Genomic DNA, 139,873 nt, shown 5'->3' with positions numbered 1-139,873 from the left:
ATAGCAAAGACTTCAAACCAACCCAAGTGTCCATCAATGATAGACTGGATTAAGAAAATATGGCACATATATACCATGGAATACTATGCAGCCATAAAAAAGATGAGTTGATGTCCTTCGTAGGGACATGGATGAAGCTGGAAACCATCATTCTCAGCAAACTATCACAAGGACAAAAAACCAAACACAGCATGTTCTCACTCATAGGTGGGAATTGAACAGTGAGAATACATGGACACAGGAAGGGGAACATCACACACCAGGGCCTGTTGTGGGGTGGGGGGTGGGGGCAGGGATAGCATTAGGAGATATACCTAATGTTAAATGGCGAGTTAATGGGTGCAGCACACCAACATGGCACATGTATACATATGTAACTAACCTGCACGTGGTGCACATGTACCCTAAAACTTAAAGTATAATAAAAAAAGAAAAAAGAAAAAAGAAAAGCAGTGTGTTATGGGAGTGGTAGAGCACATGCTAATAGGGTGGCAGCCTGCAACCAGGGACATGACACCTATCAAGTGGGAGGCACAGCAGTGCCTGATTAGGACCCAAAAGAGAACTAGAATCTAGAAAAGATGAATGAATTAGGAAGAAAGTGGGATATAGCGAGAAAAAAATTATGATCATTTGACTCCTTGAAGGAATAAAAAAAAGTGTGATAAAGCTTTTTAATTTTTATAAAGTCTGGAAAATGACTCAGAAAAGATGAAAACGTAGCCTTATTACAAGGGTGGATAATTTAGACCTTGAGAAAATACACTAACACTGACCCTTACTCCAAGAAGGGATAGGCATTGCTAGGAGTTTACTTTATAGCCCAGCCTGCTTCTGATATCTGCAGGAAGCCGCCAAAAGCAGCCTTAGGCTTCCAGACTCCCATGGATCAGATTTTAGATTTGGATTTTGCAGTTTTTCATCACAGGAATAGGGCAGAGAAAACATAAAATAAACCAAATGTCCCAAGAGGCCCAGCTTCTAGCTGCAGCCTTGTGCTCTCCACCACTTCAGAGGCAGCCCCTTAACCCTGGCCCTCACAGAGGAAGTGAGAAGGTGAAAGTCCCAGTCTGTGCCTCTGGGCCACTGTGTCATGGATATAAATCAATGTGCCTTCTGTAAGAAGGTCAGCCACTGCCGAAGGAAATGCACTGTGCTTCCAAGGGAGCCAACCTCAGAGTCCAGCAGACTTGAAAGTGGGAGGGCCTGATACTTCCTGTTTCCACTCCCATTGGACTATTAGCTATCCAGAGATGGAGAAGCCTCAGGTGACTCTTGTAGTGGCAGGTAGGAGTATTAACTTCTTATTAGGTGTGGGAGCAGATGACTCTGTCCTGATTCAATACAGTGGGCTCCTGTCTCCTCATGATGGACAAGCCCAAAATAACTGCTTTTTGTGTCTTCTAAGTTGTCCTCCAGGGCCTCTGGGCTTCTCACCTACCTTTTTAGTACTGTCTGAATGCCTGACCTCTTACTGGGGAGAAGTTTATTGACTCAGGAGACCAAGTCATGGTCATCTTCACAGATCATAAATCATAGAAAGTGTTACTTTTGTTCCTGACCCCTCAGGGGAAAAAAAAGAAGTTAAGAATGAGCTGTCACATTTACCACCTGAGGTATTGTCTCAAGTAAATCTTGAAGTTTGGGCCACACAGGCTCTGGGAAATGCACTAAACACCTCTCCTATTCAAATCCAACTTCAGCCTAGTGTTCCTCGCCCTCAGAAGAGACAATACATTTTAAGGCAAGAAGCATGAGGGGAAATTCAACCCCTTATTGCCAAATTCTTGCCATATGAGTTACGAAGGCCATGAGAGTCTCCTTACAATACTAGCATGTTACCAGATAAAAAGCCTAATGGCAAGTACAGATTTGTCAGAACCCTTAGAGCATTAAGAAATGCAGTTGTCTCCATACACCTCATTGTCCCCAATACTTACCAAGTCCCAGGGGATGCAAGCTGGTTTACATTCTTAAATCTGAAAGATGCATTTTTCTGCATCTCAATGCATCCAGATTCACAATATGTTTGCCTTTGAATGGACTAATCCAGATACACATTCTGCCTCAAAACTAACCTGGACAGTCGTCTCTGAAGGGTTCTGGGATAGCCCCCACTTACTTGAAAATGCTCTAGCTAAGGACTTAAGAAATCTACAATTGGAGAGGGACACAATTATTCAGTATGTAGGTGACTTGCTCATTGCTAGCCCAACTAAAGACGACTCAAATAATAATACTGTTAAGTTGGTAAGTTTCCTGGGAAGTTGCAGATATACGGTATCACCATACAGGGCTCAGATTTTGACTCAAAGGCTTAAATATTTGGAATCTATCTTAACCACTGGAACTGATCAACAGCCCTAGAAGATAAAAAAGTTATTTTAGTCACCGAAGGGTCCCAGTCCAACAAATGACTGTGGGCTTTTTTGGGAGATGGCTGGGTACTGCTGCTTATGCATGCCCAGATTTGGGCATGTAGCCAAGCCTTTATATGATACACTAAAGGGAAAGATTTAGAGCTCCTAGAATGTAATGAGAACTGCAAGCAAACCTTCAATACTCTCAAGGAGAAATTGAGCTCTGCTGCAGCCATGGGAGTCCCCAAGTTGGATGAACCATTTTTTCTTTATGTGACCAAAAAGCAAGGCATAGGCCTTGGGTAATCTTGTCCCAAAACTGGGGGACATTCCAAGGCCAGTAGCCTAATTTTCTAAGCAGATAGACCAGGTGGCCTCAGGGTGGCCTTGATGTCTTAGAGCTATTGCTGCTACCACTTTTCTAGTTGGCAAAGCTAATAAACTAACATTAGAACAGCACCTACGGGTTTTTGACCCCACACCAAGGGAAGGTGGTCCTGGAAGCTAAAGGGCGCCAGTGGATAATAGGAGAATATTTATGAAAGTATCAGGCCTTATTGCTAGATACTCCAGACATAACCCTTAAAGCCTGGCAAACCATCAACCCAGCTACTTATCTGTCAGAGTCCACAGGTGCTCCCAGTCTTTCTGGCATACAGGTTGTATTAGTCTGTTCTCATGCTGCTAATAAAGACATATCTGAGGCTGGGAAATTTATAAAGGAAAGAGGTCTAATTGACTCACAGTTGCACATGGTCAGGGAGGCCTCACACTCATGGCAGAAGGCAAGTGAGGAACAAAGTCACATCTCTTACATGGCAGCAGGCAAAAGAGCTTGTGTAGGGAAACTCTCCTTTATAAAACCATCGGCTGTAATCCCAGCACTTTGGAAGTCCAAGGCAGTGGATGACCTGAGGTGAGGAGATCGAGGCCAGCCTGGCCAACATGGTGAAACCCCATCTATACTAAAAGTACAAAAAGTAGACAGGCATGGTGGCAGGTGCCTGTAATCCCAGCTACTCAGGAGGCTGAGACAGGAGAATCACTTGAACCCAGGAATCAGAGGTTGCAGTGAGCCAAGATCATGATAATGCACTCCAGCCTGAGCAACAGAGCAAGACTCTGTCTCAAAAATAAATAAATAAATAAACCATCAGATCTCATGAGGCTTATTCACTGTCATGAGAACAGCATGGGAAAGACCCATCCCCTGATTCGATTACCTCCAACTAGGTCCCTCCCACGATATATGGGAATTATGGGAGCTACAATTCAAGATAAGGTTTGACTGGGGACACAGCCAAAGCGTGTCACAGGTTATGAAACAAATTTATTCTAGCAGGCCAGACGTAGGAGAGATGAGCCCCTTGACCATCCCAGGGAGAGTGGTTAACAGATGCAAGTTGTTTTATGCATCAGGAAAACAGGAGAGCTAGATATGCTATTAGTAGTCAGCACAAGAGAATCAAGGCATAAGCCTTGCTGGCCTCGACCTCAGCTCAAAAAGCTGAGTTAATTGAACTTACTAGGCCCCTGCAGTTGGAAAGGATTTAAAAGTTAACATTTACACTGATTCCAAGTATGATTTTTTAATGCTTCATGCTTATGCTGCAATTTGGAATGGGTGGGGACTCCTGACCCCAAGGGCTTTTCCATACAACATCATTCAGATTTTGAGCTTATTAGAATGCTGCTTTGCTGCCAGAAAGTGACTATAATTAATTGCAGAGGACATCAAAAGAGAGACTGACCATGTAAAAGGAAATGACCTTGTAGATGCTGCAGCCAAGGCCCCTGCACTGAAAGGTCCAATGAAGCTTATGGGCGTGCTGGTCAGCATACACAGAACTGGGCCGGAACACTCTGAAGAAGAACAGAAATGGGTCAGGGATTGCATTTCAGTCCAGGGCCCCTCGGGCTGGCTGAATGATGGTAATAAATTACTAATGCTAAGTACCAATCACAAGAGTATAACTCAGCACTTTCATGATTCTTTTCACCCTAGAAGGGATTCTTTGTTTCTGTTAATGTCTCACTTGTTTATAGGGGTAAATCTTTTCAAGACAGTAAAACAGGTGACTCAGCACTGTGAGCTCTGTGCCTGACATGACCCAAACGGCCAGCAATTTTCTCCTCCAGTTAAACCTGTCCAAAAATTAAGGAACCTATCCAGGTGAGAACTGGCAACTCTAATGTACCCCAATGACTTTCTGCAAGAGATTCAAATATTTGCTAATGCTTACTGATACCTTCACTGGTTAGATCGAGGCATTCCCCACCCCATCTGAAAAATGTTTACCAGAAGAAATAACTCCTCACTTTGGGTAATCTAAAAGCCTGCAAAGTGACAATGGCCCATCTTTCACAGCAGGCGTAACCCAACACCTATCCTCAGCTTTAAGAATCCAATATTACCTTCACTCTGTGTGGAGACCGCAGTCCTCTGGAAAGGTGAAAGGGCTAATCCTAAAGAAGACTCTAGCTAAATCAGAGGCCTGACTATCTCTAACACCCATAGCTTACTGCGGATTTGAACTGCTCCAAAGTAAAACGTATAATTAAGTCCTGTTGAGTTCACATACGGAAGGCCTTTCCTAACCACAGATCTCCTAATAGATGAAAGGACGCATCCATTACAAAAATATGTCATCAATCTAGGACAGGTGCAAAGGCACTCTGTGAATATGGAAACAAGAGTCTTCCTCTCCCACATGGGAGGAAAATTCAGTTTCAGCTCAGCTAGGGATCTAGTCTTACTAAAGACGTGGAGGAAGTTCTCCAGCTGATCAGCTTTCCCCAACGTGGAAAGGACCATAGCAAGGACACCTGAGCTTTCCAACAGACGTTCAACGCCAGGGGATTCACAGGTGGATACACCTGTGTGGAAATAAAGCTGTTGCTTATTCTGGGAGCCCAATCCCAGGCTGAGGGAGGTGGGCGCGGGGCTATTTAAGCGTTGGCGGAGGGCGGGCTGGATCTCTGCGCGTCTGCTCCTCCTTCTCGTGTTTCTCCTGCCGCCCTAATCCCGCCTTGGCCATGGGGGAAATCCTGCTCACGCAGAGCGGGCAGTGCGGGAACCAGATCGGCGCCAAGGTTGGCAGCCGGGGCTCTGAGGGCCCAGCCCGGGCCTGCCGGGTGTCCGGGGAAGATGTTGGCAGTGGCGGAGCGGTGCCCCTGCATTGCGGCCCCTGGGCTCCCTGCCGGGGACGCGGTGGAACTGGGCGGCTGGTGAGGCGGCCGGGGTGGACCCCGGGGATACGGCGGCCTAGGGATGGGGGTGCGGATGGGGGTGGGAGAGGGGGCTGGGGCGCCTCCCTGACTCAGCCCCGGCCTGTCTGGCCCCTCCCGTCTCCGCAGTTCTGGGAGGTGATCTCTGACCAACATGCCATCGACTCCGCTGGCACCTACCACGGGGACAGCCACCTGCAGCTGGAGCGCATCAACGTGCACTACAACGAGGCCTGCGGTGAGACCCCCGTCCTTCCCCCACCGCCCTCCTGGGAACGCGGCCCTCCCCTCGCTCATGCCCTCCCGCCCCACGCAGGTGGCAGGTACGTGCCCCGCGCTGTGCTCGTGGATCTGGAGCCGGGCACCATGGACTCTGTGCGCTCGGGGCCCTTCGGGCAGGTCTTCAGGCCAGACAACTTCATCTTCCGTGAGCTGCGGGCGAGGACTGGGGTGCGGCTCCTTAGGGCAGCTCAAAATCCAGGAGTGTGCCAAGGTCATCCTGCGGGAACTGTGGCCCCAGGCCCCTGAACACCCTCCTGTCCTCCGAGTCGAGTCGCTCAATCTGCCTCCTAAACGGGCTTCGGGAGGAAGGCCCGGGTGTCTCCTCAAGGTGAGGAGCTACTGATGTAAACTCCCTACAGGGAGCTGAGCTGGGGCCGTGGCTACTGCCTTCCCTGAAAATGGGCAGGAGCTACCTGCAGCGAGGTCTGTTAGCCCGTCTCAGGTTTGACTCCTGACTTAATTCCTAACAGGGGAAGCTGCTGTCCTGTAACTCTGGGGAGGGGGTTTCATTCGTTCCACCTGCAGTGAGGTTAGCCCGTCTCAGGTTTGACTCCTGACTTAATTCCTAACGGGGGAAGCCGCTGTCCTGTAACTCTGGGGGAGGGGGTTTCATTCGTTCCACCTGCAGTGAGGTTAGCCCGTCTCAGGTTTGACTCCTGACTTAATTCCTAACAGGGGAAGCCGCTGTCCTGTAACTGGGGGAGGGGGTTTCACTTGTTCCACCTGCAGCGAGGTCTGTTAGCCCGTCTCAGGTTTGACTCCTGACTTAATTCCTAACAGGGGAAGCCGCTGTCCTGTAACTCTGGGGGAGGGGGTTTCATTCGTTCCACCTGCAGTGAGGTTAGCCCGTCTCAGGTTTGACTCCTGACTTAATTCCTAACAGGGGAAGCTGCTGTCCTGTAACTCTGGGGAGGGGGTTTCATTCGTTCCACCTGCAGTGAGGTTAGCCCGTCTCAGGTTTGACTCCTGACTTAATTCCTAACAGGGGAAGCCGCTGTCCTGTAACTGGGGGAGGGGGTTTCATTTGTTCCACCTGCAGCGAGGTCTGTTAGCCCGTCTCAGGTTTGACTCCTGTCTTAATTCCTAACGGGGGAAGCTGTCTTGTAACTCCGGGGGAGGGGTTTTCATTTGCTCCACCTGCAATGAGGTTAGCCCGTCTCAGGTTTGATTCCTGACTTAATTCCTAACAGGTGAAGCCGCTGTCCTGTAACCCTGGGGGAGGGGGTTTCATTAGCTCCACCTGCAGGGCGAATGGTGCTCTCACCTCACATGTGACACTTGGCCCTTTTTGCATTATGGTGGTGACCCCTGATGACCTTATACCTGGCCGTCGAGTGACTGGCTGTACTGTCTTACACGTCAGTGTGGGGCCGGAAACAACTGGGCCAAGGAGCACTACACAGAAGACACGGAGCTGATGGAGTCAGTGACGGACGTTGTCAGAAAGGAGGCTGAGAGCTGTGACTGCCTGCAGGGTTTCCAGCTGACCCACTCCCTGAGTGGGGGGACTGGGTCTGGGATGGGTACCCTTCTCATTAGTAAGATTCGGGAGGAGTACCCAGACAGGATCATAAACACATTCAGCATCCTGCCCTCGCCCAAGGTGTCGGACACCGTGGTGGAGCCCTACAACGCCACCCTCTCAGTCCACCAGCTCATAGAAAACGCGGATGAGACCTTTTGCATAGATAAGGAAGCGTTATATGACATATGTTCCAGAACCCTAAAACTGCCCACACCCACCTATGGTGACCTGAACTACCTGGTGTCTGCTACCATGAGTGGGGTCACCACGTACCTGTGCTTCCCGGGCCAGCTGAACGCTGACCTGCGGAAGCTGGTCGTGAACATGGTCCCGTTTCCCCGGCTGCATTTCTTCATGCCCGGCTTTGCCCCACTGACCAGCCGGGGCAGCCAGCAGTACCGGGCCTTGACTGTGGCTGAGCTTACCCAGCAGATGTTTGATGCTAAGAACATGATGGCTGCCTGTGATCCCCATCACGGCCGCTACCTAACGGCGGCTGCCATTTTCAGGGGTCGCATGCCCATGAGGGAGGTGGATGAACAAATGTTCAACATTCAAGACAAGAACAGCAGCTACTTTGCTGACTGGCTCCCCAACAACGTAAAAACAGCCGTCTGTGACATCCCACCCCGGGGGCTAAAAATGTCAGTCACCTTCACTGGGAACAACACAGCCGTCCAGGAACTCTTCAAGCGTGTCTCAGAGCAGTTTACAGCAATGTTCAGGCGCAAGGCCTTCCTCCACTGGTACACGGGCGAGGGCATGGATGAGATGGAATTCACCGAGGCCGAGAGCAACGTGAACGACCTGGTGCCTGAATATCAGCAATATCAGGATGCCACGGCGGAGGAGGAGGAGGATGAGGAGTGTGCTGAGGAGGAGGTGGCCTAGAACTCTCCTTTTCTAGGTAAAGGGGGGAGGCAGTGTGGATTCTTCACTGTGTTCTGACAGCCATGTGTCACTATGCGCTTGTTCATTTGTGTCTTCACATCTCCTGCTGCATTTTAAAGCACTATTATAGTATGCGGTTTTGACTAATAAAGTGTTCTCACAGCATCTGGTTTCACCTCCATCTTCTTTCCATGGGCCCTCTGGCTACTGCTGCCAGATGCGCATTCTTGTCCTGCAAGGTGGAAGCTGTCTGGGTTCATCACATGCCCAGGAACAAGCATTCCAGTGGCTCCAGGAGGGCTCGGCATGGGCTGTGGACATGGCAGGCAGGCTTCACGCGAACTTGGGGATGCCCTGGGCCTTGGGCAGCGACATGGTGGAAAGCCTGTTCCTGAAGGCAAACCTTGGCTTATCCTATGTACCAAACTTCTAGGGAACCAGTTGGCCATGTTTCTGGAACTTTAAAAGGGGTCAGCGACCCTGGTGGACAATGTCCCCAAAGTCCCATCTCGGGGTAGGAATGTGGTCAGACAGCTGGCTCTGAACCAGCAATGAAGGGTGGGCAAGTGGGACCCCAGCCACTCCATCACCATGATGGCCTGGGTGTGTCCATGTGGCCTCATTCTCTTAATGAGGTGGGCATGGGATATCTGGCAGGGACTACTGGGCGGGAATCAAGCCCAGTGTAGACTCACATGCACTGAACCCTATGAAGAAGGGATTAGGTCCTGGGGGCCGTAGATGGTGGTTGCTGGGCCTGTGTGCTCAGGGCAGTCTCTCCAAAGGCACAGATGGGGTTTCTGAACAGGACCTGGGGAGACAGGCAGGTGCTCACAAATGCTGCTTCCCCCAACTGGCAACCAGTGAGAAAAAAGCCCGAGTGGAGGTCTGACCTGCCCCAGTCTGGAGGGCTGATGCTGTCTGGAAAGATGGGTGATGTGCAGTGTCTGCTGTCTCCCTGTCCCCCACTCCAAAACCTCAGAGCAAAGATAATCCAAGATTGTCAGGATGAGCCTGGTGAGGGTGGCACCTTTTTAGGGATAGGCCCTTCAGACTGGCAGTCTCCTCCCCAGGCTTCTCGGGGAGCCTGGACTGCAAAGCCCGCTTTGGGGAAGCTGTCAAATAAGAGGTGTGTGTGTGAGCTGGGTGCTGGGCAGCATGCACGGACAGGGCTCTTCTACCTGGCTCTTGTGGAACTTGTCCATGTTCTGTGTGATGACTCCTTGGTAATTCCCACCCCCATCCCCACCCCCACCATCACACAGATAAGATGAAGCCAGCATAGCCTGGGGGTGGGCAGATGAACAGGGTCTACCCCAGGTCCCCTGGGAATGCCCATCTGCCTCCGACGTGTCAGGGAAAGCAGGTGAGGCCCCTCTTTCTCTGAATGTTGTCAGTGGTCTATTGCAGCCAAATGGGGAACAGGCAGGCAGGAGAGTGCCTCATCTCAAAAGAAGTGGCTCCTGGAAGCAGCTGGGAGGTGGGAGAGGTCCCCCATACTCCCCCAACCTCCCCCACACTCGCCCACACCCGCCCACACCCGCCCACACTCGCCCACACTCGCCCACACTCCACTCCCCCACACTCCCCCAGCCTGTTCTTGGAGCAGGAAAAGGGGTCTCTGTGACAGCCCCCCTCAGTGGCCCTCACTCTCTGAGGGGTGTCCTTGCCCAATCCAGGTGCACACCCATCTGAGATGGCCTTGCATGGACCTGCTTGGGAAGGTTCAGCTGCAGCAACTACTGGAACGTGCCCACACCTGGTGTCTCCACTCACGTGTGGACCTGGATGTTCCTCCCTCTCATAGTGGTACAGCCAGAGGCAGAGGGGGCAAGTCACTGCTGCAGTTACCACCTGGGTCTGAGGGGGCGTCAGGCTTGGTGCCCATGTATTTCCCTATTACCTGGTTCCATGTGGGGGCTTCATGGACAGGAGTGGTGCTTTTCCAGGCCTCTTTTCCACATGCCAGCTACAGGCCCAGGTTTCCCAAGTTTCTGGAGCCCCTCTTCCAGCCTGGCAAGCATGGCGTGTTGTAGGGGAAGGACATGAAGCCTACAGGCAGCAGAACCTGTCTGGGTATGTTCTCCACCCCTGAAGGTCCCTGGTGGTTTACCTCTTTGGGTGAGAGTCGGCTTAGGATCTCAACATTCTTGTAGGACTCCAGAACTGTACAGACAGGGGCCCAGGAGGGAGCAGGGGCTGGGACTGGCAGCTAACCAGTGTAGTGGGGGTTGTAGGGCTTGGTTTAGTCTTGCAGGGAATTCAGGGAAGCTTGGATTTGCTGAAGCTCTAGACGAGCTTGGGCTGGGATATGGAAACAGCATGGAGCCAGGGCCCTTCTGCACGCTGGAGTCTGAGTAGTTGCACCCTGGTGCATCCATAGGTGTTCCCCACCTGGAGCACAGCTGTGGATAGAAGCTGGGAGAGCTGTGGAGGGAAGAGGAGGAGGAGGAGGAGGAGGGAGTCTCAGGGCAGTCCCAGCAGCCAGGCAGGGCCTCTGCAAGTGAGATGCAGATCCAGCCTGTTGGCCACTTAGCAGCTGCTTGGCTGGCTGCAGATCACCTGACCTCTGCTCACCAGTAAATGGGGGTTGCAGTTAGCACTTACCTTCTGGGGTTTCTGCAGCTTGAAGGGGCAGCACACACCATGTGCTGAGAAAGCGCCGAACTCAGGCAAGCTTTTCCAAGAGCACCATATCAGATTAACATCCAACCTGTACAGAACACCATCAAATCTCCCCACCCCTCATTCCAATGGAAGAAAAGGGAATCTCTGTCCTAGGGGCAGCAAGCACAGGCCTATCTATGCAGTCGGCACATGGCCCAGGTGGGGAAAAGGCCCTTGGATACGTGCTGGTTTCACCAACCATCTGTAGGTTGGGTTTGGCCTGGACCCCTGCACCCCAGGAGGCCAGCAGCCCCCCTGCACCCCAGGAGGCCGGCAGCCCCTCTGCATGGGACAGGACTGGGAGGTGGGTGGGAGGGCTGAGCTTTGAGGGAAGCCATTATTTGGCCTCATGGGAAGTGGTGCAGGTGGTTGTTGGTGGCTCAGTTTTGCAGGACCTGGGTGATCACCCAAGGAGTGAAAATTGCCTTTTTATGAGAAATTGCCAAAATTGATGCAAGCTCATCAGTTGAAAAGGTGAGTAATGCTGACAGTTGGCTTCACCTGCCCCTTCCCCACAAGTAACTGGTGTTCAGAGGTGGATTTGGTTCCTTCCCAGCCTTTCCCCTTTGCATGTAGCTGTGTGCATGTACTTTGTGTACACACAAACACGTTCCCTGGAGGGGTTACTTTTTTTTATTTGGGGGGATAACTAGTGAGGCAGCCTGACACTTGCTTATCTTGTCTTTTAAGTGTGGAGTCCTCTACGGAGTGGGCATCAGGTACTTACTAGCTGGCCTCTGCCAGCTGTTTGGCTGCCCCAGTTTCTGCCCTTCACAGACATGCTGGCCACCTGGTGTGACATTCAGTGGCCTTGTTTGCAGCTAGTGTGATGAGACAAGTGGATCAGGTACATTATAAACTGAGAAAGCACACAACATGCAGAGGGAAAGGATAAATGACCATGAGGGTACTGCTCTGCTGAAGTCCACATCACATGACTGAGATGACATTTTTTCACCTAACATTTGGGCCCTGAGAAAAGGCATTTGTTTTACTTTTTATTTATAACAGAGTTAGAAGAAATACTACCAGGCTTTCTTTTCCATTTTCCCCAACTCCCACTTTACCCCCTCAAGTTTACCTACCTCAGAGAGAAAGCGGAGCTCGCCTGGTTAACGAGAGCCTGAAATTATTTGAGCCAGGTCACTGTGTAAAGGTCAGACTGCTTCCGTCTCCTTGTGCATCAGTTGCGCAGCTCAGATATTTCATGGCTCCCTGTATACAGGTAGCTGTGTTGCCCTCCTAGCTGCTTTCTTAGTTTGATACATGCCTGAGAGCATGTGAGAGCACTTAAAGTCTAGGGTCATGGGAAGACAGTTCTGCCCACCCCAGCTCATCTCTCCAGCTCAGCCTGCATGCCTGCCTTCCTCCAACTGATTCCAGAGTGGGGGATGGGAGGTCTCACACTGACCTCAAGTTTATGTGACTTTTTCCACCTCAGCTTTCCCAGACAGCCCCTGCTGTGGGACTTGTAAGGAGATTTGTGAAGTCAGTATCTACTTTTCTTGTGTGGGTGTTTATAAATTATTCCCCTGGAGGGGAATAAATGTTAGAGGTACTCCAAACCCCTAACATATAAAAATCTAAGCCTGGCCCTTTTTTGGTGGTAAAATATATATAACGTAAAACTTACCATTTTAGCCATGTTTAGATGTACCGTTCTGTGGCATCCAGTATATTCAGTGTTGTCCAACCATCTAGTTTATCTAATTTATCTGTATCTACAACTTCTTTATCATCCTAAAATGAAACACCATTCCCATGAAGAAGTCACTGAATAGAAGACTGATGTATTTGACTCCATAAAAATTGAAACTTTGTGTGAGAGAAAAATGCCTCTAAGTGGAAAGTCAACAGACTGGGGAAATAGATCTGCCACATACATGACAGACAAAAAGCTAATTTGGGATATATACATACATATGTGTATATGTAAATATCCATTTTAAACACCATTTAAAAAATACCATCGTTTCCCCATTGAATAGTGTTGACTCCCGTGTTAAAAATCATGACCATATTTTTTGGTTCTTTATTTCTATTGCATTGGTCTTTGTCTCTGTCTCTATGCTGGTACAAGTTTTGGGTACTGAAGCTTTGCAGTAAGTTTGAAACCATGAGGTGTTAGTCCTTTAACTTTGTTAGTTTTTAAGATTGATTTGGCTACTTGGGATTTTTTGAGATTTCATCTGAATTTCAGAATAGGTTTTTCTATTTTTGCAAATATTGGAATTTTTATAGTGATTTTATTGAATCTGTAGATGACTATAGATAACAATGGCATCTTGACAAGGTTTTGTCTTCCAGTCCATAAACACATGACGTCTTTTCATTTATTTGTCATCTTTAATACGTTCATGCCATGTTTATAGTTTTTGCTGTACAGGTTTTTCATTTTCTTGGTTAAGTGGGTTTCTAAGTATTTTATTCTTTTGATGCTATCATACATGATACTGTTGTCTTGATTTCTTCTTCAGATAGTTTATTGTTATTGTAGAAATACAACTGATTTTCGTGTATTGATTTTGTATCCTGCAGCTTTGCTGAATTTTATTTATTGTATCTGACAGTTTATTTCACAGAAACCAAAAGATTTTTAATATGTAAGGTTATGTCATCTGCAAATAGATAATTTTACTTTTAAAAAAAATTGGAATATCTTTTATTCTTTTACTCATGTTTTAACTAACTAGAATCCTCAGTACTATATTAAATAGAAGTAGTAAAAGCAGGCATCCTTCTTTTTGCTCTTAGGGTAAAAGCTTTCAGTCTTTCACCACATTAGCTGTGTTTTTGTTTTTTGTATGACATTATGTTAAGGTGTTTTCTTTCTATTTATAGTTTATTAAGTACATTTTATCATGAATGTGGGTTAAATTTTGACAAATGCTTTTTCTTCTTTGATTAAAATGTGATCACATGAGGCTTTTTTCCTTCATGTTAATGTGATATTACGCTGATTTTCATGCGTTAGAACATACTTTTATTTCAGAAGTCAATTATACTCATTCATAGTGTATAATCCTTTTAGTGTACTGCTAAGTTGGAGTTGCTGGTATTTTATTGAGGATTTTTGCATCAGCATTTGTAAGGGATGTTTGTTTGTAGTTTTCTTACGGTGCCTTTGTCTGGCTTGGTGTCAAGGTAATACTGGCCTCATAGAATAAGTTAGAAAACATTACCTCCTCTTCAACGTTTTGAAAAAGTTTGAGAAAAACTGGTGTTAATTCTGCTTTAAACGTTGGGTAGAATTCAACAGTGAAGCCATCTGGTCCAGGCTTTTCTTTGTTGCTGGGTTTTTGATTACTTATGCCATCTTCCTGCTGAATCTCCTTGCTGAATAGGTTTATTCAACTTTTCTGATTCAGTCTTAGTAGGTTTTTTGTTTCTAGGAATTTGTTCATTTTATTTAGGTTATTCAATTTTTTAGTGTATAGTTCCTTATGGTACTCTCCTACATCCTTTTTTTACTCTAAAAATTTGTTAGTAATGTACCCATTTTTCTTTTGAGTTTAGTAATTTGAGTATTCCCTTTTTTTCTTAGTCAATCTAGATAAAATTTTTGTCAGTTTTGATCTTTTCCAGAGAACAAACTTGGTTTTGTTGATTTTTGATATTGCTTTTCTGTTGTCTATTTCACTTATTTGCACTGCTATCTTTATCATTTTTTAAATTTTGCTAGCTTTTAGTAGTTCCTCTTTTTCCCTCTGTTTTTAGTTCCTTAGGAGTAAAGTTGTTGATTCAATATCTTATGTTTTATAATCATTTATAGCTATAAATTTTTCCCTTATGGTACTGTTTTTGATGTATCTCTTAACTTCTGGTATTTCATCCAGTTTTCTCTCCATCCTTTATTTGATACATGAACAAATTACATGAGTGAAGAACACCACTGTGTCTTCTTAAATAACTTTTCAACTTCAGTAAGTCATGCAAGGATCAAATGTGAGAGAAATAGAGAACCTCAGGATCAACTCAAGTATTTGGAAAAAAGTACTGAAAAATGAGGTGGGGTGGTTTCCAAACTGACCTGCTCAGCATCGAAGGGATTCTTGTTTCTTAAGGAAGCCATGCAGTTTTATCAGCTTAAAAGTGAGTGGTTGGTAAAATGAATTTTTTTTTCTTTTAAACTTACTTTTTGAAACTTCTTATTTGTGGATTGTGGTTTGTTAGAATAGTGATTATTTTGTTTTTATGAGATGTTTCTTGTATTTTTATTTTATTTTTTTTAAGGCAGAGTCTTGCTCTGTCACCCAGGCTGGAGTACAGTGGCTCGATCTCAGTTCACTGCAACCTCCACCTCCCCGGTTCAAGCAATTCTCCTGCCTCAGCCTCCCGAGTAGCTGGGATTACAGGCGCCCACCACCACACCCAGCTAATTTTTGTGTTTTTAGTAGAGATGAGGTTTCACCATGTTGGCCAGGCTTGTCTCAAACTCCTGACCTCAAGTGATCCACCCGCCTCAGTCTCCCAAAGTGCTGGGATTACAGGTGTGAGCCACTGCCCAGCGTGTTTCTTGTATTTGATGATGAAAATCTGTTATTGACAGTAAGAGGATGGGGGCTCAGGTTAGCAACAGGGTGTTAGAAAAGCAGCAGTAAAATTTTGGTTCTCAAAACATTTGATGTCTTATTCCTTTTTTTGAACATGGGTTTTGCTAAAAAAAAAAAAAAAAGGCCAGCCATTTTGAAACTTGATTTTATTGTCATGTTCTCATTTTGAAATTCATCTTATGGTTTGTATGAATTGGCAGCCATATGTGGGAAATTTCAGTTTTGCATATTTTCGGATTATTTTCATTTTTACATCAGAGGTTTTGAACAGATGCTATACAAAAGTATTCATTTATTTATTCAACAAAATTTAGTGCTGGTTATGTTGCAAGCACTTAGTGAACTTCATGCTGTACGTGCCTCACATACTTTTGCGAATGTAACGGCAACATCAAAACCTTTGCCCTTATGCACCTTATAAACCTTTAATTTCAAGGCATATTGATGAGCGGGCATCTGCTATAACGTGCTTTCATGGTCATTTAATTCACCATTATTTGGGTATACCTTATATTGAAGCTGATTACTAAAAATTGGAAACTATTTAAACATCTGTGTCTTGCCTTTTTCCTTAACATATGTAGATCAAGGAGTCACTGAGAATCAATTTTAGGGATAGTTATAAAAATCTTAACTTTGCGACTATAACTTTGTCCTCAATGTAATAACTGCAAAAAATAATTTACATTTCAAAGGCTTTAATCTTTGTGTTTTTTTGAAAAGGAGCCTTCACCGAGATTCTTTAAAAATTCTTGCTCTTACAGTAGAGCATTTTAGGCTCATGGATATGGTCCTCTAATGGATCTGTACCCCCTCAGTTCTCTGATTGTCGCCCTCCTGTGGTGAAAATTAAAGCTTATTTTCATTTCATGTCTACGATATAGTATGTTCTTATTGGGGAAAAAATGATGTTGCTGAGAAATAAGTGCCTTCAGTATCACTGTGTGTCACTTAATAAACATGACTAATATCTACTTTTACCAATTGCTGCAATTTGATGCTTAAACAGCCATCTTTAAATTATACTTTTTCTTTGGTTAAAGAAAAATAATAGATATTAATTATTTTTACCTAATTTTCTTATGTGGACTGCCATTCTTAGAACTAAAACTTTCAGATGTTTATATTACAAGTACAATTATTATTTATTTTTATTATTAGTGTCATCTTTTTTTTCTGTAGCCAAATGTAATCAACTCCCTTCCTTTCACTTCCTTTTTTGAATCAGAATATTACACTTATACAAGCAAGAGCAACAGCTCTATATCCAGATCACTGCAGTGCTTAGAAGATACAACAGCACAATTTACAAATCCAAATTTCCAGGAAGTCTCTGCACACACCTCTAGTACAAAAGATGCTTCAGAGACTAGAGGGTCAGAGGGCAAAGAGAAGAAATATTCAACTCCCAGCTCAGGTCAAAAGGGAAGAAAGCCTGGTGTTGAAAGAAATCCAAGAAGGACTGTGTCTGCAACTCGCCCCTTTCTGTAAAGTATTCATGGTGTTTTAGTTAAAATGTTTGTTCTTATGATGGTCAAATAATATTAATAGTTATGCTTTGTAAAAGAATTTATTCTTATAATTAATGGATCATTCTAAATTATTATATGTTTAGTTGCTATAGTAAGATGATGTCAAAGATTTGTTGCCTGTTAAATGTTTCTGGGATCTTTGCTTTAATTTCATATTATGATCTGTGCTTCCAAAGTTGAGTGGTAATTTTATTGTTTATACAAATGTAAAATAAAGCTTAAGTTTGGGGAGAAAAATAAAAGCTAGAGTTTTCCTTTCAGCTCTATAGAACAGTCATTCATTTCTATAAATGTTCTTTATATAGATTTCCTAGTTCCACATTTAAAAATAAATATGGGGATCTACACAGGTCTCAGTAAATAATAGTTGTTGATTAATAATGCATTTATTATAAAGCTTGAAGTTTAAAGTAGAATTTTGCTCAGCCTACATATCTTTTATGGTCAGGCTGCTATAATTATGTAATACCCAGTTAAATTTCAATTTCAGATAAACAAAGAATAATGTTTTAGTATAAGCATATCCCAAATATTGCATGGGGTATACTTACACTGAAAAAAGTATTTGTTTATCTGAAATTTAAAATTAACTGGGCATGCTATATTTTCTGTGGCAACCCGGTTTTATAGAGAACAGAGTAAGTCAGCTAAATTTTAGAATACTTTAACCTGGTGTTCTAGGTCTTTCCTTTTTGTAATTATTATTATTATCTGGAGTCAGGGTCATGCTCCATCACTTAGGCTGGAGTGCAGTGGCACAATCACAGTGCCCTGCAGCCTTGAGCTTCTGGGCTCAAGTGATTCTGGCACCTCTGCCTTTGCCTCCCAAGTAGCTAGTACCACAGGTACGTGGGCCCAGCTAATTTCCCCCCCCCCCCCGCCCCCCCCCGTAGAGACAGGGTCTCAGGGTGGTCTGGAACTCCTGGGCTCAAGCAATCCTCCCACCTCTGCCTTCACCTCCCAAATAGCTGAGACCACCGGCACATACCACCACCATACCCAGCTTATTTTTTATCAGGTTGGTGCAAGAGTAATTGTGGGTTTTGCCATTGAAAGTAATGGCAAAACCTGCAATTACTTTTTGCATCACCCTAATAATTTTTTGTGGAGACAAGGTCTTGTCCTGTTGTCTAGGCTGGTTTCCAAGTCCTGGACTCGAGTGACCCTCCTGCCTTGGCCTCTAAAAGTGCTGGGATTACAGATGGGAGCCACTGTACCAAGCTACTTTGTATAATTTTTAACATAAATGTAAATGTTTTGAGAACTAGAAATGTTAAAACCCTTGGAGGAAAATGTAAAGTATACAATAGAAAAAAAAATACAAAAAATTATCAATTTTCAGAGAAACAAAAAATATCCAGTTTTTACAATCTTCAGGATTCAATCCCATTATATCAAACATACCAAGAAACATATTCAAAGAAAAAGGCAATCAATCGAGACTGACCTCGAGACGACCCAGATGTTGGAATTAGTATGGATTTTTTAAAGTAGTTATTATAATTCTTACTAAAATCAAAACCCCAAAAACTCTTATAATAAATGGATAGAAAATCACAGCAGAGAAGAAGAAACTACAGTAATAACAAAGGCTCAAGTGGAAATTCTAGAAGTGAAAAATTTTTCAAAATTAATAATAGTTGTGTTCAGGAGCAGCTTGGAGGTGGTAAAGAGTCAACCTTAAAATACAATTGAAATTATTCAATCTGAAAAATGTGAGCAGTCACGGGTTGAGGTGAGGGAGTTTTCCTTTGGTTAGTGCTTTTAGGTAATCTTGGTTTTTTTTTTTTTTATTGATCATTCTTGGGTGTTTCTCGCAGAGGGGGATTTGGCAGGGTCATAGGACAATAGTGGAGGGAAGGTCAGTAGATAAACAAGTGAACAAAGGTCTCTGGTTTTCCTAGGCAGGGTGTGAACAAAGGTCTCTGGTTTTCCTAGGCAGAGGACCCTGCGGCCTTCCGCAGTGTTTGTGTCCCTGGGTACTTGAGATTAGGGAGTGGTGATGACTCTTAACGAGCATGCTGCCTTCAAGCATCTGTTTAACAAAGCACATCTTGCACCGCCCTTAATCCATTTAACCCTGAGTGGACACAGCACATGTTTCAGAGAGCACAGGGTTGGGGGTAAGGTCATAGATCAACAGGATCCCAAGGCAGAAGAATTTTTCTTAGTACAGAACAAAATGAAAAGTCTCCCATGTCCACTTCTTTCTACACAGACACAGCAACCATCCGATTTCTCAATCTTTTTGATAAGATTACTAGACTGATCTGTCAGGGGCATGCTAAGCCAGAGTTTATCTTGGTTTCAGTAGTGCTTTAAACAAAACTCATGATATCCTTGTGTTCAAGACAGAAGAGGAGTGGGCCAAATTAAATATTTAGATGCAGTCATTCTTAACCTCTGTTGCTCTCCCAGTGGTCTAGCTGGGGTTTGTATAAAGTGGAATGGGAGGAACAGGGAAGGAGCCCCCACCTACCCTCTCCCCTTGTCCACTTGTCCAGCTTGACTAGTGGATAAAGTCCACGGGAACAGGCAAGTTATTTTAAATCTGTATCTTCTGTTAAGATCTGTAGTCAGTTCTGCTCGCTGGACTGGGGACAGGAACCGAGGGAACATGAGGGTGAACGAGGTGACATGGAGTCCAGGAGCACACTGTGCCTACATGCAGAATGTTTGTGCCAGGAAAGCCAGCAGCAGGCAGATGGTCTCAGATACCAAGCTAGTGTTGGGAAGCAAGATTCAGTCTCTTGAAGGCGGTGTTCCTCAATGTGTGGTTTGTATCACTTGCTTCAGAATGACCTGGAATACTTGTTAAAATGCAAATTTTCAGCCCAATCCTAGACCTCCTAAGCCTGCATCTCTACGGATGGGTCTCAGTAGTCGATATTGGAAACGGGCAGGTCCCTAGGAGATGCTTATGCATATAAGTTTGAAATGTTGTGTTTAAGGTTTAGGGAGCTGGCAAAAGCAAGGAATAGACCAAGCCCTTGGGTGGGAAGGCTCCACAACGTTGGCACTATTAGCGTTCGGGGTGGAAGAGGATTCTGCCACATTCTTTGCAGCATCCCTAGCCTCTACCCTCTAACACCGTATCCCAGTTGTGAAAACCAAAAATGTCCCCTGGGAGGCAAAATAGTCACCAGTTGGGAACTGAAACCACTGCTTTGTATCAGAGTAGTTACCTTGTTCCTAATCCAAGGATCAGAACACACGATGAGAGAAAGTCTAGCTATGGGAACTGGAGTGCCAAGTTGGAGCTAGACCTACCACAAAAGCACCAAAAGCTCCTTTATAGGGCTGATCCCGTGCCTCAGCTACCTAGCTTGTACAAATGCCATGTAACTCTAGATTTGGTGACAGAAGGCATTTAAAGGCTAGAACTAGTTAGGGTCTTTCAGGTTAGGCCAGCACACAACGTGGACTTTTGACAACATCCAGATGCTTGAACCAAACTCAGTCCTGAGGCAGAATTTCCTGTGGCATCTGATACACAGCCTGGATTTGCAGCACTCACTGGGATTAGATGCCATGGGAATATTGTGTTTAGGAACTCTGAAAGAGACAGGCTTCAACAAAGCAGACCTAAGCAACACGTAGCGTCTTAACGTTTTTTTTTTTTTTTTAACAGAAATGTTCAGAGCACCTTTATTTGTAATAGCCTAGAACTAGAAACAACCCAGATATCCTCCAATGACTGAATGGTTAAACAAACTGTTCTATATCGCCACTATGGAATATTTTTTTTTCTTTATTGTACTTTAAGTTTTAGGGTACATGTGCACAACGTGCAGGTTTGTTACATACGTATACATGTGCCATGTTGGTGTGCTGCACACATTAACTCTTCATTTAACATTAGGTATATCTCCTATCGCTATCCCTCCCCCCTCCCCTGACCCCACAACAGGCCCTGGTATGTGATGTTCCCCTTCCTGTGTCCAAGTGTTCTCATTGTTCAATTCCCACCAATGAGTGAGAACATGCTGTGTTTGGTTTTTTGTCCTTGCAATAGTTGGCTGAGAATGATGGTTTCCAGCTTCATCTATGTCCCTACAAAGGACATGAACTCATTTTTCATGGCTGCATAGTATTCCATGGTGTATATGTGCCACATTTTCTCAATCCAGTCAATCATTGTTAGACATTTGGGTTGGTTCCAAGTCTTTGCTATTGTGAATAGTGCCGCAATAAACATATGTGTGCATGTGTCTTTATAGCAGCACGATTTATAATCCTTTGGGTATATACCCAGTAATAGGATGCCTGGGTCAAATGGTATTTCTAGTTCTAGATCCCTAAGGAACCACCACACGGACTTCCACAATGGTTGAACTAGTTTACAGTCCCACCAACAGTGTAAAAGTGTTCCTATTTCTCCACATCCTCTCCAGCACCTGTTGTTTCCTGACTTTTTAATGATCGCCATTCTAACTGGTGTGAGATGGTATCTCATTGTGGTTTTGATTTGCATTTCTCTGATGGCCAGTGATGATGAGCATTTTTTCATGTGTCTGTTGGCTGCATAAATGTCTTCTTTTGAGAAGTGTCTGTTCATATCCTTTGCTCACTTTTTGATGGGATTGTTTTTTTTCTTGTAAATTTGAGTTCATTGTAGATTTGGGATATTAGCCCTTTGTCAGATGAGTAGATTGCAAAAATTTTCTCCCATTCTGTAGGTTGCCTGTTCACTCTGATGGTAGTTTCTTTTGCTGTGCAGAAGCTCTTTAGTTTAATTAGATCCCATTTGTCAATCTTGGCTTTTGTTGCCATTGCTTTTGGTGTTTTAGACATGAAGTCCTTGCCTATGCCTATGTCCTGAATGGTATTGCCTAGGTTTTCTTCTAGGGTTTTTATGGTTTTAGGTCTAACATTTAAGTCTTTAATCCATCTTGAATTAATTTTTGTATAAGGTGTAAGGAAGGGATCCAGTTTCAGCTTTCTCCATATGGCTAGCCAGTTTTCCCAGCACCATTTGTTAAATAAGGAATCCTTTCCCCATTGCTTGTTTTTGTCAGGTTTGTCAAAGATCAGATGGTTGTAGACATGTGGCATTATTTCTGAGGGCTCTATTCTGTTCCATTGGTCTATATCTCTGTTTTGGTACCAGTACCATGCTGTTTTGGTTACTGTAGCCTTGTAGTATAGTTCGAAGTCAGGTAGCATGATGCCTCCAGCTTTGTTCTTTTGGCTTAGGATTGACTTTGCAATGCAGGCTCTTTTTTGATTCCATATGAACTTTAAAGTACTTTTTTCTATTTCTGTGAAGAAAGTCATTGGTAGCTTGATGGGGATGGCATTGAATCTATAAATTACCTTGGGCAGTATGGCCATTTTTCACGATATTGATTCTTCCTACCAATGAGCATGGAATCTTCTTCCATTTGTTTGTATCCTCTTTTATTTCATTGAGCAGTGGTTTGTAGTTCTCCTTGAAGAGGTCCTTCATGTCCCTTGTAAGTTGGAGTCCTAGGTATTTTATTCTCTTTGAAGCAATTGTGATTGGGAGTTCACTCATGATTTGGCTCTCTATTATTGGTGTATAAGAATGCTTGTGATTTTTGCACATTGATTTTGTATCCTGAGACTTTGCTGAAGTTGCTTATCAGCTTAAGCAGATTTTGGGCTGAGATGATGGGGTTTTCTAGATACACAATCATGTCATCTGCAAACAGGGACAATTTGACTTCCTCTTTTTGTAATTGAATACCCTTTATTTCCTTCTCCTGCATGATTGCCCTGGCCAGAACTTCCAACACTATGTTGAATAGGAGTGGTGAGAGAGGGCATCCCTATCTTGTGCTGGTTTTCAAAGGGAATGCTTCCAGTTTTTGCCCATTCAGTATGCTATTGGCTGTGGGTTTGTCATAGATAGCTCTTACTATTTTGAGATATGTCCCATCAATACCTAATTTTTTGAGAGTTTTTAGCATGAAGGTTTGTTGAATTTTGTCAAAGGTCTTTTCTGCATCTATTGAGATAATCATGTGGTTTTTGTCATTGGTTCTGTTTATATGCTGGATTACATTTATTGATTTGCATATGTTGAGCCAGCCTTGCATCCCAGGGATGAAGCCCAGTTGATCATGGTGGATAAGCTTTTTGATGTGCTGCTGGATTCGGTTTGCCAGTATTTTATTGAGGATTTTTGCATCGATGTTTATCAGGGATATTGGTCTAAAATTCTCTTTTTTTGTTGTGTCTCTGCCAGGCTTTGGTATCAGGATGATGCTGGCCTCATAAAATGAGTTAGGGAGGATTACCTCTTTTTCTATTGATTGGAATAGTTTCAGAAGGAATGGTACCAGTTCCTCCTTGTACCTCTGGTAGAATTAGGCTGTGAATCCATCTGGTCCTGGCCTTTTTTTGGTTGGTAAGCTGTTAATTATTGCCTCAATTACAGAGCCTGTTATTGGTCTATTCAGAGATTCAAGTTCTTCCTGGTTTAGTCTTGGGAGGGTGTATGTGTCCAGGAATTTATCCATTTCTTCTAGATTGTCTAGTTGATTTGCATAGAGGTGTTTATAGTATTCTCTGATGGTAGTTTGTATTTCTGTGGGATCAGTGGTGATATCCCCTTTATCATTTTTTATTGCACCTATTTGATTCTTCTCTCTTTTCTTCATTAGTCTTGCTAGCGGTCTATCAATTTTGTTGATCTTTTCAAAAAACCAGCTCCTGGATTCATTGATTTTTTGAAAGTTTTTTTGTGTCTATTTCCTTCAGTTCTGCTCTGATCTTAGTTATTTCTTGCCTTCTGCTAGCTTTTGTATGTGTTTGCTCTTCTCTAGTTCTTTTAATTGTGATGTTAGGGTGTCAATTTTAGATCTTTCCTGCTTTCTCTTGTGGGCATTTAGTGCTATAAATTTCCCTCTACACACTACTTTGAATGTGTCTCAGAGATTCTGGTATGTTGTGTCTTTGTTCTCGTTGGTTTCAAAGAACATCTTTATTTGTGCCTTCATTTTGTTATGTACCCAGTAGTCATTCAGGAGCAGGTTGTTCAGTTTCCATGTAGTTGAGCAGTTTTGAGTGAGTTTCTTAATCCTGAGTTCTAGTTTGATTGCAGTGTGGTCTGAGAGACAGTTTGTTATAATTTCTGTTCTTTTACATTTGCTAAGGAGTGCTTTACTTCCAACTATGTGGTCAATTTTGGAATAGGTGTGGTGTGGTGCTGAAAAGAATGTATATTCTGTTGATTTGGGGTGGAGAGATCTGTAGATGTCTACTAGATCTGCTTGGTGCAGAGCTGGGTTCAATTCCTGGATATCCTTGTGAACTTTCTGTCTTGTTGATCTGTCTAATGTTGACAGTGGGGTGTTAAAGTCTCCCATTATTATTGTGTGGGAGTCTAAGTCTCTTTGTAGGTCTCTAAGGACTTGCTTTATGAATCTGGGTGCTCCTGTATTGGGTGCATATATATTTAGGATAGTTAGTTCTTCTTGTTGAATTGATCCCTTTACCATTATGTAATGGCCTTCTTTGTCTCTTTTGATCTTTGTTGGTTTAAAGTCTGTTTTATCAGAGACTAGGATTGCAACCCCTGCCTTTTTTTTTCCATTTGCTTGGTAGATCTTCCTCCATCCCTTTATTTTGAGCCTATGTGTGTCTCTGCATGTGAGATGGGTTTCCTGAGTACAGCACACTGATGGGTCTTGACTCTATCCAATTTGCCAGTCTCTGTCTTTTAATTGGAGCATTTAGCCCATTTACATTTAAAGTTAATATTGTTATGTGTGAATTTGATCCTGTCATTATGATATTAGCTGGTTATTTTGCTCATTAGTTGATGCAGTTTCTTCCTAGCCTCGATGTTCTTTACAATTTGGCATGTTTTTGCAGTGGCTTGTACAGGTTGTTCCTTTCCATGTTTAGTGCTTCCTTCAGGAGCTCTGTTAGGGCAGGCCTGCTGGTGACAAAATCTCTCAGCATTTGCTTGTCTGTAGATTTTATTTCTCCTTCACTTATGAAGCTTAGTTTGGCTAGATATGAAATTCTGGGTTGAAAATTCTTTTCTTTAAGAATGTTGAATATTGGCCCCCACTCTCTTCTGGCTTGTGGAGTTTCTGCCGAGAGATCAGCTGTTAGTCTGATGGGCTTCCCTTTGTGGGTAACCCAACCTTTCTCTCTGGCTGCCCTTAACATTTTTTCCTTCAACTTTGGTGAATCTGACAATTATGTGTCTTGGAGTTGCTCTTCGCAAGGAGTATCTTTGTGGCATTCTCTGTATTTCCTGAATTTAAATATTGGCCTGCCTTGCTAGATTGGGGAAGTTCTCCTGGACAATATCCTGCAGAGTGTTTTCCAACTTGGTTCCATTCTCCCTGTCACTTTCAGGTACACCAATCAGACGTAGATTTGGTCTTTTCACATAGTCCCGTATTTCTTGGAGGCTTTGTTCGTTTCTTTTTATTCTTTTTTCTCTAAACGTCTCGCTTCATTTCATTCATTTGATCTTCCATCACTGATACCCTTTCTTCCAGTTGATCAAATCGGCTACTGAGGCTTGTGCATTCATCACGTAGTTCTCATGCCGTGGTTTTCAGCTCCATCAGGTCCTTTAAGGACTTCTCTGCATTGGTTATTCTAGTTATCCATTTGTCTAATTTTTTTCAAAGCTTTTAACTTCTTTGCCATTGGTTTGAATTTCCTCCTGTAGCTCGTAGTAGTTTGTCTGAAGCTGCCTTCTCTCAACTCGTCAATGATTCTCCGTCCAGCTTTGTTCCATTGCTGGTGAGGAGCTGTGTTCCTTTGGAGGAGGAGAGGTGCTCTGATTTTTAGTTTCCAGTTTTTCTGCTCTGTTTTTTCCCCATCTTTGTGGTTTTATCTACCTTTGGTCTTTGATGATGGTGAGGTACAGATGGAGTTTTGGTGTGAATGTCCTTTCTGTTAGTTTTCCTTCTAACAGTCAGGACCCTCAGCTGCAGGTCTGTTGGAGTTTACTGGAGGTCCACTCCAGACCGTTTGCCCAGGTATCAGCAGCGGAGGCTGCAGAACAACAGATATTGGTGAACAGCAAATGTTGCTGCCTGATCGTTCCTCTGAAAGTTTTGTCTCAGAGGAGTACCCGGCCATGTGAGGTGTCAGTCTTCCCCTACTGGGGGATGCCTCCCAGTTAGGCTACTCAGGGGTCAGGGACCCACTTGAGGAGGCAGTCTGTTCTCAGATCTCCAGCTGCGTGCTGGGAGAACCACTACTCTATTCAAAGCTGTCAGACAGGGACATTTAAGTCTGCAGAGTTTTCTGCTGCCTTTTGTTTGGCTATGCCCTGCCCCTAGAGGTGGAGTCTACAGAGGCAGGCAGGCCTCCTTGCGCTGCGGTGGGCTCCACCCAGTTCGAACTTCCCAGCCACTTTGTTTACCTACTCAAGCCTCGGCAATGGCAGGTGCCCCTCTCCCAGCCTCGCTGCTGCCTTGCAGTTTGATCTCAGACTGCTGTGCTAGCAATGAGCGAGGCTCCTTGGGCGCAGGACCCTCTGAGCCAGGCGCGGGATATAATCTCCTGGTGTGCCGTTTGCTAAGAGTGTTGGAAAAGCGCAGTATTAGGGTGGGAGTGGCCCAATTTTCCAGGTGCCGTCTGTCACCCCTTTCTTTGACTAGGAAAGGGAATTCCCTGGCCCCTTGTTCTTCCTGGGTAAGGTGATGCCTCGCCCTGCTTCGGCTCATGCTCGGTGCACTGTACCCACTGTCCTGCACCCACTGCCTGACACTCCCCAGTGAGATGAACCTGGTACCTCAGTTGGAAATGAAGAAATAACATGTCTTCTGTGTCGCTCACGCTGGGAGCTGTAGACTGGAGCTGTTCCTATTCCCTTACCAGCTTCCATTCCAGCCCACAAGGACAAAGGCGTCACATACATATCCACTGTGGCTAACCTGTCCTTAGCAGGGAGTTTCCCCAGTACTACTCTCCCCTCTGTTCTGAGCCTACTTGCTCCTTTGTAATGTTTCTGCTTTCTGTCCCACTCCCTAACAGATGATTTGTCCTCTCTGCCTGGCCCCCTAGTTCTGATATTTGGATTGTCTGTGATCTGGGTAGTACTTAGGAGGTAGAACCAAAGCCTTGTTGATTGGATTGGGGGTTTCTAACTTCTATTAAAGGCACTGATTAAGCATCTATTATATAAAGTAAAGTAAGATTATGATCCAGTAAGACAGATTCCACAAGTAGCGCAGGAAGAATTGGTTTCTAGTACACTTCATGCTTCAGGACAGGAAATCCAGAAAAAAATTCTGTGGTACATTAAGTGTGTACTCTAAGTTTCATTTCCATGTGAAAAACTGTAGTTAGCTAAAAAGTACATCCATGAAGAATCCTGATTAAACTTGTTTAATCCTGGTTAAACTAGCTAAACAATAATTTCACAACTCAAGAACTCTGTAAAAGCATTTCCTCTGAATATTTTATTCAGAAAAAAACACAGAAAGATAAGGCAGAAACAAAAATCCCAGTCACTTGCAGTATCTGTCGGCTTTCAATTTGGCTCTCCTGTTTAAACAAAGAAAAATAAGAAAATTAATCTATGTAAAACATGCCATATATATTCAACTGCTACTAAATATAAAAAGCTTTAAAACTGTGTGTTCAATTTTGGTTATTACCACAACACTTTTATTAAAATATGTATACTTTAAAATTTGGTTTCTATAAAAAATGGATTCTAATCTTATAAAAGTTATTTCCTAATATTCAATAAATGTTGCCTAAGGGCTTTTTCAATCCAAATAGCAATTTTAATTATTCCGGAATTTAAGGCTGCTCTAAATTTCCATTTAACAGGGTGAGAATGCTGTATTATTACAAGTGATAAAAGTTACAGGACATAGAGCTTATTCCGTTTTAGAGTCCACATCCTGATTATATTTTATATCCTCTTCTTGATTTCTTACAATGAGATACATATTCATTTGCTCAGCTGGAAAAAATTCTTAACATTATTTACTGACTTTAGGTATGAACTCTACCAGCTAGTTAACAGGAAATACGTAATTAAACATTGCCTTTATCAAGTAATGTAAAAAAAAGGGTAAGAGTAACTGCAACATACGACTTGAATGAGCGGCTGGTGATTATCAAAATCTGGCACTTAATTGATTTATACTTGTACACTCACAGCTAAACGTCTCTGTTTTTCTATGTCATAAATCTAGGACATTACTTATCTACCTAGGAAGAGTAATAAATATTAATAATGTGGTATGATAAACATCCTGCACTCTTCCAAATCTTACAATAAAACTGCTTCAATTTCACTTGTTTAGCTTTTATACTTAGTTTTTTAGTTGATCTATTCTAATTTTAAGGAACCTGAACTACTCTAACAGAATCCACATAATTTTTATATTAGTCAAACTGCTTCTTTCTAACTCTGGTTCTAATAGTTATAAAAAGATGATAAATTTATGAAGTAGATACAGTCAAACCTGAATTTCTTAAAGTATATACTTAGAATCGGTTATAATTTTTAGATATTCTTTCTTGACAGTCTTTTCCCAAACTTACGATGTCCTCTTTAGGTAATATTGCCACACTCATAAATTAGAAATAAAGACAAAAATGTGAAAAACTATAGTAATTTAAGAGAATGTAGGTTTTCTACATGCCATTTCTATTGGCTACTGAAAATAGTGGAAATAAGTAATAAATAGCTACCTGTCCAGAAGCGTCTCATGCAAAAATCCATCTTTCCGAGCCTTTTTAAGAATTTTACTGTCTTCTTTACTTATTTTAAGTTTGTGGTCTTGGAAGCTCTGAAATTTCTTTCTGCAAAGAAAATGTCTTCATTGAAAAATACCTCAAACTCTGATTATACATATTTACTATTAAATTTATAAATACTGTTAATTTCTTTTTCACTTGTAAAAAAAGTCTAATTGTAGGCCAGGCGCAGTGGCTCATGCCTGCAATCCCAGCACTTTGGGAGGCCAAGGCAGGCACATCGCTCAAGGTCAGGAGTTCGAGAACAGCCTGGCCAACATGGTGAAACCCCATCTCTACCAAAAATACAAAAATTAGCTGAGCATAGTGGCACGCGCCTGTAGTCCCAGCTACTCGGGAGGCTGAGGCAGGAGAATCACATGAACCTGGGAAGCGGAGGTTGCGATGAGCCGAGATCACGCCATGGCACTCCAGTCTGGGGGAGAGAGCGAGACTCCATCTTGGGGGAGAAAAAAAAAGGTCTAATTGTATTTTTTTTAATAAGCTGGAGCTTTTCAACAAAGATGACCTTCATGACCTCTCAAGAGGAGGGCCACTCATTGACTGGGTAGCACAAGGCCCCACTTCTATTAGGGCATGCTGGCTAGAGTCCCCTGTGTCCTGGCCATAGCACAACCTTTGACTGGCATCACACCCATTCTATGAATGAATAGAGAGACTGACTAACCTGAGTGACTAGCTTTGGGAGGTGGTAGGATGATTAGGAAAACTGAAGCCTCAAGAAAAGAAAAGCATTTAGCTCAGTGCTCTGTCCTAGAGGCTACATTGTGTCGTCTCTTCTTGTCCATCAGTTTCATTTTTTCAGACACGGTCTTGCTCTGCCACCCAGGCTGGAAGGCAGTGGTGATCAGAGCTCACTGCAGCCTTGAACTCCTGGGCTCAAACAATCCTCCTGTCTCAGCCTCCCGAGTAGCTGGGCCTATAGGCATGTACCACCATGCCCAGCTAAGTAGGTAATTTATTTTGAAAGCACTTTGAGAAGCACTTCACTGTCAAATCTGTAGGTCTAAAAGGAAAAGAATACATACACATAATTGATTTCACATTGTTTTACATTTCCTTTGTCTTCTTCTGGAATGTCATCTTTTTTCTTGGTTTCTCTTTCAGCACAGGATCTAATCTAGATATTGGAAAAGAGAATCCAATGGGTTATATGTTTATCTTCCACCTTCCCCACTTTACGTATCACATAAGAACATTCGAGATGATTTCTTATGCAGAAGAAAAAATTAACTGAGCAACTATATTCAGAAAAAGGTTCTGGCTATGTGTTTTTACTTCATATATATAACCTATATGAGTAAGTGCTATCACATGCTTCCTCCACAGCATTGTGTCAGAAACACTACAGACAAAATTATTTCAGAAACATTTTACACATCAGATCCTGCTAGGAAATAAAGCGATCATTAACTAATTTAATTTTGTCCTCCAAGTGAATACACTAGGATCAAATTATCCCTAGTAGACAAGTGTTCATTTGATCAGATTGAAAGCTTAATAGCTATTTTATGTTGCACAGACTATTACCAAAGTATTAAAACTTTTAACATTACACAACTTGTTTTTAACTAATTGGAACCCACCTCTTTTACTAGCTTCTTATATCCTCCTAAGTTTGGATAGATGTTTACTACCACATGTCATAAGTTAATCTGCATTCAACAATTAGGATCACCCACAGAACAGGCAATTAGCAATGGTAAGGACTCATGTCTCCTAAGGGATCTCTGTGGCCAGAGTCCAGTTCCAGGGCTGCTTAGAAAGTGATGACAAATAACGTGTTTGTGCAAATGACATCTTTGTGACAGTTCTGATTAGAGGGGTCCCAGACCTGAAAACATTCCCTGCTAGGGCCTGTAACACAAGGCTACCTTTAGTAAGAGGGATCTGTGTTCTGGTCATAAAGCTGAAGGGCTGACAGAGGTAACACAAGGCTACCTTTAGTAAGAGGGATCTGTGTTCTGGTAGATAAGGCAAGGTCATAAAGGTGAAGGGCTGACAGAGATTAGGAGAGCCTGCAATTAAATGGTAAAGGAAAAGAGTCCTAAATAATCACTGTTCAGAGCTTCCAGGTACTTGACTAACCAAAGAGACCCAGAAAACTTTGTATTTCGTCTGAAAATTGCTTTAAATAGTGAAAAAGGCAATCTTTGTGTAAGTATCTTTGTATCTTTGTATAAGTGCAAAGCACTGCACATATATTTGCAATTGTTGCCTTCAGTAACACTTTTGTGATGATATCCAGATGCAAAATAAACATGATACAATAAAATATAAATAAGTAAAATTAAATGTAAGTCACAAACCCATCTGCATTTCCTCAATGACCTGTTTCCTGAGAAGCAATGTGCTATGAAATATTGAGAGTGGCCTCTGGAGTCAGCTGGGCCTGGGTACACATCCTGTCTTACCACACCTTGAAATCACTGTGATTTCCATGAACTGACTGACAAAAACCACGAGGATGTAAGGAGGGTCAGAGGCTGTCTTCTTGTCTGTAATGCTGAGCTCACATCCACCTCACAGGGGCATTATGGAAATTCAAGACTACAACGCATGTGCTGGGTGCATGCAATGAAAAAATATAACATTTCCCTTCTGTAAGAAAATACCTACATTTTAGATTGAAATTGTTTGAGCTTTAGATTTGAAATTATTTGAAATCAAGACTATTCTAAAAAGAAAATCAAACTTATGACAGGAAATCTAACATGAAGTACGTACAGAGATTTGATAGATGCTTTTAAATTGCACTGGTAGTAGAGAAAAATGTAACATAAATTTTTATGCTCTAATTATAAGAACGAAGGGCATTTTAGAAAAGGCACTTGCCCCCTCTCTTAGAGCCTTCCACTCTGGCCCCCACAATGCCTTACAGAGGAAATCTGGGTCAGACTGGATGCAACCTGTGATTCCCAACAGAGACAAACAAAGCAAGGTTCAGGATGCTCAGTACTGCGATGGAATGCCAAGACACAGAAAAGCCATGTGTCAAGAAGGGGGGAGTTATTCTTTAGACACATCCTGGTATATGTTTATCATTAAAGATCAGCGGCTTCTGTGAGTCTAAAAAATTAAGCCTTAAATGTTTTCATCAGATTCCAATTAACTACCTGATTTATCTAGGTTATATTAACAGTATTATTTAGCATTTCACCTTGATATGAAGATGTCTGTGTAACTTTTACAATGATGTAAAACAAAGAGTAGGATTAGAGAGGGCACAGGCCACTGGTGCAATGGATAACGCGTCTGACTACGGATGAGGGAATTTAGCCTGGAATAAGGAACTTTTATTTCCAGCTTAGTGATGCACACAAATTTTAAAAATAAAATAAAAATCATGTTTTATGTGATTCATGTTTCTCCTAATGCAAAGAAGACGGGTACTATTAATAAAAATATTTTTAAAATGTGAGGGCTAAGGCCCCAGAAGTTCTGCTATGATTTTTTATGTTTCATAGAGTGATTATCATCACAGAAGCTCAAGCATTACATAAATACAAACGCGTATACCCCGACCTGGTAATTCTGCTTCTGGAAATTTACCTTCAGGTCCACCCGCACATCTACAAATTGATGCATATTCAATGTTATGTACTGCAGCACTGTTTATAAGAGCAAAAGACTGGAAACAGCCTAAATTTCCATCTATAAAAGACTAAATAAATTAAGGTACATCCCTAAAATGGAATATTATGTGGCTGCTGAGAGAGAGAGAAAGAGATGAAAAGCAAGAAAAAGAGAAAACTTTCTACATTCAAACTCATAGTAGAAAACTCTCCAAGATACCATTTTAAGGAAAAAAAAAATCAAAGTCTAGACTATAGAGGAGGCTACCTTTAGCGTAAAACAGTTGAAAATTATAAACATATTCATATGTTTATAAAGAAATTTTAGGAGGCTATAAAAAAACAAAGGGAAAGAGGAACAGGAGCTGGGACACAGGTGAGTAAGACGCATGGCAGGCATATGTCTTCACATGCTTTTATTTGAAAATGTTGGACCACGTGTACATGTTATCTATTTTAAAAATTAGATTTTAAAATACAAGCAAGAAAACAAGAACATGAAAGCTTAAAAAGAGCATGTGGAACTACCAGAAAAAGACACTAATCCATGGAGATAATGGCAAGGTAGCTCCTAGATGCACTGATTTCCCTACCACATTGTATAAACAAGCCATCAACTATGGGATTTATAATTAAAAATCAGTCTATTTGAAACACCACATTATAAAAAGCTATTAAGTAAATCTTTAAAGTGACAGTAAATGACCATTTAACATTTTAAAGAGATACAGTCACATCCCATGTGTGAATGCAGTCATCTGTATAAAATGTCATCATTACCTTGATCATTTCTTCTTCTCCTGCTGTTTTACTTTTTGCTTCTATGTCCCCTGCTTCATTGCATCTAATAAAGCAGCTATTTGAGGCCAACAAAGCCATTTTCCCCTAAGTGAAACAAAATAACAACATAGCCATGAGGATACTTCTTGTGGAAGAAACATTAAGTGTTTAGACTGAATTAATTTTTCCTCCCTGATTTAAAAATCACAGAAAAGAACTTAGAGAAAAACCTGAAAAATATAATACAAGAACATACAGAAAAGAAACCAAAATCACCTATCATTTTACTATTCAAAGATTACCACAATAAACATTTGTAGTGTATCTTCCTAGTAGGACTAAATTCTAAATAGATGAGGTAGGATTGATTCCTTTCTAAAAGATCTACTGAAGACATAACTGATTTAGTTCAGTTTGAAAAATTAACTTTAAAGACAAGAACATAATTATGAATGCATACTTTATTCAAATATTAGCATTTTAAGTAAAATTTATTTTCTTCACAATTAGAGAACATGAAAAGGTACATACAATGCCTTTGGTGTTTTGAATTTAAGAATCAATGTCTGAGGGACTTTTGTGTGTGAAAATAAATATTCATATACTTTTTTAGTTGTTTAATGTTTGATATATTACACTGCTTTCTATTAAAACTTTAAAGACTGATTTTCTTGTGTATCTAAATCTGGGTTATAAATTTGGTTAGCTTAACTCCCTTAACAAATATAATGTTTATGTATAACTTGTATTTGATTGATTCTTTTGGAAAACTTGGAATACCATAACATTTAGACAAAATATTTATAAATACAATGATTACAAAATATGTTAACCTTATATCACATCAAGTTAAAAACGTGCTGATAACATGGATTTAATTTCTTAGTCAAGGTCACAAGGGCTGGGTGGTCTCTCATCTGGATGGCTCCTGGTGAGCCCTGGAACATGGCGGTGTGGTCCAAGATGATTTAAACCTGTGCCACAGATTATTCAGCTGAGTCCTTTTTGCAATAGTTTTAAGACCCTCTTTCATTTAAATTTAAGTTTTTGAAACTTAGTGTCCTTCCTAAAAATAAAATGAAACGAACTTTCCTAAAGTGTTGTATTATTAGTACTATCTAAGTCATCATCTAAGGCCTTATGAAATATTGGCCTTTTCTACTGGTGTAACTTTTATTAGAAGTATCTCATCATAACTAGTAGGATCATCTCAAAGGGGTTGCAACACATTAGCGGGTCACGAAATCAATGTAGTGTTGTTTCCTGAACGGTATGGGGGGCGGGGGAAGGAATACACACAGACACACAGAGGAAGGGGTAAAAGAGAATAAGAAATATCAAGGTGCATAACACATGGATAAATAAGTATTGTTAAGTACAACTCTTGCTTCAGTTATACATACGTGTGTGCTGGGCTGCAATGTAAAAATGCATTTCTCAATGGGATGGGCCAAAATAGTTTTCAAGTCACAGAGTTAAGATTTTATCCTAGGGGATGAGGAAATTAGTCTAAGTGATTACCTCTTTCTGGGGGGATGTTTGTTTAATCTGTCATCTTAGAAAACACTGCTGAGTTCCTATTTTCAATTCATTAGTGTATACTACCAAAGCTGCTACTCAAAGGCTGAGCTTATCTTCTATTTGCTTGTTCTGCGTGGTGCCCATTGGTCCTTACTGTTTTTGATATAGTTATCTACTTTTTAAAGACTGTTTGGCACTCACATATTTTTGTTCAATCTTTACTTCTCACACAAACAGAAAAAGGAAATTATGTATTCTGTGTCAACAAAGATTTAACAGAACATCCATATACTACAACTGTCTACTTACTAAAATTAAGAATTAGTATACTATCTTTTTTCTTCTTATATTAAAACTATCTTTTCGTACGCTATTTTAAGCTTATGAACTGAAAGTCTTTTAGAGATAATTTACTTCAATGAACTATTATTATTTATTTTATGCACAAATTGTCACAACTTGGTCTTAGCTAGCTCCACTGTTTGCTTACAGTCTGTAATGTTTCTGAAAGCATCCATGATTTCTGCTACAAAGAAGATACTTAGGAACTATTCTGTTTTCCTACTCTGTGACCTAAAATTGACTGGTTCTTTAATGGAAATGAGATCCATATCTAGGCACTAAGGGTACACAGAAATAACTGTGGGCAAAAGGACTAATGCGATTTTTGTTGCACTAGATTTTGAGATCTCTTCAAGGCTCTATGTTCATACTGATTTATTCCTATTTAATGTATTATACTATTGCATCCTACTTTTTCTTTTTAAATATATTACGACTGACTGTTAACAGACTTTCTGTTAAACTGACAGGAAGTTTTTATAAACAATAACAGCACTTACATTTTGAAAGACTGGTTCCCATTGTTCTCTTGGTCCAATTGCATCTGAACGCCCAACAACAAGTCCATCTGAATTTATACCAAGATATTTTCCGTAGCCAGACTTCAGGGCGATTCTGCACATTAATAACATAGATAAAAGTTAAAGACTGAGAGAAAATTAATTATAGGACATCAAAACAGGACATGCGTATGTGTGTGGGTGTGTACATATCTAAAATTTCAGACTGGACATATTCCAAGTCTTCAAAAGCTGCATGTGGCTGAGTGGTGACTCACTCCCGTAATCTCTGTGCTTTGGGAAGCCAACGGGAGAATTGCTTGAGGCAAGAAGTTCAAGATCAGCCTGGACAACACAGTGAGACCCCATCTCTACAAAAAATTTAAAAAGTTAGCTGGGCATGGCGGCATGCACATGTGATACCAGCTACTTGGGAGGCTGACGCAGGAGGAGTGCTTGAGCCCAGAAATTTGAGGTTATAGTGAGATACGGTCACACCACTGCACTCCAGCCTGGGTGACAGAGTGAGACTATGTGCCTTTCAAAAAAAAATAAAGAAAAAAGCTACATGTGACTAGTTGCTGCCATGCTGGACAGTGCAGTTTTAAATTTAGTTTTATATTGTGCTTTTTTAATATAAACATTGCACCTTATACATTACATAACAAATATTTTCGAAATTCATCATTCTTCAGTTATACCTCTTTAGTTATAAAGTTCAATAATAAATTACTAAAACTTTTTCTCTTATTATAAATAGTTCTATGTACATCTATTCTGTACATAAAACTGCTTTATCCTTAGAAAAAATTCCTAGAAATAATTGGAAGAGTATAAAGTTCTTATGTCATCAAACTGTTTTCCAGAAAATGCTGCTTCCATTTACATTCTTACCTCAAATTAACAGAGTATGTTTTGTATCGCGGATTTTTTTTTTAACATTATGACTTTAAAAAAATACTTGAAAACCTGATATGAAAAAAACAGTATCCTATAAATTTGCATTTTAGTAGTTAACTAGAATAACAATTGTTTTTCTTTTCCTTTCCTTTTTAGTTTTTAGATTATCTGGTAATGTCCCTTGTCCATTTTTCTATTGAGATCTGATTGTTCGCAGTTTTTCTACTGGGGTCATCAGTGCTATGAATTCTATACAAGATATATATGAAGAGTAAGAACTCACTGCCTATTAAGATTGTTGCAAATATTTTCCTCATTTGTCAGTTAATTTTCTTTATAATCCTTTTTTGTTTATAATTGTAAAGCAGTTTAAAACTATTGAATTTTTTCTTCCTCTGCTTTTATTCTGTCTTTCACCATACTTATCAGACTTTCAAAGAAAGTACAGAAATAATCATCTTAATGTGATTTTTTAAAATTATGATTTCTAATCTTTTACCTTACCGAGAATCTCCTGGGATGCCAGAATTGACTTTTACTCCTTTATACATTAATGATTATATAACAGAAATCATTATCATATTGATGTAACCAATTACTAAAATATGTAAATTCACTTTCAGTATCTTCTGCCCAAAGAATCATTCTATACTTTTGCACAAGGTGAGAATAAAAAAGGTTACTTTATAAAATGACTGTAAAAATAGTGAGTAAAAATATTCTTTTGGTCATCATGGTTCTGTAACATTCTCTGCTGGTTTCAACAATATTCCTTTTTTTAGTCTTCCTGTTTGCCTTTGGACTTCCAAACAGTGAGTTTAAATATCATAGCAACAGTGAACCAGGTTTTGTACTATTTGATTTATTTTTTAATCTATCTTATTCGGTATGTGAAATTATTAATATTCACTTTTTAACTTACATTTTTTTTTCCAGCCTAGCATTATATATTGATAGGAAATCCATTAAAAGTAGATCACAAAATCTACTTTTCAAAAAAGCTATTTTGTTTTTTACATCAAAATTACCCTGTGGGCTTAAGACAGATACTAAAATTTTTAATGAATACAATTAAATTTTTAAAATAACTGGTTACTAATTATATTACAACATAAGCTCACCTGGAATCAGATAATTTGACAGCCGTAAACTGCTCTGGAGGACTAGGGCCCTCATCAACTATTGGAGAAAAAACATTTGAAAATAAATTTGACATTTACTATAAATATAAAGACATTATTTTGCTTTAAAAAATGTGGCTATTTTCTTCTGCAATTAAATGTAAGAATATTCAGATATACTGATGTCACTGTAATACTGTATCTTTGGAATCAAGATCTATTTTACCTTCTTTTAACTACAGTGCTAATTTTATATACTGAGTAAGACAGGGTGATATAATGCTTATTTAATAACTTTTGAGATAGCTTCTCTTTATGTTTTAAAATACAGTCATAAATAAGCACTTATTTAAAAAGCTAAATGCTTTCATTTATTCAAGGGAGGGCCTTGCTGACCAAATGATACTGCTTTTTATCTTCTAATTACTTCGTATCTCATTAGTGCTTCCTCTAATGGGCTAAAGAAAATGAGGAAACTTCAAACTGTGAAACGCACCCAGGTTAGTTTTGGCAATAGGTCTGAATAAAAAAGAAATTCAAACATTTTGACTCAAATAGGTTTTCTTTTTTCTTTCCATTTACTATTTTAATTATTCATGTTATTTTGATTTCCAAAGATACTCTTCTGGAACTATACAGAATGTTTTCAAATGCTTATATTAGAAAGAGGGACTTGCCAATGGCTGGTAAATATTAAGGAATTAAAAAAAAAATGGAAGAGTCAAATGCAGTGGTTCCACTCCTTTGGAAAATGTTTGAGACTAGTTAGAGTTTGGCCTAAGTGAATGAATGTCCTAAAATCTACACTTGTGGCAGCCTCTTCCCTTCCAGACACAAACCTTCTTTGTGTGGAGCTCCCAGGGTAAAAAGACCATTGTCGAGTGCATGTATATAGGTTCCCTTATCCATTTCAATGGCTATGGTTCCTGAAATTTCACCAAAGTTTGTTACTGTCCACCAGATTCCTAAAAAATAAAATCAATATTTCAACTTTATATTTTAGTTTTGACACAGAGTTCTTTTTTTGTTATTATAACTTAGTTTTAAAAACTTCTTATTTTGCAGTTGTAAGAAATAATACAAAGATCTCACATATCCTTTACTCGCTTTGTCTCGATGACATCTTGCATAAGTATCATACACTGTCAGAATCAGGAAACTGACATTGATATAATCCATGAAGCTTATTCAGATTTCACCAGTTTTACATGTACTTGTTTGCATGTATGTGCAGAGATTCATGCGACTACCAGCACAGTCAGGATTAGGTTTTTAAAACATAAAATAGCAACATACAGCCAGGCATGGGGGTGCATGCCTGTAATCCCAGCTACTCGGGGAGCTGGGGAAAGAGGATCACTTGAGCCCAGAGTTCAACGTTATAGTGAGCTATGATCATGCCACTGCACTCTAGCCTGAGTGACAGAGCAAGGTCCTGTCTCAAAAAAAGACCAAAACAAAACAAAAGGCAACATGTGAAGGTACAAAGTGACATATAGAGAATGGTCTCTCTCATGATAGACCCCAGTCATCTATTCATGCCTGCTTTCCAGAGCCAATGCCTATCATAATGTTTCTTAAAAATGCCTCTACAGGAAGACTTTCTAGAATAGCAATCTTTTTTTTTTTTTTGAGACGGAGACTCGCTCTGTCGCCCAGGCTGGAGTGCAGTGATGCGATCTCGGCTCACTGCGACCTCTGCCTCCCGGGTTCAAACAATTCTCTGCCTCAGCTTCCCGAGTAGCTGGGGTTACAGGCGCCTATCACCATGCCTGAATAATTCTTTTTGTATTTTTAGTAGACACGGGGTTTCACCACATTGGCCAGGCTGGTCTCAAACTCCCGACCTCGTGATCCACCCGCCTCTGCCTCCCAAAGTGCTGGGATTACAGGTGTGAGCCACCGCGCCTGGCCAGTAATCTTAACTATGATTTTAGATTGAAAGTAAAATGAGCAGAATCTATGTCTATGTATACTAATTTCCAATTTGCCAATAGAAATATTAGACTCTAGGAACAATTATTTAAGCAGTTGTTATAAAAGTTTATATCTTAATGTTAAAAAATATCCTCAAACCTCCTCTTAAATTGTACTTTAGCTAGAGTAGAAATGAGTCAATCATTAACTGGATATGACATATTAAGGAATTCTTGTTAATTTTACAAGGTCTGATAATGACATAGTATAATATATAAAAATAAAGAACAAAACAGGTGATGACAGAAAGACATACCACGTTAAGAAATGTACGTTTATGTACTTATGGGTAAAATGACATAATATCTGTGATTTTACTTAAAATTTTCTAGGAAAAAATGTGTGTGGGGGTGTGTGTGTAAATGAAATGAGATTGGCAAAATATTGATAATTAATGCTGGGGCCTGGGCACATGGGGGACTAATTATATTCTTCTATGTATGGAATAGTTTGGATATTTCCATAATAAAAAGGTTTTAAAGATTCAGTTAATTCCACTGCACAAAATTTTCTATTCAACTAAACATTTCACGCTTTCCATAATAAATTTTAAAATACATAAAATTTTAGCTAAAATGAAGTTAGACCCTTATCTAACGCCAAATACAAAAAGCAACTTAAAACAGACCAAAGACCTAAATGTAAGAGCTAAAGTTAGAAAACTTTTAGAAGAAAATGGGAAAAGCTTCACGACATGAATTTGGCAATGATTTCTTATGTAGAACATCAAAGGCACAGGCAACAAAAGAAAACATGGACAAACTGGACTTCATCAGAATTAAAAACTTTTGTGCATCAAGAACCGCCATCAACAGAGTAAAAGGCAACCCAGGGAATGGAGAAAATATTTGTAAACTACATACATTATAAGGAATTAATATTCAGACTATATAGAGAACTCCAAAAAGACAAATACCACAATTCAAAACTGGGCAAAGGATATACATGGACATTGCTCCAAAGATGATATATGAATGGCCAATAAGCACTTGAAAAGACGCTCAACATCACTAGTCACTAGGGAAATATAAATCAAAACCATAATGCAATACCACTTCACACCCATTAGAATAGCTATTATCAAAACAAACAAACAAACAAAAAACAGAAACCAAGAAAGCCAGAAAAACAAATGTTGGGCAGGATGTGGAGAAACGGAAACCCTGTGCAATGCTGGTGGGAAGGTAAAATGGTGCATGTATTTAAATGCCACTGAAGCGTACACGTAAAAATAGAAAAACTGGCAAATTCTATATTCTGTATATTTTACCTCCACACACACACAAAACCAATGGAGAAAAAGAAAATTAATCAAAATTAAAATTTCAGCTAAAGACAATTAAAAAGAAATAAAACTAATAAGCAATTTAGATGATTGAGTTATAGCTACAATTGTTTTCAGGAAAAGAAATAATGCTTTATTCAGAATCATTATCAACAGTGTTATGATTAGCAAGTCTTTCTTATAAATATAATAGTTAATGATTTTAAATTAGATTTATTTTGTATGTTCTATGCCACATTGACCAAGTACACTTAATATTAAATAAAATCATTTAAATATAATAACTCATTAATGTTTTGCAAATGAAGAAGAAATTTCTGGCAGACAAACTCCTCAAAATGTTCACACTCTGTCCAAGTAGGGAAATGATACAATAACATTACTTTAATATTGTCAACTGAAAAAGAAATTACTTTGAGCAGATGCCAGTATTTTTTCTCAATGCAATTTCAAAGAATAAGAAATATAAACACAGTATCATCAAGAATTAAATGTGAGCATTCTGCCTACTTTCTGCAAGTGGCCTACATTCAACCTTTGGAGGTATGCTTATATGTTTATCGACTAAAGTAACATAATACTTAATGGTGCCACTCTGGGGTTTTAGCTGTGAGAAAGCAGTGGATCCTAAGAACATGGGCACTGAAGTTGCCTGTCTCTACGTCAGGTGACAGCTCAAGCTGTGTATATGGTGCAGACGCCCAAGCTGAATTTAAGAGAATCCGCTCTAAAACATTACTTGCTATTTAGACACATGCTTAAAGTTATTTCCTTTTAAACCTTAGGCAGATGGTGAAATATTCCTGCTGTGTTGTCTCACAATGCATGAGAAAGCTTTTCACATATTGTCACATAGTTTAGAATGTTTACATATGTCTGGCATGCCTGTAATCCAGCACTTTGAGAGGTGGAAGCAGGAGAATCACTTTAGCCCAGGAGTTCAAAATCAGCCTAGGCAACAAAAGGAGACCCCCATCTTTACAAAAAAATTAAGAAATTAGCTGGGTGTGGTGGTACGAGCCCGTGGTCCCAGCTACTCGGGAGTCGGAGGTGAGAGGATTGCTTGAGCCTACGAGGTCGAGGGTGCACTGAGCCATGATCATGTCACTGCACTCCAGCCTGAGCAACAAAGCAAGAGCCTGTCTCAAAACAAAACAAAACAAAAAAATGGCCCGATGCACCAGTGTCATGGCTGATAAGATACTACCAGGGCACCCTCATTCTAGCATCAAGGCTGTGTGACAGCTCACCTCACCTTCTGACTAACCCAGTGCTTCCGTGCTAAGGGCCCCCTTAAATCTCTACCTTCATTATGTGCTTGGCACAAAGGAATGATACATCTTAGATTTGGAAATGGAATTTTCTTCCCCAATCTTACTGTAGTCTAAGTACCCTTCACAGACCTTCTATTAACCCACAGCTGACTTAGCTTTAGTTCCTGGGTAAATAAAATATATGTGTTTTGCAAAGTACGATGTTGTAAGTCCAACTGCTTCTGAATCTAGCAGAGCTCAGTGAAACTCTTTGCCTACAGACATGCTCGTTTTTATTAATGTCACACTTGGTTTTCTCCATGTGAAAGACAGAATTTCTTTCATCCTATTTACCAATCCCTTCAGATCCTTGTGAGGAACCAACAGAACAGCTTTAAAAAATTAAAAGGTTTTTTTTCTTTCCCTTCACAAATAGGCACATGCTTACTTATATGGCAAGTTTAGAAAATCCACAATGCAAAACAATGTGGAAGGACAAAGAGAAAAAGACGCAGAAGGACTTCCTCTTCCAGCCAAGATGGACTTGCCCTCCCACCATGACCAATGAGAAAACTGAAGCTGGATAGAATATTTGAGAAAACTGTTTTCAGAGATTGGAACACAGGCAGAACAGGACTGTGATATTTGAGAACAGGAAAACACTGGAGGCAAATCTCATACACACTTCTGTTTTCTGCCCAATGGCAGTTTCTTGACCACACGGAGAGAGGTAGAGACCTCCAGAAATGAGGCAATGTCACTAAGCTGAGAGTCTTACAGTGCTAACATGTTGGGAGTTTATAGAATAAGGTACTGGAGAAGAGGGAACTACATACAGGTGAGGCCTCAAAAGAGTATGCAAAAGTTCTCTGCAGGTCTGTGGCCAAGGGCTGGGGGGAGTGCATGCAGCAGGCAGGCTCCACAAGGCCTCTGCAGAGTGGCTGGCACTTCTGAGGGCTGACTGGAGATGCCAGAGTTCACACAAATTTGGGACACAGCAGAGTGGAGAGAACTCACTAAGTATACCTAGAACATGTGGCTGAGGCCCATGAGGATGAACCTTTCCTCGATTAAGAGTCACTGTCTAAGTCTACGAGCAAAACCCTAATAAATAAGCACAAACTAACAAAGGCCCAGGCTTGACAGGAGCAAAAGAGTGGTCAAATAATTTAACTAGGCATCAAGACATTTAACAGAAATAAGGTTAAAATGTTATGAAAATGAAAGACTGAATTTATAAGGAAGACTTAACAATCCTAAATGTGTACACATCTTATGAGAGCTTCAAAATACTTTAAGCAAAAACTGCTCAAGTAGACAGATCTAGAATTACAGCTGGAGATTTTAACATAACTCTCAATACACTGTAGGATTAGTAAAAAATCAGTAAGGACACAGAAGATATGCATAGTCACAAGCTCTACCAGTTGATCTAACAGACATCTATTCCAAGAACACTGAACTGGCCGGGCACCGCAGCTCACGCCTGGATCCCGCCGAGGTGGGTGGATCACCTGAGGTCAGGAGTTTGAGACCAGCTTGGTCAACGTGGTGAAACCCTGTCTCTACTAAAAATATTTTAAAAATTAGCCGGGTGTGGTGGCAGGTGCCTGTAATTCCAGTTACTCCGGAGGCTGAGGCAGGAGATTCACTTGAACCTGGGAGGCGGAGGTTGCAGTGAGCCGAGATTGCACCACTGCACTCCAGCCTGTTGGGCAACAGCGAGACTCTATCTCCAAAAAAAAAAAAAAAAAAAAAAACCCTGAACCAACATCTGCAGAATACACATTCTTTTCAAGTCTACATGGAAATTCACTAAGAAAGTATGTTCTCCAACTATACTATAAATGAATTAGAAATCAGCAACAATAACATACCTATAATATCTCTATGTACTAGAAATTAAAAACAATATACTTTTAAATAACTCATGTGTCCATGAAAAGAAAAATCACAAGGAAAACTAGATAATATTTTGAATGGAATCAAAATGAAAACAAAATGTGTTGACTATAACTGAAACTAAAGTGGAATGAAGAGATCTAACTCCCTTCCTAAGAAGCAATAAAACAAGAGCAAAGTAAACTGAAAATAAGTTAAAGGGAGGAAAAAATAAAAGACTGAAAATAAATGAAATAGAAAATGAAAAAAAGAGAAAATAAGTAATATTGAAACAGGCTTGTCCAACCTGAGGGCCGCATGTGGCCCAGGCCAGCTGTGAATGCAGCCCAACACAAATTCATAAACTTTCTTGAAATATTACGAGATTTTTTTGTTTTTTGTTTTTTTTTTTTTGGCTCATCAGCTTATCGTTAGTGTATTTTATGTGTGGCCCAAGACAATTCCTCTCCTTCCATTGTGGCCCAGGGAAGCTAAAAGATTGAATACACCTGTACTAAACGATCATTAACGATCTAAAATAAATGATCTTATAAAGAATTGAGAAACCTCCAGCTAGACTGACTGATCCAGGAAAACATAGCAAAAACACAAATTACCAATATGAAGAGACTGCAATACAGATGAGATTCTACGGATATTAAAAGCATATTAAAGGAATATTCTGAACAATTCTATGCCAATAAATCCAACAACTTAGATGAAATGAAATTTTCTTAAAAGACACAAATTGCCAAAACTGACAGAACAGAAAAATCTGAAAATATCTCTTAAAAAATTTTAATTTTCCCACAAAAAACTAAAACCAAACCAAACAAAACCCTCCGGGTTCAGCTGACTTCACTGGTGAATTCTATCAAACATGTGAAGAACAACTCATACCCATCTCTACACAGCTATTTCCAAAAATAGGAAAGGAGACAGCACTTTCCATCTAATTTTGTGACACCCAGTATCACCTTGACACCAAAATCAAAAAAAGACATTACAAGAAAAGGATACGAAAGTCCAATATCTCCCATCAACACCAATATAGAAATCTTAAAAAAAAAAAAAACACAAACACCTAGAAATCAAATCTAGCAATATCCCAAAGGACAACGCACCACAACCAAGTGGGGTTTATCTCAGGGATGTAAAGTTAGTTTAAAAGTTGAAAATGAAACCAATATAATCCACTGGCAGAATGAAGAAAGCTGTATAATCATCTCAACAGATGCAGAAAGAGGCATCTGACAGCATTAAACATCGTTATGATAAAAACTCCCAAGAAACAAAGTTTAAAAGGAATGTCCTCATTTTGATAAAAGTTTTCTCTGCAGATCCTACAGACGTCATACCATATGGTGGACTACTGAAAGCTTTCTGCCTAAGCTTGAGAGCAATGCAATTATGCCCATTCTCATGACTTCTGTTCAATGCTATAGAAGTCCTGGACAGTATAATAAACCAATAAAAAGAAAGACAAGACAAAAGGATTAGAAAGAAAGAAGTAAAACGATAGTCACAGGAAACATAATTGCAAATTTCTTAGTTTTCTATATAAGCAAACCACTAGAAGTAATAAGTGAAACAGACTTAGACTACAAAGTCACTATACAAAAATCAATTGTATATCTACATACTGACAGCAAACAACTGGAAAATCAAATTCAAAGGTTCTATTGACAGTAGTGTAAAATTATAAAATACTTAAGAATAAATGTTTAAACAGGCATGCAAGATGGCTACATTGAAAATTATGAAATATTGAGGCCCAATATTAGTATGTTGATCTCCCCCAAATGATCTGGACTCAATAGAGTTCTCGAGAAAATCCAACAAACTTCACTGCAGAAATTAATAAATTAACAGTTAATAAGTACAAAGTTGGAGGACTCACACTACCTGATCTCAAGACTTCATGAAATTATAGCAATCAAGAGAAATATACCAACAGAAAAACAAACGTATCGATAGAACAGAGTCCAGAAATAGACCAATACATAGAAAGTTAATTGATTTTTTATGAAGATACTAAAGTGGATTAATGGAAAAAGGAAACACCAGTGGTGCTGGCACAACTGGCTATCAAGATGTTTAAAAAAAAAAAGTAAATCTTGAAACCGAACTCACAACATCATGCCAAAATTTAATTTGAGATGAATGACAGATTTAATGTAAAAACTAAAACTATGATGCCTCTAAAAGACAATGTAGAATATTTTCCTGACTTTGGGGTACGCAAAGATCTCTTAGATCAAAGACATAAGACAGTAACCATAAAAGAAAAAAAAATAAACTGAGCTTTATAAAAATTAAAAGCTTCTGACCATCCTGGCTAACATGGTGAAACCCTGTTGCTACTAAAAACACAAAAAATTAGCCGGGTGTGGTGGCAGGCACCTGCACTCCCAGCTACTCGGGAGGCTGAGGCAGCAGAATGGCATGAACCCGGGAGGTGGAGCTTGCAGTGAACCGAGATCGCATCACTGCACTCCAGCTTGGGAGACAGAGTAAGAATTTGTCTCAAAAAAAAGCTGCTCATCCAAAAACCACCATTAAGAAACTGAAAAGGTAAAACTCAGACTGGGAGAAAAGACTGACAACACCATCAACTCTTGGCAAGGATGTAACTGGAGCACTAATTCATTCTTAGTAGGAGGGTAAAAGGGCACAACCACTTAAGAAAACTTCTGGCATTTTCTTATATAGTTAAACATTCACCTATCCTTTGACACAGCAATTCCACATCTACATATCTACCCTAGATATTTACCCTAATTTTAGAATTGTTGATTTGCCATTTTGAAAGCAATGATTCTTCCAGAACATTAGCTTTATACCATTCCATATTTTATATATTAAGTTGCCATAATTTATGAAGATTCAAAATGCAACTTGCCAAGTTTTAAAAGAGAAAAAAAATGTATGGAAAAGAACTAAACGGAAAACAGGCTGGTTAAGTGTGTTTAGGTCAGTTTATTTCTAGTATCATTTACAGGCTACCCTGATGTTGTATTTAAAATTTTCATTCATTTCAGAGTTCGCAAAATAATGATTTTTCCTGTGAAGATACTTCCTTTAAGAGACAACCGACTTCTACAATTAAAATGCATACATGCGCAAAGAAAATAACTTGTAAAATATATTTGGTTGAATAACATTTACATTAGGCCTTTAAAATTATGTATTAGAATCTCTGGCTATTAAGCAGTCTAACGGTGCCTACTAAGTCAGAGAGTTATAATTTTTCTCTCCTGATAATGAAGTAAAGGCATCAGTAGCATCTACTGTGTTAAAGAATAAATGGAATTTATAACTGTAGGTAATATTTAAGCACTTTAAGACAAATATGAATACATCATAAATTTCTAACTAGGAAAACACTTTCAATGAGATCTCAAGAAACGTTAACTTTTTTCAGAATAGAGCACTGAAAACTGACTCACCAACAATATCAAGCTGGGTTTCTTCATCTTCTTCTCTTTTTCTTTTCTTATCTTTGCTCTTTTTCTTCTTACTACAGGACATAATTTATATAGACGAGTTTAGGTATATTGATTTGTATGATAAATATTGTAAAATTGAAACTTGGAAGTCTTTTAAGCTGTTTCATTTATAAATTATTGATTTAGGAAGACTTACATTGCTATGCCCTCTTAAATACAGTACTGAGAAGTTGCTTCAGGCTTTGCACATATTACGTTAGAGTTCAAAGCAGATTGTAGAGCTACACTGCCAGATTTTAAATCCTGATTCTTTCACTTCTTAGCTCCGTGATTTTTGGAAAAGGTACTGAATCTCTCTGAGTCAGTTTCCCCACTTAAAAAATTAGGATAGTAACTTAACCTAACTCTTAAGGCTATTGTGAGGATTAAGAGGTAATATGTACCTTCACACATTCCTGGTGGAAATGTAAAATGGTGCAGCATCTACAGGAAACAGTTTGGGGTTCCTCAAAAAGTTAAAGTTACCACATGACCCAGCAATTTTACTCCTAAGTATGTATACCCAAGGGAAATGAAAACATACACCCACAAAAATACTTACATAAGAATATTCACACTAGCATTAGTCACAATAGCCAAAAAGGGGAAATAACCCAAATGTTCATCAGCTGATGAATGGATGAACAAAATGTTACATCCATACAATGGAACACTATGCAGCCATAAAAAGAAACAAGCGCTACAACAATGATGAACCTCAATAATGTTATAAGTGAAAGAAGTCAGACACAAAAGGCCACATGTTGCATGATTTCTTAGGAAATAGAATAGGCGATTTCACATAGAGAGCGGATTAGTGGTTGCCAAGGACTAGGAGAGGGGGAGGATGGGATGTGACTGCTTTAATGGGTAGGGGGAGATTTCCTTCTGAGATGATGAAAATGCTGAGCAACTAGACAGTGGTGAACCTCTTGAATATATACTAAAAACCCCTGACTGTACAAAAGGGTGAATTTTATAATTATGAATTACATCTCAATAAAAAAATAAAAAACCAAGAGTGATTTGAAAAAAGTTAATGTGCAAAGTGCCTACAACAATTTCTTGGCACACTGACAGTGTTATATAAGCATTAATTGTGATTATTACGATGATCTTAAGACACCCGTGTCTGCATTTTCATTATAAAGTTTTCAGAAGATAACTCTCCTCTCCTCCCAGGAAATTCACAGAGTAAAAATCTCACATTCATTCAGGATAAACCTGCCATTTATTCTGGCATCTTCATGAGGCCAGACTCCTCGAGAGGGTTCTCAAGGCCAGTGGCTTCAACTCACTCCTTGATACTTCCTATCTCGTCTAAAAATATCAAAACCTCTGTTTATCACGGAGACCAGGAGGAAATGCTCGACATTTGTATGTACCTCGGGCAAATCTGCCAGTTAAAAAAGAAGCGGGGATATGAGTGCACAGGTATTTTTTCCTAAAAAGCTAATAAATTACCATTACGACCTCCTCCTCACATTTGGCTCAATTTATTTTCTGCATATATGTTCTCTCATTTAATCCTCACAGTCTTCTAAAAGTATAAAAAATCGTCTGAAAGTATAAATGTGTAAACGGAGGTTCAGATATTTGATCTCTTAATGAGTAAATGGAAGTTCAGACATATTAACCAATTTGCCACAAATTACAAAACTAGTAAATGACAAGAGTGCAGGTTCGAGCCCATATCCCTAAAGCCCATATACACCTCAACCACTGTGTGATTCATCCTGGTTTCACTGTACATATTAGATTAGAAAAAATTAATAAGTTTTCTAGAAAGAAAAGAGACAATGGAGAAAATAATCCCTAATAAAAGAAATTGTCATGAACTACGAGATCAGACTAATGCAGACACCCCAGGCAGAGGCCTGGAGAGATGCCTCAGGGGACCCAAACTCGTGGGTATGGGGTCACGGGTCACCTGCCCGTCTATCCTGTTTCCAGGATCGTCCGCGCGGGAGGCTGCCCCTCTCTGCACAGACGCCGGGAACCGCGGCCCGGCCTCCGTCCAGCCCGGACAGGGGCCAGGGCGAAGCCTGGGAGGCCACAAAGCCGGCTCTCCGCGCCACGGCTTCCACCGGACTTGCGGGGGTGGAGTGCGTCCGAAAAGAACGGAGGAGGCTCCCGCCCAAGCTGCAGGACCCACCTCTTCGTCTTGGTTCCCTTGAGCACGAGCTTGGTAGACTTCACATAGGAGTACTCGGCCATGGCTCCGGGAGACTTCTGCGCGGAGAGGCTGAGGCCGGCTCTGGACGAGTATGTGAGTCGGGGCAGCACAGGGGCGCGGAGAAACAGAAGCGGACGCGAAATAAACACTCCCTGACAGCCTACGTCTCTCTAGAACCCGCCTCCGTCTTCACCCAAACGCTGAATGGCTGAGAGTTCCACTTCCGGGTTTCTGACGGGGAGCTACGGCGGCCGCAGAGGGCCGAAAGGCATCCGCGCGCAGCTGCTCCCTGGCGCCCTCTCAAGGAGCCCCTGAGGATTCGCGCCTCCCCGAAGGGAGAAAAGCCCGCCCGAGGCGCGGTGCGGACGATGGCTGGGCTGCCGGGCGCGCTGTGGAACCGCCTCCTGCTAGAGCAGCGGGCTGGCGACGGTCCTCGCGGGGGCGGGAAGCGGCTCAGGTTGCCCTCGCTGGCCTGCGGCGGCGCGGCTGGAAGCGCGGGCCACTCGTGCGTGGGTCACTCAGGACTGCGCCTCGCGCGACTGTGTGTGCAGGAAACAAGCAGGAAATACCCTAAAATAGAATGAAGCGCCATGTTGAGGGTCGCGGACGTCGCGAGTGCTGTGGGAATGTGGGCTGAGGTGGAGAGTTATGGTGGCCCGTGTTACAGGCTCAGGGGTCGGAAAGAAGCCTAATCGTGGAGGCGGCATCTGAGGAGGGTCTTGAACGCTGGGCAGGCATTTGCCCGACAGAGATGGAGGAAGCTAGTCCTGTCTGATGCAGGAAACAGGGCGGAGGCGTGGAGGGAGCCGTGCAGCGCTGGTGTGAGGAGCAGCGAGCAGGCCAGGCCTGTAAAGCAGAGTGAGGGAACCAGGATAGAGAAGGCAAGTCGGGGTCCTGTGGTCGCTGAAGAATTTGAATGAAATCAGTAAACAGGTGAGAGGGATCAATCGCAAGAGCATGGGATGAAAGGAGGAGTAGTCCACAGTGATTCCTCTGCAGCGGTGGGTGTTATTAATCGCGTATGTGACACCAAAACCACCCCACTCAAGCTGTGGCTCTTTCCCTAAAGTAGAAAACCGAGACCAGTTGGGTTCCAAGCATCCACGAAGATCTTATTAAATTCGTGATCCCTGGTGGCACCATGGAGTCAGGATTGGCTCATCTCAAACCTGACTCAGAAACAAAACCGTCACAATGTGCAGAGATGAGCGTCCTTACCGCTATGATAACGTATTTTCCGGTGTTTTCACAGTGCTGCGCTTCCTAATCCCCATTCCATGGCAATCCACATGCCATGATGCCCGGAGTCATTAACAAAGGAGACACACAGGGGCTCCTCACGTTGGCTTTCCAGGGTTTTGATGAAAATCTGTTTCCTCATCTCATACAATGTGGTTAGTAATAGTATCATTTAGGGTTGAAGAATTAAATGGTACGAGTTATATAGGGTGCTTATTATAACCTACATGGAAAATGCCTAGGATATGTTAGCTATGCTCATCACCAACATCGTTATATGATGGTAATAATCAGATAGTCAGGAAGCCCGACACCGAGAAAATGGTTACATGCTCTGAAGGAATGAATGTGGAGAGATCAGAAGGTCAAGAACAAAGTCGTACAACATGTCTACAGTAAAGGGATAGAGAAAAGAAAGGCTATAAAAGAAGGAATGAAACAGAGTTAAATTATAGAAATCAAAGCTAAGGAGAATTTCCAGAAAGGGTAGTATCATTTAATATCATAGAAGTTTAGGAGCCCAAGATGGAAAAAAGGCCTCTGGGTAACTGACATTGAGGCAGTCTTTGGGGAAGCTCCATTTCCGATAGAGAAGTAGACTGAAAGTCAGCTTGAAGCAGGGACTAGGTGAAGAAGCTGTTGGCTGGTCGCATGGGGAAATAAATAAGGGATGGCATATGCCGTATTTCTGGATTTCTTTCTTTCTTGCCCAGCCTCTATATTTGCACAGAGTTTGGCGAAAACTTACAAAAAATAAAAATGAAACCAATTTCGTTTGTAGACCCAAATACAATGCTTTTTCTGTTAGAATCAAGATAAATTCATGCCTCTCCCTTCTATTCTAACCGTCAGTTTTGAAATTAAACATCAGCTTTTCTTCTTCATTAAAATCATTTTCAGCTCTTCCCATTGATGGTTTGGGGGAGTTGCATAAGCAGTCAGGTCTTGATGAGTAGAGGAGGAGGGAACAAACACTTTCAGCAAAGGCAGGATTCTGAAATTCTGCTCATATTTTTTTCCAGTAACTTTCCTATGTTTGTGAGGTTATTCAGTCATAAAGATCCTAGTGAAATGTTTTTCAAGCTTTACTAATCATAATCACTGTGGACATTTGTTTAAAATGTGTATTCCCAGGCCTCTCACCTGGTGATTCTGATTCAGGAGATCATGGATGGGACTCAGCATACATGTGTTTGACAAGTATCACAAGTGGTTCTTATGGTCAGGCAAATTTGGGAAACTAACCAGGAATTTATGTTTTTATGACTGGCAGCTAGAAAAGATTCCTAGAGTCTTTGCTTTTTGAAAATAAAATATTTCTTTTTTAAAAGGAAAATTGTATGACTAGATACAGCATTTATACATGTGATACATGTACTATACTGTGTGCTTTTGTCATATTTACAGTTAAAGATGTGTAAGAACACTCTGAGAAAAATTGTATATTAAATGAAAAGAGGGGTAAGTCAGGGTGGGGGAGAAATGAGAAGGGTGTGCTTATTGTTGCTAAAAGTTAGAAAAGCCAGAATGATAGCATCTAAGGTTGCAAATAGCACATTGTAAGTTGAGGGAGCTTCATAATCATGTCTGAAACCTTCTTTGATATACTGAGTTGTAAACAGTGGCTTTGGACAAGATTTGAGGGAGAAACCAACTATGCTTTAAAGTGTTCATTTAAAAGTCTTTAATTAAAGGAAAGTCTTTGCATTTACTTGAGCTAATTTAACTTCAGGACTTTAAGAAGTTACTAGCCCTTAACCTCTTAAAAATTGTCTTTCATTTCAAATGAAAGTTTAAGGTGGCCTTTATGTTCGATTGGTATACTTGTGCGAAGACTTAACAGCAAGGTACTGTACAATTCTAAATGTTTACTTCTTAATTTTGCTGGAAGAAATATACTACTCAATTGATTATTTTTAAAGCAAAGTAAAACAATTTATTTTGACAAGTGACACTGTATTTTCCTAGTTTTTTGGTGGCAAAGATTAGGCTTAACATCACTAATCATCAGAGAAATGCAAATCAAAACCAAAACGAGATACCATCCTACACCAGTCAGAATAGCTACTATTAAAAAATTGAAAAACAACAGATCTTGGGAGGCTGTGGAGAAAGGGGAACATTTACACATAATTGGTGCAAATGTAAATTAGTTCAGCCACTGTTCAAAGTGGTATGGAAATTTCTCAAAGAATTTAAAATAGAATTACCATTCAAGCCAACAATTCCATTACTGGTGTATAACCCAAAGAGAATCAGTTATTCTACCAAAAAGACACATGCACTTGCACGTTCATCGCAGCACTATTCACAATAGCAAAGACATGGAGTCAGCCTGGGTGCCCATCGACAGTGGATTGGATCAATAAAATGTGGTACATCTACACAGTATGATTAGGCCATTCTTGCATTGCTATGAAGAAATACCTGAGGCTAGGTAATTTATAAGGAAAAGAGATTTAATTGGCTCACATCTCTGCAGGCTGTACAGGAAGCATGGTGATGGCATCTGCATGGCGCCTGTGGAGGCCCCAGGGAGCTTTTACTCGTGATGGAAGGCACAGAGGGAGTAGGCACATCACATGGTCCGAGGAGGAGCAAGAGAAAATGGGAGTGGGGGTAAGTACCACACACCCTTACACAACCAGATCTTGAAAGAATTCACTATCACAAGGACGGCATCAGGCCGTGAGAGATCCATCCCCATGACCCAAACACCTCCTACCAGGCCCCACTTCCAACACTGAGGATTACATTTCATCATGAGATTTATAGGGGCCACCTTCCAAACCATTTCATACACCACGGAATACTATGCAGCCATAAAAATAACAAAATCATGTCCTTTGAAGCAACATGGATGCAGCCGGAGGCCATTATCCTAAGTGAATTAATGCAGGAACATAAAACAAAATACCACATGATCTCAATTATAAGTGGGAGCTAAACACTGGGTACTCATGGACATAAAGATGGAAAGAATAAACACCAGGACTACTAGAGGGGAGAAGGAGGAAGGCAAGGTTTGAAAAACTACCTATTGGGTATTATGCTCATGTATTAATCTGTTCTCACACTGCTGTAGAGAACTACCTGAGACTGGGTAATTTATAAAGAAAAGAGGTTTAACTGACTCACAATTCCACAGGCTGTACAGGAAGCATGGCTGGGAGGCTTCAGGAAACTTATAATCATGGCAGATGGTGAAGGGGGAAGCAAGGCACGTTCTACCATGGCGGAAGGAGAGCAAGTGAGCCAGGGGGGATGTGCCATATGTTTAAACCATCAGATGTCATGAGAACTCACTTACCATCTAAGAACAGCAAGGGGGAAATCTGCCCTCATGAGCTAATCACCTCCCACCATGTCATTCCCCTTACATTGGGAATTACAATTCAACATGAGATTTGGGTGGGGACACAGAGTCAAATCATACCAAATCAGCATCTGGATGATGGGATCATTCATACCCCAAAACTCAGCATTATGAGATATACCCATGTAACAAACTGGCACATGTACCCCTGAATGTAAAATACAAGTTAAAATTATTTTCAAAATAAATTAATTAATGAATAAATAAATATTATTAAATTAAATTAAAATTTTGAATTAAAAAAATTTGAGAGTGATTTCAGCTTGACAGTTATGTAAGTTATGTAAATGGAAACAGTGAGTTCTGTAAGATTCGGATAAATTGCACTATGTGTACTAAGTTGATGTCCAGTTGTTTGGATAAAAAGAAAAGAGGAGAAACATATAGATCTAACAGGAAAAAAATGGACAAGTTTTTATGATAGCAAAAAGAAAAATGGAGGAAATAGGACTGAGATTATAGTGATTGATAGATATTAATAGACGACTAAGTCAAAAGCCACTGGTTGCAGAAAATATTGATTAATTTTGTTTTATTCCAGTCAGACAACAAAATTCTATGCCCTGCCTCCAGAGAAAAACCTTTTAGACCTGTAATTATCTTTATTCCAAGCACCATTCCATTCATTAAGTAGTGTATAGGGTGATTAATAAGTGAATTATTCACCGAATTGAGACAGAAGTTTTGAGTATTTCAGGATATTAATAGTATAGTCAATGAACTAAAATAAAATTTGACTAGAGGTGTGATCGCCATGAATGCCATGTTGGTATCTTGTTAGATTTGGCAACCTAAGTTGACAAATTTATTTATAAAATAAACATTCATTGTTGATTAATTTATAATTAGTAGACATGCTCTGTCTTCTTCCTTCCTTTTCTTTTTCATTCATTCATTCATTCCTACAGAGCAGTGACTTTCATTCTAAGATTCCCAGAATCCTAAGGAATTCTTGAACGTCATCATAGGGAGCCAGGTGTGGGGATTCCCAAAAGTTGTATTTAATACTTGAAAAATCTCGAAAAGTTATATATTTACACCAGAAACAGCTATACAGGTTTTAAGTTATGTATATATAGTTGAATACATTTTATTTCTATCCAGAACTAAGTCATTAGAGTTAGTAATGTTGATTATTTCATACTGACCTAATGGGTAGCCTTTATATATCATTGATTACTTATTAATAAAATAAGAACCACCCCCAAAATTACAAAATAAATATATTTTGTGGGTTTTTCTTAAGGCTTTTGAAACATAAAATCAGAGGAGAGGATTAAAAGTAATCCTTGATTGTTAAAAAGGCAGGGAACTACTAACTTAGAAAATTGTATGAAAACAGCAAGATATATACATGGACCTCAGACCAGCTGCCTGTTTTAATAAAGTTTTATTGGAGCACATCCATGGATCTATGGTGCTTTCCTGCTACAATGGTAGAGTTGAATGGTTGCTATAGAGACCGTATGGTTTGCAAAGCTTAAAATATTTATCATCTGGTCCTTTATAGCAAAAGTGAACCCAGTTTTAGAACATTCACTTCACAAATTAAGATACAGTGGCTACTGCCTTAACTGACCTCCACTTAACTGATTTACAATTAGCACTTTCTGGTACCCCTGTACAACTTATTGACTGATGTCCATTGCAAACTGAAAGCCTTTGAGCTACTTTTAATGCCTGTACATTTCTCCTTCCATCACAGAAATTATATAGTTTCTAAGAGGAAGCTGTGTTCATTCCTAAATATGTTTACACCATTTGTTCTTGCTCTTGTAGTTATGCAATTTAATTAAATATTATATTGGGAGGCCAAGGAGGGCGGATAACTAGGTCAAGAGATCGAGACCATCCTGGCTAACATGGTGAAACCCGGTCTCTACTGAAAATACAAAAAAATTAGCAGGGCGTGGTGGCGGGCGCCTGTACTCCCAGCTACTTGGGAGGCTGAGGCAGGAGAATGAGGTGAACCTGAGAGGCGGAGCTTGCAGTGAGTAGAGATGGCACCACTGCACTCCAGCCTGGGCAACAGAGCGAGACTCCATCTCAAAAAAAATAAATAAAATAAAAAATAAATATTATGTAAACTGAGAAAATGAGTATAACAAAAGTAGTATTGTTGTTTCTTTGAGAAATAAACCAAATGTGTTGGGAAAATGAGACACTCAAACAGTTGCTGCCAGCTTAACTGTGGGCAAGACAACTAGAAACAAATGGGAAAAATTGTATACTCTAGGATTTCAGATTGCTTTACCCCAGTTGTCTTCACAGAAAGTGAACGAGAAATGAATGACAACATATTGTTGGCATAGTTTCCACAAGAAACTCCACTCAGTGAATCCGTGCAAGGCTTTGACCTTGTCATCAAAATACTGGCAAATTTATTTACACATGTCTTTTAAATTAAAGTTGTTTTAAGGACTTACATCTAATACTTCTTATGATTCCTCCATCTAACTTAAATTTGTTATTAATCTATTTATTACTGGTCCCAATCTTATTGAATAAGGGGGTTTCTACCGTTTTTGCTAACCAAAAGTTTACTTTGATGAAGTTGGAATTATAAACACAATAATTCAAGTTTAAAGAATTAGAATGGTAATGGTTAATACAATATAGTATGCCTAAAAATCACTTGAAAAGCTTACTAATAATGCAAATTCTTGTGCCTTAGGCCTGAGATTTTGATTCAATAGGTCTAGCATGGGGCATAGGAATCTGTATTTTTAGGAATGTTAAAGGAAAATTGCTTCAAGTAGGGTAAATTATGACTTACAAATATAAAATGAACATTTGTCTAAGATTTTTGTTTAACTCATTTATTTAATGAGGGAGTCAGTAAGATGTTATAATGAGTTTTATGGAAAATTAAAAGAGCCACACATCTCTATGCACTAAAGAACACTGAAATAAATTTTCTTGATAGGTTCAAAACTGACTTCTCGATGGAAGGTGAAAAAAGGAAAATTAATTATACTTCCACCCAAATCAATCATTTGCATGTCTATGGACAAGAATATTTGCATTACTATCAGTAATCTATGACTAACAGGATTGCAAATAACAAAGAAAACAAAAGGCAAAGAGACCCCATAGAAACAGATAACCCAGGTTATTCTAGGCAAGGCTGAGATTTCTTGAAGACACTCAGTGGTAATTTCATTGGTCCATCTTAAAATCTTTCCATTTTCTCCTGAAACAAGTTGCTCAAGCAATTCAAATACAATGAATGTGGTCAGTGGGTCACACCTGGAGAAATCATTTTCTAACCTATAATCAAGACTGTTGAATTACTCCCTTCACTAGAAAGAATAAAATATTACCACATAAATTTGTATTATGATAATGGCCCACTATGAATGCTTTGGCGTTCTTAATTTTCTTAAGATTTATTAATATTTCTGAAGTAACTACTAAATGCCAAGCAATGTATTTTCTAATTTAATCTTTCATTGACTTTTACTTTCACTTCAATTGAGCTACTCACTTTCATGGCTATAAACTTTTCAATAACTTAAAAATTGATTTCTAATGTTATAAACTTTAATGTTCCACTCTGTGACCTGCTCTTTCAGACTCTCTCTTCCTTACTGCCAATTCACCTTCTCTTCTATCTCTTCAAGTGCCCCAGTATCTTGACTCTTCCATTTTCTTTTTTTTTATTAAGTGGACACATGATAATTTCACATGTTGATGGGGTACAATGTGGTATTTTGATACATGATACATTGTTAAAACCTCTTCTCCCTAACTTTCCCAGTCTGGTAACCACTCTTCTACTCTCTATTAGATCAGTGTTTTTAGATTTCACATATGAATGAGATCATGTGATATTTGTCTTTCTGTGGTTAGCTTATTTCACTTACCACAATGTCCTCTATGCTCATTCATGTTGTCACAAATGACACGATTTTATCCTTTTTTTATGGCCAAGTGTGCATATGATATAGTTTGGATATTTGTCCTGACCCATATCTCATGTTATATTATAATCCCCACTGTTAGAAATGGGGCCTGGTAGGAGGTGTTTGGGTCGTGGAGGTGGATCCCTCATGGTTTGGTGCTATCCTCATGATAGTGAACAAGTTCTCAAGCTTCCTGAGGCCCCAGAAGCAGATGTTGGCACTATGCTTCCTGTACAGCCCACAGAACCAGGAGCCAATTAAGTCTCTTTTCTTATAAATTATCCAATCTCAGTTATTTCTTTATAGCAATACAAGAATGGCCAAATACAGCATATATGCCACATTTTCTTTATCCATTCATTCATTGATGGACACTTAGGTTGATTCTAGGCTATTGTGAATAGTGCTGTAATAAACATGAGAGTGCAGAAATCTCTTTGACATACTGATTTAATTTTCTTTGAATATACACCCAGTAGGGGGATTGCTGGATTATGTGGTAAGTCTATTTTTAATGTTTTTGGAAGTTATATTGTTTTCCATAACAATTGCTCTAATTTACGTTTCCACCAACAGTGTATGAACATTCCCCTTTCTTCACATCCTTGCCAGCATTTGTTATTTTTTGGCTTTTTCATAAAAGGCATTCTAAGCAGGGTGAGATGATATCTCACTGTGGGTTTTTTCACTTGCATCTGTGTGAAGAGACCACTAAACAGGCTTTGTGTGAGCAATAAAGCTGTTTATTTCACCTGGGTGCAGGTGGGCTGAGTCCGAAAAGAGAGTCAGTGAAGGGAGATGGGGTGGGGCCATTTTATAGGATTTGGGTAAGTAAAGGAAAAAGGGGGATTGTTCTCTGGCGGGCAGGAGTGGGGGTCACAAGGTGCTCAGTAGGGGAGCTTTTGAGCCAGGATGAGCCAGGAGAAGGAATTTCACAAGATAATGTCATCAGTTAAGGTAGGAACAGGCCATTTTCACTTCTTTTATGGTGGAATGTCATCAGTTAAGGCAGGAACCGGCCATCTGGATGTGTACGTGCAGGTCACAGGGGATATTATGGCTTAGCTTGGGCTCAGAGGCCTGACATTCCTGTCTTCTTATATTAATAAGAAAAATAAAATGAATTAGTGGTAAAGTGTTGGGACAGTGAAAATTTTTTAGGGGTGGTATGGAGAGATAATGGGCGATGTTTCTCAGGGCTGCTTTGAGCGGGATTAGGGGTGGTGTGGGAACTTAGAGTGGGAGAGATTAAGCTGAAGGAAGATTTTGTGGTAAGGGGTGATATTGTGGGGTTGTTAGAGGAAACATTTGTCATTTAGAATTATTGGTGATGGCCTGGATACAGTTTTGTATGAATTGAAAAACTAAACGGAATAAGACAAGGAGAAAAACAGGTATTAAAGGACTAACAATTGGGAGGACCTAGCACATCTAATTAGAGAGTGCCTAAGGAGGTTCAGCATAGCTTTGCCAGCAAAGATTTTTTATTTACTTTAAGAGTTAAGAGTGACGGTTTGAGGATAGCACCAGGAGATATCAGCTGTGATGGCTTGGAGAAACAGTGTAAACTGGCAGTGTAAACAAAAGCAGGGCATGTATGAGTAGTTAAGAATGGTGAATAGGAGTATGAGTAGACAGAAGATAGTAGGGATGACAAGTTTTTTGGGGCATAGTCCAAGTTGATCTGGTGTCTGGAATGAGACTGGGGCCTAATAAAAAGGAGCGTCTATACAGGAGCTCAAATGGGCTATACCTTGTAGCATTCTGAGGACAGGCCTGAATTCTGAGAAGGGAAAGTGGTAAAAGTATTGTCCAGTCCTTTTTAAGTTGGTGGCTGAGCTTGGTGAGGTGTGTTTTTAAAAGACTATTAGTCTGTTCTACTTTTCCTGAAGACTGAGGACTGTAAGGGATATAAAGGTTTCACTGAATACTAAGAGCCTGAAAAAATGCTTGGCTGATTTGACTAATAAAGGCCGGTCTGCTATCAGACTGTATAGAGGTGGGAAGGCCAAACCAAGGAATTATGTCTGACAGAAGGGAAGAAATGACCGTGGTGGCCTTCTTAGACCCTGTGGGAAAGGCCTCTACCTATCTACTGAAAGTGTCTACCTAGACCAAGAGGTATTTTAGTTTCCTGACTCGGGGCATGTTGAGTAAAGCTAATTTGCCAGTCCTGGGTGGGGGCAAATCCTTGAGCTTGATGTGTAGGGAAGGGAGGGGGCCTGAATAATCCCTGAGAAGTAGTAGAATAGCAAATTTGCCTGTCCTGGGCAGGAGCAAATCCTTGAACTTGATGTGTAGGGAAGGGAGAGGGCCTGAATAATCCCTGAGGAGTAGTAGAATAGCAGATGGAACACTGAGAAGTTATTTCCTTGAGGATAGATTTCCACGATGGAAAGGAAATGAGAGGTTCTAAGAGGCGGGTTAGTGGCTTGTACTATAGCATAGCCTGCCTTTGCTGGTGTGTGGTGATTAGGCCTGGTGGAACTGCCATCAATAAACCAAGTGTGATCAGGGTGAGAAACAGGGAAGAAGGAAATGTGGGGAAATGGAGTGAATGTCAGGTGGATCAGAGAGATGCAGTCATGAGGGTCAGGTGTGGTATCAGGAATAATGTGGGAGGCCAGATTGAAGTTGGGCCAGGAACAATGGTAATTGTGGGACTTAACAAAGAGTGAGTACAGCTGAAGGAGCCGGGAAGCAGACAGTATATGCGTCAGGTGTGAGGAAGAAAATAGATTTTGGAAATTATGAGAGCTGTAGAGAGTGAGTTGAGCATAGTTTGTGATTTTAAGGGCCTCTAAAAGTATTAGGGTGGCAGCAGCCGCTGCATGGAGACATGATGGCCAGTCTAAAACAGTAAGGTCAAGTTGTTTGGACAAAAAGGCTACAGGATGTGATCCCAGTCCTTGTGTAAGAATTCTGACTGCACAGCCCTGCACTTCAGCTGTGTGTAATGAAAAGGGTTGGGATGAGTCAGGGAGAGCTAGAGTGGGGGGCAGTCTCTAAAGCTGTCTTCAAGGAACAGAAAGAGGAGTGGGGAAAGGATTTAGGATCTATGGGGTCATGTAGGTTTCCTTTTGTGAGTTTATATAATGGTTTTGTTAGGATGGCAAAACCAGGTATCTAAAGGCGAAAGTATCTAACCATACCCAGGAAGGAAAGGAGTTGTTGTTTTGTAGAAGGGTTTGGGGTTTGAGAGATTGGTCAGACATGATCGGCAGGGATAGCACGTGTGTTTTTATGAGAATTATGCTGAGATGGGTAACGGATAAGGAAGAAATTTGGGCTTGACTGAAGTAATGGAGGCTGTCTGTGAAGCTTTACAGCAGTACAGCCTAGGTAATTTGCTGAGGCTGATGGGTGTCAGGGTCAGTCCAAGTGAAAGCGAAGAAGGCTGGGATGAAGGGTGAAAAGGAATAGTAAAGAAAGCATGTTTGAGATCCAGAACAGACTAATGGATTGTGGAGGGAGGTATTGAGGATAGGAGAGTATATGGGTTTGGCACCATGGGGTTCATAGGCAAAACAATTTGGTTGATAAGGCATAGATCCTGAACTAACTTGTAAGGCTTGTCTGGTTTTAGGACAGGTAAAATGGGGGAATTGTAAGGAGAGTTTATAGGCTTTAAAAGGCCATGCTGTAGCAGGCAAGTGATAACAGGCTTTAATCCTTTCAAAGCATGCTGTGGGATGGGATATTGGCATTGAGCGGGGTAAGGGTGATTAGGTTTTAATGAGATGGTAAGGGGTGCATGATGAGTTGCCAAGGAGGGAGTAGAGGTATCTTATACTTGTGGGTTAAGGTGGGGGGATACAAGAGGAGGATGCAAAGGAGGCTTTGGATTGGGAAGAAGGGCAGAAATGAGATGTAGCTGTAGTCCAGGAATAGTCAGGGAAGCAGATAATTTAGTTAAAGTGTCTCAGCCTAATAAGAGAACTGGGCAGGTGGGGATAACTAAAAAGGAGTGCTTAAAAGAGTATTGTCTAAATTGGCACCAGAATTGGGGAGTTTTAAGAGGTTTAGAAGCCTGGCTGTCAATACTTACAACAGTTATGGAGGCAAGGGAAACAGGCCCTTGAAAAGAAGGTAATGTGGAGTGGGTAGCCTCCATATTGATTAAGAAGGGGATGGACTTACCTTCCACTGTGAGAGTTACCTAAAGCTCAGCATCTGTGATGGTCTATGGGGCTTCCGAGGTGATCAGGCAGTGTCAGTCTTCAGCCGCTAAGCCAAGAAGATCTGGGAAGGAGTCAGTCAGAGAGCCTTGGGCCAGAGTTCCAGGGGCTCTGGGAGTGGCTGCCAGGTGAGTTGGACAATCCAATTTCCAATGGGGTCCTGCACAGATGGGACATGGCTTAGGAGGACATGGCTTAGGGCTGTGGGCATTCCTTGGCCTGGTGGCCAGATTTCTGGCACTTGTAGCAAGCTCCTAGTGGGTGCGGTTCTGTAGGAATGCATGGCCACTGCGGTTTAGGCGTTTGGAAGTTCTTGTGTGCTGGAGATGTGGCTGGGGTTTGTCTCACAGTGGAGGCAAGGAATTGCAACTCAGAAATATGTTGCTACTTGGCTGCCTCTACTCTATTATTGTACACCTTGAAGGTGAGGTTAATTAAGTCCTGTTGTGGGGTTTCAGGGCCAGAATTTAATTTTAGGAGTTTTATTTAATGTCGGGAGCAGATTGGGTAATAAAATGTATGTTGAGAATAAGACGGCCTTTTGACCTTTTAGGCTCTAGGGCTGTAAAGCATCTCAGGGTTGCTGCCAAATGAGCCATGAACTGGGCTGGATTTTTATATTTGATGAAAAAGAGCCTAAACGCTATATGATTTGGGATAAAGAAAAAGGAGCATTAACCTTGACTATGCCTTTAGCTCCAGCCACCTTTTTAAGAGTAAATTGCTGGGCAGGTGGGGGAGGGCTAGTCACAGAATGAAACTGAAAGCCAGACCTGGTGTGAGGAGGCGAGGTGATAAAAGGATTATAGGGTGGAGGAGCAGAGGCTGAGGAAGAATTGGGACCTAGCTCGGCCTGGCGAGGAGGGGAGAGGTCAGATGGGTCTGTAGAAAAGGAAGATTAGAAAGACTCAGCAATGCTTGGGGTTGGGACTGAGGGGACAGGTGGGAGGGAAAGAAGGAAGATTTGGGACGAGTTACATTGGGAACAGAGACTAGGGAGGGACTGATGTGTAAAAGAATGCCTGGACATCAGGCACCTCAGACCGTTTGTCTATTTTATGACAAGAATTATTTAGATCTTGTAGGATGGAAAAATTGAAAGTGCCATTTTCCAGCTATTTGGAACTACTGTTGAGTTTGTATTGGGGTCAAGTGGCATTGCAGAAGAAAATAAGATGCAAGATGCTTAGATTTTAGGTCAGGTGAGAATTGAAGAGGTTTTAAGTTCTCAAGAACACAGGCTAAGGGAGAAGGAGGAATGGAAGGTGGAAGCTTTCCCATAGTGAAGGAGGCAAGCCTAGAGAAAAGAGAGTAGAGACACGGAGAAGGGGTGGGGGGTTCTTGCCCTCCAGAAAAGCAGAGAAGGGGTTGGGGCGTGGAAATAAGGAGCTGGGGCACAGAGATAAGAGGTCGGGGCACGGAAATAAGGGATCGGGACACAGAGATAAGAGGTTGGGGTTCCTGCCCCTCCTCCAGAAAAGCAGAACTTGCCATTAAGGGCGAAGGAGAAGGGGTTGAGGGGTTCTTTCCCCTCCCCCAGAAAAGTGGAGAAGGGGTAGAGACATGGAGAGAAGGGATTGGGGTTCTTGCCCCTCCCCCAGAAAAGCGAGACTTGCCGCTAAGAGTGAAAGACCAAGGCAGGCATCCCTGTGTGGTCTGACACCTCTGAAACCTGGGTGAATAATCAGAGAGGCGTCCCTGCAATGATTAAACACCAATGGAAGGCTGCCTTCCCTAGTCTGTGACCAGCACCAGAGTTTTGGGTCCATGGATAAAACGTGTCTCCTTTGTCTCTACCAGAAAATGAAATGAATTGAAATTAAGAGAAGAGAGAGATTGAAGTGTGGCGCCAAGATTGAAAGGAGAAAGAGGTTGAGGGATAGTGAGGAAGGTTGGAGAAGAGAGTAAAAAGAGGCTACTTACCGGATTTGAAATTGGTGAGATGTTTCTTGGGCTGGTTGGTCTGAGGACCTGAGGTTATAGGTGGATCTTTCTCATGGAGCAAAGAGCAGGAGGACAGGGGATTGATCTCCTAAGGGAGGTCCCCCGATCTGAGTCACGGCACCAAATTTCACTCGCGTCCGTGTGAAGAGACCATCAAACAGGCTTTGTGTGAGCAATAAAGCTGTTTATTTCACCTGGGTGCAGGTGGGCTGAGTCCGAAAAGAGAGTCAGTGAAAGAAGATAGGGGTGGGGCCATTTTATAGGGTTTGGGTGGGTAAAGGAAAAAGGGGGGTTCTCTGGTGGGCAGGAGTGGGGATCACAAGGTGCTGAGTAGGGGAGCTTTTGAGCCAGGAGAAGGAATTTCACAAGATAATGTCATCAGTTAAGGTAGGAACAGGCCATTTTCACTTCTTTTGTGGTGGAATGTCATCAGTTAAGGCAGGAACCGACCATCTGGATGTGTACGTGCAGGTCACGGGATATGATGGCTTAGCTTGGGCCCAGAGGCCTGACAGGTTTGACTTGCATTTCTCTGATTATTAGTGATGGTGAGCATTTTTTTCATATACCTGTTGGTGATTTTTATGTCTTATTTGGAGAAATGTCTATTCAGCTCTCTTGACTATTTTCTAATCCAATTATTTGTATTTTTGCTATTGAGTTGTTTGAGTTTTCTATAAATTTGGGATATTAACCCCTTATCAAGTGAATAGTTTGCAGATATTTTCTCCCATTTTGTAGGTTGTCTGCTCACTCTTGTGATTGTTTCCTATGCAGTGCAGAAGTTTTTATTTGGTGTAATCCCATTTGTTTATTTTTGCTTTTGTTGTGCATGTCTTTCGATGTCTTTTCTAAAAAGTCGTTGCCCAGACCAATGACATATAACATTTCACCTATGTTTTCTTCTACTAGTTTCATAGTTTGGGGTCTTACATTTAAATATTTAATTTATTTTGAGTTGGTTTTTGGATATGATGAGAGATAGGGGTCTACTTTCATTCTTTTGTATGGGGATATCCACTTTTCCCAGCACCATTTGTTGAAAATACTGTCTTTTCCCCATTGAATGTTTGCATCTTTGTCAAAAATAAGTTGCATGTAAATGTGTGGATTTATGCCTGGGCTCTCTATTTTTGTTCCACTGGTCTGTGTGCCTGTTTTTATGCCAATACCATGCGTTTTAGTTAGGATAGCTTTGCAATACATTTTGAAATTAGATAGTGTAATACCTCTAGCATTGCTCTTTTTGCTTAAGATTTATTTGGCTATTTGGGGTGTTTTGTAGTTTCACATGGATTTTAAGATCTTTTTTAATATCTGTGAAGAATGAAATTGGAAATTTGATAGAGATTATATTGGATCTATAGATTGATTTGAGTAGTATGGTCATTTCAACAATATTAATTCTTCTAGTCCATGAATATGGGGTATCTTTCTATTTATTTTAATTTTTTTCAATTGCTTTTATCAATGTTTAATAATTTTCATCTTTCCGTGGCTTAATTTACTTGTAGGTATTTTGTTTTTTTTAATAGCTATTTTAAATGGGATTACTTTCTTGATTCCTTTTTCAGATAGTCTGCTATTGGTGAATAGAGATGTTACTGATTTTTTATGTTGCTTTTGTATCTTGAAACCTTATTGTATTCATTTACTATTTCTGATTCTCAGTGGGGTATTTAGGGTTTTTTACATATATGATCATGTCATCTGCAAAGAGGGACAATTAGACTTTTTTTTCCAATTTGGATGCCTTTTATTTCTTTCTCTTACCTAATTGTTCTGACTAGGACTTCCAGTACTATGTTGAAAAAAGTGATTAAAGTGAACATCCTTGTCTTGTTCCAGATCCTAGAGGCAAAGCTTTCAACTTTTCACCATTCAGTATAATGTTGCCTGTGGGTTATCACATATGGTCTTTATTTTATTATGTTCTTTTATAACTAATTTGTCAAAAGATTTGATCGTAAAAGGATGTCTAATTTTGTCATATGCTTTTTCTGCATCTATTGAAATGATTATATGCTTTTTATCCTTCATTGTTTAATGTGATGTATCACAGTTATTGATTTACATGTGTTAGACCATCCTTACCTCCCTGGGTAAATACCACTTGATTATGGTGAATAATCTTTTTAATGTGCTTTTGAATTATCATTGCTAGCACTGCTGGTTTTGAATGTTTGCATGTATGTTTATCAATGATATTGGCCTGGAGTTTTCTTTTATTTGCTGTTCTTCTCTCATTTTGGATTCAGGTAATGCTGTCTTCATAGAATGAGTTTGCAAGAGTTCCCTCCTTTTCATTTTTTTGAAATAGTTTGTAAATAATCTGTATAAGTTTTTAAAATATTTTGTAGAATTTGTCAGCGAAAACCATCAAGTCATGAACTTTTCTTTCTTCTTCTATTTTTTTAGAGACAGAGTCTCACTCTATCACTGAGGCTGGCATACAGTGGTGCAGTTGTAGCTGACTGCAGCCTCAAACTCCTGGTCTTAAGTGATCCTCCTGCCTCAGCCTCCTGAGTATAAGTACACACCACTATACCTGGGGAATTTTTATTTTTATTTTTAGAGATGGAGTCTCGTTGTGTTGCCCAGGCTAATCTTGAACTCCTGGCCTCTAGTGATTCTCCTGCCTTGGGCTCCTAAAATGTGAGATTACAGGTGTGAGCTACTGTGTGAAGTCTTTTGGATTTTCCTTGACTGACAGACTAAATCACTCCTTCAATCTCATTATTTGTCATTGGTGTGTTCACATTTTCTATTTCTTCTTTCTTCAATTTTGATAGGTTATATGTGTCCAGAGCATATGTATTTCTTCTAAGTTTTTCAATTTATTGGTGTATAATTGTTTGTAGTACTTACTCATGATTCCTTGTATTTCTGTAGTGTCCATCATAGCATATCCTTTTTCATTTCTGACTTTATGTGAATTTTCTCTTTTTTTCTTAGTCTGACAAAACGTTTGTCAATTTTACCTTTTCAAAAAAGATTCTTTCATTTAATTAATCATTTGTATTTTTTGTCTTCATTTTGTATATTTGTGCTCTGATCTTTATATTCTTTTGCTAATTTGGGTCTTAGTTTGTTCTTGATTTTATAGTTCCTTGAAATACATCATTAGATGGTTTATTCATTATCTTTCTTCTTTATTGATGTAGAAATGTATTGCTATAAACTTCCCTCTAAGGACTGTTTTGCTGTATTTCATAAGTTTTCATATGTTCTGATTTCATTTTTATTTGTCTTAAGACATTTTTAAAATTATTTTTTTTTCATTGACCCATTGGTTGTTTAGGGATATATTGTTTAATTTATATGTATTTGCACAATTTCTGAAGTTCCTCTTATTGTTTATTTCTAGCTTTATTCCATATGGTCAGAAAAAATATGTGATATGATTTGATTTTTTGATTAGCTAAGACTTGTTTTGTGGTCTAACATATCTATCATGGACAATATTCCATGTGCAGGTGAAAAGACTGTGAATTATTCAATTGTTGGATGAAATGTTATGTAAATAACTGTTAAATTCTTTTGATCTAGAGTGCAGTTTAAATGTTTCCTTGTTGACATTCTCTCTCAATGATCTGTTCATTACTGAAAATGGGATGTCAAGGTTTTTTACTATTATTGCACAGTTTTTTGTCTCTCCTTTTAGATCTATTAATGTTTGCTTTATATATTTAGGTTCTCCAATGTTGAGTGCATTATATATTTACAATTATTGTATTCTCTTGTTGTACTGACCCCTTTATTATTACATAATGGCCTTGTTTGTCTGTGTTTATAGTTTTTTTACTTGACGTCTATTTTATTTGATATAAATATACCTACTCCTGCATTCTTTTGATTTCCATTGTCGTAAAATATATTTTTCCATCTGATCACTTTCAATTTATGCGTGTATTTACAGGTGACGGGAGTCTCTTGTAGAAAGAATATAGTTAGGTCTTGTTTTTAATTCATTTACCCATTCTCTGTCTTCTTACTGGATAATTTAATCTATTTACATTCAAGGTAATTATTGATAGATAAGGACTTGTACTGCCATACATGGTTTTCTTGTTGTCTTTTAGAATTTTTGTACCTTTTTGTTCCTTTATTGTCTTCCTTTGTAGTTAAGTGATTTTTTCTGTGTGTTTTTGTTTCTTGTTCTTTTATTTTTAGTGTATCTATTAAATATTTTTGCCTTTTGGTTGCTATGAGGCATGTGAAGAATATTTTATGGTTTCAACAGGTAATTTGAATGGATAACAACTTAATTTTGATAATAAGAAATGGGGAAAAACAATCACTCTGCTCTTTAACTCAATCACTCCCCCACATTTTGCATTTTTGATGTCTTAATTTACATCTTTTATATCACTTATCCCTTAACAAATTATTGTAGTTGTTATTATTTTTGTTTTGTATTTTAACCTTCTTACTAAAAATATGTAAGTGGTTTACATTCAATTATTACTATATTAGAGCATTCTGAATTTGTCTGAATATTTATTTTTACCTGTGGATTTATACCTTCCAATTTTTTGGATTACATATTAGTGCCCTTTTCTTTCACTTTGAAGACGGTTCTTTAACATTTTTTTTTAAGGCAGGTATGGTTACAATGAATTCCTTCATCTTTTGTTTGTCTTAGAACGTTTTAATCTCTCCTTCATTTCAAATGAGAGCTGTTCTGGATACTGCATTCATGGTTGACAGTTTTTTTCTTCAGCACTTGATTCCATTATCCTACTGTCTCCTGGCCCACATTGCTTCTGCTGAGAAGTCTGCTGCCAGGCACATTGGAATTCTCTTATGTATTATATGCTTCCTTTTTCTTAGTGCTTTCAGGACCTACTCTTTGTTTTTGACCTTTGAAAGTTCAATTATAATATATCTTGTGGTTGTCTTATTCAGATTAAATCAGATTAGTGCGCTTTGGCCATCCTAAACATCTTAATGTTTCTCTAAGTTTAAAAAGTTTTCTGTTATTTCTCTGAATAATTTTCTAACTCTTTTTCATTCTCAGTTCCACTTTAACACTGTAGATTTTTTTTTTTGATGGTGTCCCATGGATCTCATAAGTTTTCTTTGTTTCTTCTCATTTTTTTCTCTTTTCTACTCTTGACAGTGTATTTTCAAAGAGCCTGTCTTTGAGCTCACTGTTTTTTTCTTCTACTTGATCAGTTCTGCTTTTGATGCCCTCTAGTGCATTTTTCAATTTGTTTACTGAACTTTCCAACTCCAGGATTTCCATTTGATTTTTTCCCATTATTTTAAATTCTTTGTTGAATTTCTCATAAATTTCCATATTGTTTCTCTGTACTTTGTTGAAGTTCACCGATTTTTTTTTAAAAAATCAGCTATTTGAATTTTTTTGTCTGCCACATCATTCATTTGCATGTCTTTAGGTTCAGTTGCTGACACCTTATTTTCTCCATTTGGTGAGGCAGTTTTTCCTAGGCTATTCTTATTTTTTGTAGATGTACATCTCTGTCTACACATTGATGAATTAAATATTTATTTCAATCTTCTCAGTCTGGGTTTGTTTTTGACTGTTTCTCAGTGGGCTTGTTTAGAAATTCTGTGTGGATTTCCATTATATTCCATTTTAGCATTAGGAGGTGCCCAAAGCAAAGGTTAGACATAAGTCTCACAATGGGGCTTCACCACTGTTGCAGTGTAACTGAATGGGCCCATGGGTGATCCACAGAAAGGCTCCTGGCTGTGGGGGAGAACAAGTCAGGCTATCAAATCTGGACAGTCTGTGTATCATGTTTCCCACAGCATGGTGCCCATAAACAACCTCTCTGGTGTAGTGTTTCCTCTGGTAGGAATGGCTAGCCACTGCTAAGTTTCATATAATGAGTATTGCTAACCCAACCCCTTCTCTATGTCCCTAGCGTGCCTCGGGTGGTTCAGCTCTGTTGACTCTCATGGTGCTGCTTGTGGGCTGATGCAGGAGTCTACTGTGAAGGGACTCAGTGTGGTGGAAAAAAATATTCAACTTCTGCTCACTTTATTCAGTGTAAGAACTGTGAGTTCAGGAGGACTTTCTGCATATAATACCATTATGGCCTGGGGGAGGAGTATCACAGTCACAGAGTACTGGTTCCCTTACTGTCCAAGCATGGTTTTACTCCTCTTTGCAGTCCAAAGGGGCTTCATAGACTTACTCATGTATTCAGGGTTCGTTAGCTCTTGTAAAGGTAATTTCATATGTGGATAATTGTTCATATAGATGTGTCCGTAGGGGTAAGATTACTGGAGAGATCAACTCCACTACCTTGCTCTGCCCAAATCCTTCCCCTTTCCAACAAGAGTTTGCCACCTCCTAGTTTTCTTTTTTCTTAACCAAACTAAGTTTAGCCTTTTAATCCTTAACTCTCCTCCACTTCTAATGCCATTGCTTCTTTGTATGCTTATTGTATTTTCCATGCTATATGACTTTCAGCTGGTTATTTACAGTATGTAAGTTTTAATATCCTGTAAAAGGGGGATAATAATAGCATCCATTTGATAGGGATGTTAAAGATATTAAATGACACTATCCATGTTAAATAACTTTTTAAGATATATTGAGATGTTTCTGTACTTCCTTGTTCTGGCCTTCTTGTTGAACCAGAGAAATCTATTGCCATGAAAAGCAATAAAATTATGATAGTAGAAATTAAAAGTGAGTAGGAACTTATTTAAAAATCATCATTCTCCTTTTCAATGCAAAAATAAGAACTAGAAACTTTTAATAAGGCAATAGTCTGAAGAAATAACTTACGGAAGAGAACATGGGTTTTTTAATCCTAAAGGGTTCTTTTATATATTCAAGGGTCGAGATTGGCTGCCTTGTATCCTACTAAAATTTCCATGCAAGTTTCAGAGAGGGAGGAAAGAGTCAAAGAAAAAATTGCACTGGAAAAAGTTAAATAAGTAAGGAAGATATTATTCAACAGGGGAGAGAGGCCAGAACCTAGTCTGAACTCAGCTCCCCTGATACAAAGGGCAGTGGAGTTTTTGAAAGCGAGAGTAAGGGGGTGATCATAGGCCACCTGTCTTTGCTAACTGTCTTTTCTCAAAGGAAAAATAAACTTTCTTTTATCTTTATGATATAAGATAATTTTTACAACTTGGAGCAAGATTAGGCTCTTACTCTCTCATAGAGACTGGGAAATAAGGTATTATCTTTCTGGAGGATTACATTTGAAAGGGATGGCTCCCAGATCCTTGAAAAAGGAAATTTTCTGCTAACAAGTTACACATGCCACTTCTACCTACATTTTACTGGCGAAACAGGTCACATGTCTAAATTTGACCCTTACTTCAATAGGACAGAAATGTATAATCTTCTAGGAGATAGGGCCACTGCAGTAGGAAGACCAGATAATGGGAGAATGGTAATATAATCTACCACATTGACCACAATGAAAACATTAGTAATCCCCAGGGTTAAACCGAGTCTTCTTGGACACTTAGTTTGATTCTAGGCTATTATGAATAGTGGAATAATAAAAAGTAAAGAGAATAGCCCCTTTATTTATTGCAGAGAAGCTAGACAATTCACAGTAACTTATGGCCTAGACAATTTTATTTCTTGATCAACACAACTCTTTATAGATGCCTGTGGTCCAAAAATGCAGATTCCTAATCATCCCCAAGAAGAAAGGATCCTCTGAAAGGCAACCTGGGAGGGAGTTTAAGATTGTTCTGAGGCAGTGAAAGCCATTGAAATTCACACGTAAGAGGGTAGAGAAAGGGAATTCACATGTTTTGGTCCCTCCATGTGCTGGATATAACTTGGTCTTCATTACATTGCACCACCTTTGGTGTCAGAGAGAACTGGATTTGAATCCCAGTTCCATCACTCACTATGATTTGATGGTCAATGTGTTTTTAACTCGTCTGAGCCTCAGTTTGCTCATCTATAAAAGATGGGATTGTTATGAGGCTTGCATAAGGTAAGTGTATAAAAATCTGGGAATAATGCCTGTAATTTAATAGACGGGGTTGTGATGAGGCTTCAATAAGGTAAGTGTGTAAAAATCTGGACACAATGTTATTAATTTTGTAGGTTTTCAATATATAGAGAAGGAGGATTATTTTTCTCTCATTTAATTTTTAGAACAAGTTTATAAAATTGGTATTATTCATATTTTTGAGATAAAGGATCAGTAAGTTTAAAGAAATCACCATAGTCACAAAGCAGTTCACAATACATTGACTGGATAATTGCTAGTGAAAAGTAGCAATGATGATCACATTGAAAATGTCGTGTTAGGTGGTGGTTTTCTCTTACATAAGCCTCTTCATTTGTTGAAACCACAGATTCTAAGTTGCTCTATTAAAGTGATCATTAGAAAAATATAATGTACTTAGTGTATAAGTTTTAGAAAATTTCCTTTGTTAGTCCTGTTAATTTGATTGAATATGTGCATTTTGAATTATGAATATAAATATGAGTATGTATGATATATGAAATATGACTTGACATCACAGAGTAACATTAGGTCGTGGCAATGTTTTTTTCTGAAAGCACCTGCAGAAATGTGTCTTCTTTCTAGTTTCCAAAAAACTCAGAGGCCATGGGGGAAGAGGGGACTTTGACTGTCAGATAGTGCATGAGGTACATTAGGATACAGTAATTTAATCATAATTCATATTCATAATTCACAGTGAGGAAACCTGAAAGTTGCTACCAGCTACCAATAAATGAAAGGTGGGGCCGCGTCACTGGGGGGGCGTGGCTTTGTGAGCCAGTGCCTGGACTTCCACATCACAAATGGAAGGGCAGCGCGTGGAGGGAACTCAAGGCCTGATTGGTTCTTCCTAAGCAGTACGCGATCGGGTTGGCAGGGCAACCGGCCTTCCGTTGGTGGCCTTCAGTTAGTGCCTTCAGTGGGTGCCTTAAGTTGGTGGCATTTGGTTGCCTTTCCTGGGGAGAGGTGGCAGGTGCTCAGCTCTGCAGACGTGGGGGCAAGCGAAGGCCCAAGCTGCCTCGAGAAGAGCAGAGGTGCCCCATGGGGACCACGATGACGGGTTGCATGTGCACCAAAGCCAGCCCCCGGCAGGGCCGGTGCAGGGATTCTGCGGGGCCATCCTGTGGCTCTGACATCTATGAGTGGGTGGCCAGCAGAGGCACAGGCACCAGCAGAGAGGAGCAGAGACGCCCAGAACACACTGTCCCCCAATGCCAGCCCCAAGCGGGGCCAGCTCAGGGTGCGGTGGGCAGAGCCATCCTGCAGCTCTGAGATCCACAAGGTGGAGGTGGGAGTAGCGCCAGGCTCCACTGTGTTGGAGCTCGCCCCATTTGAGCCCAATTTGATTCCGGAGCCATGACCTGCAGCACATTGGCGACCAGAAGACGCCCAAAGGTAAGGAGGCGACAGATACCACTTGGCCTCAGGACCTCCTCTGGCCATTGCTGAACCAAGGTTTCCCCAGAGACATCCACAGCCTGGGGCTCCTCCCTTCTTCACCTAGTTTGCTTTCCTAGGCCCAGGCCCCAAGCATGAGGACTGGCTCTGCCTGGCGTCCCCACCCCTTCGTCTTCCCCTGTTGCATCCAGCCGGTTTCTTTTCCCCTCCCTACCCAAATGCCCAATTCTGGGTCCTCTAGTTCCCAGAGGCCGGCCAAAAGCTAAGTTTTCAAAATACAAAATGGATGCTACAGATTTCGTTGCTGTAGAGGAAATGTCTGGCAGCTCTTGAATTTAAGCTTAAGTAGCTACACTGGGACTCACAATTTCATATCTTGAGTTCTAGACCAGAGCTCTCTACCCTAAAGCAACGGCAGGGGGTTAGAGGTACTCTTCTTGATTCTAATAATAAAAAATGATTTTTTTTGTAGGGACAAGGTCTCACTGTGTTGCCCAAGCTGGTATCAAACCCCTGGCCTCAAGTGATTCACCCACCTTGGCCTCCCACACTGTTGGGATGACAGGCAAGAACCACCACACCTGGCCATTGGAGGTGCTCTTGCTTTGTGTGGTTGGGCTGGTCTTCAGGCACAGCTGTCAGTAAGATCCTCCTGCAGTATAGTTCTAAGACTTTCTGCACAAATTCAGTGGATCCTGTGATTGTTTTACATGGAATAGCCCCTTTATTTTTTGCAGAGAAGCTAGACAATTCACAGTAACCTATGGCCTAGAAAATTTTATTTCTTGATCAACACAACTGTTTATGGATGCTTGTGGTCCAAAAATGCAGATTCCTAATCATCCCCACGAATAAGGGGGCCATTGCAAGGCAATCTGGGAGGGAGTTTAGGATTGCTCTGAGGCAGTGAAAGCTATTGAAATTCCCACATGAGGGGGCAGAAAAGGGAATCCACATGTTATGATCCCTCCATGTTCTGGGTGTAACTTGGTCCTTGTTAAATTGCACCATTTTTGGCATCAGAGAGAACTGGATTTGAATTCCAGTTCCGTCCCTCATTATGATTTGATGGTGAATGTGTTTTTAACTCATCTGAGCCTCAGTTTGCTCACCTATAAAAGATGTGATTGTTACGAGGCTTCCATAACATACATGTGTAAAAATCATGGCAAAATGCTTGTAATTTAAAAGAGAGGGTTGTTAGGAGACTTCTATCAGGTAAGTATGTAAAAACCTGGACGCAATGCCTATAATTTTGTAAGTGTTCAATATATGGAGAAGGAGAATTATTTTTCTCTCGTTTAATTTTTAGAGCAACTTTATAAAATTGGTGATACTTATATACTTGAGATAATCAAACCAAGGATCAGAAAGACTAAATAAATCACCATAGTCACAAAGCAGTTCACAATACATTTACTGGATATTTTCTAGTTAAAAGTAGCAATGATGATCACATTGAAAATCTTGTATTATGTGGTGGTTTTCTCTTACATAAGCTTCTTGGAATTTAGTAAGATAAGTTGCAGCTCAAAAAGCAGATCCGTAGAATATTTTATTCAAGAGATTGTAGTGGGGGCCAAAGTATTGCATGAGTTTTGTTGGGAACAAGGTGTAGGCTGAGAATCTAAGCAAACTTCAGTTGGTGGTTTTCAGCTGGTGGGCAGTGGTGGAAGGAGGAGGAGCTCCGTCTGTGCTCTCTCTTACCCCAGTCACAGCCCTCAGGCTTGTTGCATCCAGGCCCTTCTGAGTTAAACCCGACAGGTTGACAGGTTTATTTAGCATTTAGCAGACAAGTCAGCTCAGGGTAGGCAGGTAAGGTGGGGTGTGGGCTGCTAGTACAGTGCTGCCCTGTGGCCCAGGGCTGCCCATGCCTGTGGGGCTATTCCATATATTACATATTATATATATAAAATTATATATATATGTATATAAGCCTGTTAGTTTGTTGAAACCATGGATTCTAAGTTGCTCTATCAATGTGATCATTAGAAAAATGTGATGTACTTAGTGTGTAAATTTTAGAACATTTCTTCTGTTAGTCTTGTTAATACTCAATTCTTTTCTAAAACACCTAGCCCAAATCTCCATAGGTTTTAATCGAATTATATTATAATTTGGATTTTCTGGTCTGCCTATCTTCCAAATAATAAACTCCTTAAAATCAATTTTCTATTGCTGCCATAACAAATTACCACAACTTTGTGGCTTAAATCAAAGACTTACGACCCTATAGTTCTGTAGGGCAAACCTCTGACCGTGGTCTTACTGGGCTTAAGTCAAGGTGTTATCAGGGCTGTATTGCTTTCTGGAGGCTCTAGAGAGAATCCATTTCCTTTTCCAACTTGTAGATGCTGTCCCCATTCCTTGGATCATAGGACCATCCCTCTATCTTCAAAGCCAGTAATGTGGGATATCTGTGACCATTGTTCTGTGGTCATGTCACCTTCTGACTGCAGCTAGGAAAGATTCTCTGATTTTATATTCTGTGGTCATGTCACCTTCTGACTGCAGCTAGGAAAGATTCTCTGATTTTATAGACACATGCAATTAGATTGGCCCCCAAGATAATCAAGGATAATCCCCCTAACTCAAGGGTTAATCACATCTACAGAATCCATTTTGCCCCATGTAAAGTAATATGGTCACAGATTCCAGGGACTAGAACATCTTTATGGGGTCATTATTTTGACTGTCACAAAGGCAAAGTCTTGGACTTACTCATATCTAGATTTTCTTTGCTTAATTTCAGAGCCTAGAACACATTAGACTCTAAATAAATGGGAATGAGTGATAAATATTTTAATTTACAGATTGCTGCCACATTGCAATTCTGTCCTCCCACTGGTGGTGGAATCCTATGTACTTTTTTTACCATCTCCATTTTGCATTCAGACTGAACATGGCTATGTTATTCCCTTCACCTAGGTGATGTGAAACCATCTCTCTATTTCTATTTGTAGAGATCTTATCTATCAAGCCCTTCTCAAATGCCGCTTCATATAACTTTTTCTAATCCCCAGTTGTCTTAGTCAATTTATGCTCTTACAATGAAATAACACAGACTAGGCAATTTATGAAAACCAGACATTTATCTCTCACAGTTCTGGAGACTAGGAAGTCCAAGATCAAGGTGCTGGCAGGTCTGATGTTTGGTAAGGGCTGTTCTCTCCTTTCAAGATGGTGTCTTTATGCTGCATCCTCCAGAGTCAAGGAACACTGTGTCCTCACATGGTGGAAGGTGGGAGGGCAAGAGGAATGAACTCCCTCCATGAAGCCCTTTCATGAGGGTTCCTAAACCCATTCCTGAGGTAGGAGTCCTGATGGCCTAATCACTTCCTGTAGGCTCCACCTCAACACTATCACATTGTCAACGCTGAATCTCGGAGGAGGCACAGTGAAACGACAGCATCAATCAAGTATGATCTTCCTCTCCTCAGAAACCCCCTAATATGTTTAGACCTCCCATGCACTTTTATACGTTTTGTCTCATGGTTTTTTCCTGTACTAATAAGGTGCTATAAATGGATAGCTATAGTTTTGGGTTTCATTTCAAGAAAACACCCTTCCTAGTTTTTTGAACCCCAAGCAAAGTATGAGGACAGGCCCCACCTTCCATTACAAAAGCTGAAAGGGAGTGCATGATCCTTTTTCCAGTTTCTTGGCCACTCAAGTGTGGACACATATCTAGGCCCAGCCAATGGATGTCTCTTTATTAGAACTTGGAACCCGATGAAATGATGCAAAAGACCTGAAAGAATCAGAGATAATTCTGAGCAACTGAGCAGAGATGCAGGTCCAGGAATGTGGCAGGAAGTGCCTAGGTTCAGCAGAGCCCAGCTACATGGTGATGAGTGTCAAATGGCAGCATCCTAGTGGTGGCATCCCAAGATCTGCTTCCGTAGGATGAACTTGGCTGTGCCGAGTTTTCCTCAGCTCTTACCTTGCTTCTCCAGCATCTTCAATGATTTTGTGAACTATTCAGTATCCTTTCATTGAATTCCTATTTTGCTTAAGTTGTCTAGAATTTATTTGTTACTGTCAGTGAAAAATATAAACCAATTATCCCCTCACATTAAAACACACTCCACTTAGGCATCTCCTGTGATCCCACTGGAGAAAAGTGTGGACGTTATTTTTAATTTGACTCAGAATGATAGGATTAGTTGGCACTAGTAACAATGGAGATAAGTAACTAACTTTTTGTGAAACTTCCTGGGGTGAAACAAAATCTATTGTGGAAACTGTTTACAATCATCTCTGGAAATTTATTAAGTGATCTAGTATATAATGATAATTTACCATGATATTTGGTAAAATAGTTTTGTGCATTCAGAATAATTTCTTTTTTCTTTACCTTTGAAAATAATGCATCCATAGTTAATTCTCTCCTAAATTGTCTGTTTTTATTTCCATAAAAGGTATTTATTGAATGTCTCTTTACTTTTAATATAACTAGGCATTGTGTGATCAAAGTAAAATAAATATGTTCTTGTTTCCGGAATTACTACCGCTTTGAAAATGGACTTATCTACCTCAAACCAATGGGACATATTCCCATGTGGCCTGCTCACCTATTAGGGTTCCCAGGGTAAGTGGTGATTCCTGTTCTATCTTTTTAAAGATTTTAGAAATGCAGCTTCTGCTGTGGGCCACTAGGCGGAGTACTTCAGAGCAGGGTTTGTGGGAGTACAAAGCTAACTTCCGCTGCTTTTGCTTGATGCTTCTGTAGCTTCCTTGACTACTGTGGATGATAAGTAACCATTTTCTTCCCTTCTTTCCTTTTTCCCCTCACTCTTCGGAGTGAACTTGAAACATCTAGGAAGTTTGTTGATCAACATATACCGTGTTTATGAAAATCCGGCTAAGATAATATGGTAGGACTCCTTTGGTTATAAATAATAGAATTCAAACTCAAACTGGTCTAAGCCAAAAAAAAAATATTAATTTGTGGACTCGTATAATGGGAAAATCCAGGGTGTAGCTTCAGAATGGCTGAACGTAGGGACTCAGGACTTAGCTCTTCTCAGCTTCCTTGCTTTTTTCTTCCCCATTGACTTTATTCTCAGACAAGTTTTCCCTTTGTGCTGCAATGTGGCCATCATCACTCTTCCAGTTTACACTTCCTTAGTTCCACAGCCCCAGAATTAAGCAAACACAGAAACACTTCTAATAGTTTCAATAAGAGACTAGAGATTGACTTTGGGTGTGACGCTTGCATTTCATGTCCATCTCTAGTTTCATCTGTGCCAGCATTAGAAGTATATTCATTGGCCAGGCCTGTGTCACGAGCTCATACAGGGTTTCCACTGTCCACACAGTGCCTTTGCAAGTATTAGAAAATGGCTCCCCTTTCTGCAGTTAGATGCAGCCCTGTATCGGGGCATGTGGCTTGGAGAATAGCATGCAGGCCGGATTTCAGCCCCCCTTTCTCCCTTAGCTGGGTTTCTTCCTTGAGTGAACAACATACTTGTTAGTAGCTGTCCTGTGCTTATTCCTGAAACTGGGGGTGAAATCAGCCCCCACGCCAAAACTGAAGGACAGAAGGTGGCTTCATCTAGGGTATCAGATAATGGCTAATAACAAAGGGAGGGGACAGTGGGTGCTGTGTGGGCAAAAGGAACAAAAAATAATCCTAACCTGTCTAGACTTCATCTCAGAAGCCATATGCAACCTTCTTCAATGGAAATATTTAACACTTCAAGAGTGCCAAGAAGGTTATAAGGAGCATATCTCTTAAGGACCTAAGTTAGGAGATTCTAGAATGTATGCTTTATGGATTTACCTTATAAATATATAACATTGACAAATACACACAGAAAATATATTGCAGAGTAACACAGATGAAATACTTGAAATACATGACATTCTACCACAGTCTATCATTATTTTCTAACTTATCAAAAGACTCAGAGGATTTTTTTTTCCATATTGATGAATTTCTAACCAGAGCCCTATTTACTCGTGTCTTGAAAAACAGACTATTTGCAAATATGTCTGAAGAGGGAAGAGAAAGAAAATGATTCCAAAAAAGCTGATAACATTAAGACAGCTTTTTATAGAACATGTTAATTTGCAACCACAAATTAAAAACTTATAGGAGATACACAAAAATGTGAAGAAAAAGAAAAGAAACCAAACCTCTACAAGAAATAACCAAACATAAGAAGACAGCAAGAGAGGAAAAAAAAAGAACTGCAAAACATATGGAAAACAATTAACAAAATGCAAGTTACTCCTTACCTATCAACAATGACTTTAAATGTGAAAGGATTAAACTATCTAATTAAAAGACATAGAGTGGCACAATGCATAAAAGATACTCATCAGTATGTATTTATAAGGGAGTCACTTTAGATATAAAGATTAACATAGAGGCTCAAAGTGAAGGGATGGGAACAGACACTCTACACAAATGGTAACCAAAAAAGAGCAAGGGTATCTATACTTAGATCAGAAAAAATAGACTTGAAATCAAAAACTCTCACTAGAGACTAAGAAGGTCATTATATAATGATAAAAGTTCGCTTCAACAGGAAGATTATGTATCCACCCAACATTAGAACACCTAAATATATAAAGTTAATATCAACAAAGCTAAGGGGAGAAATCAGTAACAATAAAATAATAGGAGCTAACTTCAGTACCCCAAATGCAATAATGGATAGAACATCTAGGCAGGAAAAAAAAGAAAAAAAAGAGGAAACAGCTGACTTGAACAACATGGTAGATTAAACACTGACATATACAGAACTTTCCATCCAACAGCATCAGAATATACATTCTTCTCAAGTGCACACAGAACATTCTCTGAGATAGATAAAATCTTAGGTCACAAGGCATCCTACAAATTTAAGAAGCTTGATATAATGCCAAGTATCTTCTCAGACCACAATGGAATAAAATTAGAAATCAATAACAAAGAAAACAGAAACATTTACAAAAATGCAGAAACTAAACAACACACTCTTGAACAACCATTGGGTAAAAGGAGAAATCAAAAGGGAATTTTAAAAATATCTTGAGACAAACAAAAATGAACATACAACTCAACAAAACTTAAGGGATGCAGCAAAAGAAGTGCTAAGAGGGAAATGTTATAGTGATAAACACCTACATTAAAAAATAAGATCTCAATTGAACAACCTAACTTTACAAATAAACAATTAGAAAAAGAAGAACTAACTAAACCCAAAGTTAGCATAATGAAGTAAATAATAAAGATTAGAATATAAATAAAATAACTTTAAAATAAAAGACAATATAAAAATCAACAAAGCTAGAGCTGAATTTTTGGAAATACAAACAAAAATAACAAACCCCTAGCTACATTAAGAAAAAAAGAGAGACTCAAGTAAATATAATCAGAAATGAAAATGGAGACATTATAACAAATGTACAGGAATACAAATAATTATAAAGGACAATTAAGCAATTATATGCCAATAAATTGGATAACCTAGAAGAAATGGATAAATTCTTAGAAAGATGCAACCTACCAAGATGGAACAAAAAAGAAATAGAACAGACCAAAAGCAAGCAAAGAGATTCAATCAGTAATAAAAAATTTCCCAACAAAGAAAAGCCCAGGTGCAGATGCTTTCATGGGCAACTTCTACCAAACAGTCAAAGAAGAACTAACACCAAAACTTCTTAAGCTCTTTAGAAAAAATAGAAGAGAGAATACTCCCAAACTCATTTCATGAGGCCAACGTTACCATGACTTAAAAGCTAGATGAAAACAACACAAGAAAAAATAATTACAGACCAGTATCCTTAATGAATATAGATGCAAAAATTCTCAATAAGCTACTAATTGGAATTTATCTATGGGATGCAAGGATGGTTCAATGTGTAAAAATTAATAATGTGATATACCACATTAACAGAATGAAAGACAAAAATAACATTCCAATAGATGCAGAAAACACATTTGACAAAATTCAACATACTTTCATGATAAAACTCTCAACAAAATAGGTATAGAAGAAACCTCAACACTATAAAGGCTGTATATGAAAAACCTATATCTAATATTATAATCAGTGGGGAAAAATGAAAGCTTTTTCTTTAATATCTGGAACAAGACAAGGATGCCTACTCTCACCACTCCTATTCAACATAGTACTGGAAGTCCTAGCCAGAGAAATCAGGCAAGAGAAATAAAAGGCATCAAAATTGAAAGGAAAGGCGTAGTTATCTCTGTTAACAGAAGACATGATTATTATACATTGAAAACTCTAAAGACTGCACAGAAAATGATTAGAAATAATTGGTTAGAAATAATACAGTCAGTCTTTCATTCAATTCAGCTGGGGATTTGTTTCAGGACCCCCTCAGATAACAAAATCTGTGATGATCAACTCCCTCACGTAAAATCGTGTGCAGTTGGCCCTGTGTATCCATGGGTCCACATCTGTGGATTCAAACCACCACAGATGGAAAATATGTAAAAGTTTGGTTCATGGTTGGTTGAGTTCATGGTTGCAGAACCCATGAATATGAAGGACTGACTATATAATAAATTTATTAAAGTTGTAGGATACACAATTGACATACAAAAATCATTGCTATTTCTAAACACTAACAATGAATTGTCTGAAAGGGAAATTTAAAAAACAATATCAAATAAACTACTTTGGAATTAACTAACCAAAGAAGTGAAAGACTTAAACACTACAAATTACAAAAAATTGATGATGGAAATTTGAAGTAAATTGAAAGACAACCCATGGATTGAAAGAGTGAGTACTGTATTATTAAAGTGTCCATATTACTCAAAGCAATCTACACATTTAATGTAATCCATATCAAAATCCCAATGGTGTCTCTCACAGAAATAGAAAAAATAATCCTAAAATTCATATAGAATCACAAAAAACCCTGAGTAGCCAAAGCAATTTTGAGCAAGAACAAAGCTACAGGTATCACACTTCCTGACTTCAAATTAAATTACAAAGCTGTAGAAAGGAAAACACTGTGGTACTGGCATAAAAACAGACACATAAACCAGTGGAACAAAATAGAGAACCTAGGTATAACCCACACATTTGCAGCAATTGATCACCCTGGAAGGTGACAAGGAGACACAATAGGGGAAGGATATGCTCTTGAACAAATGGTGTTAGGAAAGCTGGATGTCCACATGCAAAAGAATGAAATCGGATCCCTAGCTCACATCATACATAAAAATTAACTCAAAATGGATTAAACATTTAAATGTAATACCTGAAACCATAAAACTCCTAGAAGACAGGAGAAAACATTCTTGACATTGGTCTTGGCAATAATTTGTTTAGATATGATGCCAAAAGCACAGGCAACAAAGGCAAAATCGGTAAATGAATTACATCAAACTAAAAAGCTTCTGCAGAGCAAAGAAAACAACTAATGAAATGATAAGGCAACCTACGAAATGGGGAAAACGTTTGTAAACCATATCTCTTATAAGGAGTTCAAAAAATAAGAAGGACACATACATATCAATTCCAAAATTACAAATAACCTAATTTTATTTTAAGGCAAAGAATCTAAATAAATACATCTCAAAAGAAGAAACTCAAATGGCTAACAGGTATAAGAAAATGTGCTCAACATCTCTAAACTTCAGAGAAATGCAAATCAAAACCACAATGAGATATCATGTCACACCTGTTAAAATGGCTATTATCAAAAAGAGAGAAGATAAGTGTTGGTAAGAATGTGGAGAAAAGAAAACCATTATACACTATTGACGGGAATGCAAATTAGTAAAACACAGAAAACAGTATTGAGGTTCCTCCAAAGAAAATTGAAAGTAGCACTGGCCTGGTGTGGTGGCTCACACCTGTAATCCCAGGATTTGGGGAAGCTAAGGCAGGAGTCCAGGAGCTCCAGACCAGCCTGGGTAACATAGCAAGACCCCATCTCTGAACAAAATTTAAAATTAGCCAGACATGGTGTTGTACACCTGTAGTCCCAGCTACTCGGGAGACTGAGGTAGGAGGATCCCTTGAGCCCAGGAGTTCAAGGCTGCAGTGAGCTATGATCTTGCCACTGGACTTTACCCTGGATGACAGAGTGAGACCCCGTTTCAAAAATAAAAAAAAAGAACTACCACAATCCAATAATTTCACTTCTGGATGTATGTCCAATGAAATTGACATAAGAGTCTTAGAGAGGTGTCTGTCATCCCCTGTTCATTGCAGCATGACACACAATGACCAAAATATGAAAATAACCTAAATGTCCTTTGGCAGAGGAACAGATGAATGGGTAAAGAAAATGTGGCATGCATATATAAAATGAAATATTATCCAACCTTAAAAAAGAAGGAAATCCTTCTATTTGTGAAAACATGGATGGAGCTGGAAGATATTGCACCAAGCAAAAATGCAAGACACAGAGACAAATACTTCATAATCTCACTTACATGAGGAATCTACAACAGTTAAATTCATAAAAACAGAGAATAGGACAGTGGTTACCAGGGGCTCAGGGAGGGGAAACGGGGTGATGTTGGTTAAATTGTACAAAGTTCAAGTTATAATAATTTCTGGAGATACAATGTACAACATGGAAAAACACTGTGTCATATTCTTGTGTTCTGCTAAAGGACTAGATCATAAATTAATTACTGTCAACACACACACAATGGTAAATATGTAGAGATAATAAATATGCTAATTTGCTTGATTGTGGTGATCATTTCAAAAAGTATAGAAATATCAAAACATTAAGTTACCTTAAATTTACACAATTTTTATATGTCATGTTATCATCATAAAGCTGTTAAGAAATATTTAGTAAATAATGTCTACAACCTGGGAACTTTCTCATGACCAGGAGGGCTAGAGTAGGAAAATGGAATTTTGCAACAAGGATAGGGTGAGGGACATTGGAAATGATTGATCAAGTATTTAAGAAATGACCTGGGTGGAAGCTACATCAGAGAGTATAAGCTTTAGAGCATCGGTCCTCAAATTTTAGGTTTCAGGACCACTTTACATTTAAAAGTTATTGAGGACTCCAAAGAGCTTTTATTTACTTGGATTATATCTATCTATATTTATCATACTAAACATTAAAGCTGAGAAATTAAAAAATAACAATATACTTATATGTTTACATAAATCACATTTTTATTTAAAGTTATCATTTTTAAACAGTAAAGTTGGTGAGAACATTGACATTGTTTTATATTTTTAAGTATGTCTTTAATGTCTGGTTTAATAGAAGAAAATTTCGTTCTCCTTTCTGCTTCTACATTTGATTTCTTGTGACATCCCACGTCAGGTAGCCTCTGGGAAACTCCAATTATACTTGTGAGAGAATGAAAGTGGGAAAGGTCAACAAAACCTGTGTATTTTTATGAAAAGAGTTTTGACCTTGCAGAGCCCCTGGAAGGGACCCAGGGACTTCTCAGGGTTCTCTGGCTCATGTGTTCACAGAATAGAGGGTAAGTCCACAAGAGAAGGCAGTGATTGGCTGTGGGAGGGCTTGCTGAGTGGTGGTAGAGAAGAGGCTGGAAGTGTAGAAAGTATGGTCATTGTTGTCATTTCTTTTCCCTTTCCTTTGGCTTCTTGTCGCTGGGATTTCCTCTTTAGATGATCATATCATAAATTAGAAATGGCATTAATGAACATTCTTTATGCTGCCTAATGAAAGTTTTTGTTTTGTCTTTCTGAGTCTTGATACATTTCAAGAAGTCTTCTATCTCATTTATTTTTTCCACCCAAATTTGGAATTTAGGAAGAGCCCATATAGCTATATTTAGATAATTTATCTCCCTGAAGACATTTTGGGATCATTTATAAATCTCTGTAAGCAATGCTCTGATGTCCCTTTATTTTGTTTAGAGACTGGGTCTTGCTGTGTTGTCTGGACTGGAGTGGCTCGATAGTAGCTCACAATACGCAATACAATCAAACTCCTGGGCTCAAAGCGATCCTGCCACTCAGCCTCCACAGTAGCTAGGTCTGCAGGTGTGTGCCAGCACGCCTAGCTTTTTATTACTATTATTATTATTTCATTATGCTGCTCAGGCTGGTCTTCCAACTCCTGGCCTCAAGGGATCCTCCTGCCTTCTGCCTTCTGAAGAGCTGAGATTACAGCTGTAAGCCACCATGCTGGTCCCGATGTCATTTAAATACAAACATGATACTATATTCCTTGTAGAAAGTGCTACATAAACATAATTCTTTTGAGCTAGGGTCTTGCCGTGTCACCCAGGCTGGAATGCAGTGATATGATCACACTCATTGCAGCCTTGACCTCCTGGGCTTAAGCGATCCTCCCACCTCAGCCTTCCAAGTAGCTGGGACCTGAGGTATGAGCCACCAAGCCCAGCGAATTTTTCAAATTTTTGGTAAAGATGGGTGTGTCACTGTGTTGCCCAGGCTGGTCTTGAACTCTTAGGCTCAAGTTACCCTCCTCCCAGGTCTCCCAAAAGTGCTGGGATTAAGCACTGGGCCCTAAAATTTCATTCACTTTCTTTGTTTGTCCACAAGGTGGTGTTGTTTCCCTTCTAATAACATGAGACAGCTCACTCAAGAACACGACATTCTCTAAAAAATATCACAGTAGTTCCTTTTCCATAACTATTAAGTTTTCAAGGTGTTATCAGGTTTATCTCATAGAAAGAATGTGTAAAATTTTTCATGTACAAACATAATCTTTTAGCAATGAGTTAGTTTAAAAATTTGGCATTGTCTGAATGATTTCCTTTTTCCTATAATTTTATTTATTATAATTATATTTTTAGTGATATCAATTGCTTTATAAAAACTCATTACATTATATACCGAATGACTGTGAAATCGTCTGCTTTGAAGCACAGTGAAATCATCAGTCAGCATACTGGGTCTAACACGGTTCCTTCCATTTTAAGAAAGCTATTTACACTCCAATTTGCAAGTTGGACTTCACAAAAATTAAAACATTTATAAAATATACTAACTATGATTGTTTTAAAAAGTAATGGTTTTTTTATGGTAAGGAAATAAATTGAAGCTCTGTGTTGGAAAGTGCAGAAAACAAATCAGCATTCTTTATAAATAGATTTTACTGCTGGTTTAGAAATTACCTTATGTGCTTTATAGATGATGGAAAAATGAAATCAGCTGCAGTTAGCACTGTGCATGCGTCGTATTTGCTGTGTCACTTTTAGAAAGATTACGGAATATTGGCAGGTCAGGATTCTCAAAATGATAAGTTCTAAGAAGAGGCTAAATGAAAAAGAATTTAAAAGCAAGCCTAGTTGTTTAATATATACATGGATGAGTTAAGGGGAAATCCTGGACTGGGAGCTAGCAGATCTATGTTCTGACTTTTACTAAGTCATTGGCTGCTACAGCAGGCCGAGCCGACATAACTGCCAAGGCTGCCTGGGAGTTGGGTTGACTGGCAATTGGCACAGGGAGGGAGGGCAATTGCCAGAGTAATGGCCAAATATTCAGGGTTTCATGTTCAGTGAAGCAGGGCGTGCATTTATATCCCAAAGGCAAAACTGATGCTAGAATCAGGCCTTCTGGCTGAATCTGAGTCCACAGTCTGATGGGTAGGATGAAGTAGTCTCAGAAATCCAAGCCAGCCAGAACCCATGAGGTGTGCTCTGCAGATATTGGCTGGCAAGCTGCATTAAGATGTTTCATTCCATTGAGCAAACATTCCTTGATTGGTTAGGTTAGCATCCCACAGGAGCAGAGACAAATTCTTCAGAATTTGTCCATGAAGCTGTAGTCCCAGAGCTTATATTTCAAGGGCGGAGGGAGGAAACAGCATTTCAGGATGGTAGGTGATTACAGCTAAACCGAATTCTGAAAATAAAAGGAACCCTATGTCTTTGTCTGCTCAGGCTGCTGTTACAAACAACTGTAGACTGAGTGGCTTAAACAGCACATACTTGTTTCTCACAGTTCTGAGAAATCAAAGATTAAAATCTGGGCCAGCAGAGCCAGTGTCTGGTGAAGGCCTTCTTACTGGTTTGCAGGTGTTCTTGTTGTATCTTCACATGGCTGAGACAAGAGGGCTCTAGTCTCCTTCTCTTCTTATTAGGATGCTAACCCCATCATGGGAACTGCATCCTCATCAAAACCCAATTACTTCCCAAAGGTCCTCCTTCTAATGCCATTCTATTGTTAGAGTTTCAACATGTGCATTTGTTGATGCAAACATGCAGTCCACAGCATCTTATCTAATCAAATCAGTTGCCCCTTGAATAAAATTCTAGCTCCTATAACAAGACTTAAAATTATGACTTGGTTGTTGCCAAAACTGTCTATCTGGATTTGCTAGAAACCAAGCATACTTGAATATTTCCTCTAAAGATTTTCTCATTCCTACCCTATTATGTATATTTACAGAATTCTTAAATAATTACATACACAAGGCTTCTATTAGCTCTGACTAGAGCTTCTATTAGCTTTGACTATTGCAAGCAGCTTTATAGCACTGTAGGTAAAAGCATGTGCTTTGAAATCATACAATAAAATTTATTACATGCTAAGCACTTTATATTCATTATTTAATTTTATCATCTTAATCACCTTCATTATTACCTCCATTAAACCCTATTTGTTGGCTACCTATATTATTCTGATTTTGCAAAACTAAATTTGAGAGGCTTTCCCAATGTCACATAAGTTAATAACTGGCATAGCTGGGGCTTGAATTAAAGTCTACCTGATTCCAAGATCTATTTACCATTGTTCTACAATATGTACTTTTTAGGTCCCTGAGAATGCTAACAGCCTTTCTTTTGAAATCTGCCTTCTTTCTGGATAGCAGCTTTATTAATATATGATTAGGGCACCATATTTCAGGCAACAAATTCTTTGAAATCTTTCATTTCCATAGTGAGATAAGGATCAGTTCTGTGGCATTGTCAGCCAGAAAACATCATTTGGAGACTATCTTGTACGAGAAGTAGAAGACACAGCTGGGGGCCTGTGGAGGACAGAAAGCTCACAGCTTCTGTCCATACCCCTTTCACTTCCTCCTCAAGGAGATGGACCTCTGTGGTTGGTCAAGCTTAAGGATCTTTTATGGGCCACAGCTAATGGTGAAATCTTCCTAACTGTAGGTGAAGATTTATGGGCAAGTTGGAGAGTTAAGGTAGCTTGTGGCTGCTCCTTTTAGAAGAAAGTCTGATCATTGCTCTCTTATTTGTGGAACCCCTATGCTTGGTAAGACATGCCTGAAGACCAATCCTGTGTCAGTAGACTTCATATCTACTCTCTTCTACCAATCACACAACTACAGACAAATAAGAAAAATAAAACAAAGCTCAGATACACTCCCCTGGCATGGAGGCCACTCTCTGGCTGGCTGCTTTTCTCTACCCTGGCGCCTCCTGGGTGTTTGGCTCTTTCTTAGATCAAATTGAGACATGGGTTTGGGATTAAAGAGAAGTAAGTGAGAGGGGTCTCTGGCCTGTTTTGGCATTAGACCAAGTAAATAACAGAGTTCTTCTGCCTTAAGCTCAGCTCTGTAGAGCTTTCTCTGTGTTTGGGGAAAATCTCCAGATAGTAATGAAGTGGTATTTTACTGTGCTTCATTTTCTGTACATATATCTCTTTCTTAGGTATGTTGTGGGGAGATTGGTTCCCTGGACAAATACCATCTTAATCACTTTCATTATTACCAACTTTATTTTATTTGCAGAATTAAAATTTAAATGGACATTCAGGAAACAAGTCTGGTGAGAGAATTATGTTATGAGGTAAATCTTTCAGCATCTGCCTTAGGGACATTGATTATTTTCCCCCTTGTTTTTCACCAAGCTCCAGGCTTGCAAAAGAATCGTGATGTGGTCTGAGGCAAACTTACTGATTGGCTAGTGGTAAGTTAAACCGTGGCCTGTAGGACCGCGGGGAACCATTGCCTGTCACCGGCCAGAATCCACTGTTTGGAGGTGTGCGCTGGGAAGGCCATTCATACTTACTGATACATGCTTTGTTCTTGGCACTGTGTTAAGTACTGGACACATGCAACAATTTGGAATATCGTTACATTCAACCCTCACAATAGTCTGATGTATATGTTATTAGTCCTGTATTAGAGATGAGTAAACAAGATTAGGGGAAGAGAAGCACACAGTTGGAACCACACAGGCGGCACTGGGATTGGAAGCAGTTCCGTCTCACCCTGGACCACCATTTATATGCTGTGTCTCCACTAGAGGATCGTTTCTTTGGTTCTTCTAAGTCATTAATCATCAATGATTATCTCCAAACTGTAGGTTTCACAGGAGGAGATGCCACTTGAAGCTTCATGGCTTAAAATGGAGATGGAACGTGGAACATGGTGGGAAGCACCGGGAGGGGTTTATTGATAAACTTCAAGTACTTTGTGGGGCTCTGAAAGGCTGTCTCCAAATTCTTTGTCCTACTACCTCTTTCATATTAGTTCAAATGTCATATGGGTATATCTTTTGGGTTAAATTAAGGAAAATCTCCATGATAAGTAAAAAACAAACAACAAAACCCCAAAAGAATAGAAAGAGATACTATGAAAAATCAACTCAGATTTCTCAGTTTTGTTAACTCAAAGAAGCCTTGGTCCAGTTGGAAGAAGACAGAATTGATTTTGACAGTCTCTAGCAAACCCTTTAGCGTTCAATGCACTCTAGACCATGAGTATAAAGAAGTTCACTTAATGGGTTCACCAAATTAGTTAGTTTGTGTAGTTCAAAGGGAAACAGACACACAGGACTGTGAGGCTTTGACAGGGATGAAAGGCAAGTGTGGGTCCAGTGAGCCCAGGCAGGCCATGAAGGGGCAGGGCAGGAGGAGGACGGTACTGGGAGGCTAGGGAACTGGCCACCTCCGTGCTGGCTGAAGATCACAAAAATGAACACAGCTTTCTCCAAACGCTGCCCATGCCTGATGGAATTAAACAGAGCTCTGAGAAAGCACCGGGGCCGAGGATGGGTCCTGAGCTGCCTACACTCATCAATATCTTGGCCGGTGGCTATGCCCTCAGGGGCAATTTGCCTAGCTTTCTTGATCCACACCAGAAAACTCGCTTTTGAAGTGGTTTGGAAGGCTCCAAAAGGGATGTACTTCATGCTATTGGTATTGCTGCCAAAAAGAAAAGATTCTGCTTTTCATCAGCTGTTGATTTTTGCTCTGTGTATTTCTCTAGCATCTATTGCTGGTGGCCCTGGTTATGCTAACAAGCAGATAGTGTAGCTGCAGCAGCAGAACAGAAAAGACTGTCCTGGATTCTCAATTCCAGGCTGGCCTGGGAACAGGCTTAGGGATGTTTCGATGCTTGAATGCAGGCGGGCTGGAGATCTGTGGCAATTCTTTTGACATGAGGCTTGACATTCTTTGTAGCTTCCCCAGACACAGAAATTGGCAGGGCTTGAAAAAGAATCACTGGCAGGAAGTTCATTTTCTTTATTGCTACCTCCCCAGCCATAAAACTAAAAGCTTTTTACCTAAATCACGTTAGCCATCTCGTGGGAGTAGGAGATCATTTCCTTCAGGGTCTTTCCCAATTGGAGTCTAGTCCTAGGATGGTTTGAACAGTCCGTTTGAATTTGAAGAGCTTTCTAATTGATGCTTCTCATCCCCTCTCCAACCAGTCTTATTTGGTGTCATCTGCCTTTCCCCTTCCTCCCTACCAAACCTCAGAGTCTTGAAACAAAAATCTTTGTATTGTAAACTTCATCATGCTAATTTCATCACTTCAAACGAACCTTCCCTTGTTTGAGTTTCCTCTAACTGTGTGACTTAGGGCTGTTGAACTCTTTCAAATACACAGGAAAATGGAAACCTCTTTTGGTGTCTAGTGATCGTATAATAAAACATTTTCAGATGCTAATCACGTGCTTTGTGCTTTGTTAATGAATGAAAATCTAAGGATATTCTTATTTGAAAGGTTTAAAAATATAATAACTGTCATTATATCTAATTCTGCCTACATTTGTGGTGTGAAATGAGAAGTCAGGAGCCCTGCCATCTACACAGTGCATGGTTCTACCAGCCGTTTCTGTGTCACTTCAAGCAAATCACTTCTTTTCTGCCTTTTCTTTCTTTTTATGTAAAATGTGGATAACTATCTGTCTCACTGAATTCACAGAGTGACTGTATCATGTACAACAAAATTTATTGAAAAGCGTAAAGCTCTATAATTAGGTAGAATGTTTCCTGTGATTTATAAGCTTTTTAAATCCTGGGGCGGTGGAGGAAGTATTCCTCTTCCTGTAAAAGGACATCCCTCTAATGTTCTCCCTTCTTTTCCTGACTTTTCAGGGATTCTGTTCATTGCTTTTCCATTTGTTCCTCTTACTGTAAAAGGACATCCCTCTAATGTTCTCCCTTCTTTTCCTGACTTTTCAGGGATTCTGTTCATTGCTTTTCCATTTGTCAACTGCATCTTCAATCTCTCTCCTTCTTGATGCATTCTGTCAGCATTTAAATATAAATTTTTCCTTTAAAAAATCTTCTATCTTGGAGAAACCTTACCTTTGACTCTGTATGTCTTTCTAGCTATCAAGCCATCTCCTCCTTTCATGGCAAATTCTCCTCAAGGATTTTCCACACTTACTGTCTCCTTTTGCTCCTTTTCCTTTCACTCTTTATTCAGGTCAGTTTGGCTTTCACTTTCACCAAGCCTATTAAACTGCTTGTGCTAAGGTCACCATATAAGAGTGCTAGGGGCTTCCATCACAAGCTGCCACAGATTGAGTGGTTTATCTTCTCACAGCTCTGAAGACTGGAAATCCAGGATGGAATGTCAGCAGGTTTGCCTTCTTCTGAGAACTGCTGCCTTGCAGATGGCTGCCTTCCTGCTGTGTCCTCAGGCTGTGTTGCCTGTGTCTCAATCTCTTTTTAGATGGACACCTGCCATATTGGTTTAGGGTCCACCCATATGGCTTCATTTGACCTCACTTACCTCTTTGAAGGCCTTCTGTAAATCAGTCCCCTGTGAGGCAGTGGGGATCAGCTCTTCAACATAGGAATCTTGGGGGACACAATTCAGTGCCCCCAGAATTGGTGATTCATAAACATCACGAACACTATTCCTCTTTCTCCCTTCCTTCCTTCCTTTCTTTCTTTCTTTCTTTCTTTCTTTCTTTCTTTCTTTCTTTCTTTCTTTCCTTTCTTTCTTTCCTTTCTTTCTTTCTTTCTTTCCTTTCTTTCTTTCTTTCTTTCCTTCCTTCTTTCTTTCCTTTCTTTCTCTTTCTTTCTTTCTCTCTCTTTTCTTTCTTTCTCTCTCTCTTTCCCCATCCTTCCTTCCTTTCTTCCTTCCTTCCCTCCCTTTCATTTCTTTTCCTTTCCTTTCTTTCCTTTCCTTTCCTCGCTCTCCCTTCCTTCTTTCCTTTCCTTTCCTTTCCTCACTCTCCCTTCCTTCTTTCCTTCCCTTCCCTTTCCTTTCCTTTCCTCGCTCTCCCTTCCTTCTTTCTTTCCTTCCTTCCTTCCTTTCTTCCTTCCTTCTTTCCTTCCTTCCATCCTTCCTTCCTTCCTTCTCCTTCTCCCTTCCTGCCTTCTATTTATTTACTTTTGTTTATATAAAATTTACGGGATACAGGTGCAGTTTTGTTCCATGCATAGTGGTCAGTTCAAAGCTATTAGGGTATCCATCACCCAAGTGACATATATTGTACATATTATGTAATATATAAGTCCAATGGGGTCTCAGAAGCATTCAGTAGAGTAGACCCCTGATCTCTTCCTCTAGCTTGAACTATTTTCTTATCAGCTCCTCCCTCTTTGCCCAAACTTTAAATGTTGAAGTTCCTAAATCCTGGGTCCTCTTCTGTTCTTATTCCATACTAAGCTTGTCCAACCTGTGGCCTGTGGGCCACGTGTGGCCCAGGACAGCTTTGAATGCAGCCCAACACAAATTTGTAAACATTCGTCAAGCATTATAGATTTTTTTATGATTTTTTTTTAGCTCATCAGCTATTGTTAATGTTAGTATATTTTATGTGTGGCCCAAGACAATTCTTCTTCCAGTGCAGCCCAGGGAAGCCAAAAGATTGGACACCTGTGCCTACACAGACTCTAGACAAGGTTTTATTAATTCCTATGGCTTTAGATACTGTTTATATGCATATGGCTCCTACAGAGCTCTCCTCCCAAGCTCCAAAACATTATGTGCACCTGCCATCTTGAAATCTCCACTGGGATTTTCATAGGCATTCCTAAAATCAGAATTCAAAACTCTTGAGTTCTGCCCCCAAATCTATGCCACTTCCTCAATCATTTCCCTTTTGTTAGTTTATTTCTTCTTCAGCCTTACCATTCTTCGTAAAAATTATTTCCATTTACCCATTTGCTTCTTCCAGAAAGCATCATCATCCTTGATGCTTTCTTCTTCCTGCCACCCCCCTACCATCACAACTTGCAACCAAGTCCTGTTATTTCACCTTCGAAATATGTGCTAAAATTATCTACTTCTGTCATCCGCATGTTTCACCTGTCTGCAAACATATACTCCTCTTTCCAAGTTTTTGCCTCTCCAATACCTTTTCTATGGCACACCCAGAGAGGTTCATCAAAAATTTCAATGAGATCATGTCTCTCCTTCATTTAAAAATCTTTAATGATTTTCTACCCATGAAGTAATTCTGCTAGACCGCAAGCTCTAAAGATGCAAGGACTAGGTTTGCCTTATTTGTTTCTGTTTATGCAGAGCCTAGCCTTGCATTTAGTAGGAACTTAACACATTGACCTAGATCTTGTCCACCTTCTCAGCCTCACCTCTCATGGCAGCACTCATAGACCTCAGTCCAGTTACTCTTTTCTCAGATCCCTGAGCTGGCCTGGTCCAGGGCTGCCTGGGCCGTGATGTGTTCACTCCTGCTTTGTTGGCTGGTATCTGCTTATATTCTTGCTACTGTAACTGATGTCCAAGGCAGTCACATAGGCATCCCTGGGAGCTTGCTAGAGCTCAGGCACCACCCTAGAGCCAATGAATCAGAATCTGCATGTTGACGAGGTCCCCAGGTGGTTCATATGCACATTCAAGTTTACGGTGCTTTGCTCTAGATCCCAGCCTGAGTGTTAGTTCTTTAAAGAGACCTTTCCCAACTGGCCAAATCGTATTAGGTCATGTGTTGGATTCACCCACATGGTCTGTGATACAGAAGGGAAAAGGAGTTGAGGCCTATTGATCAGAAGCTGCTCACTTTAGAGTTTTACCTAAGGGTGATTATATCAAAATTCTGTATTTTGTAGAGAAGCATACAAACTATGTGAATAGTTTGATTTGAGCAAATTGAAAATTGCCAGTTTTCTTTGCTTTAACCAATATGTTTGCTCTCCCTCTGAAAATCCCTTGTTACAGGTCGTTAGTTTTAGTTTGCCACATTATGACACGATGGGAATAATGCACAGCAGTGATCCTCAGTTGGTTTGGGTTTTCAATACATCATTGATCCATGGTTGTGGCATGCATTGTAGAATGTCCAGCTAGAACACCTATTCTTTCAGTTACTTTCATTACTTTCAATGGCAAAACCACAATTACTTTTGCACTAACCTGATAGCTTTGCTACGAGTCAATTGTTCAGGTGTTTTTTTGTTGTTGTTTGTTTTTATTTTTGCAAATACTTTAGATACTGCATAGTGGATGGATTAGTTTGTGGTTCCTGGGATCTTCTGTGTATTCTGTTGAAGCTCAATAATCACATTACTGCGGACCTCCAAAATTTTACAAAGGACTGCATAGTGAGTATTCAGCCGATAAACTAAACCATAGCTTATTACTGTGAGATGAAAGAAAGCACACCAATTAAAAGTAAACACTGTTTAAACTTATCTCAATGCATTTCTAAAGTGTCATACATTTATTATATTCTCTACTTGTAAAATATTTTGTTGTGTGTATTGCCAAATATGTCAGGATTTTTTGGGTATAATGTATTCTATTAATTTAACTGGAAAACTTGTAGTTATTCAACAAGCAAACTGAAAGTGTTGGCAGAGATGTAATTTTAAAGCACAATCCCACTCACTCCTTGAGTATTACAGCTGCTCCCTGTTTATTTAATAATAGAACTGATGAGTAGTTAATTTGAGAGGAAAGCTGGTGCAGGTGTAGTGCTATTTAGATGTCATGGAGGACACACGTGACCTCTGCAGCTAGCTATATGGTAAAAGCAAAACAGAAGTTAAAATCAGCCCTATGTCAAATCTGCATAGTTTTAGGCTTCAGGGAGTTTCTCTGTATGTTGAGGCAGGAAGTTTAGTAGAATTCCAAGGGAATAAGAGAGGAACCAACATTTGTAAATTTTGCCTTCTATGGGGGAACTCATTCAATCATCAGGAGGACTCTTCGATAGGTTTTATTTGCTCTGGTTTACCTAGATGAAAAATTGAGACCCAGAATCCATGCTTTTCTTTGCTGGTTACACATTAGAATCACCAATGTGACATTAAACACACACACACACACACACCTGCACACCCATTAAGATGGCTGCTATCAAAAAAGAAAAAACAAAAAAATCAGGGGCTGGGCACGCTGGTTCACACCTGTAATCCCAGCCCTTTGGGAGGCCTAGGCAGGTGGATCACCTGAGGTCGGGAGTTTGACAGCAACCTGGCCAACATGGTGAAACCTCATCTGTACCAAAAAACAAAACAAAACAAAACACACACACACACAATTAGTCGGGCATGGTGGCACACATGTGTAATCCCAGCTAATTGAGAGGCTGAGGCACGAGAATCGCTTGAACCTGGGAGGCACAGGTTGCAGTGAGCCGAGATCACGCCACTGCACTCCAGCCTGGAGACAGAAGGAGATTCGGCCTCAAAACAAAGCAAAAACACCCAGAAAATAACAAGTGCTGACAAGGATGTGGAAAAATTGTAACTCTTGTGGTTACAATTGAGGGTGGGTATGAAAAATAGTACATCAGCTGTGGAAAACATATGGTTCCTCAAAAATTTAGACATAGAATTACCATATGATTCAATAATCCCACTCATATCTGTAAATCTCTATATCTGTATCTATATCTACCTATACCTATCTTCAAAAGAATGGAAAGCAATTACTCAAATAGATACTTGTACACCTGTGTTCTCTCCCTACCCTTTTTTTTTTTAATAGATGGGGTCTCACTATGTTTCCTAGGCCGGAGTGCAGGGGCTGTTTATAGGCATGATCCCCTGCTGCGGGGCTGTCCACGGGCGCGAGCCCCCCCCCACCCCCCCACGCTGCGGGCCTGTCCACGGGCATGAGCCCCCTGCTGCGGGGCTGTCCACGGGCGCGACCCCCCTGCTGCGGGGCTGTCCACGGGCGTGACAACCCCCCCTCCCCCCCACCCCCGCTGCAGGGCTGTCCACGGGCGCGACCCCCCTGCGGGCCGGTTCGCCACTCCTTAGGCAACCTGGTAGTCCCCTATCCCGGGAGGTCACTGTATTAATGTCTAATTTCGTGCAGACATCTGATCAACACAGCACACTGCAGCCCAGAACTCCTGGGCTCAAGCGATCTTCCTGCCTCAGATGCCTGAGTAGCAGGAACTACAGGTGCACACCACCACACCTGGCTGCTACACCTGCGTTCATTGCAGCATCACAGCAGCCTTATTTACAGCAACCACAAGGTGGAAACAACCTAAAAGTCTACTGAGGGATAGATGGATAAACAAAATGTGGTATAGACAAAATGGAATATTAGTGATCTTTGAAAAGGGAGGGAATTCTGATACCTGCTACCACATAGATAAAACTTAAAAACATTATGCTAAGTGAGATGTCAGACACAGACTACGTGATTCCATCTATATGAAGAACCTGGAACAGGCAAATTAACAGAGACAGAAAGTAGAATAGAGGTTTTCAGGGCTGGCAGGAGGTTAGTGTCTAATGGGCACAGAGTTCCTGTCTGGGATGATAGAATGTTCCGGAAATGGATAGTGGTGATGATTGCACAGCATTGTGAATGTAGCTAATGACATTGAATTCTTTACCAGAAAACAAAACAAAAACAGAAACACATTGCTTAGGCTTCCCAGTTGGACAGGTGACGTGCTTGGTGCGAGCTGGGGCCTGAGTCCAGGCTGCCCTTTCCAGAGCTGCTTCAAGACCCCTCTTGATTGTCCTTAGGCCTGATTGCTCTGGAGAGCCCCATACATGAAAGCCAGCTCTTGTTCTATCTCTTCTCACTCCAGTCCTCTCTGCCCCCACCGTCCCCCAGCTGGGCATTATGAGAAAAGCAAGATGACTATGAGTATTGTGATTATTTATATGAACAAATAATCTCAAGGACTATTGCTAACTAACCCATGGGACTCCCACTACCTTCATGAGGTTTGGACGAGGTGAAGGGTCCCTAAAATCCTGCCACCTAGTCAGGAACTCAGTTGTCAATAATTTCTTTATTTGTGATACAAGCAGGGGTGGGGAAAGAGAAATGAACAGACTTGGAAGCTTCTCCGAGGCCTTAGAGAAGACCTCTGGGCTCCAAACACCAGATGCCAGGAGCAAAGAGGGTAGTTGATGACTCCCCACTCTTTCTCCAGCCCCTGCTCCTCTGTTTCTCCCCTTCACCCACTGCAGCTTCCTTAGGTCATGGATCCTGTGCCATCATCTCTTTGAATCACCTCCCTTCTATCCCCGTTAATAAAGGAGCATCAGCTAAGTGAACATGGTGATTCACATTCACTTACATTGATTCAGAAATTGTGTTTAGTTCCACACAAGAAAAAGAATGTGGATCTTTTTCACTGCGGAAAAAAAAAGTTGCTACGTATCATCTTAATCATGTTTTCCTGGGATATAATCTATACATGACACCTATTTAAGCCTTCATTGCATCTGTGCACGTGGTTTGCTTTCCTCTCATGTGAAATAGCGTTGGACCACATGGGTTTGGGTCACAGCCCAGGAAGACACAATCCTGAACATCATAATCCCAAATGTTGAAGTCCCAAAAGATCTAAATCTGTACAGTCTAAAATCCTGAAAATTACAATCCTCAAAAACCAAAATTCTGAAAATACAATTCTGGAAAAAAATTATTAACACATTCTTTAAAAAGCATTTATTGGGCAGGGCGTGGTGGCTCACACCTTTAATCCCAGCACTTTTGGAGGCCAAAGTGGGTGGATCAAAAAGTAAGGAGATCGAGACCATCCTGGCCAACACGGTGAAACCCCATCTTTACTAAAAATACAAAAAATTAGCCAGGCATCGTGATGGGTGCCTGTAGTCCCAGCTACTTGGGAGGCTGAGGCAGGAGATTCACTTGAACCCAGGAGGTGGAGGTTACAGTGAGCCGAGATCGCACCACTGCACTCCAGCCTGGGTGACACAGTGAGACTCTGTCTAAAAACAACAAAAAAGCATTTATTTATATTTTTAAGATGGAATTTATTTGAGAAACGTATAAAAACACAAGAGAACGCTTCCTAGGCTACTTTACACAATCAATAGGCAATAATAACATACATATATTTGCAAGCATAAAACTCAGGTATGCTAAAGAGAGTCTTACGGGTATAACGGTAATGAGCAGATGAGTTGTACTCGTAAAGAAATGGGTCAAAAAGCAAAATGTATAAAAGCATGGTTGGTAACTGGGTGCACTCAGCTTTATAACTTAGGTCATCTGGAATACTGTGACAGACAACCTAAGTCTTTTGACCAGATTCATCAAAAGCTGGGATGGGTCACCATCTAATATGCAGTCAAAGAGCTGAGATCTTGAGAAATTTTCTCTTTCCCAAATACAAATGTGCAAAAAGGATATATTCTCATTTATTGAGGCAGCTTTAATGTTTTTATGTACATGTACAATGCTTACACACAAAGTCAGTGTTGTGATAATGCACTCTTGTGGAGTCAAATTTGCAAAAATAAAAGCATAAAACAAATTAGAACTCTCTAAACGTCTTTGCAAAATTTATACCTCCAGTATTGGAAATGATACTAAGATGAAATACATAGCATACCAAGTTGTAAAAAAATAATGCTGACAATTTAAAATAGTGGAGAAAGTGGAAAAAGAAACAACTAAAAAGAAAATTGACATATAAAAAGTATATTACATGGATAGATTATGGGCAATTGCAGAGTTCATAATAGCTGGCTGACTCTCATGATCATTAACTATATTTTGAAGTCTTTCATCATGATGCCTTTTTTGTTTTTAGGATTTGAATCTCCTCATAAAATATGTTCACATTCATTTTCTATGTGGCACTGCTCTTTTTGAAATTCTTCTATAATTTGATACACACTGACATGAGCATTTCCTATTACATTTTCCAATCTTCTATGCCATTCTTTTCTATTGTTTTGAGTATGTGGAAATCCATTTTGCAGGCCCTCATATAGAGGCCACTCATTTGGCAGAAAGAATACTCTTGATTGAACAGCAGCACCGTTGCCTAAATGACTTCTTATCCTACCTTGCACATCATTATTTTCAAACTAGTATGTAATTTTTCTGGCTTCTTCAGGCAATTGTGGTTTTAATGTATCAAAAGCTCTTGGAGTTTTATCAGGTGGAAGGAATGCCAATATAGACAAATGACACATTTTTAAACTAAAATTTTCATCATTGCTATATGGCCTGGCCAATCCACTCACCTGAATTTTCTGGCAAATGAACTGGGCTGAATGGAAGATACAAACTTTACTGGTAACAACTTGCAATTCACTTTTGGAAGCCTTGATCACACCTAATTAAAAACTTGTCATTATAATTTGGGGATCCGATTGAAATCTATTTTCTTCTGCAAAGCCCTCCAAATCTTCAAATAAGCTTTTATAAAGTACTTCACTTTTTCCAGTTATTAAACCATAAACATGAAGATTAAATTATAGAATTTTTTAATCCATTGGGGGCATAAACTGTATAAAGTTGATTATAAAAACCCACTGGGGACAGTTTTGAAAGTGCCATTCATCAGCCAAAGTGAAACATGCACCAGTTTTGTTATGTTAGACTTAATGGTAAATAAATATGTTTATCTTTTTTGACAGTCAAATCCCTAATCAAGAATAGTTCATGATTTAATATGTCTTGTAGCACTGGAGGAAGCTCTGTGCCAGGAGGTGTCTGGTTCAGAAGGCCACTGAATTTGTTGAACTCTTTTTATTATCTGACAAAAGGCATTTTGTGAAGACAAGCATGGTGCTACGTGTAGAGGTGCTTGGTACATGATTACATAATTTGGCAGACAAGATTTTGTGCATTTTTTACTTTCATTTTCACTTCTGTGATATTCAAGACATTCAAAACATTGACAGCAGATCTTCCCCACCTAGTCCGCTCAGACCCAAACACTGATCTCTTCTGAGAAAACCATCACAGACATACCCAAAATAATGCTTTCCCAGCTTTCCAGGGATTCCTTAATCCAGTCAAGTTGACACCTGAAATTAAGTCTGCAAGTCCACCCCTTGTAGATTTGGCACCCATATGGACCCCCTTAAACCATACATAATTTCCAAATAAGAAGAAAACAAAGCAAGAGTTGTACCTAACATGATGCAACTAACGTGGTACAACTCTCTTGTGATTGTGATTTTCTGGATTTTAGATGTTAAGAATTTAGACTTTAGGACTGGGCATGGTGGCTCATGTCTGTATTCCCAACACTTTGGCAGGCCAAGTCAGGAGATTCACTTGAGCCCAGGAGTTTGAGATCAGCCAGGGCAATAAGGTGAGACCCCATGATATGGTTTGGCTGTGTCCCCAACCAAATCTCATCTTGAATTGTAGTTCCCATAATCCTCACATATCATGATGGGGACCCAGTGGGAGGTAATTGAATCATGGAGGCAGTTACCCCCATGCTGTTCTCATGATAGTGAGTGAGTTCTCACAAGATCTGATGGTTTTATGAGGAGCTTTCCCCCCTTTGCTTGCACTTCTCCTTCCTGCCACCTTGTGAAGAAGGTGACTTGTTTCTCCTTCGCATTCTGCCATGCTTGTAAGTTTCCTGAGGCCTCCCCAGCCATGATGAACTGTGAGTCAGTTAAACCTCTTTCCTTTATAAATTACCCAGCTTGGGTATGTCTTTATTAGCAGCATGAGAATGGACTGATACAGTAAATTGGTACTGAGGTAGTGGGGTGTTGCTATAAGGATACCTAAAAATGTGGAAGTGAATTTGGAACTGGGTAACAGGCAGAGTTTGAACAGTTTGGAGGGTTTGAAAGAAGACAGAAAAATGTGAGGAAGTTTGGAACTTCCTAGAGCCTTGCAGATTGGTTTTGAGGAACATGCTGATAGTGACATGGACAATGAAGTCCAGGCTGAGGTGGTCTCATATGGAGATGAAGAACTTTTTGGGAACTGGAGTAAAGGTGACTCTTACTATGCAAAGAGACTGATGGCATTTTGCCCCTGTCCTAGAAGTCTGTGGAACTTTGAACTTGAGATAGATGATTTAGGGTATCTGGCAGAAGAAATTCCTAAATAGCAAAGTGTTCAAGAGGAAGCAGAGCATAAAAGTTTAAAAAATTTTGCAGCTTGATGATGAGATAGAAAAGGAAAACCCATTTTCTGGAGAGAAATTCAAGCCAGCTGTAGAAATTTGCATAAGTAACGAGGAGCTGAATGTTAATCAACAAGACAATGGGAAAATGTCTTCAGGACATGTCAGAGACCTTCACGGTAGCTCAAGGCATCACAGGACAGGAGGCCTAGGAGGAAAAAATGGTTTCATGGGCCCGATGCAGGGCCTTGCTTCTCTGTGCAGTCTCAGGACTTGGTGCCGTGTGTCCCAATCATGGCTAAAGGGCCAATGTACAACTCAGGCCATGGCTTCAGAGGGTACAAGCCCCAAGCCTTGGCAGCTTACACGAGGTGTTGGGCCTGTGGGTGCACAGAAGTCAAGAATTGAGGTTTGAGAATCTACGCCTAAATTTCAGAGGATGCATGGAAATGCCTGGGTGTTCAGGCACAAATTTGTGACGGGGACAGAGCCCTCATGGGGAACCTCTGCTAGGGCAATGTGTGCAGAAGGGAAATGTGAGCGCCCACACAGTCCCCACTGGGGCACTGCCTAGTGGAGCTGAGAGAAGACGGCCACCATCCTCCAGACTCCAGAATGGTTGATCCACTGACAGCTTGCACCGTATGCCTGGAAAAGCCACAGACACTCAGCACCAGCCTGTGAAAGCAGCCAGGAGAAGGGCTGTACCCTGAAAATCAACAGGGGTGGAGTTGCCCAAGGCCATGAGAGCCCAACTCTTGCTTCGGTGTGACCTGGATGTGAGACATGAAGTCAAAGGAAATCATTCAGAGCTTCAAGATTTGACTGACCCATTGAATTTTGGACTTGCATGGGGCCTGCAGTCCCTTCATTTTGGCCAATTTCTCCCATTTGGAACAGGTGTATTTACCCAATGCCTATACCCTCATTGTATCTATGAAGTAACTAACTTGATTTTGATTTTACAGGCTCATAGGCAGAAGGGCCTTGCCTTGTCTAAGATAAGAATTTGGACTTGGACATTTGGGTTAATGCTGGAATGAGCTAAGACTTTGGGGGACTGTTAGAAAGGCATGATCATGTTTTAAAATGTAAGGACATGAGATTTGGAAGGGGCTGGGGGCAGAATGATATGGTTTGGCTGTGTCACCAACCAAATCTCACCTTGAATTTTAGTTTCCATAATCCCTACATGTTGTGGGAGGAACCCAGTCGGAGGTAATTGAATCAGGGGGGTGGTTACCCCCATGCTGTTCTCATGACAGTGAGCAATACCTGAAGGTTTTATAAGGGGCTTTTCCCCTTTTGCTCAGCACCTCCTGCTGCCTTGTGAAGAAATGCCTTGCTTCTTGTTTGCATTCACCATGATTGTAAGTTTTCTGAAGCCTTCCCAGCCATGCCAAACTGTGAGTCAATTAAACCTCTTTCTTTTATAAATTACCCAGGCTCAGGTATGTCTTTATTGGGAGCACGAGAATGAACTAATTCACTCCATCTCTATTAAAAAGAAAAGAATTTAGACCTTACGAATTTTGATCTTTCAGGATTTCAACATTCAGGGTTATGGTGTTTGTGACTGGGTCTTCTGGGATTATGATCCTCACCTGGACTAAACAGCCTTGCAGCTCTCTTCAAACTATGATCCTATTCTCCCACTGCCTCCTGAGTTCAGCCTCTTTCTTCAACTTGGCTAAGCCTGCCTTTCCTTTCCTATCTGTCTGCTTTCTTCCCTCTGATTAATCCAAAGTAAAATTTGACTTTTTTTTTCACTCCAACAACTCCAGCTTCTATCACATATCTCCTTTCATGAAGCTGGCCCCTGATAATATTTCTGTTGACAACAGTATAATATAGACAAGATTGCATATAAAGTACGTATTTTATTTATTTGGTGGCAGCATTCTGATAAGGAATTAAAACTATTTCTTTTAAAATCATAATTTAATCACCAGGCAGAGCAAGTAAAGAGAAATACATTCCAGAATCTCACATCTGTCAAAAGTAAATGCTGATTTTTATTGAGGACTTCCTTATTTCTGTTGCTAGTTGACTCTCATACAGCTTGTCCCCAACAGAATCTAGTGTGGAATTGGCAAATGGGATGTCATACATGCAGTGCTCTACTGGAGCTGATAATTAAGTACCCAGGAATTTTATGAAGTGTTTGTCAAACCATCAGTAGAAATATTTACACAATGGAAATCAGCAAATGCTACAAATCTGGGCTTCTCCCCACCCAACCAATAAGTTTACTAGCATACCACTTTTATTCGTCTTGTAAACATTCAGAATTTCTATAAATATTCATAGACTCTCCTATACTCAGTGTCTCGGAATAACTCGAAGTTCTTACAATAGCCAGTGAGGCTGAATGTGAGTTGACCCACCCCAATCCCTCTCTCTGACCTGTCTCCTGTTAGCCTTCTGACTCCCAGTGTTCTCTACTTCATGCACCTGGGCTAGGTGTGCACCCTGCTGTTTGCCTGCCTTTTCTTCCTGGAGTGCTCTTCCCCAGATATCTGCATAGCTGGTGCCCTCGCCTCCTTGGAATCTTTGTTCAAATGTTGTCTTCTCAGTGAGACCTTCTATATGTTTTCTATGACTGCTGGAATAAATTAACACACCTCTAGTAGGCTAAGAGAACACACACTCTCTCTAGGGGAGAGAGACCACTTTCTTACCTTCTGCAGCTTTGAGAGGATGCCTGCATCCCTTGGCTCCTGGCCCCCTTCCAGGCAGCAACCACATCATTCTGACCCTAGCTGTCACGCCACTTGCCTCGGACTCTCCTGCCTCCCTCTTTTGCTTTTAAATACTCTTGTGATGACATTGGGCCAACCTGGGTAATCCAGAATAATCTCCTCATCTCATGATCCATAACTTCATCACATCCACAAGTCCTTTTTGCCATATAGGGATATGGACATGTAGAAAGGCCATTCTTCTGCCTATTACTCCCTCCTTGAGCATTCTAACTACCTTCACATCTACCCACTCCCAGCATTCCTGAGCTCCCTTCCATGCTTAATTTTTCTCTGTGCCACTTATTACCTTCTGGCATATTCTATATTTTACATATTTATTTTATTAATGATCTGTCTTTTCTCACTGGAATGTAATTTGCATGAGGGTAAATATTTTTGTTTTATATCATTGCCATATTTTCATTATGTAGAACAGTGCCTTGCTCTTAGCAAGGATTCAAGAAATATATATGTTTTGGCTGAATAAATTAGGTTGAGAAGTTTGGGGGAAAATCCTGGCATGATACAGAAGACAGTTCCTGGTGATGGGAAAGGGCCATGTGGTGGGGCCTCTACAGGAAGCTGGGATGCTCCAGAGGCCCCCCAGGGCAGAGCTGCTTTGCTCACATTTAACTCTTTGCCCAAGCTCTGATTTCTAACGTTTTCTTTCATATTTGCTTTTGCTCTGCCTTTTTTTTAATTAATTTTTTTTATAGAGATGAGGTTTTACTATATTTCTCAGGCTGGTATCAAACTCATGAGCTCAAGCAATTTTCCCACCTTGGCCTCCCAAAGCGTTATTACTACAGGTGCAAGCCAGCACGCCCGGCCTGCTTTTCTCTTTCTTTGAAATATACTCACAATGTTTATATTGGTTTCTAACTACAGATCATGAACTCCTGAAGCAAAGTAACCACTTTGTTCTTCGTTATTTCTTTCACTCTTCTACTCTGCACGGTGCCAGATATTGGATATGTAGGTGCCAAACATTTGCTTTTCTGATTTCTTACATTTTATTTCTTAAAGATCAGCCTAACCATGTTGTAGAGAGGGATGATTTCCTTCCTTTGTTTTGAAAATTTGTGCATGCCCAATGCTTACATTGAGCAGTTCAATGTCGCTACAGCTTTTTTTTTTTTTTTCTATTTTTGCCAGACTTTCAAAACTCTTAAAACTCGTTTGTGGTCAGCACAGCAAGGAACACACTTTAGCTTTGAAAAAAACTTTAACATGAAAAAATGCACTGACATTGTTTTTAATGTAACATAAGTTAGAATTTACCTGTGTTTGCACATGCTGAGAATTGTCCCACCAGGCTGACGTGTTCACCTCTTCAGCTTGGATCCTGTTGTGGATTTTTTTTACAAACATCAATTGCCTTCAAGCCATCCTTTCTGCTGTATGTTTTGCAGCCTTCTATAGTAGATACGCAACAGATAATGTGGAGAAAAAAGACACAAGAGGAGGAAGGTAATGAGAGACTTTGTCAAGGTTGTAACCTTCTTGGTTTCTTTGAAGAATTTGTTGCCTTTCTACTATGACAGCAAAGCAGCATTTTGTTACTGACCACCTAAAACCACTTAATCTCAGGTGAATGCATCACTTGCTATTGGAACGCTATTTGTGTTTTGTTGCACTATTTTTTGGTTGCTTATTTGGTTGGCTTTTTGGAAGGTAAATTTGGAAAGGGGACCTACACAGAAGTGCTGACCCACCCACATTCCCTTATTATCATTACAGACAAGAAGAAACTAGCAGAGCTAAGAATGGAGTGAAGAAAGGCAGTGTGATAAGCACCAGCAAAGAGTTGAGGGCTGTTGCTCTCTAAAATTATTATTTGATTATTTTAAAAATATGGAAGTTTTCTAGTCACTGAAGAAAGGAGGGGAAAGTGCACTTATTTTTATATAGAGTTACTTAACTACCTCCTAAACACATACATGAAAATTGTTTTTGCTGGTGCAAAGTATTTTAATGAGCAAGAATTCATATATTGAGATTATAATTAGAGAGCTCAATTTATATATTTGCTGTCCTGCTCAAGCCTGACATGGCAAAAAAAATATATAGCTTCAAAATAACAAATACTGGAAAGTTTGCTGTGATAACTATTTTGTACTTTTGTACAAAAACCTAAAGAACAAATTACCTAAAGAACAATTTGCTAAACATGAGAAATCGCTCCCTTTGAGTATATACGGTTAAGATAGGAAGAGCTATCAGACCAGTAAATTATAGTTTATATTGAAGATAATATTCAGTTGACTCATAACAAATAACGAGCATTCATGATAACATTTCAGCATTTCCAAGGTGCCAAGTGTACTGATTTTTTAAAATATATTTTAGAAGGAATTTAGATCTGGTGTTTTTAATGAAAACCAGCATCTCTGATGTTGCAACATGTACGTGAAATGGGTGTTACATCTATCCTGCCCTTTAACCCCACCGTTAACAAAGTGGCTGAAAATAACAGTAAGAAAAAATCAGTCTAAGGGAGAAAAGGACTAATGCTCTCAATTCTCTCTCTCTCTCTCTGTGTGTGTGTATGTGTGTGTGTGTGTGTGTTAAGGAGGATGGCAGGAGGCAGTCTTAACTCTTGAAAGAAACCTTCTTTGTATAGGAAGCATATTTCGGTTTAGGTACAATGATAAGAAAGTTTAATTATACAGTCCATAAGACCAGATACCTTCAGATTTTTCCCTGCGGGGATTTCTGTGACTGGTATTCTGACTAGTGTGAAATGATAGGTTTGGATGTCTGTATCTACACCCATCAAAGCCTCAGAGCTTCCTGCACTGCTATAACTTTTCTGTTAACTCTGGGTAAATTAGGAGGCTTGTACAAGGAATAATTTTAACTTCAGATTTTACAGTTTGTTTATGTTAAGGGCAGAAAGACCTACTTTTCAATGGTCTGTATTTTAAGATATTGACTTTTCCTGGTGCTATTTTATGATTATGGAGAAAATAGGATTCTTATTAGAAATCTCAACTCTGAATTGAGAATAGATGTTTTGATACTTGTCCTGCTGTGGCCTGAGACTTGGAATCATGAATTAAAAGAGATCTTGCTGTTTATCTACAGATTAGAACACACAAATAAACAACAGTGTAACATCCTCATTAGCATTCTGGTAGTTACATTTACTTATTCCAGAGCAAAATTAATATATGATAAGAAGTGGAATATTTTCTGTTGATATCTAGGGTATTATGACAACAACCTTCCTTAGAAAAGAAACAGTGTGTTATGAGGACAGTGGATGCTACAACATTATTTGCCTTCAAGGCATTGCAAACAACTGGAATCAATTGAATAACCTTCTCAAGCACAAGCCAACAGTGAAATGAAAGTCATTTATCTGAAACAGCAGGCAAGAGCTTCATTGGTACACTCGGAAGGTGGCTCACTAACCCTGCCGAAGCTTTGCTCCATCTGATCAGGGCATAAATGTTTCATTGGCCCAATAGCCAAGGTCTTTGGGTTTCACAGTGTTTTCTCTCCAATAGCTAATACGGGGAGCATTGCTGACATTCTGCCCATGGTTGCCCAGGCTGAAATCAAATGTGCTTCGAATAATACTATAAACACTTTGAAATGAATCTTTGCCGTAGGAACCAATGTTCAACTGTGAGCTCTATTCAAAGCCGCTTAAGGTGGGAGGGAGCAAACTTTTCAAGTTGGTTTTAGGTAACAGAAACAGATGTCTTTATTGGATTTGCCTGGAAAAAAAGGAAGGAAAATCCCAACATTGTCTGTTCTGGGTCAAGAAGTATAAGGCTCAGTCCCGTTTTATTTCTCTCCTTCTCCTTTGGATCCTTTTTCCTTATTCCTGACTCTATACATGGAGAGAAAGTTCAAGTGCCTCTAAAGCAGTAATGCTGGGAACTTGCCAACTTATTCCCATGATGCTACTGTTGCTTATAAAGCATTTTGAGGATTCTTGTATTCAGAGCTAGTGATAAGCTGTAAGAGGAAGTCAGTCTTGGTGTACAGCTGCGTTTTGGGCTCATGTATAGAAGAGCTAACATGGATTTCAGAATCTCCCAGGTGTTTGAAATCCAAGCTCTGCTCTCAGGACCTGCGAAGTCTTAGATAAGTTGCTCAATCTCTTTGAGCCTCAGTTTTCTGAGTACAATGGCACATACCTTACAGGACTGTGGTGTGGATGAATTGCGATGATGTGTATGAATCCAGCTCAGGGTCTTCTTTCCTTCCTTCTTTCTTCCCTGTCTCTGAATTTCCACCAAGCTATACTTCTCAGGTCTGACTCCTGAGAGGCAAGACACACAATGAAGCTTGACACTTGCTAGAAACTGAGGGGCTAGACTTGAGTGTTAGGGAACCTGGGAATGACATCTGTCATCCATCCAGGAAGGCCGAGGAGGAAAGTGAGGCAGGGCAGCAGAGTGGGAAGTGGTGCCCATGGAGGCCACCTTTGGACTGGAGCCTGCTCAAGGCACTTTAGTGCTGAGCCATTTGGGGCCCAAGGTAGGGGCAGACAGAAGAGAAGGACGGCAGTTATCACCTGGTCACAGGGGCAGACAGAAGAGAAGGACGGCAGTTATCGCCTGGTCACAGGGGCAGATAGAAGAGAAGGACGGCAGTTATCGCCTAGTCACAGGGGCAGATATTAGAGAAGGACGGCAGTTATCACCTGGTCACAGGGGCAGATATTAGAGAAGGACGGCAGTTATCGCCTAGTCACAGAGGCAGATAGAAGAGAAGGACGGCAGTTATTGCCTAGTCACAGGGGCAGATATTAGAGAAGGACGGCAGTTATCGCCTGGTCACAGGGGCAGATATTAGAGAAGGACGGCAGTTATTGCCTAGTCAGGAGTTTAACAATCTCTATTTCCTTTCAAACCTCGTTTCATCCCTTCCTTCCCAGTGAAATTCACAGGCAATTAAACTTCCTCCTGCATCTCGGAGCAGGCCCCTGCATCATCATTTCTCCTCTGCAAGTGTATCTTCTTCGGGCACGTGGGAAGGTCTTAGTGCACCTGCGGTATTTAGGGACTTGATCCTCTTTCCTCTTTATTGTCAAAGTTGTGGCTTGCCGAGGTCATGCCAGAGTCTGGTTATGACATGTTAGCAATCGTCACCTCTCATTTTTGAGTAAATATTATTTTATGCAGTTTGAGCTCCCATTCGTGTCATTTATTAATTTGTTCATTTGTTAACACATTCATTTGTGGAGCATTTGGCCTAGAAAAGAGAAGAAACCCTTCCTTAGCAGTAAGGGAGAAGAGAAAACAAAATGCACAGAGATACATGCTTGGTTTTATATAACTTTTGACAGTTTCTAAAATAAAATAAGGTCTAACTTGGAAAACCAAAACCTATCACTGAGATATTTTCATAATCTAAAAAGTCAGTTTCAAAAGAACTTCCAAAATGTTTTAAAAAATGACTATCCTTTAGAACAATGATGTAGCATTCCAAGGTTTTAGTGTTCAACCAGCACTTATTACCGCCTGCTGGGTGCCTGAGGCAGGACAATTGTAATGAGAGCCACAAACATGAATTGAAAAACCGCTGCCCATAGGTCCACAGTTCCTGTCAAAGCATAGAGCCCCCTGTAGACAGAGCCCCCTGTATAAGGTGCCCTGTGTTCTGGGCGAGAGGATACACTTGGTCCGCAGGTATATCTGGTGGGCAGAACAGGAAAGGTGTCACTGAGGAGGTGCTATGTGAGTTAGTTGTGAAAAATGAGTACGGGTTTGTGAGGCAGATATGAGAGGCACTTTGTTGAAGTTACAACTCCTACCAGGCGCTCGTTTGAATTTTCTGTTTCATTTGCTCTTTGGAGGTTGCTTGTTGGTACACTTACATCTTCTATGCCCAGCTAAAAAGAGAGGAGTGAGTGTGTGTGTGTGTGTTTGTGTGTGTGTGTTTAGTATTTTTCGCAGAGTTTCTTTGTGTTTCCAAGCTTACTTTAGAGCTGAAGCTTGTCAGAGTTTTCATAACAAATGCGTGATTGAACTAAATTCCAACCCGCCGCCTCTGGCGTTGGAGCCTTACAGCACCTCAGTGCATTGAAGGGGTGTGCTCTACCCTCTACCTTCGTGATTTATTTAAAGACCAAATCATAATGAATAACAATTCTTAGGCTTAAACCTATAGCAGGGGTAGGAAATAGTTCAAACCTTCTGACTTACATGAACAAATGCAGTCTTCAAAAACTGTTTTCTAATCTGCGTGAATGTACTGAAATCGTTGCCGCCTTCATTTAAATGTGATGTATCAAAAGTGCTTTGTAAACTGTTAAATTCCAACGTTGATATTGTTATAGATATACTTTATTAAATACTGGATAATGATTTTATAAAGTACAGGGTTTTTAACTGTGAAATTATTCTAAAATATGTAGAAAAAATTTGGAATACTCTTCCCATTTTGAACACAATGATTGTTTTTAAAATTCCCTTGATTTATATGTTTGTATACTGTGGATTCTCAATTGAGTGAATTAGTGTCTTTGCAATATAGTAAGATTTTGGTATCGTTTTTAATCTATCAAGGAAAAGGCTAGATAAGTAGGATCTCATTTGTCTCACAGCCCATTATTTGAAGGATGATTTCAGACCATAGGAAATACTGACTCTCCTTTTCTTTTTTTTTTTTCAGGATACATTATAGCCACTTATTTGCCCATCTTTGCCTCAGTGGATTTTAAGGAGAGGCCCCAAGGCTTATACATGTTTAGACCCCGATCCCTGGAGTAATCACTTAGTATTTTTTTAATGAGCAAATAAACAAATTAATAAATAAAAGAATAAATGGGTGAATGTATGTGGATATACCTCCAAACATCCACATGTATGTCATGTATGTAAATTATATACTAAGAAAATCTCAAAATTGAATTATATAAATTTTAATGGACAGTTTGACTTTAGTCTTATTATTTTCTTTTTTTAATTATTATTATACTTTAAGTTTTAGGGTACATGTGCACAACGTGCAGGTTAGTTACATATGTATACATGTGCCATGCTGGTGTGCTGCACCCATTAACTGGTCATTTAGCATTAGGTATATCTCCTAATGCTATCTCTCCTCCGTCCCCCCACCCCACAACAGGCCCTGGAGTGTGATGTTCCCTTTCCTGTGTCCATGTGTTCTCATTGTTCAATTCCCACCTATGAGTGAGAACATGCAGTGTTTGGTTTTTTGTCCTTGTGATAGTTTGCTGAGAATGATAGTTTCCAGCTTCATCCATGTCCCTACAAAGGACATGAACTCATCCTTTTTTATGGCTGCATAGTATTCCATGGTGTATATGTGCCACATTTTCTTAATCCAGTCTATCATTGTTGGACATTTGGGTTGGTTCCAAGTCTTTGCTATTGTGAATAATGCCGCAATAAACATACGTGTGCATGTGTCTTTATAGCAGCATGATTTATAGTCCTTTGGGTATATACCCAGTAATGGGATGGCTGAGTAAAATGGTATTTCTAGTTCTAGATCCCTTAGGAATTGCCACACCGACTTCCACGATGGTTGAACTAGTTTACAGTCCCACCAACAGTGTAAAAGTGTTCCTCTTTCTCCACATCCTCTCCAGCACCTGTTGTTTCCTGACTTTTTAATGATCGCCATTCTAACTGGGGTGAGATGGTATCTCATTGTGGTTTTGATTTGCATTTCTCTGATGGCCAGTGATGATGAGCATTTTTTCATGTGTTTTTTGGCTGCATAAATGTCTTCTTTTCAGAAGTATCTGTTCATATCCTTTGCCCACTTTTTGATGGGGTTGTTTGTTTTTTTCTTGTAAATTTGTTTGAGTTCATTGTAGATTCTGGATATTAGCCCTTTGTCAGATGAGTAGGTTGCAAAAATTTTCTCCCATTCTGTAGGTTGCCTGTTCACTCTGATGGTGGTTTCTTTTGCTGTGCAGAAGCTCTTTAGTTTAATTAGATCCCATTTGTCAACTTTGGCTTTTGTTGCCATTGCTTTTGGTGTTTTAGACATGAAGTCCTTGTCCATGCCTATGTCCTGAATGGTATTGCCTAGGTTTTCTTCTAGGGTTTTTATGGTTTTAGGTCTAACATGTAAGTCTTTAATCCATCTTGAATTAATTTTTGTGTAAGGTGTAAGGAAGGGATCCAGTTTCAGCTTTCTACATATGGCTAGCCAGTTTTCCCAGCACCATTTATTAAATAGGGAATCCTTTCCCCATTTCTTGTTTTTGTCAGTTTGTCAAAGATCAGATAGTTGTAGACATGTGGCATTATTTCTGAGGGCTCTGTTCTGTTCCATTGGTCTATATCTCTGTTTTGGTACCAGTACCATGCTGTTTTGCTTACTGTAGCCTTGTAGCATAGTTTGAAGTCAGGTAGCGTGATGCCTCCAGCTTTGTTCTTTTGGCTTAGGATTGACTTGGCAATGCGGGCTCTTTTTTGGTTCCATATGAACTTTAAAGTAGTTTTTTCCAGTTCTGTGAAGAAAATCATTGGTAGCTTGATGGGGATGGCATTGAATCTATAATTTACCTTGGGTAGTGTGGCCATTTTCACGATATTGATTCTTCCTACCCATGCTGACTCACCTTTTCTAAAAAGACAACTGATTTTCTTATGCTTTTAAGTTCAAATTTATCTTGTCTCCTTATGATTAATTAAAACAACACGTTATCAAAAACTTTAACAGAAAATATTCTTATTATTTATTGAATCAGAAGAGAAACAGGAAATACTGTGCTTTCTTGGGCCTGTTTCCTATACCCCAACATCATAAGAATTGTTGTTGCTTCTATAATGTTCAGCTTCAAATTATTTTGCTTGATCAATCAAAATGAATTACCTGAATTTTCTCCTCCGTTCAAAAAGGAACTGCATTCACCTACCTACCCCCAGCCCTAGGACTGTTTCTTTTATTCTGATAGTTTGTGATATCCTTGACTTCACAGCAGAAAGCTGTGAGTCTCCCAAACCCCTTCAGTCAGGTCCCGTGGAGGCTGCCTTCTAAAGTCTCTTCAGTCTTCTTTCTTTGAATGTTCATGGCCACCTTGTTGGTTAGACTCTTATCCCTGACTGTAAGAGATCCCTCAGGTCTTCCTGCCTGTGGCCATGCCTAATTTGTACCTTTCCTAAAATGTGATGTGATCATGTCACTGCCTTGCTTAGAAGCCCTGCACTGGCTTCCAACACATGCAGAATCAAGTGCTTGCTGTTTAACATGGTCTACCCAGTCCTCCAGATTCTGGCTTCCAGTTATTTTCTCAGCCTCAAAAAAGCACCTCACTCTCAAACATATCAAATAGCTTGAGCCCTCCTGCCTCCTGTTCACACCTCCATTCCTTCCCCTCTACCTGGATGCTCCTCCCTTCAGCCGCCCTTCCAGCTGTAAGCTCCCATGGATTGACTGGTTCTTGAGTGTTTTATTGCACTTTGGACCTCCCGTCTCTCACTCCTGGCTTCTGTCTGTCTACTTGTCTTGACCAGCCACTTGCACTGCCTCTGGCTTATCTGCCTAATTCTGGTTGACAGTGTTATTTGTTAGCTTCATATCTACTGGCTCTCTCAATTATTTCTCAGCCTCCCCACACCAGGCTCCTTGCCCCGTATTTATAAGCTGCTATTGGCTTGAGGGTGACTGTGACTTTCTAATAAAACTATTTTATAGACTGATAGTTACAAGGGTATAGTAGAAAAGAAATGAATCTACCTTTGAGTGTATTTCAACATATCTAGTGAACCATAAATATTTTATTCTTATTATTATCATTATTGTTATTTTTAAATAGACAATCAGGGAAGGCAGAGTCTAGGCCACCAATCTGAACTTAGGCATTCATCTTTATTAAGCTATTTGGGATCTCTGCAAGTATTCTGAATTTTAAATGGCATTCAGTGATTCGATAAAATAGGAATTTTGTTTTACTCTGAACTGAGTAGAGTTTCAGCAACTGGCTACTGTGTCATTATTTCTATAAGTTCAAAATGTAAAAGGAACATTTACCTTTTAACAAGGGAGTATCCCGGGTCTCAGTTCTCAACCGTTTTTCTAGGTGCACTCATGCCTCTGTGATCTCATGAAGCCCAATGGAATTAAATTCCATGTGTGTGTGCACGGTCCATGAATACATATTTCCAGCTCCTACCTCTCCTCTAAAATTTAGACTCATATCTAATTATCTGCCAGTTATCACCACTTGGAAGACTAATAGACAACTACCACACATCCATAAGGGAATTCTTGATCCTCCACCTTCAACCCCTGGGCCCAACACTCCTCAGTCTTCTCCGTCTCAGTAAATAGCACCTCCAGCATACCAGCCATTACACCAGAAAACTTGCCCTGACCCCTCTTTGTTTCTTACACTTCATATCAGCATACACTGCTGAACTGTATTCAGAATCTGAGCTTCCCTTGCCACACCCATTGTGTACACCCTGCTTCACTTTACGTCACTGCTTTCATGGATTATCAAAATAGCCTCCTAACTCCTCTCCCACTTTCTCTTTCTCCCTGCACTTTGTTCTTCACTGAGCAACCAGAGTAAGTCTTTATTTTTGTTTTTTGAGACAGAGTCTCCTCTGTCACCCAGGCTGGAGTGCAGTGGTGCAATCTGGGCTCACTACAACCTCTACCTCCTGGGTTCAAGCGATTCTCCTGCCTCAGCCTCCCAAGTAGCTGGGACTACAGGCATGCATCACCAAGCCTGGCTAATTTTTGTATTTTTAATAGAGACAGGGTTTTGCCATGTTGGCCAGGCTGGTCTCGAACCCCTGACCTCAGGTGATCCAGAGTAAGTCTTTTTAAAGCATAAGGCAAATAATATTTTCATCTGCTTAAAACCTTCCATGGCTAGGAATGTCTTAAACCATCTTGTCCCCTGACACTTCTCTGATCTCTAGTCCAATCAGTCTCCCCTCTATTATTGCAATCTTCAAAGACACCAGGCAGATGTGCTTCTGCCTCAGGGCCTTTGCATGTGTGGTCCCCTTTGCCTGGAATGCTTTCTCATCAGGAATCAGCATGGCTTACTTCCTCTCTTATCCAGGCCTTTGCTTAATTATTAATTATTACTCTGTCATAAGAAGAATCTTTTCTGACCATTTCACTTAAAATGGCACCTTCTTACTCTCTATTCTCTTATTTTACTTTATTCTTCTTTAAAGCACTTATCATCTGACCTATCTTGTATACACATTTTCAAATTTCTTCACTGGTTGCTCCCACTTTGCCCTATGCAAGCTCCATGAGAGCAGAGACTGTTTTGTTAATTGCTGAATCTCTATCTCTTAAAATAGTTCTTGGCATAAGTAGGCATGCAGGTTAGTATTGCATGCATGAATGAGGACAATAACGGGCCCAAATTCTTCTGGAAAGTTTTTCCTCAGTCTTGAGGCTAGTTTACTATCATCAGATTTCTTGGTTTCTTGACCATTAATGACTCACTGTATCTCTGTCCTATTTACAGGCACACCTTGGAAATATTGTGAGTTCAGTTCCAGAGTACTGAAATAAAGCAAACATTGCAATAAAGTGAGTCACACAAATTTTTTGGTTTTGCAATGCATGAAAGTCATGTGAACACTATATTGTAGTCTATTAAGAGTACAATTTCAATATGTCTGAAAATACCAATGTACATGCCTTAATTTAAAATAATTTATTGATAAAAAATGCTAATGATCATCTGAGCCTTCAGCAAGTTGTAATCTTTTTGATGATGGGGGTCCTGCCTCTATGTTGATTGCTGCCAACAGATCAGGGTGGTGGGTACTGAAGGTTGGAGTGCCTGTGACAATTTCTTTTTTTTTTTTTTTTTTTTTTTGAGATGGAGTCTCAGTCTGTTTTCCAGGCTGGAGTGCAGTGGCAGGATCTCGGCTCACTGAAACCTCTGCCTCCAGGGTTCAAGTGATTTCTCTTGCCTCAGCCTTCCAAGTAGCTGGGATTATAGGCACCCAACACCATGCCTGGCTAATTTTTGTATTTCTAGTAGAGATGGGGTTTCACCATGTCAGCCAGGTTGGTTTCAAACTCCTGACCTCAGGTGATCCACCAGCATCAGCCTCCTAAAGTTGTGGAATTACAGGCATCAGAAATGGCGCCTGGCCAGCAATTTCTTAAAATAAGACGACAGTGAAGTTTGCTACATCAATTGACCCTTCCTTTGATGAAAAATTTCTCTGTGGCATGTGATGCTGTTTAATAGCATTTTACCCACAGCAAAACTTCTTTCAAAATTAGAGTCCATCCTCTCAAAGCCTGCTGCTTCTTGATCAACTAAGTTTACTGAATATTCCAAGTCCTTTATTGCTGTTTCAACAATGTTCATAGTATCTTCACCGGGAGGAGATTTCATCCCTCCCCCCCAAAAAAAAAAAACACTTTTTTTTTGCTCATCCATAAAAAGCAAGTCCTCATTTCATCAAGTTTGATCATGAGATGCAGGAATTCAGTCACATCTTCAGGCTCCACTTCTAATTCTAGTTCTTTTGCTCTTGCTCTTTCTACCACTGAAGTCTTGAATTCCTTAAAGTTATCATGACAATTTTAATCAACTTCTTAGAAGCTCCTGTTAATGTTGATATTTTGCCCCCCTCCCATGAATCATGAATGTTCTCAATGGCATCTAGAATGGTGAATCCCTTCCATAAGGTTTTCAGTTTACTTTGCCCAAATCCATCAGAGGAATTATATGACAGTGATAACCCTATGAAATGTATTTCTTAAAGAATAAGACTTGGAAGTTGAAATTACTCCTTCATCCCTGAGCTTCAGAATGATCTTGTATTAGCAGGCATGGAAACAAAGTTGATTTCCTTGTATATCCCCATCAGAGCTCTTAGGTGTCATGGAGTACTAATATTTTGAAAGAAAACTTTTTCTCTGAGCAGTAGGTATCAAGAGTGAGCTTAAAATATTGAGTAAACCATAGTATAAATAGACGTGCTGTCATTCAGGCTTTGTTGTTCCATTTGTAGAGCACAGGCAGAGTAGGTTTAGCGTAAGTTTTAAGGGCCCTGGAATTTTCAGAATGGTAAGGGCACATTGGCTTTAACTGAAAGTTGCCAGATGCATTAACCCGTCATGAGACTCAGCCTGTCCTTTGAAATTTTGAAGCCAGGCATTGACTTCTCTCTAACCGTGAAAGTCCTAGATGACATGTACCTCCAGTAGAGAAGTCTGTTTCATCTACACTGAAAGTCTATTGTGTAGTGTGGCTACCTTCATCAGTGATCTCAGCTAGATCTTCTGGGTAAGTTGCTGCAGCTTCTCCATCACACTTCCTGCTTCACCTTGCACTGTTATGCTATGAAGAGCACTTCTTTCCTTAAACCTCATGAACCAATCTCTGCTAGCTTCAAACTTTTCTTCTGCAGCGTCGACACTTCTCTCAGCCTTTAAGGAACTGAAGAGAGTCAGGGCCTTCCTCTGAATTAGGATTTGGCATAAAGGAATGTTCTGGCTGGTTGGGCCTTCTATCCAGACCGTTAAACTCCCCATACCAACAATAATGCCATTTCACCTTCTTAGCATGGTGTGCTCACTGGATTAACGTCCTTCGAGAACTTTGCCTTTGCATTCAAATTTGGCTGTTTCATCCAAGAGGCCTAGCTTTCAGCCCGTCTCATCTTTTGACATGCCTTCCTCACTAAGCTTAATCATTTCTAGCGTTAGATTTTAAGTGAGAAATGCATGAGACTCTTCCTTTTACACGAACAGTTATAGGCCACTGTAGGATTATTATTTGGCTTGTAGGATTATTAATTGGCCTAATTTTCATATTGTTGAGTCTCAGAAAATAGGGAGGCCCAAGGAGAGGAAGAGAGATGGGGAAACAGCCGGTTGGTGAGGCAGTCAGAGTCCATACAGTATGTATCAATTAAGTATGCCATCGTACATGGTTGCAGCTCATGGTGCCCCAGAACATAGCAGTAATGTCAAAGGTCACTGATCACGGAGCACCATAACAAGTATACTAATACATTTTGAAATATTGCTAGAATTACCAAAATGTGACACAGACACAAAGTGAGCCTATGGCATTTGAAAATGGCACCAAAGTTTCCGGTTAGCTGAACACGTGGAGGTTTGTAGAGGAGGGTAGTGCCCAGGGAGGTGAGGAAGCGCCATGCCACATCCCCCATACCGTGCCTTATGTGTCTTTTCACCTGTATCTGTTGTAGCATCTTTTATGATAAGCTGGTAAACGTAAGTGTTTCTCTGAGTTCTATGAGCTGTTGCAGCAAATTAATCAAACTCAATGCGGGGATCATGGGAACTTCAACTTGAAGCCAGTCAGTCAGATGTTCTGGAAGCCCAGACTTGCAACTCGTGTCTGGGAGTCTGGGGAGAATCTTGGGTACTGAGCCCCCAATCTATGGGACCTGATGCTATCTCAGGGTAGACAGTGTCAGAACTGAATTCGAGGACACCAAACTTGTGTCTGCGCTTGATGCATGGGGAAAAGACCCCCATACATTTGGTCATAGAAGTCTTCTTCTGTGCTGATGATTTTTGTGGTGTGAGAGTAGAGGGAAAAAAAACAAGGTTTGAGAGAGTTTTTCCCTACATAATTGTCAGTGAAGTGGGATTTGCTTGAATGGCCCTGACTGATGGAAGCATGTGCTTTGAAAAGAGAAAGGATTAAAGGGTGGGGGGATGAAGAATCTTCGATTCCCAGGTGGCCACGTGGTCACTCATGGTATGAAGTTGCAGCTATGTTGAGATCAGTTACTAAAGGTAAAAGTTATCAGCCGAATTTAGAGATGGATCCGACCTCCCAGGAATTAGTTCACTAGATGCATAAGGAAATGCAAACTAACAAGAAAAAAGCAAAAGATTCAGTCCCTTGGTTATTGTTATCTATAATGGCTAAAATGAAAGTTAAAGACGGTGCTGGGTAAGGCCTTGAGGCTGGACTAAACTCAGATGTGGGTCTGTCTCAACTCAGGCCACCAGCCTCAAAGCCACCCAGAAAGGGGAACATTAAGCCTGGGCACCAGAAAGTACCTTCAGAACTGTGGTCACCAAGAAGGCAGTGAATGTGGGAGAAGGGAAAATCCAACTACTGTTGAAACCAGAGGGTGTCCTGTGAAGGAACTGCTCCATTTTGAACATTGATATCATCAACTTCTCGAGGAACTTTTACTAAAACAGATCGAGAGTGACTAATTTAGGAGCAGCGTCTCTGGTTTTAAATGCTGCAGAGTGGAAGAGTTGTTTGGGCTGGTGCAGGACCCACACTCACTATTGAACAACCACAGATGGGTATATGTGATCCAGACACACAGGAGGTTATTCATGCAGGAACAGCCAGACGAGTGGACTAGAGAAAAGCCACAGGAAGGTCTGTTTTCCGTGATAAGCAGATGGTCCAACTCCACCTATAAATGCCAAGCAGAGCACCTCAGATGACCCAGCTGATATGCTTTGTATGTCGGGGCACCCCAGATGACCCAGCTGATATGCTTTGTATGTCAGAGCACCCCAGATGACCCAGCTGATGTGCTTTGTATGTTGGAGCACCCCAGATGACCCAGCCGATATGCTTTGTATGTGAGCCTGTGGGGCTGACTTTATGATGACTGGGATATTCCCCAGCTGAATAGGCCTGTTACCCAGGTCATGATAAATGCTGTGAGTAAAGGGGCTCCTTCTACATGGGCACCCCTTGTGATATTACTCCTACAGAATCCAACAACAACTCCAAAAGCCTTATCGAATTTGCTATCTCAGCTTCCCCTGTAATCTCAACGCTTTGGGAGGCTGAGACAGGTGGATCACTTGAGGCCAGGAGTTTGAGACCAGCCTGGCCAAGATGGTGACACACTGTCTCTACTGAAAATACAAAAATTAGCCAGGTGTGGTGGTGCATGCCTATAGTCCCAGCTGCTCAGGAGGCTGAGGCAGGAAAATCTCTTGAACCCAGGAGACGGAGGCTACAGTGAGCTGAAATCATGTCACTGCACTCCAGCCTGGGCAACAGAATGAGACTGTCTCAAAAAAAGAAAAAAAATATGCAATTTACTCCTCTACAAAGTCAGTAATAAAGACGGGGAAAATAAGTTCAAAAGTAATCCCTCTGTTACAGCATTGGAAACTCTTCTTCATCCCCAAATGTAATATGCTATTACTTAACCTTACCTTTTGTTTTCTTTTATTTAGTTAGTTGAATCCCTTTCACCATGTTCATGGTAAAAGAAACGTGGCTCAATTTTGTGAGTTGAAATAGACAAGTCCCTGATCTTTCCTGTTTATTAAATTTAGGATACTTTCTTTTATGAATTAGCATTATCTTAATCAAAAGAGCTTAATGAGATTCACCTGGCATGACTGATAAGGTAATTATGTTTCAGAATTTACTGAAAAAGAAAAGTTCTTTTATTTGTTATGCTTTCAAGGAGTAGAAAACAGCAGTTGAAAATTGATACTGAAAAGGGTCAAAGTGTGTTGGGGCATGGTTGAGCTCCTTTGAAACAGACTGGTGGGAAAGAAGTTTGTATAAAGTTCAGCCTGTGTCTGCAGCTGAGCCTCTGAATGAGACACACACTACAGAAAGAACACACGGGCTGTGGCCGTTCAGCAACTGAGCACCTATCCCAGGCACTGCGACTGCAAGGATGAGTAAGATACACACTCCCTACTCTGCAGATGTGTTATGCTGGGGTCCCAGGCACTGTGACTGCAAATGAGTAAGATACACACAGTCCCTACTCTGCAGATGTGGTATGCTGGGGTCCCAGGCACTGTGACTGCAAATGAGTAAGATACACACAGTCCCTACTCTGCAGACGTGGTATGCTGGGGTCCCAGGCACTGTGACTGCAAATGAGTAAGATACACACAGTCCCTACTCTGCAGACGTGGTATGCTGGGGTCCCAGGCACTGCGACTGCAAGGATGAGTAAGATACACACAGTCTCTACTCTGCAGACGTGGTATGCTGGGGTTAGCACAAAGTGGAAATGCAGGATTTTCTCATTTCAATACAGGATGATCAAAGCTCATACGCATGAGGTTCAGGGTGCTGTAGGAGCACATTGGGGGAGCGCCTAAACTCTTTAGAACTAACTGATGATGAATACAGCTTATATTTGGAACTGTTAGTAGGAACGGTATAAAAAAGTTGGGTAAATGAGAATAGTGTACTAGTTTATTTATGTTAGTTAGCACAGAGTAATAATGTAGATGATTTAGTTAGCATAAAAAATAATTTTTAAGGCCAAAGAAGAAAGACACATGAGAAGTTTTTAGTTTCACTGTTGAAAATACACATTGCACACTATATAATTCTCATAAAAAACATAAGAACATGTGTAAATGCAACACATATGAAGCTGTAGAAAGAATAATGTTGCATATTATTCACTTATTACTCTTTTTTTTTTTTTAAATGACACAGAGTCTCGCTCTGTCGCCCAGGCTGGAGTGCAATGGTGCAATCTTGGCTCACTGCAACCTCCGCCTCCTGGGTGCAAGTGATTCTCCTGCCTCAGCCTCCCTAACAGCTGGGACTACAGGCACCCTCCACCACGCCCAGCTAATTTGTGTAATTTTAGTAGAGACAGGGTTTCACCATGTTGGCCAGGCTGGTCTCAAACTCCTGACCTCAAGTGATCCACTCGCCTTGGCCTCCCAGAGTGCCAGGATTACAGGCGAGAGCCACCGTGCCTGGCCTCACTTATTACTCTTGACAGCACAATTATAGGTACTTAGTAGACATTTAGTTACTTAGTTGTTAGAATTCAAGGAGATTCTGAGGGGTATAATTAGTTGAAACTGCAATTCAGCAATGACTGTATCAGAAGACCATTTTCATTGAACTTACTTCTAATGACTGAGATGGAGGAGCTGTACCAGGGTTGCATCCCAAGTGAGGTCCACATCAGAGAATCTGGCGGGGGGGGGGACCATCCAGCCACTTCCCTTACAGGGAAATAGGTTTCTCTTTGTGGTGAACTTCCTGACAGGCCCTTTAGGCTGGTGCTTTTGGTAAATCCAAGGAATGGAGTCTACTTTGGAATCCTGAAATACTCAAAGATGGCTTTGTCTCCCAGGAAGGGCATCACGAGTGGCATTTGAGAAGAAGCAGATGCAGGCTGGTCACTCTCTGACCCCCCAGGAGCAGATCATAAGACCTCATTTGAGAGGAAGAGTTCTTATACCCAGAAGAAAGAAACATCCGTATCTCTGAAGACACAGGGACACAGAGAAGAATTTGAACACACAGGCCTTGCTAAGTTCCCCTAGTTTATCTCCATGAGAGCATACTCACTCTGTCCAATTGTACCAATACCTGGAGTCCACTGTTCATCCAACCTAACTAAGCACTATGATACACAAGATTTCCTGTTTCTTTGGGTCATTTTCTTATGAAGACTCCTGTGCCACATAAAGCTTTTTAAATACATGTGTACACTTTTCTCTCATTAATCTGTACTTTGTTACAGGGGCATCGGCCATAGTCCTAGTGATGGGTGAGGAAAAGAAACCTTTCTTCCCCTACAAAGGAATAAAAAAAGAATTATTGGGTATATATATTCTCAACCCAAAGAGAGAATTCCATTCCATGTGTCTTATTTCCTCCCTATGTTTTATCATTCATGGACAGACCCTCTACTCTTGATCCATTTGATCAAAAAATCTGTGAAGACTGCATCCTGGACTGTGGCCCTAGAATGGAGTGTCTTGCAGCTGTGTGTGAAACTGGATACTTGTGGACTAGAGCTCCTGAGTGAGGAGAAGAATTAATGACCCCTGCGAAGCCATCCAGTGAGCTCTTAGGATGAGCTGATAAAGAATTTGGGAGGACTCTTGCTCTGGACTTTCTGGGACAATTTCCTTCTTCACAGCAGAGTGCAGGTCTTCTTGAGCCCTTTGCCATGGGAAAGCTGTGCCCTCCTATGTCTCGTCAGAGGCTGTCTTCCTCATGGAGAGCTGTGCCCTCCTATGTCTCCTTGGAGGCTGTCTTCCTCATGGGAGAGCTGTGCCCTCCTATGTCTCCTCAGAGTCTGTCTTCCTCATGAGAGAGCTGTGCCCTCCTATGTCTTCTCTGAGGCTCTCTTCCTGATGGGAGAGCTGTGCCCTCCTAGGTCTCCTCTGAGGCTGTCTTCCTCATGAGAGAGCTGTGCCCTCCTATGTCTCCTCTGAGGCTCTCTTCCTCATGGCAGAGCTGTGCCCTCCTATGTCTCCTCTGAGGCTGTCTTCCTCATGAGAGAGCTGTGCCCTCCTGTCTTCTCTGAGGCGGTCTTCCTCATGGGAGAGCTGTGCCCTCCTATGTCTCCTCTGAGGCTGTCTTCCTCATGAGAGAGCTGTGCCCTCCTATGTCTCCTCGGAGCCTGTCTTCCTCATGGGAGAGCTGTGCCCTCCTATGTCTCCTCTGAGGCTGTCTTCCTCATGAGAGAGCTGTGCCCTCCTATGTCTCCTCTGAGGCTGTCTTCCTCATGAGAGAGCTGTGCCCTCCTATGTCTCCTCTGAGGCTGTCTTCCTCATGAGAGAGCTGTGCCCTCCTATGTCTCCTCGGAGCCTGTCTTCCTCATGAGAGAGCTGTGCCCTCCTCTGTCTCCTCTGAGGCTGTCTTCCTCATGGGAGAGCTGTGCCCTCCTATGTCTCCTCTGAGGCTGTCTTCCTCATGGGAGAGCTGTGCCCTCCTATGTCTTCTCTGAGGCTGTCTTCCTCATGAGAGAGCTGTGCCCTCCTATGTCTTCTCGGAGGCTGTCTTCCTCATGGGAGAGCTGTGCCCTCCTATGTCTCCTCTGAGGCTGTCTACCTCATGGGAGAGCTGTGCCCTCCTATGTCTCCTCTGAGGCTGTCTTCCTCATGAGAGAGCTGTGCCCTCCTATGTCTCCTCTGAGGCTGTCTTCCTCATGGGAGAGCTGTGCCCTCCTATGTCTCCTCTGAGGCTGTCTTCCTCATGAGAGAGCTGTGCCCTCCTATGTCTCCTCTGAGGCTGTCTTCCTCATGAGAGAGCTGTGCCCTCCTATGTCTCCTCGGAGGCTGTCTTCCTCATGGGAGAGCTGTGCCCTCCTCTGTCTCCTCTGAGGCTGTCTTCCTCATGGGAGAGCTGTGCCCTCCTATGTCTCCTCGGAGCCTGTCTTCCTCATGAGAGAGCTGTGCCCTCCTCTGTCTCCTCTGAGGCTGTCTTCCTCATGGGAGAGCTGTGCCCTCCTATGTCTTCTCGGAGACTGTCTTCCTCATGGCTCAATTGCGGTTCTGCAGCCAAAATCAGGGTATTTCCCAGCATTTTATATGTTGTGCCTGAGAATGAATCGCACAATCTGGCTAAGCAGGAATTAACTGTTAGGCACACAGGGCCTTGTGAATTGCTAAAAGTCTCTCCTCTGGACAACACTCATTATGGGTTGTGATCAAGTTACAGAATGTTCATGGTGCTTTCTTAATCAGCCTTGTTTGTGACTATTGATATCTTTGATCAAGATTGCAAATTGATTTTAATTTTTGTGCTTATATATTAAGGAATTGTCTCTTTGTTATTTCACGTGAGCCGTTCATAACATTAATTTAGTCACCCATTCAGATCTACAGACTACAAAAATGAATATTATATAGATATAGACACTGCATTCATATAAAAAGTTTCCTAATAGATATATCTGGGCTACAATTGTCATAAAAGGAAGGCTCACTTTTAGTGAGCTCACTTTTAGAACAAGGAAAATCATATATATTATAGGTTAAGAAAGATAAAATAGCGAAAGAAAAAGAGAATGGAAATAAACTGCAATTCTTATTTTCTTGTTCTTTATCACTAGGTTTTGCAGGATTCAGCTCCATGAGAAAGTTTTCCCCATTATTAGTTTCCTAGTAGGCTTTGTAATTAGGAAAAAAACTGAAAACTTCCCCTGCCCTTTGCTATGTTTTGGTTGTATAATGTTATTCTTGGATTTGGTCAACATAAATTTAAGGCTTATATTCAAATCAAGCTTGTAAAATAAAATATTTCTTCTTTCAAATTTGCCTCTGTAGTCTCCATCCCTCATCAGATGCCAAGAATAATTCAGATGGTGGATACAGAATTTGTTCTTTAAATAAGAAAGCAAGCCTTGTTTTCTTACAAATGAGTAGAAACTGGTGAAAGATGGGGCCCCTGCCTCACATTCTATCTTATGTTCCTGGGAGAGTCATGGTGCTGAGATATTATCTATCCTTCTCCCTGATTTCTCTAAAGATCCCTAGGCCTCCTATGTGCTGGAGAGTGAGAGAGGATTTAAAGTCTTTCTGAGAGTGACTCCTCACGTTACTGTGGTTTTCTGTTACTAATACAAGTACTTACTTTCCCAGCATCTGTGACAGTTTTCTTTTTCTGTCTGTCTTTCTTTTCTCTAAGGTAATGAACACAAGGTAACTCCTCTTAAGAAACAGACAGTGAAACATAAGCCAAATATCGGATGGCTTACACTTCACTCCAAGGGTTCCGATTATTCATCCTCTGATTTCCCCTTGGCTTTTCTAAGAAAAGTACAGCTTTATGTTTACTAAGACTAGAGAAATTCAGCTTTGCAGAAGGAACATAACATCTCAGTTGCTGTAGTCTTTGTTGTTAGTTATCATTTATAACCAGGAGCTCGAATTTTCTTTCCTGGACTTGACCATTGTAGAGTGCAGCAGGGTCTTCTCTGGTGCTGCAGGAGAAGGGATGGAGTCCTTCTCTCTGGGTTCTTTTGGCCCAAGAAGCCTTCCAAAATGGGAAATGTAGGCTCCGAGCAAAGGTGTTTTTGACTCTTTCGTTGGCTATTCTGTCCTGATGTGGGGAATAGTGCTTGGCACACAGTAGACCCTCAGGAAATATTTATAGAATTAATGAATGAATGAATCCTCCATGAAATAGGTTTATTGGATGGGTTTACTGGAGCTTGACCTCCAATGACCTTCACATGGGGACACAGTGTTGCCAGTGAGTGCCATGGTTGCCTTTCTATTCCAGCTCTTTGTCCTGGGAAGAGTTTGCTGCATCTTCCAGTTTCAGCAATCAAAGAAGCAAAGTTCCCTGCAGTTCTTCAAGGAATCTTGAGAATTCAGAAGGTCTTGGGGTGGCTGCATCCATCCTGCAGACAAATGCCAATCAGCAGAGGGGCCATTCCCAGGGACACATGTCTGGCTGACTTGGGCCTTGGCCAGGTAAGACACACAGCATGCATGCCTGCATGATTTAATTCTGAATGCCATAGACCTGACAAGTCATAAAATAGCAACCAATAATTTTATGTTAGAGTGCTCCCTTCCTCACAGAAATCCAGCATATGTGAAGATAGGTTGGAATGTGTAAAGAAAAGCTAAGAAAGCAGATTTCTGATAAGAACAGCGTGTGACTTGTACAGCAGCTCTGAATTACAGCCCGAAGGATGGAATGCCGACAGTTCCTTCTTCCTTACCTGTGATGGCTAGAATTTTATTTAGCACATCGTTTTTGAGCCAATCTCAAAATGAGAAAACTTTTGAGGAATTATGCATAGTGTGAAGTATATTCTTTCCCTTGTTGCCCATGGAGATTCCACTGTGACAGGGCAGATTTCCCACTGCAGGGTTGATGGAGATGCTGCTGCTCTCTTTAGACATAATAGTTTATGACAAAGAGACCAAAATAATTCCTGTTTAGCCATGCAGTTGTCTGTAAATTTGCTTAGTTGGTCATCCAAAGCGATGACATTTAAGATATAGTTGATACACTGTTTATCTTAAAGAAACATTTTAAAATTAATTCTTCAGACCTATGTAATATTTTATCTTTTCTGTTTAATAATATCCAAATGTGTTTTTGTGAAGCACAAAACACATGTGTATTTCTTCATAAATCAGTCAGATAGCTTTGAAAATATAATATATTTCAAGTATGTAGCAAAGACCCTCAAAACACAATTATTGAAGCAGTATAAAAAGGTGAATTTGCTTCAGTTTTGGACTTTTAATAGACTTCACTGTTATGTAGTGAAGATAGAAATATGCCATAAAAGTCTCTGGTTAAGAGCCAAGACTTTTTCTCCTGTATCATTTCAGATCCCGTCATTTCTACCTGATCTTTAGGATAGACTATGCACATTCAGAGTGTTGAGTAAAATTATTAGAAAATATAATACCCATAACATGGTTCTTTATACCCTTTAAGTAAATATGCTGGCACATGAATTCACAATTTAAAACTCTGACTTTGTAAGAAATTTGCATGTATCTCCAGTGAAGATATTGTTGCCCTTGTGTTCTTTGTGCGTGATTTATGACAAAATTATGAGACCTTTACATTTGTGGAAATAAAAGACGTAAAGTTATTTCAAAACACACATCAAGTCCATCACTGTGTTCTGTCAATCTTATCTCTAAATATTTCTCAAGTTTCTTCATTTACTTTCATTTCTACTCCCACAACCAGAGTCCCAGATGACCATCATTCCTCACTCTCCGGACTCCTGGAATATAGTCCCATTCTCCATGCCTCCAAATAATTAAAGACACAGAAAAACACATTATGTAAAAAAAGTAGGAGTCCAAATTGAACATTCAAGTTGATTGTAATGAGAACTCACTAAAATGTTAACAGTCATAGAATTAGCCGTGATACCTATTTTGCTCTTTTATACTTTTTAACATTTTCTAAATGTTCTACAATAACATGAATTATTTTTTAAAATTTTATTAAGGTGCATTTTCATTTGAGTGCGGTGGCTCACACCTGTAATTCCAGCACTTTGGGAGGCCGAGGCGGGTGGATCACGAGGTCAGGAGATTGAGATCATCCTGGCAAACACGATGAAACCCCATGTCTACTAAATATACAAAAAATTAGCCCGGGGCAGTGGCATGCGCCTGTGGTCCCAGCAGGAGAATTGTCCAGGCAGGAGAATGGCGTGAACCCGGGAGGCGGAGCTTGCAGTGAGCCGAGATGGCACCACTGCACTCCAGCCTGGGCGACAGAGCGAGACTCCGTCTCAAAATAAAAAAACAAAGTGAAAGTGAAAACAGATACCATCTAAAATCTACTACTTAGAAATTCTGATTATTAAATTAGGTGAACGTCATGTCAAACATCTTATTGTTTCTCTCCGTGTATCTACTCACAGACAGGTGCGTGGACACACACATATGGAGAGGGTGAAGAACCGCTAGTCAGCGAGTTAGAGACAGGCAAAAAGTAAAATTTTATATGTACAAGTTCAAACTATGCATCATCTTAAAAACATTAAAATGTATTAGGTTAACAATTTGTACCTAAAAACTTAAGCCTTATTTAAAATGCAGGGTGTCAGCTATTGAAATAAAAACATCACGCGACCTCAACTTTTTACGTTGTGGACTTAGCCACCCTGCGCCCAGCTCTGTTCCAGTTCTTTCCTCTTGCCTTTGGCTTCTACCGCTCCATCGTAGGCCTGACTTCTAGAAGAAACACGGCTAACCTACTAGGGCTTTAGGCCTGATCTGCCTTTCTTAGGGAGAGAGAGATGGAAAGAAAGAGATGGCTTCTTCTTAGCAGAAACATGTCAGCTGCCTTCTTCTCAATCTCCCTGGACAATATTTATGTTCACTCTCCCACCAGTGAGCAGGTAGATGCCTGCATGGGTAGCTCATTCTTACGAAAACGTTGAACTCCTTACGTAAAACATTTTGAATAAAAACAATTGATCAAAAAGAATAAGAAACATTTTGAATAAAAATAATTGATCAAAAAGAATAAAATATGCAGCTTTTCAAATTATACAGACCAGGTGAATTTAGTAGAGAATGAACAAAGTGGTTTACAATATAAAGATTTCTGAATTCAGTGGTCTGTGTGTTCACTGCCCCAAAGAAATGAAAGCAGAAAACACTGAGAACCCGTTAATGGGACCATCAGCAGAGATTAGCTCTGTTTCCTTTTTACCTGTGACTTGGTCATCATAAGAATATCTCAGTACCACTGTCCTGGTCTGAAAGCCACTTTGTTTCACATGGCACTGTGGTGATGTCCGCAAGAGCCAGTCTTTGCAGATCTTTCCTCTGCAAATTACTACCAAATGTGACTCTGGGTACAGCCGTTAAGCACTGCACCCCAATCCCCTGTCTGTAATATGGAAATAATAAAATCTAACTCTGAGACATAATTTAAATTACGAGGGGGTACATTACAGTAGGTTATAAGCAAAGGTTCATTCTCTTTCCTGCCTCTTATCATCTAATCTAGTTTGTTTGGAAGAGAGAGGGAGCTTGTGTGTTTCAAATATGTCACTTATATATAATTTACTACTGAATTAAAGACTACGTCTAAAATTTTGTTTTTACATTGATGATTTTGATCCACATATTTTGTATGATTTCTTTTAGAGTTGGATTTATTGTCATCATCTAGTTTTGTGCTTTACATTTTCCTCCTGTTACTATGTTGTCCTTTTCTTTCCTTTTTTCTTTCTCTTTCCCTTTCTTTCTTTCTCTCCTCCCTCTCTCCCTCCTTCCCTCTTTCTCCCTCTTTCTCTCCCTTCCTGCCTGCCTGCCTGCCTTCCTTCTTTCTTTCTCTCTTTCTCTCCTTTTTGACTGAATTTTTATTTTAAAATTATTTTTACCCTCTCTACTGGTTTGGAAGCCATAAACCCTTTTTTAAGTCATTCTGTGGCTGCTCTTAATCTTAATAAAATCCAAAATGAATCTGTTCTCCTTCCTAGCAATGCTGTATCTTAATTCTCATCAATTGCCTCCTGCTTTACATTGTATTTTTGTGTGTTATTTAGATTCTGCCTCCACATATTTACAGTGTTTTTATTATTTCATTTATACCAGTTTCTTGGTTTATTGTTCCTTTTTTCATCCCAGACCCTTTTTATGGAATCATTTTACTCTATCTGAAGTATTTCCATTAGCAATTCTTTTTTTTTTTTTTTTTTTTTTTTTTTTTGAGACGGAGTCTTGCTCTGTCGCCCAGGCTGGAGTGCAGTGGCGCCATCTCAGCTCACTGCAAGCTCCGCCTCCCGGGTTCCCGCCATTCTCCTGCCTCAGCCTCCCGAGTAGCTGGGACTACAGGCGCCCGCCACCGCGCCCGGCTAAATTTTTGTATTTTTGGTAGAGACGGGGTTTCACCGTGTTAGCCAGGATGGTCTCAATCTCCTGACCTCGTGATCCACCCACCTCGGCCTCCCAAAGTGCTGGGATTACAGGCGTGAGCCACCGCGCCCGGCCTTCCTTTAGCAATTCTTTTAGCAAGAGTCCGATTATATTAAACATAGATTCTGTTTGCCTAAAATGCGTTTATTTTGCCTAATTATGACACAATAGTTTGCTGAGCAAACATCTTGAGATGGATGCTATCTTCTGTCAGAATTTTAGGCTAGTGCTTTGTTCTGGATCCACTGATACTGTTGGAAAAAATTGTTTTTCATATAACGGTTATTTCATTGAAGGTAAACTTTTTACTCTGGCTATTTTTAAAGTCTTTTTTTTTTTTTTTAATTTTGGTGGCCCGAAGTTGAAGTTTGTGCCCAGATGTGGATTTCTTTTCATCTAATCTGCTTAGAAATGTTTGGTTTCTCTTATTTCCCTATCTTCACCTCCTGTTTTTTTCATTTTTAATTTTTAATTTTATAGAGATGGGGTTTTGCTATGTTGCCTGGGCTGGTCTTGAACTGCTGGGCTCAAGCAATCCACCTGCCTTGGCCTCCCAAACTGCTGGAATTACAGGTGCGAGCCACCACGCTTGGCCAATCCTCGCCTTCTGGCCACTCTTCAGAACCTGTTGTGTCTTTGAGGGCTGATCTTTTTGTATCGTCACCTTCTTTCATATTTTGCATTTCATTATCTCCATTATGTCTCTGAGCTTCATTCTAGTAGTTTCTCTATAAGTCATTATTTTCTTAGCTACATTAATCTTTTGTTTATCTTACCTACTGAATTTTTAATTTGAGTGATTACATTTTCTGTTTGAGAGGTTCTTTTTGGTTCTTTTTTCAAATAGCCTGTTTTCTTTGGTATAGCATTTTGTTTCTAGTTCATAATTTCAATTTCTTTTTTGAATAATTTAAAAATACTTATTTTATAATTTGTATCCAATATTTTTATACTTGAAAGTCCTTGGTGGTTTTTTCTGCTGTTGGTTGTTTCCGTTAACTCTTGTATTTTGCTTTTTTAAAAACATATTTTGGATTAAGCTCACATTTAAGTGGACTTTACGTGCAAGAATCTGTCAAGGTTTATGTTGAGGGTGCACCTTCCTCAGAGAATTTGTGTTTTTGTTTCTTGGGCATTCCTGACTCAAGGTTTTGTAAAATAGTTTCTCGGTTTGAACTTTCCTGGAGTTACTGCGTGGTATGATTTTAAACCCAACTCCAGAGTGTGTCAACTGTACAGATGTTGTCATGAAAAACATCTATTTTTGTCACTTTGAGTCCAAACTAAGGATGACATTTTTTGGTCACCTTTTGTCATCTTTTTAAACCAGTGGATGGATATATATAGAGAGATATATTTTTATGTCTTTCTATATAATCTATATAAAGTATATAAACATTTACATCAATGTTGTGGGCGCTGGCTTTATTTGGAGACCTTATTTGTAACTTCCTCTTTGGGCTGAGATCATGCCTCTCCTCCTGTCCTGTGTATCATGCGAAATGCAAGCCTTCAGGCCCAGAGGCTGCTGTCTGATCACTCCACAGCCGCAGCGATAGCTCACCGTTCGGGGTTTAAGTCTTCTTTTTATTTTTTGGCCTGTGAATATTTTTATGCCCTTTAAAGTTAATTATATTATTATTATTTCTTGCCTAGCTAAATGTTTTAAATATTTAGAAATATTTATTTATTTAATATTTATAAATATGACAAAAATTTTTCAGAACACGTCTACCAAAATGGAATCCAAAATAGCCTCTCAGTCCATCTCACCCTTCTTCTTTGACTCTTTCCGATCCGTTTTCTGTCAAGTAGCCAAAGTGATGTTAAGTGAAAATAGGATCATATTGTTACTGGAAGGAGGGCCTTGAGTGTCAGTTGTCCAGGTTCTTTGGTGTTTTGAACAAAGAATTGGACAAAACCCACAAAGCAACAAAGGAACGAGACACAAGAACAAAGCAGCGAAAGCTGAATTCACTGAAGCAAGACAGCCCTCCACAAGGTATGAAAGCTGAATTCACTGAAGCAAGACAGCACTCCACAGGGCGGGGGCAGGAGCCAGTTTTCCGGGTTTTAACTACCCCTTTTGAGGCTCCTATAAGTTACCTCTTGTCTGGATGAAGGGTTTGGTCCCTGGCTAATTAAAGGCTGAGGTGAATTGGTGCCCTATGCAGAGGAAGGGGTGGCCCGTGCTTGGCCAATCACGGCACTCTGTCTTTCCATCTGAGATGTGCTGGAAGCGGGAGGGCTGTAGGGAGATTTGATCCTTTGCTGCTCGGCGTGGGGAGATGGGATTTCCCCTTCTGGTTTAGTTTTAGGAAGTTCGTGTTAATTGGCCTTAGGTTCCCTTCCCCCAGACCCAGGTGTCCTCCTTTTGATCCAGCTTTGAGAAGTCAGCACCAATTGGCCCCCAGACCCTGGTGTTTTTCCTCGATTCAGCACAAATTGGCCTTAAGTTCCAGACCCTGTTTTCCTGCCTCGATATCACTCCCTCGGTAAAAATCCTTCAATAGCTTTCTGTTATTGATTAAATTGTATCCCTCAAAAAGACTTGTTTAAATCCTAACCCCTGGTACCTTGACTATGGCGTTGTTTGGAAATACGATTTTTGCAGATATCATCAAGGTAACATGAGCTCATACTGACTTAGGGTGAGCCCTAGCCCACAGTGGTATTCTATGAGGGAAACGTGTACACAGAGACAGAGGCACTCCAGGAGAAGCCATGCGACCGTGAAGGCAGAGGTTGGATTGACAATGCCACAAGCCAGGGGATGCCAGGGACTGACGGCAACCACCAGAAGCTGGGAGGAAAGCGTGAGACGGCTCCTCTCTCTGAGTCCCCAAGTAGGAATTGACCATGCTGTCATCTTGCTTCCAGACTTTCTGACCTCCAGAACTGAGACAGAATAAATTCCTGTTGTTTAAGTCACCCAGTTTGTGATAGTTTTGCTATGGTTGCCCACTGGTAAATGAATGAGCTAGTGAAGAAAACTAGTACAGCAGACCAGAGGGAACGGAAACGCAAGTGCTCTCATAGGGAGGCCTGGAAACGAGCTGATTGATGTTGCAGAGCAAATACACTTCCCCTTATAATTAGTATAAAGTAAAAGATCATTAGCATTGCTGGTGGTGTCTGTTTCATCTTTCCACTCTACTTTCAAGCTTCAGGTTGCTGTCATTGCTTTCACTGGCCTTTTTTCAGTTTCTTGAACAAGCTCTTGTCTGACCCAGGAGTATTGTATATGCTGATCCCTCTGCCTAAGAGACTCACCTGAGTTTTGCTTGAATAACTACTGCTTACCAGATCTCACTTCCTCGAAGATCTCTTTCATAACAGTTTACCCCATCCGTCTCTAAACTACGCCCCTTATTTTTGTTTCTGCACTTTCTTTGCCTTCATAGCATTTATCACAGATTATGACTTGTTTGTAAGATGATTTTGAAATGTCTGTCTTCTCTGCCAGACTATAAGCCCATTAGGTAGTGAGGTGCCTGTTTTGCTCTTCTCTGTTTCCCAACTACCAGCACAGAGGTGGGTATGCAATAAATATTTTTGAAGAAAGGAAAACACCTTTTTAGGCTTGTAATTAGAAGGATGGATACAAAAAGAGAAATGCCTATTTTCAAGTTGTTTTTATATTAAGGCCAGAGTATTAGACATGCTGCTGCAATCATTCTTATTTAAGCAGCTTTCTGGCAGGTTAGTAATAAATGCCACAGTGTTAAAAGAGCAATCACCCGTCATTCAAGCAGAGTCACACCTTGAAACACATTTGAAATGTCACATGTTAGTACAATCAGTATTATTTCACCAGTTACTTATAGCAGGTACTGCTGAAATACTTAATGACTAGGTTGGTTCAATGTTCAAACTCAGTACTCTGTTTATACCAAGAGAGCAGAAACATTCACTAAACGTATTCTAAAGCATGTGCTTTCTTTAAAAAATTAGCATAAACTTGTCATTTTGTGCTGAATTACAGGCAATATTTAGGGTCATTTGGGATCTTCGAGGTAACAATGTACAAAATTTCTTCTAGTATGTGGTTCTTCAGGCCTCATCACGGGATTCTCTACCTGCCTTGGTTTGGCAGAGGGCTAGCTTACTGACCCTCTGAGCAGATGGCAAATTCATCTTTTAGACTATGTTTATTTCCTGACTGCGTTCTCTGTGCTTGTGCCCTGAGACAGTTAAATTATGAAGAGTACAATTCTATAAATCCAAACATGTCACAAATAATTGTGGCCCCAGGGCCCAAAGAGTTATGAGAGAATATAATGGAAGAAACAGCTACTATGTTTGCCACTCCATTAAAAAAAGAACTCATTCTAGCTAACCTCATTTAGTAGGTAAACTTTGCAACAGTGTTGAAGAAAGTAAGAAAACACATAGGCGACCCCACGTGGAAATGCCACTTTGCTAAAATGACATTTTGATCTATTGCTTATGGAATACTGTGGATAGTCCTTAAATCTATTAGAGACTTATGGTCTAATAATGTGACGTGCTCTCAAAATTCTGGAAATGTTTTTACAGTTGTAACTTGCATTCACCAAATTGATAATTGTGATTTGGAGTGATGTCAGCAAGATGGCAGAATAAGAGGACCCTGGCTTCACTACCATCTCCTGCCGCCTGCCACACACAGAAAGTTCAGCTAGCAAACACCTGCAGACAAGAATACCTTGGTGAAAACCCTAACATGTGGGAATAAGCCAGAGTCAGCTGTGTGGTCCAGAAAGGAATAAACACTTCATTAAAGGGTAAGAAAAACAATCCCATGTTGACCATGTCACTCCTCCTCCTCCCCTAAGTCAGCACAGCACCTCGCAGATGGAATTCCCCAGAAACTACAGTTCCTACAGAGCAAAAGGAGAATCAGAGGCAGACATGAAGCTTCCCTAGCATTCTGAGATGCTTCCCAGGAAGCCCACTCTGCTCTCACCTCAGGAGGAACAGAGGGGAAATGGCATGGCTAGACCACCTTGGGTGAGATAGAAGCAAAGCGAGGAGGCATAGTCCACAGTGACAAGCAGACAGATCCTGGCTGTAGCTCTGCACACCTGCCAGCAGTAGCACCCAATCAATAGTACCAGCTAACACCATACCCACCTGCAAATCTGAGCTGGTCACCCTCAGAAGTGGTGGGAAGTTCTACCTGGCTGGAATCCTTAGATGACCAGCCTCAGACCCTACCCTGAGAACATGTCCAGGGAGGGAGTAACCACTACAGCAATTTTTGGCAAAGACCCAGGGCTAGTGTTGTCACACTCAGGAGTTTATTACTATTATCACTTTCATTTGAGATAGGGTCTCACTCTGTCACCTCAGCTGGAGTGCAGTGACGTGATCACAGCTCACTGTAGCTTCGACTTCCTGGGCTCAGGTGATCCTCCAGCCTCAGCTTCCCAAGCAGCTTGGACTACAGGTGCATGCCACCACACCTAGCTAATTTTTAAACTTTTCGTAAACATGGGGTCCCACTATGTTGCCCAGCCTGGTCTTTAATTCCTGGGCTCAAGCAATCTTGCTGTCCCAGCTTTCCAAAGTACTGGGATTATAGGGGTGAGCCACCATGCCTGGCCACACCGAGGAGTGTTTAAATAGTACTTCGCATGGCCTCAAAGCCCACACCCATATCCCACCCAAGGAAGGGGACAACCACCACAGCAAATTTCAGCAAAGAGCTAGGACTTGACCTAGCACACCCAGGAGTTTAAATAATGCTCAGCCTAGTCTCAAAGCCCACCCCAAGACCTCACTTAAGCAGGTAGGCAAACCTCAACTGTGCATTTTTACCAAGCATAGTAGCTGGTCCCATCCGTCCTAGTCAGTGACTCCACCTAACCTCAGAGTGCTTTCTACAACCCTGTTTAACTGCTGACTTTAAATTGAGGTACCAACTGGCCAGAGAATACTACACTTCATGGCCCAGTCTAATCAGAGGCAAATTGCAGTGCCCATCCAGCAGTCCATCCTCACTGGAGAGTTCAGCTTAGTGGTCTTGCTGAGCTCTTGCTTGGGTAGCAGATCCCAGCCAGCTGCCCCATTCAAACTCACAGAAAAGGCAGCACACCATCAATGAAAGAACCCCCAAATAAGCTCTGCATATTCAGGGTTGTTATGAGCTGACGCATTCAGAACCACAGGCTACACTAAACTGTGACAATTATTCCTACCAAAGAATACCTGCAAAAACTGGAAAAGGTGGCTATCACCTCAAATATGCAGACAGTAATGTAAGGATAGAAGGATAACATCCTTACAAGGGTAACAAAGACTCAGGAAATCATGACACCTCTAAAAAGAAAAATCAACTAAAATAGATTTAACAATGAACCCCAAGGAAAGGACAATTTATAAAATGACAGACAATGAGTTTAGAAAAATCCTCTTAAAGAAGATCATGAACTACAATAATATAGGGATAGAAAATTAAATGAAATTTGGAAAACAATACATGAACAAAATGAGAACTTCAATGAAATAGAAATAATTCTTAAAAACCAACAGAAATTCAAGAATTGAAGAATACAATGACTGAACTGAAAAGATGCAACTGAAAGCTCCCACAGCAGGTTTGATCAAGCTAAAAGAAGAATCAGTGAACTGGAAGATAGAACATTTGATATTATCCAATCAGAGTAGCAAAAATTAAAAAAAATAAATTTAAGAATGAAGAAAGCCTGCAGAAATATGTGCCACCCTCAAGAGACTGAATATACACATAATATAAATTCCAGAAAGAGAAGAAAGACAAAAAAGGGTAAGAAAGCATATTTAAAGAAATAATGGCTGAGAATTTTCCTAATATGAGGATATATACCAATATCAAGGTATAGGAAGCACAGAGGTCTCCAGTCAAATTCAACCCAAAGAGGAGTTTACCAAGACACATAATAAACTATCACAAATAGAAGACAAAGAAAAAATTCTGAGAGTGGCAAGAGATAAAAAGCAACACAGCACCTAGAATAGTTTCAATAGACTCTCACCAGATTTTTCAATGGAAACCCTGAAGGCCAGGAGATAATGGGATGATAGATTCAAAATGTTGAAGGAAAATAAAAATAGCCAACCAAGAATATTTTACTCAGAAAATCTGTCTTTCTGAAACGAGGAAGAAATAAAAATTTTCCCAGACAAACCAAAGCCAAAGGAGGTCATCATCACTGGGGCTGCCTTACAGGAATTGCTAAAGGGAGTTTCTTAAGCTGAAATAAAAGGCCAATAATTATTAACAGAAAATGTACAAATGCACAAAACTCAATGGCATAATAAAGAATCATATGTGGAATGCTCTAGGACTGTAATGATGATGTGTAAAGCAATTTTATTCCTTGTATGGGGGTTAAAAGACAAAATTATTAATAAAACAGCTAAATACATTTTCAAGGGATAGATATTATAAAATGTAAATTCGTACATCAAAAACATAAAATATGAGGGAGATAAAAGTGGAGAGTTGTGTTGTGTGACTTTGACTATCTACAACTTTTATAGCATAACAATTATATGAACTGTCAAAATAGATTGTTACACTTGTAAAAATGTTTTATGTAAGCTTCATACTAATCACAAAGCAAAAATCTACAGTAGACACACAAAACAAAAATAGAAAGAATTCAAAGTATACCACTAAAGAAAATCATCAAGCCACAAAAGAAGACAGAAAGAAAGGAAGATGGAAACAGAGTATCTACAAAACAATCAGAAACCAATTCACAAAATGGAGGTAGTAAGTCCTTAACTTTCATAATTACCTTGAATGTAAATGTATTAAATTCTCCAATAAAAAGACACAGTGGCTGAATGGATTAAAAAAAAGACCCAGTTATATGCTACCTACAAGATACTCATCTTACTTTTAAAAACACATATAGACATGTGTAACAAACCTGCACGTTGTACGCATGTACTCTAGAACTTAAAGTATAATAAATATATATATATATCACATATAGACTAAAAGTGAAGAGATGGAAAAAGATATCCCAAGCTTGTGAATTGGAAGAATTAATATTGCTAAAATGTACATACTACCAAAAGCAATATGCAAATTCAATATAATCTCTGTCAAAATTTCAATGACATTTTCACAGAAATAAAAAGACAAGTAAAATTCACATGGAATTGCAAAAAACCTTGAATAGCCAAGGCAATCGTGAGCAAAAAGAACAAAGCTGTAAGCATCACACTACTCATTTCAAACTATACTACTACATCAGCTTAGTGCTGCCATAAAAATAAACACATCAAAAAACAAACAAAAAAAGAAAAATAGACACATCAATGAATGGATTAGGATAGAGAGCCAAGAAAGGAACCAACACATGTATGATCAATTGATTTTCAATAAGGCATCCATAGATAATTATTAAATAAATGAGTCTGGCTGCATTCATAGGACAAATAAAACAGATGATTGTCAGAATTTGGCCAGTGGCTGGAGTTTACTGACCCCTGATCTAGGCATTGAGCATTAAAGACTGCCAACATAAAAGAGATAGAGTCAACTAGATAGTATGTGATTCCTGATGGGAGAACACACTAGCAGGTATAGTCTCGTCAAATAAACCTCTGGATTCAGTTAACAATTTGCAGCAGAAGCAGAATTTGGAAGAACAAACTGAATTGTACTCTAAATAGGCAATCAGCCAAGTCAAAACCACAAGCACCTCTCCAGGTTCTGCAAAGGATCAATTATAAAACTAAATAAATACAAAAGATCATAAGTGTGCCAAGAATACACAATATAAAATGGATAGTATGTTTAATAAGTATTTTTGAGAAAATTGGATATCTATATATAGAAGAATTAAATTGAAACCTTTTCTCATATCATGTGAAAAAATTAACTCAAAATGGGTCGAAGACTTAAGCATAAAATCTGAAACTGTAAAACTACTAGAAAAAAACATAGGGAGAAAACTACAAGAAATTGGTTTGGGCAATTACGTTTTCAATTTTACTCTACAACCACAGGCAACAAAAGCAAAAAGAGATGAATGGGATTTCATGAAATATAAAAGCCTCTGTATAACAAAGGAAACAACAGAAACAACCTACAAATTAGGAGAAAATATTTGCAAGCCATATATCTGATAAGAAGCTAATATCCAAAA

The 139,873-nt window shown here is 40.3% G+C and overlaps 2 protein-coding genes and 1 long non-coding RNA gene across 7 annotated transcripts; 2 read left to right on the top strand and 1 right to left on the bottom strand.

The window, feature by feature from the left end:
• The first annotated feature begins 5,359 nt into the window (after positions 1-5,359).
• On the top strand, positions 5,360-8,369 carry LOC746788 (tubulin beta-8 chain-like). Its single transcript, XM_016944941.3, has 4 exons — positions 5,360-5,453; positions 5,718-5,826; positions 5,905-6,038; positions 7,234-8,369. The coding sequence occupies exons 1-4, from the start codon at positions 5,397-5,399 to the stop codon at positions 8,284-8,286; spliced, it is 1,353 nt and encodes a 450-aa protein (XP_016800430.2). The 5' UTR covers positions 5,360-5,396; the 3' UTR covers positions 8,287-8,369.
• A 19,049-nt stretch (positions 8,370-27,418) lies between these two features.
• Positions 27,419-49,901, bottom strand: FRG1 (FSHD region gene 1). Of its 4 annotated transcripts, none has more exons than XR_010156788.1 (10): positions 49,535-49,901; positions 47,341-47,411; positions 38,335-38,460; positions 37,496-37,553; positions 35,475-35,589; positions 33,112-33,216; positions 29,785-29,876; positions 29,074-29,195; positions 28,691-28,801; positions 27,419-27,526 (listed from the first exon to the last, which is right to left on the bottom strand). XR_010156788.1 is itself a non-coding variant. In XM_001136808.6 (9 exons), exons 1-9 carry the CDS (start codon positions 49,594-49,596, stop codon positions 27,490-27,492), a joined length of 777 nt encoding a protein of 258 aa, XP_001136808.1. In that variant the 5' UTR covers positions 49,597-49,901; the 3' UTR covers positions 27,419-27,489. The 4 variants fall into 4 exon arrangements, 1 of the variants encoding a protein (XP_001136808.1); XR_008547723.2 differs by having other exon boundaries at positions 29,122-29,195; XR_010156789.1 differs by lacking the exon at positions 29,074-29,195 and having other exon boundaries at positions 29,424-29,876.
• Positions 49,902-50,398: 497 nt separating this feature from the next.
• Positions 50,399-137,416, top strand: LOC134809945 (uncharacterized). 2 transcript variants are annotated; one of them, XR_010156790.1, is made up of 4 exons: positions 50,399-50,488; positions 53,277-53,413; positions 126,610-126,803; positions 135,285-137,416. It is a non-coding gene; the product is annotated as an uncharacterized LOC134809945 (long non-coding RNA). The 2 variants fall into 2 exon arrangements; XR_010156791.1 differs by lacking the exon at positions 135,285-137,416 and adding an exon at positions 126,896-127,948.
• Positions 137,417-139,873: the final 2,457 nt, after the last annotated feature.

This window comes from Pan troglodytes, chromosome 3 (assembly GCF_028858775.2).
Source record: "Pan troglodytes isolate AG18354 chromosome 3, NHGRI_mPanTro3-v2.0_pri, whole genome shotgun sequence".
NCBI lineage: Eukaryota > Metazoa > Chordata > Mammalia > Primates > Hominidae > Pan > Pan troglodytes.
The sequence above is the reverse complement of the archived record's forward strand: the minus strand, read 5'-3'. Positions and strand labels throughout refer to the sequence as shown.

Coding starts and splice junctions, on each gene's coding strand:
- LOC746788 (XM_016944941.3), top strand. CDS start 5,397: ATGGGGGAAATCCTGCTCACGCAGAGCGGGCAGTGCGGGAACCAGATC. Junction 5,454..5,717: donor GGAACCAGATCGGCGCCAAG/GTTGGCAGCCGG, acceptor CCGTCTCCGCAG/TTCTGGGAGGTGATCTCTGA. Junction 6,039..7,233: donor AGCTGCGGGCGAGGACTGGG/GTGCGGCTCCTT, acceptor CTTACACGTCAG/TGTGGGGCCGGAAACAACTG.
- FRG1 (XM_001136808.6), bottom strand. CDS start 49,596: ATGGCCGAGTACTCCTATGTGAAGTCTACCAAGCTCGTGCTCAAGGGA. Junction 38,461..47,340: donor AACCCAGCTTGATATTGTTG/GTGAGTCAGTTT, acceptor TTTATTTTTTAG/GAATCTGGTGGACAGTAACA. Junction 33,217..35,474: donor GGGAACCAGTCTTTCAAAAT/GTAAGTGCTGTT, acceptor TGTTTCACTTAG/GGGAAAATGGCTTTGTTGGC.